The 129,559-nt window shown below is 38.6% G+C and overlaps 6 protein-coding genes and 1 pseudogene across 7 annotated transcripts; 3 read left to right on the plus strand and 4 right to left on the minus strand.

Annotated features, from left to right (window-relative positions):
* The first annotated feature begins 611 nt into the window (after positions 1-611).
* Positions 612-5,956, plus strand: LOC149028522 (Leucine-rich repeat (LRR) family protein). The gene is made up of 10 exons (XM_089148627.1): positions 612-838; positions 942-1,488; positions 2,034-2,491; positions 2,953-3,088; positions 3,177-3,248; positions 3,340-3,408; positions 3,709-3,780; positions 5,183-5,254; positions 5,341-5,406; positions 5,490-5,956. The coding sequence occupies exons 1-9, from the start codon at positions 682-684 to the stop codon at positions 5,390-5,392; spliced, it is 1,635 nt and encodes a 544-aa protein (XP_089004753.1). The 5' UTR covers positions 612-681; the 3' UTR covers positions 5,393-5,406; positions 5,490-5,956.
* Positions 5,957-7,118: 1,162 nt separating this feature from the next.
* On the minus strand, positions 7,119-8,564 carry LOC149028523 (uncharacterized). Its single transcript, XM_089148638.1, has one exon. It carries the CDS (start codon positions 8,441-8,443, stop codon positions 7,697-7,699), a length of 747 nt encoding a protein of 248 aa, XP_089004764.1. The 5' UTR covers positions 8,444-8,564; the 3' UTR covers positions 7,119-7,696.
* Positions 8,565-11,955: 3,391 nt separating this feature from the next.
* LOC149028524 (Tetratricopeptide repeat (TPR)-like superfamily protein) lies at positions 11,956-14,591 on the minus strand. Its single transcript, XM_089148647.1, has one exon. The coding sequence runs from the start codon at positions 14,340-14,342 to the stop codon at positions 12,354-12,356; it is 1,989 nt and encodes a 662-aa protein (XP_089004773.1). The 5' UTR covers positions 14,343-14,591; the 3' UTR covers positions 11,956-12,353.
* A 3,213-nt stretch (positions 14,592-17,804) lies between these two features.
* LOC149028525 (putative galacturonosyltransferase 3) lies at positions 17,805-21,850 on the plus strand (annotated as a pseudogene).
* Positions 21,851-25,135: 3,285 nt separating this feature from the next.
* On the minus strand, positions 25,136-27,422 carry LOC149028526 (putative membrane-associated kinase regulator 1). The gene is given in 2 exon segments (XM_089137369.1): positions 25,136-26,599; positions 26,602-27,422. Coding segments are annotated over 2 exon segments (1,077 nt in total). The 5' UTR covers positions 27,323-27,422; the 3' UTR covers positions 25,136-26,243.
* Positions 27,423-33,371: 5,949 nt separating this feature from the next.
* On the plus strand, positions 33,372-108,674 carry LOC149028527 (long chain acyl-CoA synthetase 6, peroxisomal-like). Of its 2 annotated transcripts, none has more exons than XM_089137380.1 (23): positions 33,372-33,738; positions 35,640-35,700; positions 35,779-35,856; positions 36,099-36,170; positions 36,250-36,331; positions 36,525-36,630; positions 36,734-36,810; positions 41,195-41,239; positions 41,316-41,402; positions 42,975-43,064; positions 43,210-43,289; positions 43,409-43,502; positions 56,560-56,648; positions 56,749-56,837; positions 61,489-61,618; positions 61,746-61,864; positions 84,582-84,705; positions 84,805-84,891; positions 99,056-99,159; positions 99,259-99,344; positions 108,009-108,095; positions 108,198-108,284; positions 108,374-108,674. In XM_089137380.1, the coding sequence occupies exons 1-23, from the start codon at positions 33,624-33,626 to the stop codon at positions 108,470-108,472; spliced, it is 2,088 nt and encodes a 695-aa protein (XP_088993506.1). In that variant the 5' UTR covers positions 33,372-33,623; the 3' UTR covers positions 108,473-108,674. The 2 variants fall into 2 exon arrangements, with proteins under 2 accessions (XP_088993506.1, XP_088993514.1); XM_089137388.1 differs by having other exon boundaries at positions 33,652-33,738; positions 35,645-35,700.
* A 9,620-nt stretch (positions 108,675-118,294) lies between these two features.
* LOC149028528 (putative inactive patatin-like protein 9) lies at positions 118,295-120,759 on the minus strand. The gene is made up of 2 exons (XM_089137399.1): positions 119,399-120,759; positions 118,295-119,298 (listed from the first exon to the last, which is right to left on the minus strand). Exons 1-2 carry the CDS (start codon positions 120,335-120,337, stop codon positions 119,065-119,067), a joined length of 1,173 nt encoding a protein of 390 aa, XP_088993525.1. The 5' UTR covers positions 120,338-120,759; the 3' UTR covers positions 118,295-119,064.
* Between the last annotated feature and the right edge of the window lie 8,800 nt (positions 120,760-129,559).

The raw sequence follows: 129,559 nt of genomic DNA on the forward strand, positions 1-129,559 counted from the left end.
GTTGTTGAGTCACTAAAACCAAACGGTGGAGAGTGGGGTTGGTGGCCGTCTGCTGTAGCACTAATACTTACTTCACATCCACTCTTCCACTTCTCCAGTCCAATGATTTTCTTCAATTCCTTACCATCTCCCCACTTTCTCCCTTACACCAACACCACACCACTAAAAATAATCATACTAATTCCTTTAAAATACCCTTTGACCTTTAAAAATCTTCAAAAAATTTTTATTTAAAATTTATTTCTAGTATTCTTTCAATGGGAAATCTAATGTATTCTTATCTAGTGATGGAACTGGTTTTTCTGGGCAAAAGTGACGGAACCAGTTACAGTGTAACCTAAAAAAAGAACAACAAGAAAGTTAAATGGAACAGATTTGAGCACATATAGTATGGTTTATCAATTTTTTTTAAAAAAAATTTGTATATAGTCAGTCAATTCAACTGTGAGGTTTTATAAGAAGTGGCAAAGTAGTCTTTTCACCTGGATGGTGGGAATTTTAATTTGTTAAGATTAAGACAAACTAACTGACAGTTAACCGTTCCATTTCCCGCGTTCCTTTTCTCGAGAAAATTCCTTTTCCCTTGTCCAAACTTCCTTCCTCTCTGTATCGATTCTTTTCTTCCCAACTCACCAACGACGACTCATTCAAAGCTTTAGTCCAAGCCTTCATCTTCATGACATGCTCTCCACCCTTCTCTCTCTCTCTATGCTGCGTCGTCTCTTCCCAGATCAATTCAAATCCCAGCTCTCACCCCACGCAGCCATGGCACTTCTCTCTCTACTGGCGGCTCTCTCCCTCTTCGTCGCCGTAAGTTGCCAACCATCACCTCCTAGAGGTATGCTTCTTCAATCTGCATCCCTTCATCTTTTTCATTGTCTTTACTTGTTCGATTTCAATCTTAATTTCAGTTTTCTCATTAACCCATCTTGATTTTCTAGGTACCCTCATCGACTGCGGCGCCACTGTTCCATCCGTATTCAACAATCGCCAATGGCTGCCGGACGGCAATTACGTTTCTGCTGGGTTGCCCAAGACAGTATCTATTCCAGGCCTTCTTCCAATTCTCTCCACTCTCCGCTCTTTCCCTCTTGTCTCTGGTTCTCACCGGAAATTCTGCTACGCTGTTCCGGTGTACCGTGGTGCAAAGTACCTCGTTCGAACGACTTACTTCTATGGGGGAGTCAACGGCGCAGATTCGCCGCCGGTGTTTGATCAGATTGTGGATGGGACAGTTTGGAGTGTTGTGAACACTACCGATGATTACGCCAATGGGATGTCATCTTACTACGAAGGGGTATTTCTTGCGAAGGGAAAGACCATGAGCGTTTGTGTTGCTCAGAACACCTATACTAATTCTGACCCATTTATCTCCGCATTGGAATTTTTGATTTTGGGAGATTCAGTTTACAATTCCACCGATTTTGACAATTACGGTCTCAGTTTGGTTGCCAGGCATAATTTTGGATATGGAGGTCCAATCATCAGGTAAGTTCAGCCAATTCTTTCTTTAAATGATTATTTAATTTCTTTTGGGGTTTGATTTGCTTTACCCATTTTCTTTTGCTCTTGTAATGAATTATTCGAGAAGCACTGATAACTTCGTGATAATGTACTTAAAAAAAAGAATCTCTTGAATAAGAATTTTATCAAGTATGTGGTCTATGAAACTGATGAATGTGATTTTGTTTGTTATTTTATTTTTAGGTAAATTAATTTTGTTAGTTTTACTGAATCTGAATGCTGAATTCTTTTTTCTGGCCCTTCTGTTGATTTATAATCCTGAAATATTGAAGATCTGTTGAAGGATGGGAAGGAAATACATGGCTAAAAACTGAGCTTACAATAGATCCATGAAAAGCAGAATCAACCCAAAATAATGTCATTGAAATAAAAAAAATAGAAAGACCCTGATATAGGCAATGTTCATGGATGCCACTTCTTTTGTTTCTTTTTATAACTGGGATTCTTTCACAGGCAGTAAAGGATAGCAATCTAATTTTTTTTTCCTGCTTGAAATCATGAATAATCAGATTTCCTGATGACCAATTTGATCGATATTGGGAGCCACTTGGAGAAAGTAATACAACGATACAAACCAGCAGAAATGTCTCTGTTTCTGGTTTCTGGAACCTTCCACCAGAGAATATTTTTGACACAGCACTGATGTCTAAACAGCATATGGAGTTGTACTGGCCTCCAGGACCTCTTCCAAATGATACCTACTACATTGCATTATATTTTGCGGATAATAGCAATGCCTCGCTAGGGAGCTCCAGGGTGTTGAATATCACGGTGAATGGAATTGAGTATTACCGCAATATGAAGGTGACTCCATTTGGTGTGGTTGTCTTCTCCACTAGATGGCCTCTTGTAGGACAAACAAAGATAGTTTTGACTCCGTCTGCCGGATCAGATGTTGGTTCCTTGATCAATGCTGGGGAAATTTTTGGTGTCTTGCGCCTTGGAGGAAGAACAATTACACGAGATGGTTTGGATACTAACATTCTCTGTTGTTGAGTAAACCTGGCATATTTTCTTGGAAGTATTTTAAACCTTTTTCTAGGATCCAGGGGCTGTTTTGTCTTGGCACAGATTTGATGGATAACTTGAGAATTGAGATAGGATCAATTTGACCTTGCCAATCAGGAACTGATTTGTAACAAATAAAAGTATGTTGTCAAAACAGTGAATGGTTTGAAAAAACTGTCCGCTGTGAAACATCTTGGGCACCCTGTAATCTGCATCACTTTCGACAGAGTTGCCTTTCCTGAGCAATATTTGGTCCATGGCCAATGTGTTTGTTCCAGAAAAAGGCAATCCCCTTCAAGGGAGAGAAGGGGGTGGAGATCTCCAAGAGAATGTGCTAGGTTTCCTCTTTTCTGAGTCAATTGTTTTCTTAATTTTTCTTTGTATTACCTTCTGACGTCACATTTCCATTGCCCATTACAGTAATTGCTCTGGAGACATTGAAGAACAGTCTGCAGAATCCCCCACTTGATTGGAGTGGTGATCCTTGTCTCCCTCGTGAGTACTCATGGACTGGAGTTTCATGCTCTGAAGGCCCTCAGATCCGTGTTGTGGCATTGTGAGTTGGCACCTTGATCAGAATGACTTGTACTAGGTTGCTGTTTCAATCCTTCTGACATTGTTTACTCATTTGGTGGTTTTGCCAGGAATCTTACAAGCATGGGTCTTTCAGGATCTCTATCACCAAGTATTGCCAAGTTGACTGGTTTGAATGATATGTAGGTTCTCCAAATTCAATGGACATTTGTGATGCTGAAAGTTTGGAATCAAAGATTTTTCTGATCAGTTATTTCATCTTTTGAATGACAGCTGGCTTGGAAACAACAATTTGTCAGGGCTAGTTCCTGATCTCAGCCCATTAAGGAGGCTTCAGACACTGTAAGTTTTTAGGTAACATATTCCTTGTGTTCTTTATTTTTAGCTTTGGATTAAAAAGGTGAGTATGATAGCTCTTGAGCCATGAAGTTAAATGGCTCCACAGTCTGTACTATCTGACACTTGGAAACTTTAATCCTCGAGCTATACTATTCTTTTGCTGTGTGTGATAACTCAGGATTGAGTGGTCCATATATATTCCTATTGTTGGAAACAGTATCTTGCTGGATCACCTTTAGAAATGTGGATTTTTGTGAAGTTTTGTTGTGACCTCCTTTATTTTATTTCTATCATTTTTCAAAGGCATTTGGAGGACAATCAGTTGAGCGGAGAGATTCCTTCATCACTTGGCAATATCCCAGGATTACATGAGCTGTAAGTTTTTAACTTTTGGCCTCTTCATATAACATGAGTTTATTAGTGGCATTATATTTTTCCCAACCCCCCAAAACAACCAAACACCGCGCCACCACCTAAATATGTTATTTATTGGTAGGCATTATGTTCCTCTTCACCCCTGCCCCCACCTCTTTGTCCTCCCCCTCCCCCCCAGCTAACAACCAACCACCCCAAAAGGAGGGGCAAGAAAGCATGAATTGTAATCTTAAGGGTCTGATTCATTGTTGTGTGGTCAAGAAGCTCTATCGTAGACTCATAGTCATCTGATCTATGCCATGATCATTAGTATTACTGACATATCATAACCTGCTTATTTATTACTATCCAAAGCTTCAAATTGGACTCTCTTAAATACAGGGCTAATTGCAATGTTCAAATTTTTTTAATGACTATGCGTTTTGGTTAGCTTAAACAACTAGTTAACGCCATTATATCCATCTCTCTTCTATGATTTGTTTGCTTAAGCAGTAAATATTGAAGTCAGATTCAATGAAAGAGACCTAATAGTTTGCACTTAATGATGATTTTATCCCATTTCTGATGTCTCAACCTGGAAGTCTTCCTGTTTATCACAAGTAATTGTTTTCAAACTCTTTAATACATTTTTTTTTAACAATGAACTTGTCATTGTCAAGTTCCTGATTCGATTCCACATTTGGTCTATATTTTCCTCTGCACAGTAGCGAATTGTATTGTCAACTATACCCCTTGTTTGTGAGTATATTGCATGGTCAACAGTGAGTTTTACCACTGTCTGTTTACATCTATATGATATCAAACTTTGTATGACTTTTGTGTTGCTTCTTGTTGTTACCGGAGGCCCAGAGTGGTGAACTTAGAACGTGTAACCTTCTATTGATTGCCCTTTTCTTATCATTGAAAATTCTCTAACTCAAGGAGAAAAGGGATTTCATCTTTATGCCACAACTGTTATTGCCCTTTTCTTATCATTGAAAATTTTCTAAATCAAGGTGAAAAGGATTTCATCTTTATGCTACAACTCTTATTGCCCTTTTCTTATCATTGAAAATTCTCTAACTCAAGGGTGAAAGAGATTTTATCTTTATGCCACAACTGTTGTTGTCTTGCATACTTTTCATGTTGTGTGAAATGGGAAGATTCTCTTTCCCCCCCCCCCCCAGTCCATTAAAAGATTTATAAATTTGTTATACTAGAAGCGTGAAAGAGAAAGGTTACAACTGTTTGTTACCAATCTTGGTAACAATATTTGAATGTATAGTATGTTAGCCAAATAATATGGTGGAGGCATATTTCCCTTGATTTTTCTCTGTCTTTGTTCAAATATTTAAATGACTTAATTGTGGCGACTTGTTTTGACACTAGCCATGACATAGTTTTAATTGCTTTGGTTTTTCAGATTTTTGGAAAACAACCACCTGACTGGACAAATTCCAGAGAGTCTTAAAACAAAACCTGGATTGAACCTCAAGTGAGTGTGAACCACCTCAATTCATCGCCACACATCTTACCTTAAATTTCATATCAAACAATAATTTCATTTTATTTGTTTCTTAGGATCTCTCCTGGAAACAGCTTTTCATCACCATCACCTCCTCCTGCAGCATAGTTTGTGTGGTGAAGGTAAAGTACATATCTCTTTCAATTGACAAATTATTCTCTGGTTAACAAAATTTATTCATTTATTTTGTGTTCATTTATTACAGAACCATCTCTTTGACATTTTCAAGTGAGAGGCTTAGAGATGCCAATACATTAAAGCCAGAATCCAATGTTTTCCAGCTTAAGCACCATGTGATTGCCAATGAGATCTTCTAGCAGCAATTTGAAGTAACAAAACTGTTTGGATGTAATTGTCTAGATATAGTCAATTTATTCATTTTCTACACATAGATTCTCCAATACACCTCTCAAAAGCTCATTAGTTTTTGATAGAAAGAAAGAAATAACAAGATGAATGACATTTGATTTATTTATTTTTTAGTGTAAATATTGATTCCTTCTTCCATATTTGTACCATAATTTGTATAGAACCCAAATGTATTTGAACTTGGAATATCATATGGATGACCATGTACCAATCATACTTGCATTTTATGCAGATATTTGGTTTTATCACAGAGAATGTTTAAACCATCCCAGGTGGTTGAGATAAGGCTTAGCAGAGTTTAGTGCACAGAAACACAATATAACTAGGTGTTCTTTGCTAATTCATGGTTTCTAATAGAGCATCGTTCGCCATTGTTATTGATGTGTCAAATCAGAATTTGGCTTTAGATTTTTCCCTCCTTGGAACCCCTGGTCAGGGGGAAGTTGGGGGCAAAGAGAAGGTTTTCTCAATGTTTATGAAAACATAATAAATCATCACTGATGTCTCATATTCTTCTGTTGTTGTTTATGTCCTCTTACAACCACAAATTTTCTTAAATCACCACTTACTCATCTGACATTGTTTGTGGCTTCTATCCTGCACATCTTGCAACTGCTTGAGAATGTGGTTAGCTGTTCTGCCATTTCTTTTAATATTACAGGCATCGTTTTTGTTAATTAGATATCATGACATCAATAGGGTGAAGCCGGTGCTGAAGGCTTCTAAACAAGTAGAGTCCTCTTCTTTTTTTTCTTTTTTTCTTGGGGGGGGGGGGGGGGTGGACTTTCCAACGCTGCCTTATCCCAGAAATTTTTGCTGAGAGGCTGTTTTGATTCCTTGACCTTGGGCGACAATTGTTGACCACCAACAAACTGTCATGAACCAAATTGAAAAAGACAGTCCCTGTGGTTATTCTGGGGGATCTCTATCAGATGGAAGGTTGCTCACTGTTAAAGCATGTTGGAGGAAATAACATCATCAAACTTGGACAAGATTGTGAAAAATGTATTTGCCTAACTACCCAGCTATCCTAATTTACCTCATAGCTCATATGATTGGATTCAATAAGCTTAAAGTCCCAATCAACCATATCAGTTGATTTACTGACAGAGTTCCTCTTTCAAATTCTAAATTTAGAGATCAATGGAGACATGCTTGGGCTCATCTGTTCAAGCTTATTTTGAGCAAAAATATGTCTTAAGTAGGGCCTGTCCAACAGTAAGAACTGAGTCTAATGGCAACATCCCCTAATTAGGAGACATTTTAAATGTTGGGCTCCACATCCAGGCAAGTCTTACGGTCCCAGAACCATACCTTGCTTTTTGCCTTCGGTGTATGTCTCACATTGGTTGAAAATGAGCAATTTCTGTCCTGTAAATACTAACAGATATCTTCAACTAAAGTACTCTATCTTCTCCCCCTCAAGCCTTGAACCTCTGACTGAAGGTTGCACAAGGGATCTGTGTGTTTTCCCTTTATCACCAAAGCAAGAGCTGCATTAAAAATTGTTAGGTTTTTTTTTGAAATTTCAAACTGGGAATGCCAATGCCAACTTATCAGAGCCGTGAAGTTCCAATCCTGTTACCACCCAGAAAAAAGTTTACTTCCTAATGAGCCAATGAAGATCTTCATTGTTAAATCAACTTACAATATCATAACAAGTACCCAATCTCTGGGACCTCTGCTATTATGTTTTACACATCGTACATAATTAAACAAGAAGTATATTCTTGTTATCATCTTATCAACACAAAACATACATTGGCTGGAAAAGGCATCAACAATTAGCAGTCCTAAATGCCTGTATCTGTCATTCTTTCCTTTCTGAATTCTACACTAGATCTCACTAGATCTATCCATCGTTGGAAAAAGATAAGGTACAAAATGCTAATGTCATTCAACTTACAAAAGGGGGAAAAAACAGAGAGGTACACATAGATAATCTACAAGTCAACATAGTTCATCTAAATATGAAAATAAAATAAAATGATAGACATTTTGGACAAATCCTACAAAACGATCTGACTGAAATCCTACAAGCTTTTACCTCTCAACAGTTGCTTTCTTGAAAGAAAACAAGGGTGGGAATGTATGAGTCTTTGTTTGAGTGCAAGGGGGAACATGGACAATTGGCCTTATTCTAACACTGGCTGATCTTGTTCTCTCCAACTCTTTCTTTATCCTCTTCACATGCTTCTCTCTGTTCCATGGCTTTTCCTTCCTTTCCTTCTTGTCATCCATAGAGCACATATCTGCAAGTGAGCCCGAAGAAGATGATGAAGAAGATGAAGATGGTGACAGTGAAGATGGCCTCTGCTTCCTCAATTTTAGTAGTTCCTTCCATATAACCGTACAGTTAGGGGGCCGAGGAGATGGGTCGTCGTCCATGAGCCAGGTGATTCTACTCTCCTCCTTGTTCTCCTCCCCATTCTTCTTCTTCTTCACATTCTCCTTCTCCTCCTCATTTACCCCCTCCAACTCCTTTGGTTTAAGGGAAATCCTGTTGAGCTTGTCAGCATTATGAACCGACCAGAAGGGAAGCAGCTTACCTTCAAAGAAGAGCTCATCTGCCGTTAACATGGCATCACTGGGAGCATTGCTGGAGAGGAACTCAAAATCCACCTTACATGCTTTCTCTTGTTCTCCATCATGGTTTCTACTGATTTCAGCTTTTGGGTTTATGGAGATGAAGTTGTTGTCATCAAGGAAGTCAGAAGAGAAAGAGATTCTAGGGCTTGAAGTTAGCTCCTTAGATCTAGAGAACGCCTGAAAACTTTCTAGTGAGACCATGGTGGTAGTAGTGTGTCTGTGTTTTGGAGAAGGTGTCCTGAACTGAAAGAGTCTTTAAGTCCTGTTTTTAAGGGGGTGTATCTGTGTCCAATAAAGTGAAGGTGGTGTTTCCTTTTTCTTCCATTTTTAATCTTTCTCTTTGGCTGTTAGATGATGGACGGTGAGATTATAAAAACTAAATGGTCTGGTGAAGCTGAAACAGGTGAGCTAGTCTCTGTTTAGAATATGGGAACAGCACATGGATCCCTGTGGAAGTAAAACAGAAGAGTTTTTCTAATTTTGCATGGAATTGCTTTGCAATTTTTTTAAATATTTTCTCACCCCTAATTTGGGTGTTTTAAGTCTCCTTTAAAAGTCTTGTTTGGAGATCTTTTCATACAAATTTTTTTCTTTTGTAAAGATAGAAATTTTTGTTAACTCTTCATGGATACAGAAGTCATTAGAGCAAGGGGGGGGGGGAAAATGAGTGGACTAGGGGTATTTTAGTAAGTTAGGTTGATTAATTAGCTGTAGCTGTATCAATGGCATAAGATTTATTTTATAAGGATTATTCAAATGGATTAGGTTGATGAGCTTGAGATAAGCTTTGACTCTCACTTCTTTACAAGATTGCTAATCCCAAGCATGTGGGCACATTATGAATGGATCTTACCATGTGATGGCCCATGCACCCAAATTTTCTTTTTTTTTTTTTCTTAAAAAACAATTATATTCTTATTATGAAATGACAGAAGTACCCTTCCAGGCTTTGATTAGTGATGTAGGAGGGTGGTTTGGTCATTTGAGTAAGTCTATAAGTAGTAGGCTTCACGTTCAACTCCCTAGGGGTTGATTTTTGTCAGCTCCAATAGTATCTCTCGGCCAGCTATGCTAAATTTTAGTAGGGTTTCTTTAAAGGGACAGGTGATGCTCATGCAAACTTCTCTTCAATGTCCTACATTCGAGGAGCTTTGTCCCATAGAATATGACAGCTCTGATGGTTCTGGTTATCACAAGTCGTCATCATCATCATCTGTATATCCTGGAGCTTCGTTACTTACCTGCACCTTCCCTACTCCATTTCCTGTAGTTCTGTAGTTTAGAACAGACTAAGAGGAGAAAAGACAAAAATATTAAAGGGATTTGGCACTTGGATTTGATTCTCATTAATCCACTGTTAAGGCTTTTTAATTTTGGCAAAAACCATTGTGACTCTTGATAATTTATTATTTGACTATGAGTACTAAAATCTAATTGGAAAATAACTCTAGACTCTAGTCTCACTTAGGAGAAATTTACTCTTTCCACCGTGCTCTTAATGTCGGGTGAAAATTTGTTATCCGTCTGATGTGGAGAAGAGAATTTTAGAGATGAAGTGAGAACTCGATATTGCGCATTCATAATAAAAATGAAAGAAAAAAGAAAGATGGAGAATGGTAGTTGTGTGATGACCCACCATGAGGAAAGAAGAGAAAGAATTCAAACAAGGTATAGGAGATACTAGAATTATTCCCTAACTGGATTTTATTACTGATCATCAGATAATAAATTGTCAATGTATCACAAGAAAATACATAAAAATAAATTGTAGAAGATTAAAATTTTTGAACATAAAGTTGACAAAGTAATTTTGGAGTTGATATTGGGGTTTTGAGAAGGAGGAAGAAGGTTTACTACCAAAAACAAGAAGAAAACAAAGGATAATGAGGGGAGAGAATGTGATCCTTCATTGGGTAAAGGGAAACTATCCAGAAGAACGATTAAAGAGGGTCAGTTCCCAAAAAAAAGAGAAAGATTAAGAGGGTCATTAACATTTTAACAGTTCAGGTTATGTTGTTTATCACTTGTAATTAATGTCATCAGTTATTGCTCCACATGATACTCTTGGCTTATCCCGAGGTCCTTTTATTTTGAACAGCAAAAGGGAAAAAGAATAAAAAGAAGAAGAAAAAAAATCCTGAGAACCGCAGGTGTAGCTTCCATGCCTTATTTCTTCCAAAAATAAAGTGAGAAGATAATAGACATCAAAATTATTATTATTATTATTTATTTGATTTATACGTTGTAATTGTCTTATTGTGTTATTTGATCCATGTCAGGTCGTGAGAAATAGATTACTCCTTACCTACTCCCTCTCTCTGTAACCATGTCTGATTACAAAGAGAATAAGGATAATCTATAATTGGGAGAAGAAAAAGAAAGAGAGTAGAAGAAGGGGAGACAAGAATAATAATTCAACTAATTCTTTTTGATGGGTTGCATTTAATCCACCAATGGTGGATACTGGCAGATACAGCTTAAAGCCTTAAAACTTACTCTTAGAAACAGAGAATCTCAGCAGAAAAAGAGGTGCTAGGGACCAGTTCACAGCAACTACGTTATCCGTCACTCCTTCACAAAGTGTAACAGCTTTGTAAGAGAGGGGGGCCAGATGCCATTGACCCGGAAAAAGCTCCCATTGTGAGAGACCCAAGAGTGCCAGACATGGCCAGAGATGACTACAATTCCTGCATTTGAATTTGTTCAGAAGAGGGTTAGCAAGTCTGGTTTCCTGTAGGCTTCATCTTAAATATTAGTCACTAATTAGTTGGAGAAACAATGGAGGTTTGACTCCAAAGTACACTGTCAATAATAAGAGCTTGGAAACAGAAACTTAACTAGAAAAAAGAGGCACTGTTTGCTGCTTCATGAGACTCATCTTCGTGAAGAGCATGTCCCTCAATTTGCTGTTCACAATATCAGTTTGAAGAACCAATATCAGGTCATTCGTCTAAAAATTAAGGAACCATTTATCCTGCTAAACCATGTAATCAAGAAGGGTAGATGAAATACAAAATTTACTAAGCAGTCAATTAATACAGATTCCCCAGGTTTTGAGTTAGTCTTTAAAATCTTCAAACCTGCTTGGGGCAGTGGAAACCAGTGAATCCCCAGTTCTCATTGAAGAAGGATGAAGACATCTGAACCAAATAATGGAGCCAATGTCAGGAGAATTATTTGACAAGAAACCATCAAAAAAAGAAGAAAAAAGATTTTCAGTGTCTATCAATAAAATTCTAGGCGTTTCACCTGGTCCCAGATAATATTTGGGTTAAAAAAGAGCACCCCATCAAAAATTGAGTGTTATTAACATAATTGATTGAATCAATATATCAGATAATCAGAAGCAGAAGAAGAGGGGAAAACCATGCAACAAAAGAAGTATCCAAATGTGAAAATTACAATGGGAAAATGGTTAAGGTACCATTGTTTTCTTATCAGTCAAAATCAGCTGGTATTCTTGGAAGGAAATGCATTCAATGAGGTCCACATGATAAGAACGTCATATCCAGTGCACAAAGCCCAGCTCCAATTTTAGCATTCCAAGCCTTGAGACCTTCAGCATGTGAAGACTTGACCAACATATCAAGCACGAGTGCACGACCTTCAATGAGGTTCACATGATACTGGTTGTAATACATTGGATAGAAAACTACATATTAATCATTAATGAGTCTCACCAATGGATTTTAATCCACAGGTTGTAAGGACTTTCACCAAGTGTAGGCAGATTTCCAATTAGAAACTTGAATGAAGTAACATTTTGGTCCTACAAATAATTTAGTATTGGATTGCAATGTACTGGAACTCTATTGAACATCAGAAACAACCACATAATCAATGGGTTTATGAATAAATGACAACATTCTCATTTATAAGAATACCAAACAACTGGGCTCAGGCTCAATTTGGTTCATACTGTTATCAATTCTCCAATCCAGGCCCGCCACTTGAACCTGTACACTCATTTTTCTGAAACTAAATTTGTCTTCAGAGGCTATTAGTTTATGGAACATGGACTGTATTGCAAACCTTAATTTAATTTTCCCTAGCATTCCCCCTGTGGATTTTTGATACTAGTTAAGACATTAAAATAAGACAATGTTTCTACTTAGCTTCTACAAAACTGTCTGCAATCTTGATCCAAATCATAATGCAAAAAGCTGTCATCTGGCACATATCCTTCGTCATTCATGAGCCTAATCAACTGTTCCAAAACATCATAGATGATCTCACTTTGTGGATGAGTCCTATCTGCTACAACAAAGCTATGAACCTTCTTCTCGAGTTCTATCCAACTCACTCCTGCCTCTTTCTTTACCTTCATCTCCTTCATTTTCTTGATAACCTTAGCTCTCTCTTCCAATCTACCTTCAGATGAGTATATGTTTGCCATCAAAACATATGGTGTAGGGCTCTCAGGTGCAGCCAAAAGCAAGTGGTCAGCTGCATATCTCCCAATAGTTGAATCCCCATGAATGCTACAGGCACCTAACAATGCTTGCCACGTTAGCACACCAGGATCCACTTGCAGCCCCTCAATGAATCTCTTAGCTTCATTCAAACATCCTGCCCGGCCCAACAAGTCTACTACACAAGCATAATGCTCCGTCCTTGGACTAAATCCATGGAGGTTAGTCATCAAATCCAAGAACTCCATGCCCTTTTCAACTGATCCAATGTGACTACAGGCATGAAGTAATGATAGAAATGTAACATCTGTTGGCTCCACACCTTCAAGTTGCATCTTGTCATACAATTGAAGTGCTTCAAGGCCATGGCCATGACGTGCAAAGGCTGCAATAATGGAATTCCAGGAGACTGAATTTTTGTGGACTGTCTGATGAAAGACTTCAACAGACTCTTCCAAATTCCCACACTTAGAATACATGTTGATGAGACCATTGCTTACAAATACATTAACCCCAAAGTTTTTCTTTATAACAAAGGAGTGAATTTGTCTGCCAAAAGCCAGTGTTGTATCCATGCCAAAAGCCCCAAGAATGGCAGAAACCATGTTTGGGTCAATCACAACGCCCAGCTTCACCATCTTCACAAAAAACTGGACAGCTTCTTCTTCGAATCCATTTTGAGCAAGACCCACGAGGATCACAGTCAAAGAAACCTCATCCAGCATCTCAGCGGCCTCAAAAATCTGGCATGCATCTTCCATGCTATTACATTTGGAATAAATATCCATTAGTGCACTTTCAATGCACAAATCTGACTGAAATCCTGATTTCAGGACAAGTCCATGTAATTGACGCCCTTCATCCAGAGCCCGTAAACCAGAGCATGCCAAAAGCAAGCTTGTGTAAGTCAAAGAATTAGGCACTACTGATCCAGAGCGCATCTTCGAGAAAAATTTTAAACTCTCCTCATAAAAATGTCTTTGAGCAAGGCCTGAGATCATAGCAGTCCAAGTGATGATATTCCTGTCAGACAACTCATCAAACACCCTCCTTCCTGAGTTGTCGCATCCACATTTGAAATAGGAAGTAATCAAAGCATTTGCAACTGGAGTTTCCTGCTCATACCCACTTAAAAATGCCAAACAATGTATCAACTTAATCACAGATAGAAGATCGGCTTTTTCACATGCAGATAAAACAGCAGTCAGAGTTGCAGTGTCAAATTGGAAATCACCCGAACTATGCATTCTCTTAAAGAACCTGAATCCCGTTTCAAATTCTTCAATCCTCAAATAACCTGATATAAGCGAATTCCATGAAATGGTATCTTTAATCGGCATTCGATCGAACACCTTGGCCGCGCAGTACAACTTGCCACAATTTGAGTACATAAAGACAAGGGAATTCCAAACAACAAGAACATTCCGGATATTACAGTGATCTCTGAAATCGAAATGTTCAGAATGCTTTATGATGTAGGCATGGAGAGAAGACCCGACACCCAGATGACCTTCTCTTCCACATAGGGAAAGAAGGCGGCTTGTGGCCGCATAATTGACGGCAATGCCACCATTTGTCGTATATAGAGAAAACTTTCGTAAACTCAGGCATCTGTTTCTCAAGAAAGAGGACAACAGAGATGAGGTAAACTGATAGTTGAAACTGCTCACTACCCATCTCGATTTCATCCATGAAACAGACCCTCACTGTTCGAAAGGATTTTTTCTTTTTATTTTTCTTCTTAGGGAGGGGCGTAGAAGTTCGGAAGGACTTAATAACGGTCTTCAGATCAATTGAAGCAACCAACCCAATTTGGAGCAATACGGTTCAGATTTAATTTGGGGTTCGGATTAAATCTTGGATTGTTCAAATTTTCTTCAGATTGCTGGGAGCAACGCTCCTCCCAAAGTAAAATCAAAAGTAAGGAGGGGTGGAGATTTTCTCCATCCAACTTGTCCATGCCACCATTCTCCTACACTCATATAATTTTTGACACAAGCAGACTTTATATTAGGCCTTATGTGAGTGTGAGAGATTAGGGCACAAACAAGTTGGGTGAAGAAGATTTGAATCTCGCAAATAATGACTGTTGCCAATTTGAATCTAACATGATTTACATTTGTTGGTATAAGGAAATTCAATCATGTTCGAAATCATCACATCTCTCTCTGGGTGACTTGTATTTATTTATATTTTGAACTGGGTGGGAACCCAAGACCTCCCCATGGGAGATTGGATTATTAACCGCTCAACTATCCCCATGGGAGATTGGGTGACTTGTATCTTTTGATTGTCCTTGGAATCATCAAATGATTAGGCATAGGTTTGAAAATGGAAAGCGTACATTTCTCAATCTAATCCCATGCTCATTAGAGCGGCTGTTTCAAATGTGCAATTGTCTATTCAATGCTGACTTTTAAGTTTTAACCAAAGATATATAAACATCTCAAAACTATGTGAAATTGGCACTCTGTTTTTTGTTGCTAGAACCATTAGTTGGTTAGAATAATTGACATATCATGCTACTATATAAAAACATGTACTCCTCTTTCATTGCAAATCTTTTTTGGATCTTTCTGTCCTTTTTTTTTCCTTCTTCCCAAATACCACTAATGTTGTACTATTTTTGTTTCTTTACTTATTTTTGCAAGGATAATTTGGACATTTTAGTCATGAGTGATTATCAATTTATCATTAATTTTAATCCCTCTCGATCTCTCACAATCTCCTCTCACGACGTCTCTCAATTTCTCTCAAACTGTCTCTCGATCTCTCTCATTATTAAACTGTTCGATCGATCTCAATCTCTCTCTCTCGATTTCTCTCAATTTGTCTCTCTCTCCCTCGATCTCTCGATCTCTCAATCTCCGGTGCCAAAGTTGTTCAGTTCCTTCGTTTTCAACCCCTGCATTCGTCTGCAGCCTCTCCCAGTTTCTAAGATGGCATCAATTACGACGGTACGCCCTGTCCTGATTCTTTGTTTTCGTGGTTAAGGGTTTTGATAGTGTGGTCGAGCTGAAGGCTGAGGCCATGTGATATGAAGAAAATTGTACCGAACCCGTCGGACCGGGTTCGAACCTTCTGTCCCTGTTAGACCACAATCGGGACCCACCTTAACCTAATCTCACAATCGGATGAGGGCGCCACACTATTGCTATCAGTCACGAACGACCTCCCGAATCTTGCGGTAGGCAGAGCTAACTTGTAGGTACCAACTATTGTCAAGACGGAGAGGGAATCGTGCTAAGAACAATAACTACTTGCACACCGAATATCTAGGGCAAAACCCTACGATCGGACGGTCATCTGAAGAGATCGAGAATTCACTTAACGGTCCAAAATTGGAGGTAACGTCTATATAAACGAGTGATCCGCTCACTCCAAAGGTATCTGGATCACTTCCCTACTATTCGTATTCATTTTTAGACTCTGCATTCAGCCACGACATTGTGATCAATTCAGCGACTGACTTAAGCTTCGGAGGTGGCCTCTCGACCCTAGCCGTCAAGCCACTTTTAACCCTGTTTTGTAGATCATCTTCATAGATCCGGAGGCTTAACAATTTCTAGACGCATCACCATGTTTTTGCTTTCTTTTTCCACTTTATTTTGTTTGATTTGATGTTTCTTGAACTTCCAGTGGAGAAGCACGATCTCTCTCAATCTCCCTTGATCAGTCTTGACTACTAAAAGCTTCTCAATTATCTACAGATCCAATTAAGGACTCCAGGTTCAATATGTTAGCAATTTATGTACCTTTTGAACATTTGAGTGTATTATTTCTTCAATAAACCTTTTGCAATTCTTTGTGATAGTCAATTTTGTACTCACTAGATAACCCGTGCTTCTGAACCTCCATATGTGTTGGGGAATCATTGTAAATTTATGGGAAGGGCCTAGGAATTCTTCTTAGAGATAGATGCTTGGTGCTTCTGCTTTCGTTACTCTTGGCTTTTCTCTACATGGAGGTGTTAAGTGTATGTACATTATTAATTATTACTTTAAGTTTATCGGGCATTTATTGGATTTGGTGTATCTAGTTGCTACTGTTCTTTGTGACAGTCTTAGGGGAGAAAAAGATTGGCAAAATCAGGTTTATCATAACATGTTTGTTTGTAATCAAGAAATTTGAGTTTTCAGTTTATGGGGCATGCCTTGGCAATGTACAATGCTTTACCAAGTTGAATGTCAAAACAGGGTTTGGTTGGCTGGTCCATTTATTTGGAAACACTTGTTTTTACATAGTTGACTGCTAGCGCTAGAGCTCTATCTATCCAGTATAGGTATTTTAGTTTACTATTTTGGATAAGTGATGTTGCCGATTCTGAGCAATTTGGTTTGTCCTTCTTACACTACTAACACATTGCCTTGATGGGGTTCACTGCTTTCTTCCATTCGTCTTTCCAATCTGTTTGCATTGCTTATATCAATTTGAAGTAAGCCAACATCCAATAGAATGTGAAAAACAAACTTGAAACGTTAATTGGGATGGTAGGTGTTATGTTGTTTACTTTGCCAACTATCATTCTTTCATTTGCACTGTTGTATTTTTTGTTCTGATATGATTTTGCAATTTATTATTTCAAACTTACACACCCTTTGTTTGTGATTGCTTTCAGTTGTTCTGTTGAATAATTTGAGGACTGCATTGATGAGATGATATTGAATACATTTGACTTCATTCTTTTTCTGTATTTTGTACCCTGAACCGCTAAATCTATCATCCGACTATCTTTAGAAGGATTTAATCTTGGAAGTGTAGGCGTAGAATTACTATTTAGGGTTTGGTCTCTTCGTCACAGTCCGTCATAGCATTTACACTTAATAAGCTTTAGAATAAGGTTGTAGTTGCTAGAGTATTCTTTCAGATCATCAAAGACTTCATTCTCTTCATTTGTATGCAGGTCCACTTAATGATCAATGCAATATCTTTTCTTTTTTTAAAACCATGTTTTCTGCTTCTTTTCTCACTCTCAAACACTAACATCACTCTACCAAAATCGAGTTGCTCTCTTGTCCTCTTCCATCTATTGTGCCTTCGGAAGTTGAGGTGTTAAGGAACTATAGTTCTTTTAAATAGAACTGGTGGGTCTTAGTTCCTCTTCCGTCAATTTCATCTATTAGTTGGGTTAGGAGCGAAGACAGTTGTGTATGGATGAGAACAATGAGTCTTGTGTTGTTGATGAATTTAGCTCCATAGCTTCTACTGCTGCAATGGTGGCTTTTCCTTTCGTATTCATTAGAGGGAAGCTTTTTGGAAGGTTGGATCGTCTCATGAATGCCCATATCTCTGGAGACCTAATTCCAATCTTGAAGAAAGCAGGAGCCTTTTGGCTTTGAATAATTAATTTTGATCTTCTAAAGAACTTATGTTTGGTTTTCAAGTTTTCCCCTTCCTCCTTTTTCCCCCCTTTGCTCTCTTGTCCTCTTCCCCCCTCAAATATAGAAATCTCAAGTATATGGGGCTAGATTTTTGAATCCATTCATTCATGTCATTTTTACCAACTTTCTTTATTTCAGGTTTTTTTTTTTAATTTTTTTTTAATCTATTCATTTATTGACTTCTTTCTTTAGAATACAATGGCAGCAACAAAATTGACTGAAAATCAACGTCAAAGATATAATGAGAAAGATTTTCAGATTAACAAAATTGCTCTTCATGGTTTCCTTCCTTTGTGGGTATGATAATTTGTAATCCAAAAATTAACTAACTAAGAAAATGGTAACATGGACCACATTGTATTCTAGAGCTGTTTCCATACTTCATGAGACAAGGGACAGAGCGGAGACAAACAGAGACAAATCAGACCAAACAGGAGAAAAAAAATAAGGTTTGGTGAGAAGAAAACGAATTCATCCAAAATTTATTGACGACAGATTTGGAAGACAATGTATAGCTTTTGAAACCGTTCCCCCAAACGATCACCCACAAAACGGTCAGACATGAACTAGAGATTTTACAACCAAACGGGACTGAATCCAGATTGAAATCTCTAGATTCATGTCCAACATTGAGATTCCCTTAGTGGATGAGCTAACCTCAGATTTTATGTTTTCATTTGGAGCTCTCTCCAGTTTAAAAAAATTCATTCATTCATGTCATTCTTACCAACTTTCTTACCAACACTATTTTTTAGCTCCCACGTACAAGGAATTTTCTAGTCACCATTCATTTATCCCTTGTATTTTGTAGAGTTGTTTCCATATTTCATTTGATATTCATTCAATGGATGAGCTAACCCCAAAATTTCTGTTTTCGTTTGGAGCTCTCTCCACTTTAAAAAACTCATTCATTCATGTCATTCTTACCAACTTTCTTACCAACACTATTTTTTTGCTCCCACGAACAAGGAATTTGCCAATCACCATTCATTTAGTTTCATGAAAGGGTGTAGCTCGATTCAATTTGCTTTAATGAATTGGGTATGTTCTCTATGAACTTTTTCTTAGCATTAATCTGAGTTGCTTCATATTATTTGACACATGGAACCATTATTTTTGCAAGTGATCCAGATGCCACTGCAAAAGTTCATGGGAGGGAGGATGTGAACTATTTAGATAATTGCCATAGTCATGAAAATCTTCAACTTCTGAATCGTATGTAAGTGATTACATGTCTTATGCTAAAACTCTTTTGAGCTTTATTTCAAATAGCTGGTTTTGATATTAACTTTTTACTTGGTTTGACAATTATAGGTATGATGTAACACCTTCAGATTATGTCTCAATGATTATCACAGATTATGGCATGGTAAGTTGTATTATGATCATAAAACTACACATTTTCAGTTTGGTTTTTCAAAGAAAGTGTTGTACAAGGTTTCTAGGAGTTCAATTTTAGCATTTTGTCACTGCATCTTATATAGTCAGTGCTGCCTGCTGTTTTGTGCTTTGCCATTGTTCAAAGCCATGATACAAGGTAAACAAATTTAATCTTGGAGGTCATCTGATAGGCAGCATTGATGGGAAATAAATTCATCTTTAGTCACTCTACGACTTAAGGCAGTCCAATGGGGCTGGGGTGGGTGGAATAGGTCAATCTCAATCATGGTGTAAACGACTGATTATACTTAGGCAAATGTGTGAGATTCAAGCAGAATCATAGTTACTGACCTTGGCTTTAAACATGATACTCTATTCGGTTAGAATTGCCTTATCAACCTTCTGTTTCAGAAAGGCTGTCAATAGACCATAAGCAAGCACCAACTATTGGTCATATGAGTGAAATGCACCACGTAATTTGAGATGTTGACAATCCAAGAGTGCTACATGTATCATGCAGTTAGATTTAGCAACTTAGTTCTAGACAATGCTCCATAGGGGCTACCTAAGTAATTGTCTTTTCTTTTTCCTTCCCCTTCCTTGGGCCCTTTGTGATAGTGTTATTAGGGAAGGCAGTGTAGCCACCTGTTTGGCTTCATTACGAAACCATAGTTGTTTTTGTATCTTGTTGCTTAGTGGGAAGGGAAGTGTTTCTCATCTTCTTTTATAGAATTAAATTTCTCACGGATGTCTATCCTATAATTGAAGTTTATTACTTGATGCAAAACTTGTTTCTTTATTTTTGTTCATTAGTTCTTTGCTATTTGCCATTGAATTTCCTCTGAATTTTCATATGCTTTTAGGTCCCAACCATGAGTATCTCGGCAATTGTGCTAGAATACGGTAAAAGAATGCTCATGGATAGAAGGGTCCAACATGGCCTGTGCCATCAGTGAAAAGCGATACTTTTTGTTCCTTAGCATTCCTCCCTTTCCCATTGGAGTTCGTCTTACAGGCCTTGTGGCTACGATGAGGCTGCGATGATCAGACATTGGGGATTTACCCTTAATTTTTTCACTTTGGAGTCATGATTCATGACCCTCAAATTCTAGGATTTTATGGTTGTCATTGGAGAGTAGTTTAGAATAGTGTATCAAAATTGTAGAGATTGCACAATAATGATTGCACTTGTTGTGGAACCATTTTTGTGGATACTGCTATCAAATGTAACTCTGAAGTGAATCCAACCCTCAGAGTTCTAAGCAGAGACTGCCAATTGGTGGCACTTTAATTCTGTTTGTAATTTGTATTTTAATTTCAATGTCTTTGTTAGAGTTTGCTGACATCAGCAGGACTTTTTTGAAGTCAAGTTTTTAATGGCTTTCATATTATTTTCTTAAGTTTACTTGTAGTATATTAGTTATAAGATTGGAATTGAGATTTGAGTTTTGGATAGATTTCTGAAGGTTGTAGAAAAACCTGGTTCTCAAGGAGTAACTTTGAAATTTTCGATTCTAAATATAACGAAGAGTTGTAACCGGAACATAAATGAGATGAAAAGGAAAAGTGCATTCTTGATCCAGCTTGCTACAAAGATAGTTCCCACGCCATTGCATTGTCTCCCATTACTTCTGACAACTGATTATTTCTTGCTGGATCGTGGAAGTAGGGAAGTAGACAAAGACAAACTTGAAATCCTTCTCTCTACCATTATGCCATTTTCTCTGACAATGTACTTGCAACATCTGTAGTAATCAATTCTTCAGTGTTAAATGCAAAGGAACCAGAGAAGCATGTGTTCCATATAGTCATTGATAAGCTGAACTTTGCTGCCATGAAGATGTGGTTCCTTATCAATTCTCCTGCAGTTCCAACAATCCCAAGTTGAGAATGTTGATGATTTCAAGTGGCTCAATTCCTCTTTTTGTCCAATTCTATGTCAGCTTGAATCTACGAGAATAAAAGAATTTTGTTTCAAGGCTAATCACCCTTCCTCCCTTTCTGCTGGTGCTAATAATCTCAAATATAGAAATCCCAAATACTAGTCAATGCTAAACCATTGAAAGTTCTACCTTCTTGAAGTTTACCCAAAACTAGACAAGATCCTCTTTCTCAATGATGATATTGTGGTTTAGAAAGATTTGACTCCTCTTTGGTCTATTGACTTGCAAGGAATGGTGAATGGAGCATTGGAGACTTGTAAAGAGGGCTTCCATCAGTTTGACAAGTATCTCAACTTCTCTAACCCGAAGATCTCTCAAAATTTTGATCCAAATGCATGTGGGTGGTCATTTGGAATGAATATTTTTGACTTGAAGGTGTGGAGAAAATGAGATATCAGTGGAATATATCACCATTGGCAAGATATGGTAAGGAGGTGTCATTCTTTTGTTTTGGGCCTTTCTCCACTGTTTGTTTTCTTCCTACTTAGATGACACAATATTTATCCAGACTGCACTAATATCATTTGTACAAGCTGCCTATTGTCCACTTGTCTTCTTTAGCCTTTTCTATTTTGGGAACATTACCAAGAGTCATTCTTGGATATTTTATTAGGAAGAGTAAATCATCTCAAATAGTTCTTTAATTTCAATAACATAAACCAACTAAACCTGACCCAAGTACCTAAGCCCTTATAAAATTTTTTTTTTTGCTCATACACAACAAACCCAGTCCGCACCCCCATCCCCACCCCCCAAAAAAAGGGGAAGAAACCCATGTCCCAAACTCGAGGATACAATACATATCTTCCTAACCGGGACTCAAGAAGAGAAGAATCTCGTATTTGTTGCAATTCTCGTCCATTTTCTTTAAAAAAGACAAAGCTCCAAATACGATTACACCATCCCATCCACCGCACATCATTACTGCACAGCAAACCAAATATTATGCGAACATGCAACCAAATGATAACCCGGAGCTTTACCCCCGCCCAAAAATATAAATAAAAAAACTATTCCTTCGAACTAATTTGCCATCTCTTCGATATCCACCACCTGATATCTTTATCAGGTTACCACTTTCAAGTAAAATGTGATGCATTAATAATGAAATGGCTCTTCATCATAAAAGGTTTCCAGACTAACTAATTAGGGCTATTGCCACACGTCCAAAGGATCTGCATGATATCCAAATTAGCAACATTCCCTTCAAGATTCAGATTAACAAAATTGCTCTCCATGTTTTCTTTCATTTCTAGGTATGATCATTTTTAATCCAAACTAACTAAAAAAATGGTAATACGGATCACATTGTATTTTGTAGAGCTATTTCCATACTTTATTTGATATTCATTCAATGGATGAGCTAACCCCAGATTTTCTGTTTTCGTTTGGAGCTCTCTCCAGTTTAAAAAATTCATTCATTCATGTCATTCTTACCCACACTATTTTTTAGCTCCTACGAATAAGGAATTTGCCAATCACCGTTCATTTATCCCTCCAACTTATTCTCTCTCCTCTCCCGGATCTCCTTTCCACTATTTTTCCCTCATAGGCTCCAACCTCACCACCACTAGCTATGGGAAAACTTGGCCTCAATGAGCAACGTCGTGGACTACGACTATGAGGTTTGTGTTTTTATTAATAATTTAATTTTGTAAGATATTTATTCTTTTTCCTTTTATTGCCTTCTTACTTTGTATTTTATCTTTGCTCCTCTACAATAATTGGATCTGTCTACTTACAATTAGAGAGATCTTGCTGAGTTGTTCTAAAAAACCATCAATTTTCTTCAAGCATATTCTTTTCATCCACAGAAAGTAATTTGATCATAGTTACCTTTGTATTCATTTTTTAGATTTGATTACAACATTGCGGTGTTACAATGTTGTCCGTAAAATACAAAAGTTGCACTTCCTTTAGTTTTCTTTGGGTAGTTCTTGAACGATAAACCTCTTGACTTTTTAACTTATCTAGAAATTAAACAGGGCAAGAAAAGCAATATTGTCCCATTACTATTTAGAATGTTAAACAATCACCAAAACAGAAATTTAAAAAATCTAGACTTCAATGCGATGACCCCTCTTTGAACATAAGTTATTACTTATTAGAAATTTTTTTTTGAACATTTGAGGTTATGGGTATTTAACTCTTTTTTTTATATTTTTGGAGAGAAAGAAAAACATTTCACTTTATTATCCCTAAGTCTCAACTAGGATATTGAATTTGAAAATAATTTTCCCAATAGTCAATTAGAATTCAATTTAAAGACCGTAGAAGGCAAGGTTTTATCTTTTATTTAACTGGGATGCATACCATTCTCCCCGAAAAATTATCACTTGTTCTCTTGTGTTTGTCTTTATTTATTGCATATCGAGATATCTCATAAAATAATTTCAAAAATCTCACTCTCTTAATCTTTCATATATATATATATATAGACCATATTTCATGAGTTTATATATCAAATGATGAAGGATAATTAATTTAATAAATGACATTTTAGTGAAAAAAAAATGACAAAGAAGGATGAAGAAGAAACTCATGAAGGAAGATAGAAGATGAAATTAGGATTTGTTTTTTATAAGTATAACACTTTAAAATCACAAAAAAAGGGTAAAATCACAACAAATTAAGGGTAATTTTTTTTTCTTCTATTCTTAATTTAATAAAATGACATTTTAGTGAATAAAATGACAAAGAAGGAAGAAGAACAAACTCATGAAGGAAGATAGAAGACAAAATTAGGAATCGTTTTAATAAGCATAACACTGTAAAATCACAACAAATTAAGGGTAATTTTAGAATTATGAGATTATTTAGTCTTGAGTTAACTGAATTTGCTGATGGAATTGGTCTTTTGTGTCAATGTAACTGACATTTTGAGGGGGTTTTGTTTCCGCCTAAGAGATGACTATATTTCGTGAAATTATTGCTATTGTCATAGTTTAGAGGTGTTTGTGATTTTCATCAATTTTTTTTGAGAATTGAAGTGTGTCTAAAATTTTCCCATAAAGTATTTGATGCCATTATAAAGGTGTGTTAGTGTAGAGTGTAGACCAGCCAAATATTTGAAGCCATTATAAAGGTGTGTTAGTGTAGAGTGTAGACCAGCTTTTGGCTGAAGAATTTTTTCTTCCATACCCTAATGTCTCTGGCAATCTTTCTCAAAGATGAAAACTATTAAAAATTTGCAATGTGAAGGTGGATTGTGCCCACTGTTATGCGTACGGCAAGACAACATATGTGTTGTTCTATATTTAGAGATGCAAGAGGTGCATTGCTAAAGGACTTTGCTTGAGTCTTGCGCATTAAGCCAAACACTTTGGGCCGTTGGATCAAAATCTCACTTAACGGTCATGCGCATGACTAAAGTAATTTCGATTGCTAAAAGTGTTTCATGCTCATAAGTTCCTAAGCTCATGCTTGCGAGAATATGCCATGAATGTAAAACCTTTGCCTTTACTCAACCTTGTGCCATTGGTCATCTAGGAGTACAATCGGACTTGAAAGAACTTTTTGATTGTATCCAAGATCCAGATCGAATCTAGCCATCTAACGCTACACAACTAATGATCAAGCATCTCGCTTCCTCTGTTATTACCTAATTTTTTTTCGTTTTCCATAGGCCCTATTTATCATGTGCATGATAAGTTAAATCGTTTATTGTTCATGAGTTCATCTCATCTTATAGCTTCATATGAGTCTTAGAAAAATTGTGTTCTACAAAAAAAAAAAAATAATAAATTCCTTCGACATGGTTTTTTTTTTTTTTTTTAATATACTATAGTAGACTAGTAGCATGGATAAGATAAGTAGATAAAGTCATAAAACACTCTAGTTGCTAGTTTTGTCGTATCTGGCCCGTTCAGATCGCGGATAACAGATCCGGAGTCCAGATTCCTTGAATTGATGGGCCGTACGTACTGTATCCTACGGGGCCCACCATTCAAGATTGATAAAACCGATATGCGGCAACTACCACGAAAAGAAAGAAAGAACAGAAAAATGAACTACGCGTCTCAATCAGCTCACATCTTAAAGACCATCCACCGTCTATTGAGAATATTGTTTAATCTATATCGTTCGTTAGAAAAGTCCAAAAACTCATCTCTCATTCATAACCTGTTCCTTGGAATTTGAGCTAATCCCGCAGGAAAGTTCGCTCCCAACCAACACCTGACACGTAAACGTCGGTGTCCCTACGCATCTACAGACTACAGCTGTATATTTTTGTAGTTACCATATTTACCCTTCCGAAAATTCAGTCTAATATTGTCGTTTCTCTCCCGTCCGATTCCGAATTGGAATCCGGACATCTTGATTTGGCGGCAGGTGTACGGTGTATAAAGCTTATGACCCCACTCTAGCAAGCATTAGAAAACAAAAAAAAAATTTCAGAAACGTCCAAGTAGAGCACACCAGAGAGGAGAGCTGGGCATTGATCCATTAATATCCCCTGCGGCCCTGCCACCTCCATATGCACAATCGCACATGGAGGATCTCCCGCTGACCCGGAAATGCATTTAAATATCACAGACAAGACACAGAGATGGAATCGACCATTCAAAATGATAGGACGAAGACGAACAAGAAGCAGTGAAGAACTCACACAGGATCGAGATCCGATATATAATTGCCAAATGATATCCTTATCATATCTTTTAGTGATGATAACTAATCATAATTATTAACTTTAGCAGCAAACCCTACACTCGATAAATCTCTGACTTCCTTCGATATCCCATAATTGAATTTGGCAAAAGCCAAAAATTAGAGCAAATCGATCGAGACTAAAAGAGATCTAGTACAACAAATTTTTAAATTTTAATGCATATATGCCAAGATTAGAAGAACTAATTAAGCTTAGCTTTTTTATCAGATCTCCTTAGTCACTCACCTTCTGGGCCATGGAGTTCTTGCAATGGGCAATTGCACCTTGAATCGCGTTATGCAGTTCCTCCATTGAAGATGGATCTGAGTACTTGGTTCCAGTACTACCGGCCCCGTCACTCCCATTGACCACGCCGCAGCTTCGACTGAGAACTCCGGAATGATTCGGCGACGAACGCATCGATGAAGGACAGCTCGAGATGTAGCTTCTCCTTCGTGGGTATCTCAGACTCAGATTTCCAGAGAATGAATGAGAGAATACATGACGACTACTCACACCACTGCTGCTCTCCTTCCTTGTGTTCGAAACTACTGCGGCGGAGGCTGGAACGCGGCGGAGGCTTGTCTGCATTTTCCGATGGATTCCTCAGTACTCACAACCGTAGTCATCTTCTGCTGCTGCTGCTGCTGCTGCTGCTGCTGCTGCTGCTGTTGCTGCTTCTGTGAAAGCTTCTCATACAAAGGCTTCACCTTCTTTAAATACTTACGAAACACGTCCTTTGCCGATGAGTTCATCTTCTTGGCTGAAGGTTCCGGCATTGACACGTTTTCTTGATCTCTGTTCTTGCGGAACACAGAAGAGAATCTCGACAAAGAGAAGTACTTGGACGACTTTATCTTGCTTTGTTGATGATTCTGGCCAGTAGTGAGTCGCTTGAACTCGTCTTCCTCGGTAACAGAACTCGGTCGAGAAGAATCGCATTCCGCGAGTAAGCCCAGATCGCTGGAGTATGAGGAGTGAGAATCGTTGGAACTGCCGGAGGAGTCACGAGAAGCGGTGGTGGAACTGGTGGTGTCGGAGGAAGAGGAAGTGCTGGAGGAGGAAAGCAAGAGTGTTCGAAACATGGAGAGACGAGGAGAGAGATGGAGAGGTAAGAGTTGACCCTTGTAGAAGAGTTCGTCTGCAGGGCAGAGGTTTGAAGAAGATTTGCGAGGAGAGATGGAGATTGTGAACTCGAAGTCAGATGAAGAAGATGATGAAGAGAAGGATGAGTGAGAGGGAGAGGAAGGAAGAGTGAGAGACTTAGAACAAGATTCATTATTCTCTCCTCTTCTTTTACTTCTTCTTCCCATCTTTGTTTTTTGGTCGACTACATTATCAAAATCAAAATGAAGTAGTGCTTGAGATGATCAGAAGAAAAATAAGATTACATGGGTGGGTTTGGAGACTTCCAGAGACAATTAATGACGAGTTGAGTAAACAAACAAACAGATATTATATATATTGTGAGACTGTTAGACCGAGAAGGGTAACATCGGGAAAGGATCTTGAAATGCCTTAGTGGTAATTTCATTCTACCCAAAAAAAAAATGAAAATCTCATTTTACCCTCGTAGTCTGTTTTACTGTTTTCTGGCTTAATATACTTAACAAGGGTATTTTCATAAATTGAATAAAATATTTGTAAACCTAAATGGCAACTGCAAATGTATATATTAATTCTTGGATCTTGCTTCAGTGTTGAGCAATTATTACACATCACGATACAACATCGACATCTAAACTTGTAGTCCAAACAAAATCTCACCAAAGAAGATTACTGAAATCTTCCCTACTTCGGTGAAACATTTTGCTAGAGTTGGTACCCTAACCTTTTTTTTTTTCTTTCTTTCTTTAACAAAATCAAAACCTGATCGGCTGATCTACATGCACATGTAAAAGGCTGCCCAACCATACATAATGAATCATGGGGATACGTTGGATGCATGCATGACGGTCATGCTCAAGAAGATCCATGGGACAAGTGGGGATTTATCTCAATCATTGATTTTACATATTGATCTTTCACCTCACACAAGAATCATGAGGTCGACTTCAGCAATGTGCATTAAATGCTCAACATTGTGTTGTGAACGGTCAGGATCCTTTGATCTCGATCAAGATTCTCTTGCACCACCTCAAAAAGTATGAAAACTATTTTTTTTAAATGGACCATCCCTGTAAGTACTGTGCATTAATTTCACATCACTCAAACAATTTTAAAAAATCATAAAGGATTAGAATGGATAATCATAATTAGATAACTTAACTTATATATTTATAAATAAAGTGAAATACACTATGGGGGATTATATACAATAGTAACTGTCTCTAATCCCTAATTAATAATGTTAAATTCCTACGTGCCAATGGAAGAGGGACGACAATTAATATGAATATTAATATTTTTGGAATCAAATTATTGCAGAGGTTGAGAGAATGAGGAAACACACGAGAATATTTATATATGGTTTTAAAAAATGTGGAGCATGGCTTAATTTGTACCTCTTGGTAGATTATTGTTTTCAAGAAATCAAGCGGATTGATGGGCCAGGCCGGCCTCGGTCCATTGGATAACTTTACCTGGCTGCCCGGACTGACCGTAAACATGCACTTCCATTACAAATTTACAAATTACAATACTGCTGCCGACACGAGAATTCAAGTATTGAATTCGTATCAACCAAACACTTCCATCTAGTTGGCCGACACTCGAATTCTAAGTATTATTTTTATTGTTTTGATAAAAAATCATGCATGATCTATTCAAGAGAGAGAGAACGGTACATGACGTTGATTGGACGTGATCAGGAAAATGAACGGCGGATGTTTCCAGTAATATGTCTTCCACATGCATTTTGATTATTAGATTAATAGATCTAAATCTTTAATTAGTAGCATTTACTCAAGAGTAATTAAGGACCAATTAATACTTTAGTGGAATTGACGGAGATGAGTGGTATCTCGTCCAATTAATACTTTACCGGAATTGACCGAGAATTCCTTCACCCACCTAGGGGTTGGGTGGATCATTCTAAATCCTTTAAATGTAAGCAAGGGTATTTTTGTCATTTATATATTCATTTAACTGAAAGTGTAATCATGGATAACTTGTAATTTTGAGTATGGATGCCATGTAATTTAAGAGGTGATTTACCTCATTTATAATAGATGTCGTGTAATTTGCTCTTTTTATTTATTTATTATTATTATATTTTTTTCAACCATACCCGCCGTCTCAGAAACCCCCTTTCTAGATGGACTGCTGTCTAGACAGACGGACTGCCATCTCACCAGATAGAAAATCAGTCTGGTCCTCTGTGACCAGATGGACTGTTGTCTCACCAGACAGACTTTTCTTCTGGTCCACCGTGATTAGACGAACTGCCGTCTCACCAGATGGACTACCGTCTCACCAGACGGACTTTTCTTCTGGGCCCTGTGATTAGACGGATGTCCGTCTGGTCATCTGTGACCAAACAACGTCTGTGATTCACTTTTACGAATTTCAGTTCGATGGAACAGAAAAATCCATTGTTTTTTTTTCACAAAAATTTCCCAAAAACACTCCGGAACAAATCCAGCAATCATTAAACAAAATACATTCACATGGATCATCAAATCATGCACGTTTTTACAGAAGGGAAATCTACAAGGATCCTCCCACTTGGATCTAAACATATGTATGTATCTTTGGCTAATTAATTCACGTGTATCTTCTTCAAATACTTTAATCAATACTAATTGAAAATTAGGGATTTCATGAATATTCATAATCCTTTTGGATTTCTATGTTTTATTATTTATTTTTGTTTATTTAAAAAAAACATAAACAATTAGGATGCCAATTAAAATATCAATTAGTATGCCAATTAATTAAAGTATGAATTAATAAGGAACTCAATATGGCTACATTTAGAAGTTGGGTATGGCATTAAGTGCATGCTTTATGTATAGGAAAATGTCGTTTTTTGCAGTTATACGTTCAAATATGCATATTATACGGCTTGATATGCGTATTTACTAACCATGATGTGGTCAAAAATAAATGTATGTTTTGCACAATTCCAAACATGGCTGAAGTATAACTTGACATGAATGAAAAAACAATTTCAATTGACAATTAATAAAACATTGAAACTTTCATTAAAACATGCATGATTACCACAATAGAAACAAGTAGAACATTCAGAAGTAGTCAAATCTCAATTAAAATTTAAAAATTACAAAATCCCAACTCATAAGTAATAACTCAGTTCAAATATAAAGACCAAACAAAATCTTCATGACTTGGGCTAATAAAAGGTACTATCGGCCTTGCTCCATGCCATTGTAAGTTCGTCGGACCTTATATGCATTTTGCTTTGCACAACAGTGGCTATTGGTTTGTGTATTTCATAAAGTTGGGAAAGAAAACAGGAAATGTTTACTATAAGGTCTATCTTATGGTTCACTATTAAATGGCATGCAATGGAGCCTTAGAGGATGTGTAATATGGGCAGCTCAAAGGGCCAATAGTGAGTTTTATGATGCTTAGAGGCCCATTGAAATCACTGGAGAAGGCCTAGTGTTATGTTGTGATCCAAATTTTGTTTGTATTCAACTTCGAAGATAGACCCGCACTGTTCAATTCATGAGATGTATTTGGAAGTAGAGGGTTTGGGTTAATAGATCGACTTGTTTATCAGATAAAAATCTATCATATCATACTATTATTATAAAAGTACAAACTCATGAAAGATGGCTACATTTTTTTTCCTTAAAATACTTCTAAACTTTTATTAAAATGATATAATTAATTATGTTTGAAATTGTAATTTAACACTCATAAATATAATTAATATAATATTTATTATTAATTGAATCTTCAAAGATTTTTCTACCAATGATATTCATTTAATTAAAATCATTATATATAAAAAAATATAATAATTTTATTAATTAATATTTGTTTATTGTTTTTGTAAAAAAATTATTTAGGTCATTGCTATGAAAACATATAGATTTTAGATTTGAATTCAACTCAAAGAAAAAAATATAAAAATTTTAAATTCTACAAAAAACAACAACAATATATTCTAGGACACACCACACGTGCATATACACGTATACCATTACTAGTAAATATATACGTACTATTAGGTTACTATGAGATTTGAGATTTTCGCTTTAGGGTTTTGGGTAAGAGTTTTATAATGCCACTCTTATGATTGCTTGAGAGGTCTACTTTATTTTCTTCTCTTTCACTCGTAGATGTAGCACCCCACATTTGTGTGTGATGTGAACCATGTTAAACTTTATGCTCTTTTTGTTTTGTTTTTGCTTCTGCTCGTGTTTTCTTGGTGTTTGTTCTTACACCCGGTCCCACAGGAAAATCGAAATGGACAGAAAACCTAGTAGAGGCACAAACAAGATGGACCTTACTCTCCATTTTATGGGTCAAGGTGAATTGTTATGCTTTTGGTGCAGATTCTTAGGCTGTATCACAACCTATGCTGTTTGGTGATGTTTTGATGGAGGAAGCACTAGTGCTTTGTTCTGGTTTGATGGAAGCTGTGGCTATGGGACACAAGTGCTTGGGGCTGGAATCACACAAGTAGGTGGTGGAGCTGGTTAGGGACCCCTTCAAAGCATTACCAACCTCTACTGGGACAATAATTGATGATACCTATAAGCTTATGGCCCAATCCTGGGGTGTAAACACTGTAAAGTGTGTTTTGGCACCAAGAGCAGCCAACTTTATGGACGATACTCTAAGTTAGGAGGGCTATTCCAGCTGAGTAAGACAATTTGAGCATGGTCCACCCTTGGCTTGTTGATGTTGAAGATAGGACAATTTGACCATCTCCAACTGGTGCAATATGATTTGCTAAAATGTTTGTCTATTAGCATATTCCTGGTATATAAAAGGAGCTTTTCTCTACCAAGGAAAAAATAAAGTGTTCAAGGAGCCTTTTTGTATAACTAGGAATATAGGATTGCTTTTTTTTGGAATTGAGGTTCATCTGGGCCAGCTTGTGCGCACCACGATGTGCAAGCCATTGATTACTGTACATAATTTTTTGGGCAAGTAATGTACACAAATTAATTTAATAGAAAATGGTTTTTCTTCATCCACAATTAAATTGAAAATCTTATAACCAATGGGAGATCCTTGGCTACCCGTAGGTTAAGGATCCCAAAATAGAGATTACGTTATAGTAGAGTCTAGATTCTCTCCATTGGCAAACCATCTTTTCATCCTCCCTCAATTACATAGAGGCTGTCAAATATACCATGGGCAACTAGACTTACAAATGGATCGGATATGTTACTTTTTGGAATATGAAACCGATAAGCAAGGCCGCCATCCTAACATAAACTTTATTGGATATCTGAGAATAATCCAATTTGATAAACTTTTCAATTATTGATTACTGCTTTCTCAATCAAATTATTGAATCAAATTATCAACCATTTTTAATAATTGACTAACTATATAATTTCCAATTTCTGATTTTTTGCTTACTGATTTTTGGTTTTCGAATCTGATTACCAATCATTTTTTGAGGAAAAAAATGTTTAATGCTTTATTCTAATCGGATAAATTTTTTATCTAGATATTATCCAATCCGATAAGTAAGTATCTGAATCCAAATTTGGTTACTTTTCGGATATATATGGATATTTTTTGTTCAGGTAAACAACCTTAAATGAATACGAATGCGAATTCGAAACAAATTTCAACTATCTATTTACATGTCTATAAGCAGCTATGTGTTACTATGTGAGCATAGGCCAATGATGGGTTAGTAAAGCGGTTAAAGACTCTACCTCCCACGGGGAGATCTTGGATTCGCACTAATTCGGCAGCATTAATTTGAGGATGTAATCTTGGTGCGCGCAAGCTGGCCCGAATGAACCTCATAAAAAAAATGTAAAAAAGAAGAAGTTAAATTTGGCCAAAAAAACATACTATGTGAGCATAGGAGAATAAAAGAATGACCTACCGAGGAAGAGAGGATCTCCAATTGTTATGGTATGGGTTTGGACTTTGGATTATAGAACATTTGAGGAGAAATTATGATTCTTTTTTTCTTTCTTTGTTCTCTTTTCTGTTTTTTGGGTTGGATCTAACTGCTTCTTTCCTGTTTGGGTAGATTAAACAAGAAAATCCTACCGAAAATTTATCAGGGTGGAAATTTGATGTGATGTTGGGAGTGGGACACATGTCCCACATTTACTTGTAAAAAATAGACCTGATATGAGTCCAACACTAAAAAAAAAAAAAAAAAGAAAAAAGAAAAAAAAAAAAGATTAAACAAGAAACAACATGTCTATGATTCAACAAAACAACTGCGCAATTGCCATCCGTATCCCTATCTTTCCCTCCTCTCCTCTCTCTCTCTCTTCGAGGTTATCCATTACGACGTCGTCATTGGAAAGCGTACCACGCTTCTTTCATCTTTCAGATTCAGAAAATTTCAACTTCAAATCCCAATATCCCACCTGCTCGTTCTTCTCTCCCAACAAAACAATCGAAGCGAGCATTTCTATTTACTACGATACCATTCAATCTTCGATTTCAGAACCCAAAGAACGATAGATTTCGGAGCTTCTTCTCTGTGAATATTCCATGGATTCAATGGCTCAACGTCGCCTGGAAGCAATTCAGGGTCACCTTCTAACCTTGCCTGAGGACTCAGAGTCGCAGCTTTCTCGTAACGCCACTGCCGGGGAATTCGTCCATGGTATCCCCTGACACCAACTATACAAACTCTTTCTCTGTGCGGGTGTATGTTGTTATTTCATTCCACTTGCGTTGTTGCTTTCATTGTTCCATCCATGTGGAACCATTAAAACCAATTGGATGAGAAGAAACGTGTTCTGCTGTAGTTGCGGTGGTAGTTGTAAACATCGGGTCTCCATTAAAATTGGGAAAGCTAAATCTATAGTTCGGTGGTTTTGATTTTCTCTTGGTATTGACTTTGAATCCTCTCTTTTAGTCCTTTTTGTTCTGGCCCTACACAATGGCGCTAAGGGTATCTTTATTTTCTATTGCTCACCACTGTACGGTCCACTTGCTTTGTTAGTGCGCCGATTCTCGTTATCCTCTACTCAGAAAGAAGAGATTTTTTTCCTGGTGGAAAGAGGCGGAAGGGGGATGTTTGCTTTTGAATTTTAATTTTTCAAACTTGACCTTTTTTTTGCTGCTCGTTGGGCCCAAACACTATCGATCTGGATTTTGTGGAGAATTGACGGACGAAAACTGTGTATTACTTTGGAATTTGTAGCGTGAACTCATATTCTGTAGAGTTAATATTATTTCTGGCGTCCAGTGGCCACCGTGCATTGTGGAGTTCCCAGTCATCATATTTCTTTGTGGCATTAGCCAAGGATAAGTCAATTCCAAAGAATTTCTCTGGAACTGTATTGTCCAGCCAATACACCTGTAAAAGTTTTTCTTCAGAACAATTATCCTTGCTGATATTTTACAAGCTATCAATTTGGTGAAAGTATGAATCGAACAACACAACAAAGACAAGCAGAAGACTGTAGGGACAAAGTAATAGGAAGTGATCTTCCTCTGTCTGTTTCTACTCCTTCCAAGGAGCTAATCATACGCTTTAAAAATTTAGCAAGTGCTACGTTGTTCCTGGACTTTTGGAAATGATCTTGCTCTTCTGCCATGATGGTTAACTGTTGTGATGTTTCTGTGTCATCATACAGCAATTGCTTATGGATAGGCAATGCTGGTGGCTCAAAAAAGTTCACTAGTTTGTGGTAAAATGATTCTACATCACAACTTCTCTTTGTATTAATAGTTATAAAAATCCTGTCAGTTGTCATTAATTTCTGTGAGTTATTGGAACCACGGATAATGAACAAGAAAAAAGGGTTCAACCAAGAAAGGAGAAATATGAGGGAGAGGATGATGTTGCACAAAAATTTAAAATAGGACAGATGAAATGAAGAGGTGCAGCTGAAGTGTTGTGAGATCAACGTATTATTCTTTTAAAGGCTCAAAGGGAAACTCTATGGGGGTAATTATATGAGTAGCAATAATATATGAAGCTGAATGTAGAAAAAAAAATGTAGTTGAAATGAAGATGTTGAGATGGAAGAGTGGAAACTAGAAATGAAAAAAAAGGAGAACAAATTTGAGCTAATTTAAGAGTAGTTTTGGTACATTTTTTAAGTTGCAGGGAAGTTGTTAGAGGTGGCATGGACTTGTGCAACAGGGGCCTATGAATGCTCTGGTATGGAGGGGTTTAAGGGGGCTAAAGGAACCAGGGTAGGCCTAAAATGATTGTAGGAAGGACATGCATAACTTAGGACTACTAACCAGTAAAACTTTAAATAGAGCTGATTCGAGAAAAAGGATTTATGTAGCAGCACCATTTAGTTAGGATAATGCTGCATGGAGCTGTATTGGAACCACATATGTGGACTGGAGTGGGTGTAATAGTACACCATTTTTTGGTTTTATGGGGTCATGTACAGTTCAACTAAGAAATTTTTGTCTTCCCAAATTGTTGGTTTTGTTTTTTGGTCTTTTTTTTTTTTTTTTGGGGGGGGGGGGGGGGGTTGGTGTTCATAAATTAAGTCTGATAACTGAGTTATGACATATGATACTGGTTTTTTTGGGCAGGGCAGGGTTACAGTGTAGTTCTTCCAGAGAAATTGCAATCAGGAAAGTGGAACGTGTACAGGTAGGTTTGGATCCTTCCTGGCTCTTTTTGAAATAATAAGACATGACTGTTGATTAAGTAAGCATAAGTGTATGGCAGGTCAGCGCGCTCTCCATTGAAGCTTGTCAGTCAATTTCAGGATCGTCCTGAAATAGGAACTTTGCACGATAACTTTGTGTAAGCATTTCATGTATTAGCCTTCATTATTTCATTTACTCCTGACTGGTTGTGGGTTCCATATTTGTGATGTATATAATACTTGGTGCGGTATGTTTAGTGGTGTCTAATTATCAATGTAAATTGCCAAATAGATATAGTTTATTCATGAATCATTTAACTTCTTAGACATATATTTAATCTAGCACTTAAGTTTTCTGTTTTATCGGAGAGACTGAAATTTGTTTAAATTGTTAATTTAGGCATGCAGCTGAGAATTTCCAAGATCGCAAGTATTTGGGCACCCGAATCCGGGCGGATGGAACTGTTGGAGAGTAAGTTATTTCTCAAAATTGAACGTGCAATTCCGTTGGGAGTTTTCTTACCCAGCTATGTTCATTCTCACTCCTGAAGGTACAAATGGATGACATATGGAGAAGCAGGTACTGCTCGGTCAGCCATAGGTTCTGGTTTAATTTATCATGGGATACCAAAGGTTGGTTATTTTTCATCTCTGCTCCTTGGAGTATTAGTTTGAGATTTTGCGTACTTTGAACTGACAAACTTATGACCACAAAAGTTCTTCCCCCTTTTCTTGCAATCCTTAAAACCCTGAAGTCTTTCATCCTTCCTTCCTGGTGTTGGTATTCTTTGTCTTATGTGAATTCCCGTTTGTTTCTCCTAAACAGGGATCTAGCGTTGGACTATACTTTATAAACAGACCAGAGTGGCTTATTGTTGATCATGCCTGCTCAGCCTACTCATACATCTCAGTTCCTTTGTATGATACTCTAGGTATGTTCTTTGGTGGTCAAAATATTTTTAGGGGGATCCTCCCGTATGTTGGCCAAGCCAGTGAACCATAGAGATTACAATTTATCTTTTGTTCTTTCTGCAGGGCCAGAAGCTGTTAAATTTGTTGTAAATCATGCTGCTATACAAGCTATTTTTTGTGTCCCACAGACATTGAACATTGTGAGTTCTTAGCTTGAGTCATTCAAGCTGACATATAAAGAGTAATGACATTGTGTTTCTGAACTGTTATTTTTTTCTGTAAGACATATTCTCTTGAGGAGTTGAATATTCAAAACTAAGTGTGAGTATCTGGTGCCATGCTAATGTTTCTGTAGTGGCTCCTCGCCTCCTCCTGTAAAGTTAGTATCACAGTAATGTGTGCTCCATGGCATTAAATATACAGAAGATCACTAAATGAGATTCTGGGTTTTAAAATATATCATACTGGAGGCTAGAATAAACTATGTTATTGTGGAATTAACTGTTTTTTTATTGATTCAGGAAACAGCCTCTCCATGAAGCGGGATGAGGGGTATTTGTTATGACCCTTCCCCTGCAGTGGAGGCAGCCTTGTGCATTGGGTACATCCTTTAACGTTCTTTGTTGGTGATCATTGACAATGGGTTAAGGCTTTAGAGTTGCTTAGTTTGAGAAACAGGGATTTATATGAGTAGTCATGTGACATTGAACATATTATAAAGAAAGGAATTAGGGAGAATCTTAGAGCTCAGCAAACAAAAATGGGAATCATTAGTCATTACACCTGAAGATGGTTCCTGAATAGTAATATCATAAAACTGGATCTGACTTTTTATAACACTTGATAAAGCCCTAAATTCAAGAGGTTCAACTAGGGCCAACTTTCTAGGATCTTAAAAGTTAAGGGTTTAGGGTTTAGGGTTATAAGATTTTAAGAAATTTACTTGGGATACATAAAAGCATAAATATAGTGGTCGGATAATTTTGGAGTTAGAGTAATGGGGGTATATAGATGGATGAAGTAGGTTCTAGAGATATGGGATGAAAAGTTATTTGAATAGGTTGAAACTTGGAGAAAACTTAGGTAATGGTATACAGGGATGTAAAGTTTGGGACAATTCTAATGGTTATATTTTTGTAGATCTAAGTTGGAAATTTGGGTTTTTTAGGGAGTATGAAAATTCAAGAAGGGTGTTTAGGATCTCGGATTTTGGATGGCTTTTTGATGTATGCTCTTGATTGGAAGAAGGGTATGATAGGTATAGGCTATGGGATGGGTTTCTAATGCTTAGTTTGGATTGGAGTTAGGTTTTAATGTCAAGGAAAATGAGAAAAAAAAAAAAAAAAAAAAAAAAAAAGGAATGGAAATTTAGGGTTGGGGAATTTAGAAGTTTAGAAGATCAGATAAAGAAGAATTGGGGTTCGGACTTTGGAATATGTTAGGCCCCTGGTTACTCAAGTCTACGCTAGGAAGAACCCAAACAGGGGCAGTTTAGGTTAATGTTCAGTCAGTTATGGAATCAGTTAGGGATTAGTTATTGGTGATTGTTTTGCTGCCAGGAGAGAGGATGAGAGGGGATTTCGAAGTATTGTATTGGTTTTGGGCAACGAGACTTGCAGGGGATTACTGCCTTACTGGCCACTTATAGCTGGGGGGGGGGGTGCTTAACTTGGTTTCTGTTTAACACTTTTATCTATAGTTGCTGTTATGATCTGTTCAGGACTGAACTATTCCATTCCAAGACTGGTTGTGAGTAAACCTTAGAAGGAGTTAACCTTGCATGATTGGGTTCCTAACAATTTGGTATTAGAGCATTGAAGTACAGCAGCGCCAATCATCCCCATACTGATGGACAGACTGAAATTGTGAATGAAAGCCATGAAAGTTAAAACTTACCACCGGTGTTTCTGTGCTCACCAGCCAAAGGATTGACACAATTGGCATGCTTGGGCTGAGTTCTGGTACAACACTTTCCAGGAGCAGAAAAAATGACTCCTTTTTAAGCAGTGTGGACAGGTACTGCCACACCTACTACAGTGGGGGCACCAGCAGTTCCGAGTATCTCAAGAACTGTGACCGCGTGCTAGATGAACTGAAAGCAAACTCGTGGCACTGGACGGGATGTGCGCAATGACTGATACCCACCGCCATGAAGTCCAATTTTCAGTCGGAGAGGATGTGTTATCTAAGGCTGCAGCCCTATCAGTTCTGAAAACTCACTAAGCGACCCAATGAGAAGCTCTGCCACAGGTATTATGGCCCCTTCCCATTGCTGAAACATGTTGGACAGGTTGCTTACAGGCTCCAACTTCCTCCCACCTTGCGCATCCACCCAGTGTTCTAGTGTTCCATGTTCACAGCTGAAGCAGGTTGTGGGGGTTCAGGTTCTTCCACAGCCCCTACCTGTTTGCCTAGCCGAAGATCTGGAACTTCACTGGGAGCTGAGGAGCTTCTGAATTTTCGATACTCTCCAGCATTTCACCTTGCGGACAAGGGGAAACTTAAAGGGGATGGTATTGTTAGGCCCCTGGTTACTTGAGCCTACACTAGGAACAACCAAAACAGGGGCAGTTAAGGCTAATGTTCAGTCAGTTATGGAATCAGTTAGGGGTTTGTTGTTGGTGAGTGTTTTGTTGTTGGGAGAGAGGATAAGAGGGGATATCAAAGTATAGTATTGGTTTTGGGCAAGCAAACTTGCAGGAGAGTACTGGCCTATTATAGCCAGTGGGGTGTTGAACTTGGTTTCTGTTAACACTTTTGTCTGTAGTTTCTGTTATGATCTGTTCAGGACTGAACTATTCCATTCCAAGACTAGTTGTGAGTAAACCTTAGAAGGTGTATAACCTTGCTGTAATTGAGTTCCTAACGGAATAATTCAACCTACCGTTGTTGAAGATATTCTTGAATAGCAACTTGAACGATAAAAGAAATTCTTGGGAAAGAAAAGAGAAGAAGAGAAGAAATCAAAGAAAGGGATAGCAATGTCATATGCACTGCCATACAGCACAAAAAACCTTTCAAAATAAAATTCATAAATTGACTTAAAGGACTCCTAATCACTCTAAAAGGCTGAAAAAGGTAAATAAAATCTAAACAGAATTCTATCTAATTATTAAGTATCCTAATCTAATTCAAGCATTGACTTACATATTAAAATTAAATACTAATCCTGTGTATGAGGCTACCAGCATTACCCCCACTTTATGGGCTTATAAATTAGGCCCATTACATCAATAAACCCAAAACTAAGAGCCTTGATGTCTATAGAACCGACCTATGGGCCAAAATTATGTATTTCAATCCTCATTGACCCTTTTGGACATTCTTAACTGCATTAATCCTGGATGTTGCTTTGCTGTTCTTATAGTTCTCTCTGTTTTCTCATCCATTAACACATCCATTTTAGTGATCTATTTTCTGTTTTAGTAACTAATCAGATCTGCCTATCCATTTGACATCAGAATTTCAGGGTACCTTGCTCATGTTTTCTTGGTAATCTTCACTTCAGCCTATTTCAATTCTGTTGCACAGTATTGCCCCTACTGTAAATTTACATTATTGACCTTATTATTATGATATTATTCTAACGTTACCATTGAGATATCACTTCAGGTCCTAGTTCCATTTCCCATCTGATTTTGTTCTATTAGATAACCACCTTTCAAGTCTTAAACTTGTCCTTTGCGAAAAGATCTTTTTTGGTTACTGTTTTGATCATTCAAATACAGTACTGCATCACATCTGGCTGTTGTTCTTCTCTTGAAATTGGGCAACAAAACTACCTACAGTCTGGGCTACAAATTATCCAGTCTCTAGCATTATTAGAGGAATTTCTTGAGATCGTTCCTTCCCCTCTCCTCCCACTTTGGGTCCTATTGGGAGTGCTTTCCCCTGCATTCACAGGTCTTCTTAGGGAAGAGGTGACAATCTCTCGGAGAGCATCCCAGACTGACTGTTCTTGTGCTTTAAAATCAGCTTGGAATCTTGCTAGAGCTTGTGATATTGTCAGGTGTAATGTTTTTTGCTTTTGAAGCTACATCACTTGCTATAGTTTCATCCTCATGTGCCCTTTGAAACTGCCTTCCTCCACAGGCCTCCATTTATGGTAGACACATTTCAGTGTTGTCTGCTGCATCCTTTGATGGAATGGTCTGGAGGATGTTGATCACCTTTCCTTCAAATGCCCCTTCTCTTTGAAGACTTGGTCTTGGCTTCTTGCTCCTTGATGACCAGCAAGGTGACAGACTCTTGCTCTCCATAGATAACGGATTTGGCTTTTAGTGCTTGTGTCCATCACTTTTGGTTTCGAAAGAACTTGTATAAGATGGACTGCAAAATTCAGATCCTTCTATAGTTTGCGATTCCATCTCCTTTGATATCAAAAGCAAGGTTTTGGCTTGTTCACTTACGGTTACTAATTTTTGAGAAGCTAAAAATCATTCACTACTCATGCTAAGTTTTCTGAGTGCTTTAGTTTTTGTCTGTCTTTCTATTAGATCTCGTTAACTCCCACATCTATATTTAGATTGTGATTCTAATTTTGTCCTCTGGAAGTTTCTCATTTTTGTGACATTGAATTTGCAGTTGCTGAGCTTCTTGTCTGAGTTGCCATCAGTACACCTGATTGTGGTATGGACATATACCTGAGGATCCTCTTGCTGAACCTTTGAATGATATAAGTACTAGTTTTGTCTCTATGACGCAGGTAGTTGGAGGAATGGATGGACACATGCCATCACTTCCGTCAGCAACTGGAGTTGAAATTATATCATATTCAAAACTACTTATGCAGGTAAAATGTATGGTTAATGGATTTCAAAGATACCTTTGAGAAAATGGATCAAATGTATTAAGACTAGGAGCTATTCTATCTTCTGTTGTGTAACTGTGGTAGAGATATTATGTTGTGGTTGCTGGTTTTATGATAAGTGTGACGTTCAACTTCCATGCCAATCTTTATCATTGTTCTAGATGAATAGTGGTATCTGAATCGCTTATGCTGTCTGGTTATGGGTAAGATAAAGTCGAAGGAAGTGAAATTTGATTTAAAAAGGAAAATTGATATTTTTTAACTGTTTTTGTGCCTAAAATCTTACTAAATGTGGCAGTTGGACTTTTCAAATAGATTCCTAATTCCTTAGCCTGTTATAGGTTCATATTCCAATCCAAGTATTTTGTTTGAAAGTGAACTAAAATTTAGTTTGCTGCATGCTTAGTGATTGGAATGATTAGGAAGGTTTCCGTTTTCTTTACTAAATTAATGTTCTTTTTCATTTTAATTGCCTTGCAAATCGATGGAGACATTCTTTTAAAAAAAAATTGGGATAAGTACTATTGCCCCCCTATACTATGGCTTATTTACTGCTTTATCCCCTATACTTTTTCAAAATACTTATCCAACCTTGGACTTTACCTGTAATTACTTTTGCCCCCTACCATTAAGCTTCGTTAAGTGATGACATGGCTGCTTTTATTTACTTAAACATCCCAAAATAACCCTAAGGTTTTATAATACTTATTTACACTTTATATTAAATTACATTATTATCTTTAGTAATTAGGTAAAAATGAACCCGAATGATCTTCTTCTCTAATCAAAATAAAGAGAGAGAGAGAGAGTGAAGAAAAAAAAAAACCTTGTCTTCTTCTCTTACCCCGACCAAGAAGAAAAAACAAAACATTTTTCTTCCTCTTCCTTTCAATGACCCTCAACCCACTCCTTCCTCTCCCCTTACAAAACCCAAAACTGAGATTCAAAATATATTGTAATAAAAAAATGTTGATTCCTTATTTTTTAGCTTTTATATATTTACTTTTCAATTACTTTCCAATATGATGTTGTGAATTTTAGGAAGTTTCTATTTCCAATAGGCTTTAATTTATTTACTGTCTAATTTTGACGTTAACAATTTAGGAAGTTCCTACTAACAATAGGGTGTTTTTTTTTGGAATCCAAAATGATCAGAATGCATGTGTAAAATTAGTAGATGAGGATAATATTGTCTTTTAGCTTCTTAATCCTAGAACGGCAAAATAGACATTAAACATTCAACCATAATGGTCTCTTAACACTGTTAGAACTGAGGGGGGCAACAGTAATTTCATAAAGAACATGGTTAGTAATTAAACTATAGTACAGCGGGGCAACAGTAATTATCCCAAAAAAAATTTAATGCTCGTTTAGCCTTTTGTGAAGGCCTACCACAAGGGGATAGACACACAGACCATTTAAAATAACTTGTCTCATTACATTCTTTCCAGACAATGTTACTGCATGTAACAATATCTTCATGCTGGGGATTTTTATAGGTCCTGCATAATGGTTTAGTTGTTATATTCTCAAACAAAAATAATCATATTTCAGGGCCGCAGTAATCTTCAACCTTTTATTCCTCCAAAACCTGAGGATATTGCGACCATCTGCTATACAAGTGGAACAACTGGAACGCCGAAGGTATCATATTTTTTTTTCTTTTAAAATTCTATGTTCTATGATTTGTTATATGGTGAATTGTTATGACTAGTTTGCAAATAAATTGATTTTCCATTTTTGGCATGGCTTCGAGTATGTTAAATGTGGCTTGCATTTCTCTATGTAGGGGGCTATGTTAAGCCATGGGAATTTAATATCAAATGTTGCTGGTGTCATTCTTGGTGTCGAATTTTACACTTCAGATGTGTGAGTTTTGAGTTTTGTGTAATTTTAACTATTTTCTTGGGTGCTGCCTTTTATTACATGCTAGTTATTTATTCCCTGCTGTATGGATCCATTGATGAAGTAGACCTTTGTTTTGACAGTTACATCTCCTATCTTCCTTTGGCACACATTTTTGAGCGAGCTAACCAAGTTTTGGTTGTTTATTGTGGAGTTGCTGTTGGCTTTTACCAAGGGGTATGTGAATCATCCAAGTGATATTTTCTTTAATGTTAATGATAAGCCTTTTGATGGTGCCACATGCATATTTTCCATTGTTGCTTTTTGATAATGATACAAGAAATAAGCTAGGGATGGGCCTTGGCACAATGGTTGGTGGACCACAGTTGTAGCATGGGGTCAAGATATTGCGACAGCCTCCCAGCAAAAATTGTTGGGGGTAAGGCTGCATAGAAAAATGTCCCTTGGGCATCTGCTTGTCTGGAAGAAGCCTTGTGCACTGGGTTTTCTGTATTCAAGAAAAAGCTATCTTAAGAGGAGCATTCAATTTTTGAAGTATTTTGTATATTTTAGTTCTAGTGATGGTACTTCAACATACTGGTGGATGAAAAGTAGTAGATATTGAATATCTGCTCCTCTATTTATTTTTGGTTGGGAGTTGGGAGGGTGTTGCTCTCTTTGACCATATTCAATGACCCCCAAATTGTTCCACATAAGAATTCATTGAGAAAAATGCCACACTTTCTTTTCAACTGATTCCATGGGGCATGAAATTTTTTTTTTTGGGATTGGGGGGGGGGGGTGTGTGAGTGACAATGTCTGGGCCTTCATAATATTGTCTCAGTGTTTGCACACTACTTTCCTTTATGGGAGCTGTAGAACAGGTGTATGCTCCTGTCCACTGCCTGGTTTCCCTGCTGGTTTATTTAATATCTTAGGCTCTTACTTTATTAACTTTAGTAATGCTAAAAAATAAATAAACAAGAATTCTGTTACTCCTCCTCTTCTAGTAAGTTAGTTGGGACTTGTATGCAGAGCTTATGGGTTCAAGCTTGAGAGATTAGAAACATGGCTCTGTGCCTCCGTCCAATATGGATAGGCTCATTCTGTAGTTCTAGCATGAACGAAACATGTGCCAAGGAAGTAATCCATTTCCCAGTATAAATGTTGCTATTTTAGTCTATTGGCATGTGAAAGTTTACTATTTGGATATTGATGAAAAAGATGAAACTGAGCTAATATATCATTTCACATCTCGTTCAGTAATCTTATAATCCATAAGAAAAGAAAATCAAATACTTTGTTCTCTATTTATCTGTCAATAAAAATTTTCAATTTTTTAAAACATTTTTGGGCTTGTGCTAGCTTTCAATTTCCATATTTTGTTTTCATTTGGAACTTTTAGAAAATGATTTATTCTTTGTTGTTTTTGATAGTGGAAAAATGATTATCCATGCATTAAGTGATCTAGATCTAACACCAAATTGGGCTATTTTTCCTCTGAATTAACCTATCGTGGGCTTTCGTTCCATGAGTTTACTTTGTAACTTCGTGCTGATGTATTAACATGGGCCATAAAGATGAGTACGAAAATTAGTTCTATACTCAGTTTTAGTTTATTCAGTTTAACCATGGTTCATTTTGTTTTAGCTGGGTTCATTAATTGGCTCAATATAAGTTAGCATGTGACTAGGAGATGACTAATCAGTAGAATGTAATTAGGATTTATTTTTTAGTCTTTTTTTTTTGGATGAATAAATAAATTTATTAACCAAAAGGAAGAGGGCTTTTTGATTTTAGTTTTCTAATTTGTTTAACTTACCTAATGCCCTTTTGATTACAGGAGCCTATTTTTGAGCCTTTTACATAAGGTTGCAATAGGGTACACTTCTGAATTGCTGATTGCAAGCTTGACTGCTGCCTTCTTGTCTCTCAGAGATCTTTTTGTAGTGTTTAAAAGTCTAAATTGATTAGCACCTTGGTGTTTCAAGGCCAAGTTACTGTTTGTGCCTGGTGTTTAAAGTACAAGAACTGATTCTTTGGTGTTTTAAGCCCAAGTTATTGTTTGTGCTCGGTGTGTAAAAGTCTAAACTGATTAGCTCCTTGGTGTTTCAAAGCGGAGCTACTGTTTGTGCTTGGTGTTTAAAAGTCTAAACTGATCAGATCTTTGGTGTTTCAAGGCCAAGTTTCCGTTTGTGCTTGGTGTTTAAAGTCCAAGTACTGATTACTTGGTGTTCGAAGTCCAAGTTTAGCTTCTTGGTGTTCAAGTACAAGTTGCTGTTGGTTCGTTGGTGTCTAAGTTCTAAAGTCTAAGATTGCTGGTGTTTAGTGTTTCAAGTCCAAGCTCCTTTTCGGCTGTGGAATCAGCGTGTCTGGAGCTGCTGCCATTAAAGGACTGCAGCTACAGTGAGTACAATTTAATAACTCTGCAGTTCTTTTCCTAACCTTCTGTTGAAGTCCAGCGAAGAGAAGGGCTTCTAGTCCTAGCAGCAATAGCCAAGGGTTTATTGTCCTTTGACTTGTTTTGTTTTATTTAGGGTTAATTCTTCTTTTTGTTATTGTATTCTGCCATCATTAATTCAGGGGCAGAAAGGACATTGTCAAAGTTTAAATTAATATAAAGAAAGTGCCTGGCAGTTAGAGGAAACACTGTCTCCAATTACTGGCTCCTCTCCCTGCTTGCGACTTCTATATTCTCCTCCCTTCTCAGCTTTCTCTCTTGTTTTTGCTCTTAGGCTAATCACAAGTACCTAGATTCTAACATGGTGATAGAGCAGTTTAGGGCTTTATTTAGTTGAGTGACAGATAATAAGTTAAAAGGAAACTGATAAACATGTAAGACTGATGATAGTAAGTGAAGGTGTTGGTGGTACTTTGCCGGTCCCTAAAATGGGAGTTGAGGAACCCTTGGCAATAAAAGCAGAGGGTCATTAGATGCAGTAAATGTAGTAATAAACGATGACTTGCTTGTCATATGAGCAAAAGCTCCAGAATCAATGATCCAAGGAAAGGATGTAGAAGCTAAGAAGGCAGAAATACTTGCATGGGATAATGTAGCAGTGGACATGGATGTGGAAATGGATGCTTTAAGCTCAAGAAGCACCTGGAGTTTGGTCGATTTACTTCCTGGTAAGGATGTGGTGAAGTGTCATTGGTTGTTTGCTATGATGGCTCTGTTGAGTAGCTCAAAGCCCATTTGGTTGCCAAAGGATACACTCAGACCTATGTTGTTGATTATTTTGAGACCTTCTCTTTGTTGCTAAATTGAATTTGGTTTGTTTGGTAATGTCTCTTACAATTAATTTTGATAGGCCTTTACTACAGCTTGACATCAAGAATGCTTTTTTATATGGAGATCTTGAGGAGGAAGTTTACATGGATTAACCTCCAGGTATGTTGTTCAGGGGGAGAATGAAGACCGGGTGTGGAAGCTGCATAAAGCTATCTATGGTCTCAAACAGTCTCCTTAGGCTTGGTTTGAGAAATTCAGTACTACTTTCACCACTTTTCGGTTTAACCCCATTGTTACTCTAACTACTCTATTTTTGTCTGTCATTACAAAAACAAAGTTGTTGTCATAGTTGTGCATGTGGATGAGATTATCATTTTTGGAAGTGACAGGGTTGGCATCGAAGAGATGAAAACTAGATTACAATCACATTTTCAAACAAAGGAGGCAAGGACCTAGGAGATCTTAACTATTTTCTCAGGTAGAGGTAAGTTGCAGCAAGAAAGGAATTAGTCTATCTCAAAGGAAATATGTCCTAAATCCTCTAACCGGCACAGGAGTGTTTGCTTCAAACCAGTGGATGTTCTATTAGATCCTCATAAAAAATTTGGATTGATGATGGGGTATTACTTACTGGATGATGTTTGTTGCCACAAGAGTTGGATTGGGAAATTGATCTACCTTACTGTTACTAGACCTAACATCACCTTTGCCGTTTGGGGTTCTAAGTCAATTCATGTAGTCTCCTAGAGATGCTCATTGGGATGATGTAGTTCATATACTTTGATATCTCAAGGGTGCTTCAAATAAAGGGCTAATGTATCGTCCCAATAGTCGTATGGATTTGTTGGCCTATTCTGATGCTGTTTGGGTAGGTTCTGCCAGCAATCGACGATCTCCTACTGGAAATTGCACGGTTGCACCTTTGTTGGAGGGAACTTAGTCACCTAGCGGAGCAAAAAGCAGACTACTGTTGCTAGGTCTGGTGCTGAAGCTAAGTATGGAGATATGGCCCATACTACTGTTGGACTAATGTGGCTTAGATCATTATGGCAATCCTTTGTTCCATCAGCGCACTGAGCATGTAAAGGTGGATTGTCTTTGTTAGAGATGCTATGACGAAGAAGTTGATTGTCACTCCCTTTGTGTTGTATTCAGATCAGTTAGCAGATATGTTTGCCAAAGGGTTATTTGCTCCAAGATTTCGTATTAATTGTACCAGCTTGTGCATAGGCGTATGCTCTAGCTTGAGGGAGAGTGTTGAATTCTAGCAAAGAGGACTTCTAGTCTTAGCGGCAACAGCCAAGGGCTTTATTGTCCTTGAATTTCTTTTGTTTTATTCACTGGTAATTCTTCTTTGGGAAGATTGCTCTCTTTTTTTTTTTGGTCTTGTATACTTAGTCTCTATTTTCTTTACTCCCCTCTCAAAAGTTTTACCTATGATTCCCCTAAAAAGGTGACTATTACTGTATTACTTGTCCTTCTCTTCTAATATTTTAAAATGGCCAAATTACCCTTTGTTTTGACTCTTTTAATTGACTACAGTGAGTTATTATCTTTCTCCCCCCCCCTTTGTTCTTCTTTTATAGGATTTTCTTTTGATAGAATCCTATATGTGAGGGAGAAAAGGGGGGAAAATGATAAAAATTACATCAAATTATGTTTAATAAACTCCTATTAAGGAGGATGAGAGTTAAAATAAAAAGTATACATAAATCAATTTAATGAAAATTTCATTTATAGATTCCCATATAGGAAGGTGAAAGTAAAAATAAAAGAAACACGTCTAATCAATTTAATGGATTCTCATGAAACAAAGAAAAAAAAAAGTATACCACTATAATGGATACTTATAAAAGAGGGAGAAAAAGGAGGAGGAGAGATAAAATAAAATAATAACAAAAGAGAAGAAATCCGTGCAATTGATTAAAAGAATAAAAGTAAGAGTGATTTGGTCATTTTGAAATATCAGGGGAGAATGAGAGGTAATAGTTCACTTTTTTGGGGGAATCAGATGTGAAATTTTAAATAGTAACTTTTCCTTCTTTTTATTGTTTTATTCTGCTGTCATTAATACAGGGCAGAAAGGGCATTGTCAAAGTTTTAAATTAATACAAAAAAAGGGCCTCTGGTTAGAGGAAACACAATCTCTAATCGCAGGCTCATCTTCCTGCTTATGATTCTATATTCTCCTTTCTTCTTCTCATCTCTCTTTCTTCCTTGTTTCTGCTCTTAGGCTAATCACAGGTACCTAGATTGTAACACCTTCTACAAGATCATACACAAGTACTTTTTGTGAGAATTCTGCCTAGCCAAAATTTAACCATTGGAAACTGCTGAAAGTTTTGAGCTAACTTCTTCTAACCCTAGGATAGACTTCATTTAAGTTTCAGACCCATCCATTACCTAGCTGATTGCTTGAAATTGCCCGTTTTCCCTTCAGTCTATTCCTACTAGGGATCCTCTATAACTCTAAGTTTAACCTCCTAATTTAGTTGTAACTTTAATCATATATTCTTCTGCACATTAATTTGACATGACCCCTAACAATCTTAATCCTCAATGGGTTTAATGCAAACTTTAGAATGGCCTGCTATGTTGGGTTTTCAGAGAATGTGAATTAGAAGAACAGGAAGAGGAATGGGGAGGTGATGTGAACCTGATTTTTGGGTTAGGGTTTCTTGGGTGAATCCCCTAAAAGGCTCGCTCAGAATCTCTGAAGCAAACCGGCAGATAAGATCAAAGACTAATAGATGATTTGATGATAACTTGGAAACCTAAAGGTATGGTTATGGTATGAAAAGGATGATCTGAAAAACTGAAATTAATGTGGGAAAGTTCTAAAATCACAAAGTGAATGGGTTGGAATAATTTGGAGAAAAGGGAAAATTAGGGATTTATCAAATTCCTACGGGGTGGTTTTGAGATGTTTGTGGATTTCTAAAGAATTTACGGAAGGGTCCTGGGAAGGGTTAGGTTTCTTACAAAATCTCCTTCATATGGTATTTATTGACCTAGAAAAAGCTTATGATAGAGTCCCTAGAGCGTTTATTTGGCAAGTTTTAGAGAAAGAAGTGTTGCAAGTAAATATGTAGATATACTTAAGGATATGTATGATGGTTCGATGACAAGTGTAAGAACAGTGGGGGGACAAAGTAATGAATTCTTGATAACAGTTGGGCTACATCAAGGATCGACTTTAAACCCATATCTATTTGCACTTGTAATGGATGAATTAACCAAAGACATTCAAGATGAGGTCCCCTGATGTATGCTTTTTGCTGATGATATTGTGTTGATTGATGAGACTTAAGTGAGGATTAATTCCAAATTAGAATCATGGAGAGTAGCTTTGGAGTCTAAAGGCTTTAAACTAAGTATATCGAAGACAAAATATCTAGTTTGTAACTTTAGTCATGATCGGGCAGACGATGAAGTGGTGATACTTGACGATAAGGAGATTTCCCAGAGTGATTGTTTTAGGTACCTAGGTTCAATCATAAGTAAAAGAGGTGATTTAGAGGATGCGGTTTCCCAAAGAATTAAAATAGGTGGATGAAGTGGAAAGGTGCGTTGGGGGTCTTGTGTGATCGGCGTATTCCATTAAAGCTTAAAGGAAAATTTTATAGAACCGTTGTTCAACCAGCTATGATGTACGGTGCAGAGTGTTGGGTTGTTAAAAAGAATCATATTGATAAACTCAGGTAGCAGAAATGAGGATGCTAAGATGGATGAGTGGCAAAACTAGGATGGATAAGATAAGAAATGATCATATTAGAATTGGTTTGGAAGTTGCTCCCATAAGTGATAAGCTTTGAGAAAGTCGTTTGAGGTGGCATGACCACGTTCAATGGAGACCTATAAATGCCCCTGTACGGAGAAGTGAGATAATTCAGATTGAAGGAACTAAAAGAGCTAGGGGTAGACCTAAGATAACCTTAAGAGAAGTGGTGACTCGTGAGAAAGGATATGTATAGCTTAGGCCTTGTATCTAGCATGGCCTCGAACATAATTGAGTGGAAGGCAAGAATCCATGTAGCCGACCCCATTTAGTTGGGACAAGGCTTATTGTTGTTTTTATTGTTGTTGTTGTTGTTGTGGGGTGGTCTGTCTTTACCTAAAATTAACTGCGAAGGGAAGGAAGTTTGCGGTTGGGTATGGGAGGGTTTGGGATAAATCTCTTGGGTGAAACAATTGATAAAAATAATTTTAGGGTTTAGAGAATGGGACTTGGAAAGGAATGAAGATCTTGGGCAGTCTTTTAATTCTTTCTTTTCTTTCTTTTTGTTTCTGTTCTGCTGCAAGTCACAAAAGAGAGAGAGGGAGCTGAGAGAGGGGGGTGCAGCAAGAAAGAAGGGAGATGGGGGAGGGGTTCAGGTATGTTGCAGGGGATAGGGGAAGGGGTGCTGGCAGGGGTGGAGGTGTGGGGATTAGAGGCTGAGATGCAGGGGTGGTGGCGGGGTTCCCCAGGTGTGTAAGAGAGAGAAGGGGCGGGGAGGGGCTGCAATGGGGGCTGGAGGTGGTGGAAGGGGCTGGGGTGCTGGTACTAACCTGTTATGCTGCTGGAGATGAAGAAGGCTAGAGAGTTTCTGTAGATTGTGTGTTGCAAATTGAATTAATAATCGCCATAGCCCTCCCAAGAGAACCACAGCCTTTTTCCCACAAGTTTTCTTCAATCTTTATTCAATGCAGATTGCTTTACATGGAAATGAATGGCTTATTTATAGCCTTACATCAAGAAAGAAGAAAAATTTAACTCTGACTGGGAGACTTGACGTAGACTCATCTAGGACTTAACTAGCTCAACTAGGGTTTTCTTCATAAGTTAGGATACCCTTTGCAATTAAATGACCACATAAAATAAAGAACTCATCTTGAAATAGAAGACTTAATTATCCATAAAAAATCATACTTAAAAGAAATATTCCCTATGACACTAGAACTCAACTACTAACTCAAACTAAGACTTTAAGACATGATTGGGCTCTTGAAATTTAAAACCAAAATTCTGAAAATAAAATCAGCAGCTAATTAGGGCTTAAAAAAAATACCAACTTGTCCCTTTTTAGGGTTTGGCCAGCCCTAGGTGCGCAACCTTGGTGGGGTCTTGGGGCCCACATTAGGGTGTTGGCCATAGGGGACCTTTGTTCACATCAGTAGGAATCGTGTAATTAAAAGGGGAGGGGATCAGGGGAAAAACGGTGCTTACAGCACACTCCTGTCATGCAGGCTTGTACAAACGTTAACTCATATTACCATCTCCCTTTGATGATTGGGGTTTTTTTCATATATAAAGAAATTAAAATACTCCTGAAATAATAATACCTAGGACTCTAACCATTTTCTTTTTGTATGTGTGTGTGGTGGGGGGGGGGGTAAAGGACTCTGTTAAGCACCCAAATCTTGCTTAACATTGGCTATCATCTCCCCTATTCACAGTCCACAATTAATCCCGGTAAATTCAGCAAGCACAAAATGGAATTTACTTAAGAGAGCATTGATACTAGCTTTATTAGTTGCTGACTCAAGAATAGAGCACACAAAGCACTGAATACCTGAGAGCAGCAGTTCTCCTCCTGCAAGGTCTACCTTGCAATTTCCCTTACAATATTCCAGTCTGCCTAACTTGCTACCCTACTCCAATATTAATAGTACCTAGTTTCTTAAATCAGATTCACCTTTCCCCCTTTTGAAATCAGAGTTATTTCCATTCCAAGAGAGAAATCTGAGATGATTTCCTTCCTCTATTGCTGCACATAAGATCCTTGCTGCTCTTCCTATTTTTGCTAGTATACACTCACGATGCAAGGGGCCTATCAACACTCTCCTCCAACAGTTTCACCTTGTCCTCAAGATGAAAATTGGGAAACTGGTAGTTTGTCTTCTCATAGTCCTCCCACATGTTTTACATGAAAGCATCCATTTCCACTTGATCAACACTTCCAGCACTCCCTGTGGTGAAAAGCGGATGGCCAGTAACTCCTCCAAAGTAAACTGCAATTGTTCGGCTCTTGCCAAACACACGAGGGAAGTGGTTGTGGAGTGATATCCTGGCTGATCACTTTCTTCAGCTGAGAAACATGGAACTCAGGATGCACCTCCGAATCAGAGGTCAAAAGGAGTCGATGAGCAACCGGGCCTACTTGCTCAATGACTAGGCAAGGCCAGTAAAAACAATGGCTGAGTTTCTTGGAGCGATAAGGCTGGTGTTTAAGGGAGACCTCATCCCCCACTTGATAACTCACTTTCCGTTGGTGTGGGTCAGCCGGAGCACACATACGATCTTGGCAGCTGCTCCCCTTTTCCCTAGCCCACGACAGCCTCCCCACACTTCCCCCTTCCATCATAGAACACCCAACCCCTCCCCTACCCTGCGACATCCGTGGTACAAATTTTAATCGAAATTTTTGCAAATTTTGGTTGAAATCTTGGTTTTGTAGAAAACGAGACAAAACCTATGGTGAGTTAAAGCCTATGGGATTTCACATGTTTTGACTTTCGATTGGTTTCCCGGCTTCCACCAAGGCTGTTTCAACCCCCCAACCCCTTTTTGCTGATTTTTTGTGCCGTCAACACATCTTTAAGCCAATTTTAGTCACTCCTTCACCTTCCATCACACCATTTGCTCCTCCTTCGGGGATTTTGGAAGATTTTTCCAAGGCTCATTCCAAACTTCCCATTCTTTGATTTTTGCTTTATTGATAGCTAAGTGGTCTTGTATGGCTATGAGATTATATATATATATATATATATATATATTTTGTCAAGGACTATGATCTATGATTGTGTGTTCAATTTCACAAAGTTTGTATTTCTTGAAACCTCTCATGTGTTAGTATACTTAAATGGTAGCTTTCTATTAGTGTTTTTTATTTTATTTTATTTTATTTATTATTTATTTTTTAAAGCAAAATACCAGTTCCATTATGTTCATTATGCTTTAAATAGGTAATAGGCAAGAAATTAGATGAAAAAATACCCATAAAAAACCCCGAGACTTGTTGTTGAAACTAGTAGGGGAAAGCTCCAAGTTTCGACCGAAATTTCGGTAGAGACCACCATATCTCAGTTCCTAGAATGGTCGAAACCGGCCTCGAAACTGAGATTCCAATCCTTGGCGGCATCCTCAAGAACCATCTCCCATCCCTTCCAAACCTTGCAACATCCCTCCACTGCCTCTTCTTTCCCTTCCACCTTCTTTTCTCCCTTGCGGCTGCACTAGAAAAGAGAATAGAAAATTCGAAAAAGAAAGAAAAGAAAAAAGAAAAGAAAAAGAAAACAAAGATAGAAGAAAAGAGAGAAAGAAAGAAAAGAAAGAGAGAAGGAAAGAAAGAGAAAGAGAGGAAAAGAAAGATCACGAAAGAGACTGAAGATCCAAAGATTCATCTAAGAAACCCAAGAACCTAACCAAGAACCCAAAACCCTATAACAGCCCACATCTTTTCCTTATCCAACCTTAAACTTCCCTAGGCTTATTGATAGGCTTCCCTGTCCATCCTAGGGTAAGTCTGGGTATCTCAAACCAACCCAAATTTATTCGTTAAAACCTTAATATCATCTATCCAATTTATTCCCAATCCATGTAAGGTTTTCTTAATTGAGCTTTCCCATATATTTCCCTAAAAACCCTAACCTTCCCAAATCTCACCATCGGATCCATCCCATCTAGAGTGGTAAAACCCTAGATTTCCACAAGCCTTGATGCTTGGAGTAACCCTAATTTTAGTGAAATAATTGGACACCTTAAAACCCTAAAATCTAGGTTACATCATGATTACCTATACTTCCTCCTCTAGTCCCTTACTTCCTGGCCATATTGCTGCTTATAACAAAGGAGTTGCATTTCATTATCCAGCTGTCTAAAGAGTGTGTCCTTGGCCTTGTTCTCACTGTTTGGTCGATAGTCAATCTCAAAACTAAACCCAACAGCTTCATTAATCCTGTAAATACTTCAGTCTTTTCTGATTGGTCCGCACCTTAAAGTGCTTCCCATCCAACAGTGATGCCAATTTTGGACGCCTGACATGATTGCCATGAATTCTTTTTCATACACCAACTTAGCCTGTGTTTGGGGAGATAACACCTGAGCCAATAAGCAATCAGGTGGTCTTCCAGTGTAAGGATCTAACCCTGAAGCATCAATCTCCATCACAATTTCCTTTGTGAATTTGGGCATAACTAATACCAGTACTATGGTCATGGCTATTGCTAATGCTTCAAATACCTTTGTTGCTGCCTCACCCCACCGGAATGCATCCTTTTTTAATAGGTTAGTGAGAGGCAAAACAATCTTCTTAAGGTCCTTGATGGATCTTTTATAGTAAAAATCCTTGTAAAGCTGTTATATTTCGGGGTTGGGGCCACTTAACCATACGTTTAATTTTTCTTGGGATTGTAGCCACTCCCTCTTTACAAAAGATGTGCCCTAAGTATTCCAATGTCGCCACCCCAAACGAGCACTTGTTCCAGTTCATTATCAAGCTATGTTGCATCAACAGAGAAAGGTGGATCGTAAATGAACCACGTGGTTCTCCATGGACCTGCTATACACCTGAACATCATCAAAAAAATAACAAAATGAATTTTCTGTAGTTGTCATGGAATACCTCATTGATAAAGTGACTGGAATGTGGCCGGTCCTTAGTAAGTTCAAATGGCATTACCAAAAACTCATAGTGCCCATTATGAGTGCAAAAAGCTATCTTCTCCTCATCACCCTTTGCCATTCGAATTTGATAGTAGCCTGACTTCAAATCAAGCCTGGTGAATATTGTGTCTCCTTCTAGCTCACCCAACAACTTGTCATTTGCTGGAATAAGGAACTTGTTGGGAATAGTGAGTTTATTTAAGGCTCGGTAATCCATGCAAAACCCCCACCTTATTTCGCACCAACAAGATCAGGCTAGGTATCCTTTTAGGAGTGTGGGTAGCAGTATGGTCTAATATTTGGTGGTGTACTTCCCTACACAAGCCTTATTGTGTGGTTATGGGTCTTTCTAGGTGGCAACCCTGTGGGCTCGGTCACCTAACAATCCCAACATGGTTGGATCCTCCTGTCCCTCCATAACCCCCAAGTTTGTGAGTTGAAGTTGCAGCCAATATTGCTCGCCTCCTGCTTGCACATTCTTCCACACCCCCTTCATAGTCGTCTCCATTCTCAATAAGGCCCCACAAGCAGTCTGCTTGCACAACTCGAAACTCATGGTTTGAAGGTGCTCGTTTCTCCTTATCTCTCCTAATGTCGATAACCACTCAACACTCATAATAATGTCGACGTTGCCCAAGCTAAATGGAAGATGGTCCTGTACAAAAGTTATTACACCAATGGTGATCGAAACATTCCAGCACACTCTGGCATCCTTGCTGCTCTTGCCATCCCCTAGAATCACTTGGAATTCGTTTCTGTGTACCTCCAGACCGAATGGTTCCACCAATTTTTGGGTGACAAAAAATTGTGGGTAGTGCCACAATCAACCAATATTACGACGTTGTTGGCGTGGACCTGTCCTTGTAGTTTTAACATTTAAGGGGAGTTAATCCCGGTTAATGAGCTGCTATAGAGTTCCAACTCAGTTCGGTTTTGTCATCCCCAACATCACCGATGACTTCCCCTGTTGCCACCGTCAGCAATGGTACTCTTGAACCCAAATTCTTTTTAGGGGTAGTAGATGCCCAAATTCTTATAAGCAATGGTACTCTTGAACCCATATTACAACAGGTATAAACCTTGGTGAGGTAGTTCTGTAAAAAAAGTTTGAGTTGTACTGTTTGTGAGAAGTGGAATTTCTTTACTTGCTTGCTGGAGTTTTCTTGCTTTCCCATCAATTATGCTTAATTGAATATTTGAATTGCTAGTTCAGTCAAGGGGATAAATGACATTATTTCTCTGGAATCTAGCTTAGCTTTTTCATTGATCCATACCTGCTTTATATGATATATTTGCATTTGGAAATCCCAATGATTTGTAATTGTTAACATTCTTTTTCTTCCCCCACCCTACTTTCCTCCCATTTTTTTTGTTGTTGATACATATCTTGCGTGCTGAATTTTGGTTTTCGTTTGTAGGATAATTTGAAACTGATTGATGATATAGCGGTGCTGAGACCGACAGTTTTTTGTAGTGTTCCTCGACTGTACAACAGAGTTTATTCTGGGTTAACTCTTAACTGCTCTAATGAAGTTCTCATGTTTTGTTAATATTCTGTGGATATATCCCATTCAGTTTTCACTTAGTTAAGGAGATAACTTGTGCAGCATCATTAATGCTGTGAAGACTGCGGGGTCTCTAAGAGAAAGGCTATTTAATGCTGCTTACAATTCCAAGAAGCAAGCAATAGCAAGTGGTAAATGAATTGACAGCTAGATCTCTTCTAGATGAATTCATTGCTTTTTTGGTTGCTTTGGGAGAGTTATTGATTTTTAATAGAACATAGTCTTTTCATTTGCGAATTTTTCATGTATAGTTGATAGGTAGGTCCTGGTGCAACAGTATGGTTGCTTCTTCATGGTCAAGCTGTCGTGGTTTTGAGACTAAAAACAGCCTCCTACAAAAAGAGGGTTGATTTTATGTACATTATGATCCTCTCCACTGCGGGAGTCTTGTTCACTATGTTAATTAAAGAAGAAAGAAAAAGAAAATGATCTTCTCTGTGGTTTAACTTTTACACTGTAATTATCTTGGAGACATTTTCCTCCAGTTAAAAGAAAGGAAAAAAAAAAAAAAAGTAAAAGAAAATAATCTTTTCTGCAGTTTAAGTTTTACACCGTGAATATCTGGAGACATTTTCCTTCAGTTAAAAGAATAGAAAGAAAAAGAAAATAATATTTCTTTAGTTTAAGTTTACACTTTAAATATCTGGGTGACATTTTCCTTCAGTTAGCTAATTCTTCTTTTCTTCCTTTTACTTGCTTTGATCATACCGTGATTTGCCTTTCATATGGAGTATGCACAATGACCAACTAGGCCTTCAGATTTTAGACTTTGTTTTGTGAGTATGTCAGACAACATTGTGGATGAATAATTGTTTTTCCAGCTCATTCTTATGAGGTCTAATTTGTCACTTTTTTATGTAGGTTTTATAGGGAATACAAATATTTCCTGTTAATACTGCTTACATGACTTCTCTTTCTTGTGGTGTGGCTTCAATTTTACGGCCAAAGAAACCAAGTTCTGGATCAGAATCAACACATGGGTGGGGAAAAGGTTTCTTGAAATTTCAGTTGGGTATTAGATGCTTCTTTGGAGAGACCCTAATGGGGTGTGTTGATTTCAGATGGAACAAGGACATTTTTTGTTAATATGTTTGATGGAATGATCTAATGATCTAGGGAAGGGTCAACAAGGGATGAAACGGGATTAAAATTCATACTAGAAATGGTTTATGGAACATTCTTGATATGGGGTGGATTCCTTGATATAGGGATCCTAGGGTTTCTAATCTCTAGGTGTCAGAATTGGGTCAAACTTGGAGGGAAGGTAGGTGATGAGGGGGATGTTCAAGTGTAGTGATGTGCTAGTGGGTAGATTGGCTAGATCTAGGTTCTTGTTTTTATGAATTGTGGGATTCCAAAAATTCAAGAACCTTCTATAACTCAAAATTGGCTGGCAGAAATAGTCAGCGGTTCGGATTGAGTGTTAGGGTATGGGGGTTGTGTGTGTAAAGTCTTATACAATTCTGATGGACGATTTTTAAGATATAAGTTAGGATCACTAGGTGATTTTAGGAAAAAGGAAAAATGGGAAAGAAAGGGATGGGAATGAACTGTTGATAAACAAACTTCAGCTGAAACAAATGTTCTATGTTGGACGAAGTGGTGTGTGGGAATTGCAGGCGGGATCCATTACCTAATGATATGGACTTGAAGTAACATCAGGAAGCCTTGAACTACCTAGGACTTGAAACACTTAGGATTCTTGGTTGCTTGTGATAGAGGTGGTAGAAGTTACGTATTAGGGGTTACTAGTTACAAGTCAAATTGATGTGAACCCAGCTCTGAATTGGACTAGTTTCCTTTGAAATCAACCTAGGGTTGATAGATATAAGCATTGGGCCTTTGTTCCATAGGTTTATGTGGTCATATGGGCATATTTTATGGGCCTAAAAATTAGGTGTGTAAGCCAAGTACGAAAATTGTTAATTAATTGGTTTAATTGTGTTAAGTCTACCTAATTTAAGTTGGGCATAGTAGTCCTTGTCTTTTTATTTTATTTTCAGTTTCAAGTGTCCTAGTCCGACTTCATTAGAACTAAGGTGTTCTAGTTGACTTAAAACTCCTTTTTTTTTGGGGTGTGTGTGTGTGTGTTAGGAGTTCCATTCGTACTCCCTGGATTTTTGTTACAAATAACTTATTCAATTCAATGGAAGGCTTACCTTTCTCAGATTATTAATAAAGTTTTCAGAATTGAGTCCTCCTTTGTCAGTGCTGTTGCACAATATTTGTTCAGTTTGGTATGTCCAAGATTGGAGAAACACTAAGACCCAAGATGAAATCAAGCTTGGTTCCCTGCTATGGCTTTAAAATAAACTTACACTTGTTGGAGGTGAAGTTTCGAAATAGAACAATTCCTTCTGTCATGTATCCCCGATCGATGTGGCCTCAGATGCTTCAATTGTTGATTCTAGTTTTGAGTGAAAGGTTGTACTTATGGGTTCTGAATTACAGGTCAATCCTATTTCAATAGTACCAATAGGCAGCTTTCTAAAACTCCATCCCCATTCTAGCCAAGCATCTACAAGGCCCCTGATCCACATACTTGGGAGCCTAAACTCCATCCCTAGGGAGTTCCCTTATAATTCCCAAGAATATTTATTTGAATCAAATAGGTGAATGAGGGAGAAAAGCTTAATAGTGATTTACATCTTATCTCTTCTTGTTCTCTCTCTCTCTCTCTTCTTCTTTCTTCTGTTGGTTCTGAGCTACTTATCCTTGTTCTTTTTGGCCGAGTCATCTTTCTTTTCCAACTGCTTGGATTTTAAGCACAACAAACCAACAATTCTGGACTTCACACTGCTGAGCAATACTCCTCAAAGGGAACAAACACGAGCCAAAGCTGAAATCGCATAAAATCATTGGTCCTTTAGTCTTCTCTCAAAAGGGGTATAAATAAGGTCCAAGGCCTATTTGATTACAAAAAGGACTTGAAATTCCTAAATAGGAAAAGATTCCTAATCTTGGTGATGTGAAGTGGGTTGACCCCTCCCCTTGGCCAAACCTTAAAGTGGGCCCATCTAGGGCTGGCTGAACTCTCTAGGAGGGGCATTTTGGTCACTTAAGCCCTAATTTAGTTGCTGGATTTTTATTTTCATAATTTTCTCTTTTATTTTCTGAAGAGTTTCAGTGAATTGGGAAGTCTAGTTTTAGTTAGATAAGAGTCCTTGAGTCTTTAGTTCTTGCATATATCAATTAGAGGTTTGATTGAATAGAATTTAGCATGTCTCAATGGGAGTTCTAGTTAATTAGGATTTTATTTCAGCATGTGTCAATTAGAGTCCATTAGATCTTTTATTAGTTATTTCAATGGTAGTGATTAATGTGGTGGGATCCTAATATAAAGGGATCCCCCCACTTAGAGTTAAAGTCTTTTAGTAGGCAATTAATAGCCTATTCTTTCTTTGTATTTCTTAAGCCTGATTATGTAAATAATAACATTGAGTTTGAGACCGTAGTTCCTATTTGAGGGAGCTACGGCGGATTATAGTGAAATTCTTCTTCAAGATCGGCAACCTACTCTGTCTAGCACTCTTCTTGAGAAATTCCAGCAAGCTCTTGAAGATTTCCAAGTAAGTACAGCAATCCTGGCCCTTCCCCCTTCTCCCCTTACCATGGCAAGCCTCCCCCACCTCTTCCTCTCTCACTTGCAGCATTCCCCAGCTCCTCTGTGACCTTCCATAGCTCCCGCATGCCATCCCTCACCTTCCCGTGTTCTGTGCAGGTATCCCCACCCCTTCCCCTGCTGTTGCACTTTGGCAGCAGCCTACCCAGGCCCCCACAATACCCCAGCACCCTCCCCGAATGCCTACGGCCACCTCTACCCCCTCTCCTACCCTACGGTACCCCCATTCCCTCTCTAAACCCCTCAGCCCCTCTCTTTTTGTCTCCTCTTCCTTGCGGCAAAAGAAAAACAGAAAAACAAAAAAAAAAAAGAAAAAGGAAGAAAAAAGAAGAAAAGGAAAGAAAGAAAAGAAAAAAAGAAAAGAAAAAAGAAAGTAAAGAAAAGAAGAAAAGAAAAGAAAGAAGAGAAAGAAGTTGAAGATTTAAAAGCAAGAGAAAAATTCCTGTTTTTCCCTTTCCAAGATCCTACCCATATTGATCCAAAATTAATTAACTTCTTTTCTACCAATCCTAGGAATAAGATTTTCCATCCCCTATTGTTTAGTTACATCCCATATTGACTCTGGACATCTCAAAACCCTTTCCCATGGGGATATGTTAACTATTTAGTTTTTTCTATCATCTCATAAGAACCAATCTTAGGTCTTGATAAACCCCTAGTTCACATATTTTTCTTTAGATTGCTGGAAGATTCTGGGCGAACCCTTAATTTTAAGGGAATTGTCTTAGAAATCTTGACCCTGGAATCGGGTTCACATCTCTTCGAGGTCAAAAGAACCTACTAAACTACTTAAAGACTTAAATGAAATTACAAACCGTGAAAGGACTGTATTGCCCCTAAACTTTACTTAAAATAGAAACTAAGATGCTGTTATAATGCTGGGCAGCACCATTAGCTCTATTTGGGCTTCCTGCGGATGTGTGTATTTGGACCTGCATCTTCTTGAAAGTTGAAACATGCAATTTCATAGCTCTTTTTTCTTGATTGTTTATATGCTTTTTTCCAAATCTGATTTGTCAATGTGTATGGACCGTGGAGTACTTTTCGGTGCATTGCATCATCACCAGGGTGGGTAGATAAATAGATGGATGTCTGATCTTTGTGATGTCTGTTGATTTGTATTGGTATCTATTCATTTTATTCCCTTGTCATTGTTTCAGGACGGAATCCATCACCCATATGGGACAGATTGGTATTCAATAAAATAAAGGCGAAATTGGGGGGACGAGTACGGCTTATGGTTTCTGGTGCTTCACCATTGTCTCCTGATGTCATGGACTTTTTGAGGGTGTAAGTTCTATTTTCCCTTCATAAGATGTCTTTTTTCTTTTTATATTCTTATTTCTTCTGTTTTATTCTCAGATCTAGTTTCTCATTTGTTACTAATTTACAATGAGTGGCTGAGTGGTTTAAACAGATGCTTTGGCTGTCGAATAACTGAAGGATATGGAATGACTGAGAGTTCTTGTGCTATGACTTTGATGGAGGAGGGTGACATCCTATCTGGTCACGTTGGCCCACCTTCTCCAGCTTGTGGTAAGTATTTGTTATTGAGTTGTAAGAACAAAAGCTGATAACCTAGTGAAACAATGCAACCAGCACTTTGAGAAATGGGCTGACCATAATTTTACTTGATGTTAGCTTGATAGATGCATGAACTTGATTCATTTCTGCAATTACATGATTTTCCATAAGCACATTTGTTGGCATTGCTTGGGACATTGACCATATGTTTGGGGAGAAAGGATAAGATGTGGATCTAGCTGACCTTTGGAAATCTTGGGGTACAAACAAAATTGAGTTTTGTTCCCATAGTTTCTCAGCACCAGTGGTAAAATGGAATCCCTATTAAAAGTTGTAATTTAGACTTTGTTGGAGTGGAAGTGTAATAATACCCTAGGAAGCCAAGGATGATATATGATGGTTAATATTTCACCTCTCAGTAAGGAAAATGACTTCTCGGCGATGACCCCTCTCCCTCCTCCACCTTGTCTTGCCTCCCCACTCCCCTCCGCCTCCCCCTCCTCTTAGCACCTCAGCTGGCCCACAACCTTTGTATGCTTTCTTCATTCCTTACAAACCATTCTATCCAACCTTTCACTGCACTTTTATCATCCCAGCCTCCAAGGGAACCTCCACCTATGCCCTGTGTCCCAAAGCTGTCTTAGCCCCAGCTGAATAAAAATGGAAGCTCTATCTGGTGGGTTTCTTTTATGGCACCAGCCCTCCTTCAGCCTAGTCCAGACATTTTTGGAAGAACAGCGGAAAGCTGAAGGAGCAATTACTACCACTTTGAGTTTTCATCTTCTACTTCTCCAACGAATCCGTCAAACTCAAGGCACTTAAGGGGGGTCCCTTGTTAGTTTGAAGTAAGATGATGTTCTTAAGATAGTGGGGTCCCTATGGCTTGCAACTTCGGATGGTGGACCTGCACATGGTTCCCTTGTGGACCACTCTCCCGAGGCTTCCATTTTAATTTTGGAACCAAGAATGCCTGAGCATGATCGACTTTGTCAGTGGAAAGCCGCTGCACATGGATGTCGGAAGAGGGAAAATGGGAAGGCTATCATCTGCGAGAATATATGTTGAGATTTTTGTGGACTCCCTGCCCCCACTGTCTATCTATATCATGGTAGAGGATGAGCCTGGGTTCATGCAACCTGTACACTATGACAGCCTTTCCCCTCTATGCATTCATTGCAAATCATTTGGGCACTGAACCACCAATTGTTCTTAAAAAACCCTACCCCTTCACTACCTCCCCCCATTCCTATTCCCTCTTCAATTCCCACCCAATTTCTTGCATTGCACCCCCTTCATCTGCTCATGAACCTCCACCATTCCTCTCTAATTTGGAGCAACCTACTGCACTGCTCCCCCCCCCCCGCACCCTAACTGTGATGCTAGCCGAGGGTGTAACCCCTTTCGCCACCCCGTAGGTATTGTCCTTGTTGTTAGCAGCTCACCAATTTCACTTCTATGAGTTGATACCATCATCCGTCAGCCACCTCTGCAAATCTCTGAGTTAACTTTCCTGGTGGAAGGTCCATCCTGCTCTCTGCTGCCAAGTCAATGTCTAATCAATATTTCCCTAAACTAATCTAGTCACCAGAATCATCCTTTCCTGCCATCTCTCCACTAGAATACATATCTAATGCGTTGCTTGAAAACCTTGCCACATCACTGTTTATTACCAAGCTACATGCGAAGCCCAAATTTAGAAGATGCTCATTTTAGTCCATCATTTGAAGACCTTGCCAATTGCACAGCTGTAAGCATTGTTGACTCTACTGCTACCTTTTGTTGGTTTCCCTTTGTTATGCCTGCAAGACGCTCAAAGCCCGTAGCAATCCTCGTCTGTTTTAAAGCATCTCTACATCGATCATCATCTCTACCCAGAGTGCTTGCAATTGCTAGCTCTTCTGCGACTATTGCAGAGATTTTCTACTGAAGGTTTCCTGCACCAAGTTCAATCTGCATTGCTTGCACCTACAATTGCCAGATCTCTTACGATCGTAACAGACCTTGCGACTCGAGCTTGATCACCTGTAGCCCACTGTTGGTCCCTATTTCAGAGGTTTCTCTTCTCCTTGGCCCCTGCAACCTTGCAGCAATAACTCTTCTATGTTCTTCCAAGAGTTGTGTTGCCCCTTCTAAACTCTAATCTACCTCCCTTACCTGATCTTTGTCATTCCCCTCCCCCTTTCTTCTTCCTCCTCTTCTACTTACCTATGCATTGGCCTTCACCCCCTAGCCCGCAATTGCCCATGTCAACCCCCCTTTTGATGTGTCCCCCCTACTTACGCCCCATCCTTCAATCTGATGCCACCTAGACATCACCCAGTCGACCTAGCCCAAACCACCTAAGGGCCTGTTTGGTTACATGAATCTAGAGATTTTAGATTCATGAATGCGAGATTTATACCTGTTTGGTTATGAAAATTCTTGGATTCATGAAATCTAGAGATTCATCTTTTACACTAAAAACGTGAATCCGTAGATTTATGGGTATGAGGTGAAATCCAAAGATTTCATCTTTACTATAAAAATACTAAACATTTTTATATTCACAAAAATTACAGATTTGAATCCATAGATTTCATCCACATGTTCAGTTAACCAAACAGTTAATTTTATGAATTATGACTCCAAAGATTTGAAATTTCTAGATATTTGAAATCTTCAGACTCATGTAACTAAACATGCCCTAACTCTAATTGTTCCTTGTCAACTAAATCCCAACTCCGACTAGACCAACCCATATGACTTGAACTCGCCTAGTGATACCTACCAGACCCACTTGTCCACCCAACCCGACCCCTTTAGCCCCCTTCCCTCCCTCCTCTCTATCCCCTATGGTGGGTCCTCGACTCACTCATTCTCGTCCTAGCCTGCTAAGAAAAATAGTGCAAGATCAAGAACACGATACAAGATTATACAAGGTTCACCTGAAGGATATGTCCAAAACTGAGCAAATATGGTATTTCATTGTGGGGAGGAAGAAGACAATTACACGATGTAACCTTGAAATTTAGGGTCAGATTTTCAGGATCTCCTGAAATAGGTTCAACACCAAATTAGGGTTGTAGGGGCAAACTAGGGTTTCAGATAGGGCTTAGGATGGTTGTAGGGCTGCTGGTTCTGCAGATCTGAACTACTGTTATTGCTACATTAGTAGTTTAGAAGCTGTTTAGGAGAGAAGGGGCTGGGGCTAGATGGTTTTAGGGCTTTATGAAAATCCAGAAAATTCAGCAATTTCTTTTGAAGAAGATAAAGTGCAGAAATTTCCAGGTTAAAGTAATATAGGTTGGAGGAGACAATTGACTTAGGGTTTCTACTCTAGAGTCTAGGGTTAGGTGCAACTCTAGGAAAGGTGCTTTGGGGTCTAGAGGGGCTGAGGAGATAGGGTTTATGAAGATGGATGGCTGCTGCTATTGCAGAAACAGGGAGGAAAGGCGGAGGGCCTGCGGATGCTAGGGAAGGGGGTAGAAGCTGGTGGACAAGTAGGGGAAGGAGAAGCGGTGATTTGTGATGGGTTTAGGAGGGGTTTCAAGGTCTGAAACTAAAGGGAGGGGCTGGGAAGGCTGTGGACAGAGGGAGAGATGGTTAGGTTGGGGATAGGGTCTCTTACTTACTTGAGAGAAGATCCTTGCAGAAATTCTGTGATTGAATGCTAGAAACAGTGAAGGAAGCCTTGAGCTTTGGAGAAATAACTCACAACTCCCAGCCGCAGGGTTTCCCTCCGGATCCCATGACTTCGACAAGCCAATTCTCCAAATTCTGGTTTATCCAATAATCAAGACTTCCAATTACAAGAGAGACTCAGGCTATTTATAGCCACCCAAGTCTAAATAGACTCAAACTCTTTCCTAATAATCTTACCCTAACTGACTAACAATTCTAATTAATAATTAGTGACCAACAATAACTCAACATCTAAGACTCTAAATTAGGAAATAAAACTGATTGAACTAATTAGACTGGACTTGGTCACCATTAATACTCAATCCAGGGTAGGAAATAACCAATCTACCCGTTGGATGGATTTGGCTCCTCTTAGTGGGGCCCTAGCTCATGGGTGGGCTTGGGCCCTAATTGGGGCTGGCTAGGGCTGGATACGTCATTACAGCCTAGCCATTTTTCTCTTGACTCCTCTCAACCCCTGTTAAGAGACTATAAATAGTTACAGGTAAAACCGTACTTCAAATGGACAATGACAGAAATGTCCTTGTACCAAAAAAGGAATGCCCAAGAAACACTACAAGAATTTCCAAATTAACATGAAATTGTAAAAATCCTATGTTGACAAGATTAGACTCATAGTTGTCAATGCAATAGAGGACCAAACAAACCAAGGTGATACCAAGTAACGCGCCAAGGTGTTGCCTAGGCGGTAAGGTGGCATTAGGTCGCCTTGACGCAGAAAAGGCTAGGACACCTAAGAGACGCTTTGCCAACTATGGGTGGACTTCCCTTAATTTGTGGAGCCACCTCAATGTCTTCCACCATTCAGCGATTAATTTAAACTTGAACATTTGAATTTCAAATTTGAATTCTTTTGAATTCTCCTTTCTATAAACTAACCTCCAGAACATTTCACATAGTGAAAGCTGGTTTTCACCACAACACTACTGTGGGTCATTAATTCACTTACTCTTGGTCGAGCCGTCCTAGCTTATCACCCCATCTAGCCCTTATCCCCCTCATTCTCCCCCACAATCCCTATGACCCATGGGCTAATTTGGAAGATCCAAGCAAGAGGAAATCATGGATTTAATCAAATCCTCAAAGATCTCCTTTTATGCCCTATTTGAGACCCGAGTACTTCCTAATCAAGCAAATCTCATTGCTTCCTGCATTGCCCCCTCTTGGCCCCTAATCTGATCACGGAGGCTTTGATAATGATCAAATTAAACTCTTGCCAAACTCTCCTCTCTCCATCACTAATTTGGGTTCCTCCTCCCAACATCTTCGTCTCCAAATCACCCCCTCCCTTTACCTTCTCATTGTCGTGTATAATCTGATTGGATTCCTATGTGGGCCCACTTCACCTTGCCCTCCCTTAGCTACAGCTTCATCCTTTGGTGAATTGGAGCTGATTTCAGTGTTGTTTGCCTTGCTTAGGAAAAGTTTGGTGGCATCCACCTAGATACCCAAGCAGTAAATGCTACTGATTGGAAGCCTTTGAGGTTGATGACCTGAGATTGTCCCATTCCCTTCACACCTAGTAAAATTGTCTAGTTGCTTAATGCTGGTGGCAAGCAAACTGGACTGTTTCTTGTCAATGAGGCTTGGCTCTTCCTCTTCTTTGGCTCTCATACCGCCTCGCGCCTTCCGGGGATCTTTGACCATTGCCCTTGCTGCCCAACCACTTAACTTTGTATCTCCAATGGCCCTAAACCCTTAAAATATATTTTGTCGTATGGAGCTCTGACCCTTAGTTCGTCCTTGTTATCACCACTTCTTGGTCCATCGCCCTATAATTGCCGCCTCCCTCAACCTTCTCACCTTCACCAACAACCTTTGTTCTGTCAAGTACACTTCAAGACCCTTGAATTCCTCTGCCTTTGGGAGCATATACCTCATGTCACCAATTGCCTTTTCGATCTTTTGACCATCCAATCCTAGCTTCTTTTGGACATCTCCAGTCCCTTGCTTTCCTTAGACGAGAAAAGACTCGTTATGTAGTTGATGTTTGCTATCTCTCTGGAAAGAAATTTTCTTTGCGAAAAATCCTATATTAAATGGCTAAAGCTTGGAGAAATCCAATTATGCTTTCTTTCATTGCTTCCTTAAAGCGCACACAAATTTCAACTCTGTTCTCTCCTTTTTAGGTGCGATGGCTATACTACCTCCTCAGTGACAGGCATAAAAAATGAGGTGGTCTCACACTTCCATTGCCTTTTTTATCCCTTTCTTCCCCCCACCCCCTCTTCACCAATCTCTTATAAGAAAATTTGTCCCCTGGAACCATTGGCCCTCTTTAAGCTCCATTCCATCCAATGAAGACATCACTGTTGTCCATTCTCAAAAGAGCAACCGTTCCCTGGGTCTTAATTGCTTTAGCATGGTTTCTTCTTTGCTTCTAGGGACCTCCTCAAAGCCATCAAGAGTTTTTTCTTTAACCTTGGCCAAATCTCCCTCATTAACTTTCCTATGTGTACTTCCTAATTTTGTTGGAGCTTTTGTCTTCTTTGTCTTCAAGCCCATCTCTCTCTGCAACCTCTATCGGTTAATGGCCAAAATCTTGCCTAAGCTCCTCCAAAAGGTGGTCGCTTTGCTTGTTAGCCCCAACCAATGTACATTTATTGCTAGATGCAGTATTGTTGATAATATCCTCCTCGCTCAGAGATCATTCGAGGCATTGATCCAAATAGTATTCCCTAGCCCTTCTCAAGATCAATATCCACAAGGCTTTTGATTCCCTGAGATGGGACTTCATCTGAGATATCCTCTCCCACATGCCCCCCCCTCCCAATTCATCCATTGGATTTATTCTTGCATCTCCGCCCCCTCCTCTATCCTTGTCAATTGATATCCTATGGGGTTTCTTATATTCCAAGGTGGTTATTTGCTAAGGTTGCCCCTTCTCTCCCTTTTCTCTTCTCCCTCACCCTTGAGGGCCTTTCCCGTAGTCTCCATTCTAAAATGAAGCAACACCACGTCTCCCCCCTTCCTAATGCGAGCACTCCAAATCTAACCCACCTTGCCTTCACTGATGATCTTATGATCTTCTGTAAATAAACACCTACTCCACCTCCTCTATCATGTTTTCTCTCTACCCCTTTAAGTTGCTTTGGCCTCGTGTCATCCTACCAAAACCAAAGCTCTTTCTTTGGGGATTCTCCAGGAAAATCTCCAATGCTCTTCTCCTTCCCGGTCAAATATTTCGGCCTCCCCTCATCCTTTTTTGCCTTCGGGGTCAATGTTGCATCCCGATGCTACATCTTATAAAGAAGTGCCTCCAGCTTTACGCTAGATTCTCTCCGTGGGGGTAGTCTCATCCTAATTCAGTCAGTCCTCTAGTCCTCTTATATCTATTGGTGCGGGTTTTTGCCCTCCTCAAAACCTTTGTCTCTGCCATCGAATCTCTCTTTCATTGCTTCCTTTTAGATGGGCAGGAAACCTCTAGATTCCTCCATCCTATCAGCTGGAAAACCATCTGCAAAGCCAAATTTGAAGGAGGCCTTAGTATCCGTAAGATCAAAGGTTGCAATGATAGCCTCCCTAAACTCATTTGGAAGATTACCTCCAAGGGTAGTTCTATTGGGGCAAATTGGGTGTATTGTTACCTCCTCAAGGACTCCTACTGGGCACCCCAGTCCCCCCAACCCTTCCTGGATTTGGAGGAACCTCCTGAGTCTCCACCCCCTTATGGCTTGAGATCTCAGTCTTTACCTAGATCTCGGCCAGCCAAAAAGCCTAGATCTGGTAAATTTTTCCAAGATTAACTCTAGTGAACTTGAGGGCCATCTTGGTGGGTTTTAGGTGTCAAGTTGGGTTTGAATTTTGGTGGCCTTAAATTTATAAGAGAACAAGTATATATAAGAGTTCCTACTCAACCCTAACTTTGAAACCAATGTTGAAGGTATGAACATACAAACTTATAAAACATGAAATGTGCAACCATTATTTGGTATGATTTGTTACTAAAGTTTTGAATGGTTTTCCGGACTCATCTGGACTCAAAGTGATCTGGATTCTTGGATACTATCTATTTCAAGCATAATAAACACTATGTAACTACTAGTTTACCCAAAAAACCATTGAAAAGGTAACATTCAGGTATATAGTATATATGAGAAGCGAGAATATTACCAATTACAAGTCTACTCTATTTCATATCTCCCTCTTCCCTCTGCACCCCAATACAAATGACAATACAAGTCCCATGATGTTTGCCCCATATGGTTTTCGGTAACTGCAACTCTGTATGTGGCCTCATACACATGCCTAAGATGTCTTGATGGTGGGTAGTTGTGAATTTTCGGATAAGGAACTGGTTCCACTGCATATGGAAAGGTTGGTGGTGGTTGTGGTATAGAGTGGAAGATTTGCTCAACAAATGAAGGAACACCCTGTTTTTAAGTAGGGGCAGGGACACCATAAGGTCCATACTGACAATAAGGTTTTAGTGGTTGACTTAGATAGGTGACAGTGGGACAGACACCATAAGTTCCATAACTATAAGGCTCCACTAGTGGCTGACCTTGGGTTTGACAGGAGGGACACCATAAGGTCCATAACCATAAGCTCCATAAGTCTACCCACTAGAACCAATACTTTCCACAACAATATTATATGAGGACTCTGCAGGCCGATGCCATCGGGATCCTCTAGAGGTGGAGTCTCTTGAATCATCTATGCTCATCGATCTCATAGATCCCACCAAGCTCCCTGCATCAGCCGGATGGTAAGACCCATAAGATGGCGTGTCTTCCGTGCTATATCCGTGTTGTCTCCCCTTCCCTTCCTTGAATATGTCGAGGAAACATTTTTGCCTCGAGATGCAACTTTAGTATGATCTACATCCTGTGTCGCGTGGGCGAACTGACTCTCGCCTGTGAATCTCAATGGTTGTCCTCCCCCTCCCCGACTCTCACATACTGGTGGTGGTGGTCTTTCCCTTGGATCAATTGAATCCTGAGCACGAGGTCCAACACCCTCCTCATCCCCTCCATCGTCATCATCATCATCATCATCATCATCCTTAGTGTTGGACTAGACAATCAACTCACTCTTGGTGGATGCATTAGGGTGTGACACAAAGGGATGGGTGGGTAATGCATGTTCACTCCCCTCCTGGGCCATGAAGCCCTCCACATCAGCCCCCATCTCCTCTGCAATCTGTCTACTGGGACGACCTCCCTCCTCATCCAGCATGGGCTCTCCATTATCCCTGATCCAATCAGTCAACTACTGGGTTATCATCATCATCCATCTTAAATATGTCGGCCAACTTGATATTGTTACTCTCTCTGTCCATCTCCTATTTAATATGATCCTCCCTCAGTCTCATATTATAATGTAAGTAGACAAGGTTCTCTAGACGCTTCACACCCAATTGGTTGCGCCTCTTTAAGTGGATGAGGTTGAAGGTGCTCCAATTTCGTTCACAACCAGTGGTAGAACATGTCTGGGAGAACACTTTGCTTGCAATATGGGGTGAGTCACGTCCAAATTGCAACCACCATTCAGCTACAACAAATATAAACTCCAAGTCATTTCAATACTTAAATAACTAAGTTAAGGATAAAATATAATAATGAAATATATAATGAATTAACTTAGGTAGATTCCAGTCCTAATGCCGCCACGGAACGACCGAAGCTCCCAGTGGCATCCCTAAATGCCTTTATCTAATATATAAAGAAAAGAAAAGAAAACAATAACTAGGTTAATACTTAGTATAAACCTATGAATTGTGAATATCAAATCACTATCTCACCTCTATAAGGATGATTGCTTATTAAGATGGATCTGGTTACCACCTCTCCACTACAATTTGGATGGCATCCATTAAATCTTGCCCCAAGATTGTCTTTGTAATGGTACTTAGGATTTAAATAGTATGCTGTGTAAGAAAAAGCAAGAATAAAAGGGAATAGTCAGTACTTGATGGGGTGATAACATAATGAAAATTAAATTGATTCCTAGACTTAACGACTCACCAGCCTTATGCAGTGGATGTTGCAACATAAACTCCTATCTAACTTGGATGATGTTGAGGATTTTCTTGTTGTCGAGTGGGTAGACTTGAGCAACATATTGCTTCATCCTATCTACTGCAAGCCATATGTGTGGTAGAGTAGGTCTTCTCTGCTGATCTACCATGCTCAACATATGCACCACAGGCTCAAGCATTTTCACCACTATCCTCACATTATTTCAGAAACTGTCATAAAGTATGGTCAACTATGCTCTCCTTCCTCCTACGGATGAAGAACCCTCTCTGTTAAACCATTGCTCTGATGCAAACATGCTCTTAAGGCCCGTCTTTCTACTCTTAAAGCTCTGCAGTGCTATCCAATTGGTAGCAAATCTAGTAATGCCTGGCCTCACTAAGTCACTCTGACACTTGTCCCTCATCATCTTTAATGCATATGTGTGGTTATAGATGAAGGTGCTAACTTGTCAGGCTTGCTCCATGGTCTTCTTCACATGCTTGACCTTTCTGATGTCCTTTAGCATTAAGTTAATGCAGTGAGCAGCACATGGAGTCCAAAAAAGCCTATATTTGTCCATCAAGGCATCAATAAGTGTACATGTAATGTAAATATATGTATTTAAAAATGAAAAATAGTACTAGAAGTAGAAGCATGTTTTGATACATGGGGTTCCCCTACATCTTCAACTCAATTTTTTTTGTAGTTGGAGCCATTATTAGTCACAATGTGGATCACATTCTCCACTCCAACCTCCTTCACCACTTGCGTTAATAATTTATAAATTTATTTTGCATCCTTCTCATCAGGTGCATCTACTGACTTGAGGAATATTGTCCTCCCATCACAATTCAACATGAAATTGATGATGGACTGTCTAGTGGGACCAGTCCAACCATTAGCCATCATAGTCAGTCCATAATAAGCCCATATGGGCTTTAATCCATTAATATACTCATTTAAGTCCTCTTTATGCTTAGGCAAATATACATTATATATCTTATATGGAGTGGCCCTTGCACACCACTCCCAGCCCTGCCTATCTTCTCAATCATATCCCTATAGTAAAGCCCTTGGGCTGTATGTGCTGGAATACTATGGTACATAGCTCATTTGGAGAAAGCCATCCCCACTCTCCTTCACACTCCCCTATAAGTGCTTCAACTTTCATTGCTTTTGCTCAGGCCTCCTAAATAGGGCTGGATCATTGCGAAGAATCTCGAGATTTGGATCTGTAGCATGTGTTGAGGAAGCTCGACCACTTGTAGGGGCCCATGGGATAGGAACCTCCTACCTCACACTCTTAACTCCTCCTCATAGGGACTTAGGAGCTGTTTGTGCCTCCAATACCTGCTGGCTCTCTAGAGGACCCACAACCTATAGCCCTCTGTTGTCTCCTCATGTCGTCAACCCTCGCTTGCTCCTTAGTCATCATCATCACCCTCCTGATTTGTTCGGATTCTGGGTCAGGGTCACATCCATACTCTCCTGGCTCCTCTAGATCATAATCCTCTGGCTCTGGAAGGTCATCTAGGCATGCATCCTTGAACTCCTCCCTTAGTGTTCTCTTCTCTTTCCTCTTTTGCTTTCCTCTAGCTAAGTATGAGGCCATTACCTTCTTAACCTCTAAGGGCACCTTTTGTCATCCTACTACATCTTTATTTCCCCCAAGCTAGATTCACCTTCAGTCTAGTGGCCCCACCTCCTCCTATTTGTTTTTTGTAGTAATTACACTCGCTTTTCTTCCTATCAGTTGTTAGTGGCCTCCAGTGTTGCCAAGCTATGTTTGACATCTTTGAAAGAGAGTGTCTGATATAAAAAATACACACTAAGTCTCTTGAAAAGCTCCACAATATGCTCAAAAAATTACATACATGTTTTTAACAATAACCTCCTATTTTTAAATATAAAACAAAAACAAATAAGTATTTTTTTAATATCTAATTAATTCAAAAATATATAAAATTCACACTCATTCTCTTAAAAAGCTCCACAACATGCTCCAAAAACTGCATACATGCTTCCACTAATACTCTCCTATTTTTAAATTTAAAACATAAATTAATTAGTATTTTTTTAATATTTAGATATTTTTAAAATTATTTAAATATATATTAAATATAGTAAAAATAGATAATTAACAGAAACAATTTTGATTCAACACCATCACAGCAATATGGTGTCTCAACTTTGACTCAACTCTCACATACATTAATTTGAAGCTCATACATATACTATACAAGTATACATATACATTTATAGCAATATATATAATTTAAAAAATAATTTTCAATAGGGATAATTACTGTTGCCCCCCTGTATTATAACTTTATTACTAAAAGAACCCTACTCTTTATGAAATTACTGCTGCCCCCCTCAATTCTAACAGTGTTAAGCGACTATTAAGGTTGAATGTTTAATGTCTATTTTGCCCTTTTATAATTAAGAATGCCAAATAAAATATTATCCTCATTTAGAAAAAAATCATGTGAAATAATTTTACATGTGTATTTTTATCATCTTGAATTAAAAAAAAGAAGAAAAAAGCACCCTATTGGTAGTAGGACTTCTTAAAATAGCTAACGTCAAATTAGACAATAAATAAATAATAATCTATTGGAAGTAGAAACTTCTTAAACTGATAAGATTAAACTAGAAAGTAAATAACAAAATTAAAAATAACACAAAAAATTAAGAATTACTATTTTTTTTATTACCAAATTGAAAAGTACATATCGAAATTTGAAAATGAGTATCCCTTGATTTTCTCTCTTTCTTTAGACTAGAAAAGAAGATTGTTTTAATTAGGTTTAAGTTTTCCCTAATTACTCAGGATAGTAATGTAATTTAATATAAAGTGTAAATAAATAATATAAGACTATAGGGTTAATTTGGAATTTTTAAATAAATAAAATATGCCATATGATCATTTAACTAATAGAGTTTAACAGTAGGGGGACAATAGTAATTACAAGCAAAGTTGAAGGTTGAATTAGTAATTTCAAAAAGTACAGGGGATAAATTAGTAATTAAGCTATAGTACTGAGGGACAATAGTAATTATCCCTTTTTAATAAAAAAAAAAAAAAAAAAAAACTACGAAGAACCAAAAATTCATAGATCAACACTCTAGATTGACATACTTTAATTTGAAAGCAATCTAAGTTGATTTGAGCCATAAATAAAACAAAAAAAAAAAAAAAAAAAAAGATAAGTTTGTTAACTCACCTTCTTAGATTCTCAAAAACTCAACAATGGATGAGCAATATTGAAGAAGGAATGCAAAGGACTTGCTAAGAATGAGGTGAAAAGAGGGTTGAATGCAAGAGAAATGGGGGAATAAAGGGGTTTGGGGTTGAAATCTGGAGAGGCAATTTCGATCGAAGTTGGCAGAACCTGCGAAATAACACAAGTTTTGATCAAAACAGTTGATTTTTATTACTATAAGGACCGTCGACCGAACGAAATTCGTATGCGAAACCAACTCAGAAATAAATGGGTTTCGCTTTCAAAATGCAAGCATTTCGGTGAAAATTTCGACAATTTTGATTGAAATTTCCTCCATGGTATGAATGAAACATAAAGATCTAAAGTAAAATGATACATCAAACATGTTCAATTGTTCAGAATTCCACATTATTATTGTTAGGATATGCATGGTTTATCATCTAAATGGCAGCCACATTATGTGGGGTCCACCATGGATTGGATTAGATTTTAATTTATTTCCTTAGCTCCTATTTATTAGATTAGGATATTACTTTCTATTTTCTGCACTTTCCATTCTTATATAGCTTGATTAGCAAGCAATACTTAGGGAGATTTGTTTCCTTTCCTTCTTGTTACTTGAGCATTGTTAATTTGAGAAAGAATAAGGTGAAGAATGAGGGAGAAGAGAAGATGGAAGCCACGATTTAGTTGTGGAGGCCGGATTGAACTGTGAGCACCCCAAAATAACCACTATTTATAGGGTAATCTACAAGTCTATCTATATAGGAAAGCATCAACCAACGATTGGTATAAAACTCTGACACCGCCTCTTTCCTACGAGAGTTAGGCAAGGCACAACCCGATGGACGCATTTCCCAAATTGCCCCCAACACCCCCAGCGGAGCAATATATTACTCATGCCCACGTTACAAATATAGGTAACCTTGTATCCCTGAGCTTGGGAACAAACGCGAGTTGTCTCCGTCCTCAAATGCTTGGGGGATATTATGCCTTGTAGTAACTTCCACGAACAAAGTGACAACAACTCAATATGCTTGGACGTCATGAAAACTGGATTTGATGCATATGAATCGCAGCTGATTATCACACATAACTCATTGGTGTGTCACAATAATTCCTAATCCGAGTAATTGTTATCCATACCACTCGCAGACCCGTGCCAAGCACGATACCGACGCGCTGACTTGCTAGCACAGTTGTTCTACTTTCAGATACAAGATTTCCTCCAATGAATGGCGAGCCGTAGTCGATCTCTATCAATAGGTGATCCAGCCCATTCAGCACGGAGAATCCTTCAACACATGCCCATGATTGGTGTAAAGAAGTCCACGCCGGGCTCTTAAGATACCCGAACGATAACGCACCCAAGTGATGTCGTGGGGCGACAAAAATTGACTCACAACACGGGAAAGGCAATGTTAGGTCAGTCACGATCGATAATCAGCCCAACAAGCCTCGACCGGATCACAAGAATGGTCCACTCGGCAAACTAAGTACATCCATGGGAGCGCATGGGTTTTGATCCCAACATCCCGAAAGCAAACTAGACAACCCGTGAGATAAGAAGATGCCCTTGTTGATTGGGCAACCAACTCTAGAAAATACTAACTTGGCCAAGCTTGGCCGGAATCCTGCAAATAGGTCTTAACCTACAATCATGAAGTGCATCCATGATGACAATACATCAACATAAACACAAGAAAGATTTTGCCCGCATCGAGTAAAGAAACGAGGACACCCAACGAGCATCCCAAACATTACAACAGAGGAATCGCCAAACCAGCCGAGGGAGCGAGACCATATAATGATTGCGGAGGCGACAAACCTACCTCCCCCCGAGCAACAAACCCGTGGTTGCCCAATATACTCCTCATGCGATCTCCAGAAGGAAGGCACTCACATCCAACGAAACAAGGGCCACCGAAGGCGGCAAGAGAGATTAAAATGCGGATGGAAGTAAGCGCAACAGAAAAGTATCAACATAACAGCCAAAACGAGCAAGCCCGGCAACAAGACGAGCCGAGCAAGAACCACAAGATTAACTCCCGGGAATATCCACCACAACCAAATCCTCCCGAGGGTAAAGGCACAAGATCCCAAGCGATTGCCTCTAAGGCTGAACGAGACCGACCCACCCAGGATTAGACAAGGCCAAGAACATCAGGAATAGGATAAGCTCAAGAGATAGAGAGAGAACCGGTGATAAAGTAGAATATGAAATAAAGTTAGAGATGGGATCGAACACAACAACGAGACCCCCGAAGAGCAATTGGAATACAAGGCGATGGGAACACCGCGGACACGACGGCGGCACGAGGGAGACCGAGGGCGAGGGGGAGCGGTGGTTGGACGGCGATGTATACTGGGATGTCGCGGAGGTGGAGGTGAAGGCCGACCTTGTGGAAACACACTTGAAAATACAGATCATCATTTAGGTCGGTTAAACTATGAGTTTAGTAGAAAAGGAGTGGACTCAAAAAATGACACATCTGCGGTATCAAAATATCTTCGTAAGTCAGAAGAATAACAACAATATCCCTTTTGAGTGCGAGAGTACCCCAAAAAAATACACTTAAGTGCACGAGGATCAAGTTTAGAGATCCCTGGGCGATGATTACGAATGTAACATACACACCCAAATACACGAGGAGCCAAAGTAAATAAGGGAGATGAAGGAAATAAGAGAGAATGAGGAATGCCACCTTTTAAGACAGATGAAGGCATCCTGTTAATAAGATAACAAGTAGTTGAAACTGCATCAGCCTAAAAGGATTTAGGAACCTTCATCTCAAATAAGAGAGAACGGGACCTCCAATAAGTGTCTATTTTTTCTTTCTGCAACCCCATTTTGTTGAGGAGTATCAACACAGGAGGATTGGTGAAGAATCCCATTAGAAGCCATAAATTTACAAAAAGGATCAGAGAAATATTCTTTGGCATTATCACTACGAAAAGTACGAATAGGAACACCAAATTGAGTACGAATTTCAATAACAAAATTGCAAAATATGTCAAATAATTCTGAACGATTTTTCATTAAATAAAGCCAAGTGACTCTTGAAAAGTCATCCACAAATGTAACAAAGTATCTGTAACCTGAAGTAGAACTAACAGGACAGGGTCCCCACACATCAGAATGAACTAGAGAGAAAGGGTGATCTGAACTGTTATTTATACGAGGAGGAAAACTCACACGATGAAGTTTTCCAAATTGACAAGACTCACAGTCCAACTTAGAAAGAGAATGAAAACTTTTATCTACCAATTTTAGGTTTTCCAAAGAGGGATGCCCCAACCAACAATGTATTTGATGGGGGATGGAAATACTAGAACATGCAGTAGAGGATATCTCCTCGAATAGATACAACCCCCAGACATACGGCCTCTACCAAGGCATCTTCTTCGTCGTAAGATCCTGAAATAAACAATATCCAGGAAAGGAAAGAATTTCACCAAACAGTTATTAGTGGAGGTAAATTTATGAACAGATAATAGTTAAATGGCAAATTCGGTACGTAAAGAATTGAGGGTAGGATAATGGATGGAGTGAGTTGAACTGTACCCACTCCTTTAACATTGATATGAGAGCCATCATCAAGTGTAACCAAAGAGGATGATGGAACAAAAGAGGAAAATATACTTGTAGCCCCGGTCATATGATCAGAAGCTCCTGAATCAATGATCCATGGGCGAGATGTGGTTGAAAGGCAAGCAGTAGCATTACTTGTCTGAACAAGGGTGGCAGCGGCTGAATGTGGTTGAGTGGCTTGAAACTGAGTGAAACGAATATAATCTGCATCAGTCATGTTTACAGTCTTACCCTTAGGATGAACGGTAGTAGTTGGAAATGCTGATTCAGAGGTGATGATTGCATTCGCCATGTGTGGGGGCTTCCCATGAAGCTTCCAACAATATCGTTGAATATGTCTTGGACGACCACAATGATGACAAGTCTTAACTTGTCCTGTACTGTCAGTAGAGTTGTGTGAACTTGGATATTTTCCAGTATTATTTCCTCGAGTTCGTCCTATATTCTGTCCACCGGGGGCATGTCCTCCAGAAGTGCCTCGAGAAACTGTTGCCAAAGCTGAATTTTATGTAGAGTTATTGGTACTCTCCCTTGCAACACGAAGAACTCTTGAAAATGTGTCAGCTAACATAGGTACTTGATCACTACCAAGAATCTGTGCTCTAACTGCCTCAAACTCCTTTCCAGACCTCCCAAGAAACCCATAACAGCTAATTGCTCTCTTTGATTTTGCATATTTTTGATATTAGAGGAGATAGGTAGAATAGAGTTTAGTTCTTCATACATTCTTTTAAAATCGGCAAAATATTGGGTAATATCTCTACCTTTCCTATCTACTCGATAAAATTCCTGAGACAATTCGTAGATTCTAGCCAGATTATTCTGACCAGAATACAACACATTCAAATATTCCCATAATTCCTTCACAGTTTGTAAGTGAGTAACCAAATCTATAATATTATCGGCCAAGGAATTAAACATCTGCCCAAGTATTCGTGCATCAACAATTGCCCAAGTATCATCATCTTTAGGTACAGTCTTAGTCAAATGATCTATTTGTCCTCGTCCGGTAAGAACAATTTTAACTATAGCCCTCCATTGGTGGAAATTTGATACACCCTCCAATTTCTTATCAGTTAACCGATGAGAGGATGAAGAAATAATTTCAGTCATGGTATTTTTACTTGAAGTTTCTCCCATATCCAACACAATTAAAATCAAATCCCAGAAATCGAATCGGAAATCGAATCGAAATTAGAAATAGAATCAGAATAAATTCCAGAATCAGAATTATTCCCAGATTAATCCCAGAATCAGATTAATCTCATAACTATAAATAAACCAATACCAATTGAACTTGGACCACCTGGACCACTTGAACCAACCAAACCAAAAAATACCAATACCAATACCAATCGAACTTGAGAACTTGAGAACTTGCTCATGGCAAGTTACTCTTCTCTTTCTCGAAGACTCTCTCTCTCTCTCTCACTCTCTCTTTCTGATCTAAAGCAACAATCGGAAAAGAAAAATCACAGCATAGTTTCTGATCTAAAGCAGTGTCGTAGGTCACTCTTTTCTTTCTCTCTCACTCTCTCTCTCTCTCTCTCTCTCTCTCTCTCGATCTAAAACAACGTCGGAAGTGAAAAATCAAAGCACCAGCGACTACTCCGGTGGCTGCTTCTTCTCCAAAGAATGGTTATTCTCTCAACTCTAAACAGATCGAGAGTGAGGAGGACTACAGACACTCTTCCTCAGCCCCAAATCACAAAACGAAAAATATCTCAGATCAAGCGCAGTTTATTCGTACCTGAAAAAATGCAAATCTGACACCAAAGCTGGGCATTCTCTTGCACCGATCTTCAATACCAATCACCAAAGTAATGGTCAGCATAAGAAGCTGCATCAATCTTCAGATAAAAATCACCAACAAGTGCAGCGTACGGTGTTGCATCCCTTTAATTTCTGGAAACGACTCTCACACCAGGTACAATTTCTTTCCCTTCTATAGAATCAACTGTTAGCTCTGATACCATGTAATTTGAGAAAGAATAAGGTGAAGAATGAGGGAGAAGAGAAGATGGAAGCCACGATTTAGTTGTGGAGGCTCAGATTGAACTTGTGAGCACTCCTCAAAATAACTTCACTATTTATAGGGTAATTTACAAGTCTATTCTATATAGGAAAGCATCAACCAATTTCGATTGGTATAAAACTCTTGATTACCGCCTCTTTTTCCTATCGAGAGTTAGTGCAAATTGCCCTTTCCTAACAAGTATCAAGCAAGTCTATTTTAGGATAGTAATATTTGAAGATCTTGCAAACAGATTTAGGGATATTTTGAAGATCTCTCTAATGTGGAAACTTTTCAATAATAAACATACTATTAAGGGGGCGAGCTACATCACACAACTCTCCATCTCTTTTTCTCTCTTCCTTCAACTCTCTATTATTCCTGGTTGTTTTAATTTTAATTTTGTTACATGGTATCAGAGTAGTGAAAGTCTGATCTTCTATAGGAATTGCAGTCTAAGTTTTGAGAATCTTTTAAGTACCTTCTCTTGCCTACTGCAGCCTTTGCTGCACAGTCTGCACTCTGTTTTTAAACTTTAAATCAGCCACACGATGATGTGAAGAAGGCTTTATTCTCTACCCTATTAATGGCTCCAAGGTCTGGATATGTACTATGCCTGCAACATTGGAATCTAAAACTTACTATTACTTCAAGACTTATACTTGTACTAAGATTTGCTACTTGATGGAAGATCTTTGAAGCCTACTTTGTTTTTTGTCAACAAGTATGCTCTTCGATGGATTGTGACTTCATTGTTGAGGGTTTCCGTCACTCTGAATCTTGCTCCTCAGGGCTAGCTTAATTCAGTTCTTGCTAAAACCTAGATCTCGTTCGAGATATCGTATTCTCCTCATTTCACAAGGCAACACCTCTCGAGGTCTCTTGATCATGAGACCTTGAACCATGCACCCCCTCGCTTGATTGACCACCTCGTTTTGCATTGTTGATGGCCCTTCCATCTCCTTCTAGCTTGAGCCTTGGCATCTGTTTGGGATCTTCTCTTAAGTGGTTGGCACACGAGGCATCTATTCCTTGGTTGTCTCCAGGGAAGCCCCCTCTCTCTCTATTCTTCTCTTTTGGCTCTTGGACTTCTCCCTCCTCCTCTTTCCTTGGTCTTGAGCCTATCTTGTCCCACCTCCCTCCCCTTCCCTCTCCCTACCCCAACTGAGACAAAATCATTTGTCTCCCTGCAAGAGTGGTTTCTTCTCCACCTCGTTGTCTTGAAACCATATCTATTGGCCTGCCCTATGGTCCCGTGGGACAAGCTTATGTGGTTCAAAGGGCATATTCTCAGTGAAGCCTTCACCACCCAGGGCCCTCTTTGTCTTCCCATCCAATCCCTTCTCCATCACTACCACTTCCCTGTCACCCCTCAGTGCATCCTTTGTGCAGCCGATGTTGAGGACCCTTCTCACCTGCTTATCCCTTCTTTGAAACCCTTTGGCTACAAGCTCCGACCTCTATTTGGTTCAGATGTAGATGCCCTCGGCCCTTAGGAATTGAAAGATGTTGGTTATCCTCCACTTTTCAGGGCATCTCTATTGGAGACGCAGTTCTGAAACTAGTGCTCTTCTCTTGTATATCCCACATCTGGCTTGAGCAAAATCGTCATAGATGAACAACGAGATGCAGATCTCCGGACCAAGTTTGGTAGGCCATCTATAAAGATGTCTGTTGTAAGCTCTTTTTCTGCCCTCACAAACCTCTTGTAGACTCCCCAGCGAACAAGCATATCGTTGTTACCTGGGGCTTACATTTATATTTGTTCTCCTAGAACTGATGTATATCCCCCCTCTCTTTCTTCTCCTTTTCGGTAATATAATTTTTTATTCTTCCAAAATAAAATAACAAACTTGATTTAGTTTGGGTGATCACTGTAATGTTTTATTAGGCTCATTGTGATGGTGATTAATCTCATGAGATGGTCAATCTTTTTGCACCTTGTGCTATCCCCACCTACCATTTGATGCATTCTATGCATGGTTTGGGAACTCGGTTTTAGACACCTAATTGGTCTGCCAAAAAAATTAAATTGAACCGAGATCTTGCTAAGTTTGCATGGTTCAGCACTTTGATGTCCACCTTATGCGTATCAAATGAGACTTACTGGCCTATGGTTCTTCTATCTTCTGTATTTTAAACACTGATCTTCATTGAAATTGTTGTAATATTTATATTTCAATTTGTGTCTTGCCTTCCTGTACTTGAATAATTTAAGCTCTCTTCATGGAAGCACTTAAAAGAGGTTTCCCACAACAAATACTGTACCCATAAGGCATTTAACAATCAAAATCAACCTTCGGCCGACAATTCTTGAGGCGGAGAGACCCTGGTGGTCCCCTGCCTCTTCCTCTTCCTCTTCCGCTTTCTCTTTTCTCCTTTCTCCTCTTCATTTCTCTAAAAGTTCTCTCTATTGCCAAAAGCCTATGCAGCTATACCTTTCTTTTCCCTCTTTCTTGTCGATGCAAGATTTAGATGTTCCTCCTTTGGATTTGGAAGTTTTGACGTGCAGGAAAGTTTGATTGCCGCAAGTTACAAGACTCTAAAGATGTTTGTGAATGCTGAAAACTTCCTCTCCTTCTCCCAGCATTGCCTTTGGGATTTTCACTTTTCTCAAAAAGTTTTCGCATAGTAGCAATAGAGGTTCTCTTAGAATCTCTGTTGAATTTTCCACCACCATAGTATAGAGAGTTTGACTTTTGCATCCATCACGGCCTCTGCAATGTTGTAAGTTGCCAACATCGAAGCCCCTACAACTTCCTATGCCCAAGCCCCTGCCCCAGTGTCATCCAGCCAAAGATCCGGCAAAGGAAAACCAACCCCTTTGATCTTCTCGCGAAGTCAATGTTGACCGGCCAAAGACATTATGAAGGAAAAGTCCTCACCGATGCTCTCACCACTGATGCTACCTCGGTCTACCAGCATCGATAACGACGACCTGCCATTGTTTTGGAGAGTGCTGATAGGTCGCAATTCGAAATTGGTAGGACCTCTTTGCTTCCTGCCATTGCCTTGTTCCTTAGGCCAGGAATCTGGTTGCAACTCTGGCCAGGATTCTTGCTGCCTTTGCTGCCACCACCGTCTTGACACCCCTGATGCCTCCCTTCACCGATGTCTTCCCTCTTTGGTACCCCCTCCCTCTTGATCGTTGCTCCAATAGAGTGAATGGTTCCAACCCTCCTCTCCCCCTCCCTCCTCCCCTTCTCATTCCCTCCTCTGTGGGCCCTATCTTGGGCCCCCACTATTCTCCACTCTTTCGAGTCCACTAATTCAGGCGTTACCCCTCTTAATCCAATCCTCTCTCCACTTCCCTGCCTCTTCCCTTGATGGGCTTGGCCCATTTGCCCAGCCTAGGCACTTGTGCTTCAACCTTCTGTTTCCATTCGGCCCAGCCCTCCTTTTATCCCAATCCCTCATCTACCCCGTTTTCCCAGCCATTTGGGCCCTCTTTCCTTCGGTCCCTTCCCCACTTCTCTCACTCGTCCTTCTCTCTGCCTATTCTGCTTTCACCTCTCCGCACTTGCCGGCCAAACCGTGGTGTCATCCCTAACCCTTGTTGGTCCACAATAGTGTGGGTTGTTGTCGGAGCTACTGCCCCAATTAAGGGCAACACCATATTGGCGAAGTCTTCATCGTTGATTTATGTTGCCACATTTTCAGAAGATGAAAAGCTTTAATTTGGCGTGCCTCTGTCTGATTAGTTTGCTCACCATAGCACTCTTAGGTGGTTGCTAAATTTGTTGCTTATTTGGCTGCTCATTTTTCGAGCCCTGTGGCTCTTGTTGCTTGGGCTTTTGCCCTTTGTGGTATTGTACTTTTATTCTCTTTGGTAATGAGTTTATTTGTTCATCCAAAAAAATATAAGCTTTCAAGTGTTGAAATCACTTGTCCCTGGATTCTTCTTTTAATCTGAGAATAGTGTCTTGATAAAAAGATATTAGGTAGAGCTGTGATAATTTTTGATTGACATGGAATCTGTCCTTGTCCTATTCTCGGTAATCCTTTTATTAGTACAAGGTACAGCCAGGATTCTGGTTATGTAGATGGCTAGAACATGAGGATCCATTTCCCTTGTATCATTGTCAATAGCGATCTCAAAAAGTTAGGTTATGTGGATTATCAATTGAATGCATAACAGTTTTGCAGGGTTCTTCTGTTTCTGTTGACTTAATTCTTTCTGCTCTGCTATTTATTTTTTCACTTACTCTAATGATGCGTTACTTCTAATCCCTCTTTGTTTTTCCACTTGTTTCAGAAATAAAGCTTGTGGATGTTCCGGAGATGAATTATACTTCTGAGGATCAGCCTTATCCTCGTGGTGAGATCTGTGTCAGGGGTCCCATTGTTTTCAAAGGATACTATAAAGATGAAGTGCAGACGTATTCTCTTTACTCTTCAAATTTTTATTAGTGCTATAACTTTTTTTCTTTCCAAAAGGATAAAAAGGGAGTGCCTAACAATTCCATCATGTTGGACAGAAAAGAAGTAATTGATGAGGATAGTTGGCTGCATACTGGAGATATAGGACTTTGGTTACCGGGGGGACGCCTGAAGATTATTGATAGGTATGACCAAAATTTCTTGTGATATCAATATACGGTTAAAGTTTCATAATCATTGTACACTAGAGGATTTAAAGTAGACCATTATTTGACATTTACATTTAAAGTAGACCATGATCATATTAGAGTTGGTCTGGGAGTTGCTCCCATAAGTGATAAGCTACAAGAAAGTTGTTTGAGGTGGCATAGCCATGTTCAACGGAGGCCTATAAATGTCCCTGTAAGGAAAAGTGATATAATCCAAATTGAAGGAAGTAGGAGAGCTAGGGGCAGACCTAAGATAAACTTAAGGGAAGTGGTGATAAAGGATATGCATGGCTCAGGCCTTGTATCTAGCATGACCTTAAATAGAACTGATTGGAGGGCAAGAATCCTCCAAGAAAGTGATAAGCTACAAGAAAGTTGTTTGAGGTGGCACAGCCATGTCCAACGGAGGCCTATAAATGTCCCTGTAAGGAAAAGTGATATAATCCAAATTGAAGGAAGTAGGAGAGCTAGGGGCAGACCTAAGATAAACTTAAGGGAAGTGGTGATAAAGGATATGCATGGCTCAAGCCTTGTATCTAGCATGACCTTAAATAGAACTGATTGGAGGGCAAGAATCCATGTAGACGACCCCATTTTGTTGGGAAAAGGCTTATCGTTGTTGTTGTTGTATCAGAACATAAGTGTAGGAGTTCTAAAGCTGCATTACATTGTGAAAATGTGAAGAATGTGTGGATAGAACAACCTGTCTTACAAAGACTGACAACTCATCCACTTTCAGCTCTACAACAGGAGGGCCAGTCTCAAATCACTTCCGTACTACTGGTTTCTTTTCTCTTGTTGCTACTACTCTTAATGTGCTGATCCCTCAATTCTTTCCCCATCCTGCTGTTTTCATCTCAGCTTATCACTAAATTCTTCCGCCTGTCCTGAGTCTTAAGTTCAATGTATTCCTTTTCTGCATCTCCACTCATATTGCCAAAGAGATTATGTTCTAGCTCAAAAAGTTCTTTCTTCCTTCCAACAAAATTCTCATTTCTAGGGAAAGGAAAATAATCTTTCTCCACCTTCTTCCTCCAACTTGTCATTCTGTCAGCTATTAATCTCCTTCCTAACCTCGTTGCCAATAAATCACTGTTGTCAATATACAGTTTCTCCAATTACTATCTTGAGCCTCTAATTTCCATTTGTCAACTCGTGAAAAGGCCATCAATAATTTCCTTCCAATCCACCATACAACACCCCGAGTTCACCACTATGTTTCCCCCATATCACCCCTCTCTTTTCAATTATATCTCTGCAAGACAGTCACCTGGACCTAGATCAAGGAAAATTGGAACGAGGTTCTTCTTACTCAAGAAACTCTGTAACTCCTCAATGGTATAACAATTTCCTAATGACTTCTTGGTAAGGATCACCACTCCAAAAGAACAAACATTCATTGCTCTCTCAACAATGTTATGGCTTTGAGAATTCTTATAACGAGCTCTATCAGCTGCAAAACAACTCACTCCTTGATATATATCTCTTTGGTGGGAGTCTGCTCCCCCTTTCTTTTCTTTTTTAGGTGGGGGGAGGGTGTTTCTAGTGGGTTGTCTATTCTGTACTACTTTTTCTAATATGACGCATATTATTGACACACAAAAAAGTATAGCTTTGAATGGAGCTGATTGGAGGGAAAGGATCCATATAGCTGATCCCACTTAGTTGGGATAAGGTTGAATTGGAAGTCTAAATGCTAAGCTTGTAAGGGCGTGTGGATAATCTTAAGGGTCATGCTGGATGCAAAAAGATTGTCGCTTACCCTCTTGGCCCGTAGGAGTCTCCCATTATTGAAGAACTTGAGAATAATCTAAACATTTCTTATGTTTTAGCTCTTTCTTCTCATTTCTTTTCCTTCTCCAGCTTGTCTTCTCAATGGGGGGAGACACAGGTTTAAATTAAGAGGACTCAAGTCATTTAATTGTAACTTAATCACTCTTCCCGTTGATGAAGTGAATGGTTACATAACATCAGTGGAAGCATGGAAATTTTTTTTTGGTGTACTTTGGAAATTTTGGCCCCACCGAAACGAGATGTGGGGTCGTAGTGAAATTGACTGAAGTTCGACCCAAATCTTGTAAAGTCTTTATATTTCGATCCGAAATCTTGGTTGTAATCTCAGAAAGACTGTGGGACTCCCACTCAATGGGATGTACGACATCAGTTTTTGTGGACGACATATTCATCTACCCAATCTACCAGCCGTACATATTCACAAGCAGCATCATTTGACTTACCACAATGGATCAAGTGGTTTCTTCACAATGTGGTGATCTATATTCTACAATGGGTACTCAAAGAACAATGCATGTTAACTCCATCTAACTTTCACGATGTAGTGTAAGTACTAAACAATTGTATTTAAAACTTTGGCAGAGTATGATGTGATGATGTCCTTGAAAATTATATACATTGTTGCATATTTAACAGTATGCAATAATGTTCACTTCACTGTTTGTTTAGACCTTTAAACCTTATTCTCTATGCTCTTGAGTACTTAGCTGAGGTATAAATGTGTAATTGTACGTGAGGATTCAACAGTACACTGCCAATCTAGGGTGAATACAAAATGCCTATTTAGGTAATATTTTTGCAATATGATCATTTAAATGTGTTAATGTAGCATAAAATGTGATGATGTCCTTGAAAATTATATACTTTATTATGCATATTTAACAATATGCAATAATGATTCACTTCATTAATTGTTTAAAACTTTAAATTCCTTTTTCTGTATGCTCTTGAGTACTTAACCGAGGTATAAATGTGTAATTGTACATGAGGATTCAACAGTACACTGCCAATCTAGGGTGAATACAAAACACCTATTTAGGTAATATTTTTGCAATATGATCATTTAAATGTGTTAATGTAGCATAAAATAGGGCTTTCGTGAATGTGAATTTATACTTCAAGAATGTGCAGATGTGTGAAAATACGTTCAGATTTGACTGCAAAGAAACACACAAGAATGCAAATCAAAAAGACCATTGTGGTTTATTTATTTATTTTATATAAACCAAATTAACCATGGATATGAATTTATAGGCCCTAAAATAGGTTGTCCAAGAAGTCAACCCAAATGATGCATAAAGCCACAAAAACCTTGCACAATTTGTATCAGGCTTTGGGCAGATTCCAGCTGAAATCTCAGTATCTCGGTCATCTTGACCCCACCAAGATACCAAGACAAAACAAGATTTCAAACTATAATTAAAATCATCCCCCCACCCCACAAAAAAAAGGGAAAAGAAACACTATAACAGGTCTTAATTAACTTTAATCGAGTGTAAGCTTAGATAACTTATAATGTGCAAGTTTAATCAAAACATCTAAGTTTACATTTTATATGGGAGTGTGGCAAACGTATCCACATTAGCCAACATACTCATCCACCCAATATGATTCTTTATCAAAGTGTTAGGTATTTCTCCGCTGAGGCCAGCATTTGGCTAGAATCCCCTTCTAAATAGAGTGGGGAGGGGCAAGCAAGGAAGAGGTTCTCCATATCTTCATGGGAATTCCAGCAGAGTTGGTAGTAATGGAGGAGGCTAGAATCTGGCTTGAATAAGGAAATTACTGTGTGGGGCCTGACAGACACTTAAGTAGTTGTGAGAGAATGTGCCTCTTGATCCAAACAATCTTGCACCAAGGAATGAGAGTGACGCAAGCATGGATGAGGAGGCAAAACTGGCCAGACAGGAATGGTCTAGACAATAAGACTGCCACTTCCCTCTAGGTGTTCCATTGATGGGCAGCAAAGTGGATAACATGTTTTGCCTGTCGTAGCCAGAAGTATGTCTGAATCAGTTACCAACTTAGTGAATGAGTGTCCAATGGGGGTTCCAGTTGTCCAACCAAAGTCCATCACCAATAAGCTTGTTTTATAACCCCAAAAGTAAGAATCTGAATTTTCTCCAAACCTAGGAGCATATGAAGAAGAAATTGGGGGTAGGGGGAGAGTTGTCCGTGGATTCATTAGGGAAAATCTTGGATTATAGACTCATGTGCCCAATCCACCCAAATGCTTTTCTTCTTGGCAGCTACCTCTTGTATCAGCTTACCTGAGATATTAACAAGACAAAATCTCAAAGGTATTATGGATTGTATCCAAGGTTCAAAATCTTGGTTTTGAGGCCCACGTCAGCCGGCCTTGAAGCCAAGATAACAGCTGACATCTCAAAGAGATGGGCAAAACCAGGTAATTTTCCCTGGAAATTTTGGTCCCTAGTTTTGGCCCTAATTTGATTGTTTTTGACCTGGGTCTCTGCATACACCTTTTTCAATGCCTTACAAACATAGAGCTATTTTGTATGAAGAATCAATGAAAAGTACTTATTCATTTAATTGAGAGACATAGACTGCATTCTGACAAATAGAAAGAGTTGTGAATTCTAGTCAATGTGCTTAAATGTTTATTCAACATTCCATGACAAACAACATGAAAACCACAAACTAAAGAAGCAGAAAGATACTTTTGCCAAGATCTCCACTTAATTACATGATGAATTCGTCAATGGATCCATCCCATGAGCCGCATACCGCTGCATCTGTCTCTGCCTCTCCTCTAAATGTGGAATACACATCCCATGACATGGTGTGTGCCTAGCTGTATTGGTAGTCGGTAATCCATAACTGCCCATTTATAAGTCCCATTGTCAACGTGAACAGATATCCCAACCTAGGGAATGGGTCATGGAAACTGTAAGAGGATGATGGATTATTTGGGCGTGATGGGTATCCAAAGTTGGAGTCCACAAAAGATGATTCTGATCTTGATCCATCCCTATATCCATATGCAAAACTTATTAGTACCCCCCCCCTCCTACGAGGGCTACTTAGAAAGAATTTTAAGAACATTAACTCATACATTGGACCCCTAAACTAAACATATATTGATTTGAACAAGAACTAATGTGTATTGATGGGTCCATTGTCAAAAATTCAAGATTTGGGAAAGAAGATACATGCCTTTCTTCACATGATCCTTAGTCCACCTTAATGTAGCAAATGTGAGGAAGAATCACAAAGGAGGGGAGGGATTTAATTGAATAATTGAGGTATGAATTCAACAAACCAGTTTGGGAGCTCGAAGGGATCAAAACTACGTAGGTGATTGACATCATGGTGAGAGATCTCGCTCTCGGGGGAGATCTCGCCACTCAAAAAAAGCGAGATCTCGGTCGAGATCGACAAAAAAACTGGCGTAATCTCGGTGGCCCATCTCGGTGGGTTTTAAGGCCCCAATTGGGCTGAAACTTGGTATTTAGCCTATTTAAGGCATTTTGAACACATTTGTGGCCTTAGATTTGTGAGAAAATAACCCTAAGTATGCCTTTTAGGTTGACCCTATGTGTAAAACCGAAACTCTGTGAAATGCAAGGTTAGACAACATGTAATGTAAAGATATCAAGTAATTCAAGACTTCAAGTTATCAACTATCAAGTATCAAATACATTAACATTACACATCAAGTATTCAAGTGATCAAACTATCAAAGAACTTAAATAGTTAAATCTCTTCAAAATTATACAACCATAAGAAGTTTTAGACTTTTAGTAAGTCATAAGATCATAATCCATAAGTTCACAATCACAAGTCACAAGTCACAAGACTCAAGGTACAAGAGACAAGAGTAACAAGATTACAACTTACAAGACTATAAGAGTATCACTCAGCATTCTGCATCAATTGATTCTGAACAGTGGCCACATATGACTCCCAAGTCAACCCATCATTGTAGTATGTCACATATCGGTTTATATGGAACTGATATGTCTCCATGTCAGAATAATGGAGGAATAGCACTCTGGGATAACCGCCAATCGTGGGTGGGTGAAAGTGCCATTCTTGTTGTTGTTGTTCATATTGTTGTTGAGTATGTGGGTAGGGGTTTCTAAACCACTCAGTTAACAACCCACCTTCACTCCCATATGTGTACTCTCCAGGTGCAGGGTCTTGAGGAATAGCATGACCTCCATAAGAAGAATACCCACTGTAATCTAACCCAATGTTGTGATTCCCGTATTGGTACCCCGTTGACTGGCAAGTGTCCAAACTCTGTTGTTGTGAATCACTGTGACCATGATTTAGGCTCATTCTTCCCATGTTCAATTCAAGATCATGCATGCTTGCATCATCATTCGTTTGCCTCTGGTTTGATATGCTCTTCCTACTCCTAGCATAAGTCCGAGAGATAGGGGAACTATGGCTCGCATGTGTCGGATGACTCGGACCTGGTGGAGGTGACTCCCTTTGTTGACGCTGACTTCCACTAGCAACACCACCAGCCTGACTGCCTCCATAACTCGATGGCTGACTTGGGCCACTTGGCCCTCTGGTATCATTGGCATCATCTGAACCCCCACTACTAGTTGTCACCTCAGTTGTTTCAAGTCGACCAGGTGGCTCCACAAATGGTACAGTTGGTCCTTCTAATGATGCTACAACAGCCTAACCCTCATCAGAAGACACGTGCTTAGCCACAACATTTGGGCCCATAGCAGCAGCAATGGTAGGATCTGGCTGCCCTCCTGGCCCATCCAACACTGGGCCACCTCGATCCCTAACCCACTAATATATGACATCATCTTCCTCATCTTTTGCGGGGGGCTCGTGGAATATATCAGTCAACTCAATCGGTTCGCGATTGTCGTCATCTATATCATCTTGTATGTGCCCTACTCTCAATCGATGTTGTAATGCACATACACTAAGTCCTCAAGCCTCTTACTCCCCACTTACTATGGATGAGCGAGAAGGTGCTCTAGTTCCTCTCGCAACCAGAGGATGAGCAAGTCTGTGAGAGTACTTTAATTGCTATGTCCCTGAGATTTGGCGCACTAGTTCCATATAGCACCCACCAGTCAGCTGCATAACCAAAAATAAGAATGCATTAGGAAAGTAAATCTTAATATTTGTATAACTTATCAGTTATCATTTACAGAGTTATAGACTTAATGACTTATAGTAATGGACTATTTACCCGGATCGTTTTTTTGCCTAGTTGCAACTGCAGAAGGCTTTCCAAAACTCCCAGAGGCATCCCTGAACTCCCTGATCTATACACCAATTCTTTAATTATTGTATTACGTATATGCTTAATGCACTAATGCAAGAAGTTGAAGAAACAATTGAATAAGTTCTCACCTCTCCATTAATTGTCCCTTGCATGACGGGATTCGACACAAGCTTCTCCACCACGTCTTGCACCGCATTCATCAACCTTACATTAAGCCCCAGATCATTCTTGTAATGGTACTTTGGGTTGAGGTAGTAAGCTTGCATTGTGGAAATAAAAAATTTGGTTAGTGATTTGGTTGTTTACTTGTTTATAAATTATAAGTTATAACTTATAACTTATAACAAATTAAGAATGTAAATTAAAGTATACAACAAAAACTTAAAGACTTAAAAGTGACTCACCAGCCAAGTGCAAAGGATGCATCAAGTGCATCTCCCATCATTTATCGATGATCCTCTCGTAGGATTTGAAGGAGCTAGGGGCAGCAACTCTAACCAACTCTTTGATTTGCTGGAGGGCAACATATATGTGGGGCATTGTGGGCTTCTTCTCCGAATCCACCATCCTTAAAACAAACACAATAGGCTCTATAATGCCCACTGTCCTATTTAGCTGCCTCCAAAAGGAATCGTCAACAATGGTTTGTTGGGCTAGTACTGCATCAGGATGGCTAGATCCACGCCAATCAAACCACTCCTCACTTGCAAACATGTGCCGTAGACCCACCACTTTCTTCTGGAAGCTTTTCAGAGCTACATAGTTGGTGGTGAATCTAGTCAATCCAGGTCTGACTAGATCACCCTCACAGTAGTTCTTCATCATCTTCAGCACATAACCATGGTTATAAATAAAATTACTTAACCTTCTAGCCCTATTAACCACATCATTGATTGACTTTCTTTTCCCCAAGTCCTTCAACATAAGATCAATCAAATGTGCATTGGGATTACTCGTTAATGGTTGATCAAGGGTGATCGATCACCCTCTGAAACAAGAAGTTCTGGTCCTGGAGGTAAAATATCAATTACTTGCTGCACATGGTGTCCAAAAGAGGTGGATCCTACTACTCTTCTTCTTCATCAACATTTCACCAGCTTTTTGAAGTTAGCATTCATACCTGAAAAAACAGAAACTTGGACTTTGAAAGGAGGAGAAAGTCTTTTTGGCTTCGCCCCCGCTTCTTCCGTCCTCACCTTTGCCTACCCTTCCCGGGTCATTTCTGTCATTTTCTTCTCTTCCATGGGCGTAGTTTCATTTTCCCGGAATATCTTCTCTACCTATAGATCCCGTTATCTGTGACAATTTGGATAACATTCTTTGGCCCTACCTCGAGGACCACCTCCCTAAGAAGCTTGTAAAGGTAGTCAACATCTTTGATTTTATTTAAGGCATCCACTGATTTAAGGAAGGATGTCTTTCCATTGCAGCTCGCTATGAAATTAATGATGGACTGTCTAGTAGGACCAATCCATCCATCAGCCATCACAGTAACACCCTATGTACTCCATTTTTCCTTTAATGAACCAATGTATTCATCCACCTCCTGCTTTACCTTTGGTAAATATTTATTAATTACTTCCTAAGTTGTTGGGCCTTTAACCCCTACACCTGCCCTAGCAACTGCATTGATCATCCCCTGATAGTATGGTGTTTTGGCTACATTGGCTGCAATGTTGTTGTAGAGCATGAATTTGCTAATTGCCAACCTAGCTTCCTCCTCCCCTACGCCTTCTTTACCTCTAGCAAACATATATGGAATGTTTCTTTGATAGATGTGTAGATGCTTGAAGAGGGAGGGGTCTTGGTCAAATGTGACATCATAATGTCTAGTCTTCCTCCTTTCGGTCCTCTCACTTCCACTGACCCCGAACCACTTGCTCCTCTTGTCTGTTTATATTGCCTCACATTCTTAACATTTAAGGATTGTCTGCTAGCCTCCATTGCAGCCTTCATCTGTCTCCACTTGGCCCGTGACTCAACACCCATAACCCTCCTCTATTCATCGTCGCTTGACTCCTCATCAACGTCAACCAAAGGTCTAGACAACACTGTATCCTCAAATTCCCTTTGCTTTTGTGTCATCTCCTCCTTTTTTTGTTTCCCTCCCTTTAAAGTTGCTGCAATTGCTTTTTGCACTTCATAAGAAACCTTGGGACACTTGGAAACATCTTTGTAGCCACCAGCCAAATGTTGCTTTAATCTGGTTGAACCACCAGAATTTCAAAGTCTTGGGCAATACTTGCATCGAGATTTTTTTCTTGTTGGTAGTCAGTGGATCCCCATGTTGCCAAGCAATGTCTTGAGTCGCACTACCAGTGTTGCCACTCCCACTAGTTGCCATTTAAGATACAAGTGTGCAACACTGAAATACATACATGAATGTTCCCAAGTAATCATTAGAATAATTTTTAGATACATAAAAACATGTAAAAACAATTTAAAAAACAACAAACACACACTTTGTTCTAAGATAACATATATACACTGCTCAAACAAACATGTTTGTATTTTTAAAATAAACTACATAATATGAGCATCATTTAAAAAAAAAAAAAAGATAATTTTTTAATAAAATATTATTTTTTATAATTATTTTATGTAAAAACAATTTATAAAACAACAAACACACACTTTGTTCTAAGATAACATATATACAATAATACAATGCCTTAAATAGACATGTTTATATGTTTAAAATAAACTAAATAATATAAGCATCATTTAAAAAAAAAAACAGATAATTTTTTAATAAAATATTATTTTTCATGATTTTTTATTTAATTATTTAAAAAAAAAAAATAAAAACAAATACAGCAAGCATGATAATCAAAATATGAATACATGAGATTGTAGCACTCTAAATGTAGTTTAACATAAGTGATAATCACATTCATTTCATAAGTATTTTTTTATAATTTGTAATTTTAATTTTTTAGATAATATATTTTTTAAATACGAAAATTAAAAAAAAAAATTAATAACAGAAAATTAAATTTTTTTTTTCCATGAAAGTGTAGATCAAAGCTTGATCATCAACATAAATTTATACTACACTCACACACCCATTGTAGAACCTTCTATTTGAAAAAATTCAAATTTGGGGGAAAATCTTACCTTTGTTGAAGATCACTTGAAATAGGCTTGAATCTGCTGTTGTAGATGTGTTGATGATGTTTGAATGCCCAACAAATTCCGGCCAAAAATCGACTTTTTGGCCAAAATTTCACTTCTAGCGAGAGAGAGGCGAGATATGCCTCTTTTGAGCGAGACATGGGGTTTTTAAACCCCCTAAAGAGGTGGTTGGACCTTCTTACACGAGATCTCGCTGAGATACTGGCGAGATCTCGAGTCGAGATCTCCCAACTCTTGCCTCTCATCTTGTATCGCTATCTCAGGATAGTGAGACATCTCGCGAGATCTCCCACCATGATTGACATGAGATTTATGAGACAAGAATATAAGACATGGAGTGGATCGAAATGGTCGAACTAGTTGAACACAACACTTTTCGGTTTCCCATCAAGTTTCTTCTTGGTTTTCTCAAAAATTGAAATTTTGGTTAATTTTGTCACCCAAACTTGAACCGTGGATGTATCTAGGGTGTGAAATATGTGACTTGCCTCATCTTTCTAATTCTGAGGTTTGACATTACTTATTGTAGACAGCTAGAACAAGTAGGACTGAAGAATAGGTGAAGAGCAAGGAGAAGAAGGGTTTGAGAAGATGTAGGCTGAAGGAGGTTTAGAGAAGTAGTAGAAGACGAGAGAAATGTTAAGACTCAGAATCATGGGCAATTCTCTTGCCTATATGCATTTCTAGCATCATATAAAGTAAGTACAGCTTATCTCCTTGAGGAGGTTAAAGGTAAATAGTTCAAAAAAAAGGGAAGTTAAAACTTAAACTTAAACAGACTGAACATAAACTAATTTAGCCCTGTTAATTTAAACAAAAACTCCTAGAATCTCTTTGTTTTGGGGATGAAAAGAAAATGTTGTTGAAAGAGGCTTCCAGTGGGAAGTTGTATGGGAAGTGACTGATTAATAAGCTCCTGTGAATGACCTCTTATGTTTTTCACCAATCTGGTGTGTCTCAAGGTCGAAGTTCCCTTGGTCTTTCTGAGATCTAGTAACTTCCAAGTCTTTGGCATGACTCATGAGAGAATTAGAAAGGGCTTTAAGAAAAGTATCTTTAGCCTCCATTGCTAGGAGCTTGAGACTGAGAGTCTCTCCTCCAGTTGCTTCTGCTTCGCAGTGATCTGGTTGATTAACTGTTGAATCATCTCATTGTTGCTGCCATTGGATCAGGTGGACCTGACAGTCCAAAATTTTCATCCCATGTTATAGCTCTAATGCTGCATAATGTAGTATTCCATTTGAGTGATCCAAACAGTAGCCAACCATGATCTTTTCACAGTGAATGAATTTAAGATTTTTAAACACTATCTAGAACATAAATTAGATGGTAATCAGAATTGAAGCCACAATTGATATCTTAATGTTAACCTTAGAACAAGCCATGAGTATCTTTTCTCTCCACTTCTCCATGGTTATCTTGGGTTTGGCCCTAGTTCTTCTAATTCCTTCAATCTGGATTAAGTTGCTTCTCCATACAAGAGCACTTAAAGGTCTCCCTTGAACATGGTGGTGCCACCTCATTTGACTTTCTCTTTAACTTGTCATTTATTTGAGCTACTCTCAAGATTAGCTATTATATTATCATTCCTTATCATATCCTTCCTAGTTTTGCCACTCATCCATCATAGCAGCCTCATTTCTGCTACACTAAGTTTATCCGTATGAAGCTTCTTAACAGCCCAATACTATGGAGCATACATCATAGTTAGTCATACTACAGTCCTAAAAATTTTTACTTTGAGCTTTAAATGAATACATTGATCACACAAAACCTTAGATGCACCTTTCCACTTCATCCACCCCATTTTAATTTTTGGAAACGTCATCTTCTATATCAACCTTTTTATTATTATTATTGTTATTATTATTATTTTCTAATATTGAGCAAGGGTATCTAAATAATTGCTTTTTGGGGGATTTCTTTTTTATCCAGCTTCACCACCTCATCATCCGTCCAATTATGGCCAAAGTTGCACACTAGATATTTCATATTCGTTCTACCTAATTTGAAGCCTTTTGATTCCAGAGTTGCTCTCATTGATTCTAATGTAGTATTAGTCACTATTTATGCCTCATCTATCAAAATAGTATCATTAGCAAAACCTACACCAAGGAACCTCATCTTGGATGTGTTTGGTTTATTCATCCATTGTAAGTAACTAAGTACAAATAAATATGGGCTTAAAGCTGATCCTTGATGCTGCCCAACTATAGTTGGGAATTCACCACCTTGTCCCCCCCCCCCCTCATCGTTCTTACACTTGTCAATGAGCCATCAAGGTGAATTGATTGGATCAAACACCTACTTTCCTTGATAAAACACAAGGAAATCCCTAGGAACAAACTTGCAAGTAGCAACTTCAAATATCATTATGAGTGAGGTGGGTGGTAAAATCCTCTCACAGAAGTTGTTGTTTGACCAATAAAAACTTAGAAATCAAATGCATCATTAAAAAACTAGCTTACACCCACCGGCAAGGGTATTAAATCAAACCTAATATTGACTTAACTATTATCCAACTCTTGACAAAGAAAAAGCACCTTACACATTGGAGTTTTATTGTTTTCACTATAGCCCCTTCTATTGACTTTGAGATAGTTCTCAAACTTCCTTTCATAATTAGACTAGACTTGGGCTTAGGTCTAGTCCATAAAGGCCATAATATGTGGGCTGACTCTTTAACCCACTTGAGTAATCTAGGCCTGCTATGGACTGATTTGTCATATTCTTATGCCATTGATCGGTCGGACCCCTTGGGCTTTTCTCATCGAGAATGTGTCTTTAGCCTTGCATTGGTTTTCTTATGGAGTACATCACTATAATGGCAAGCAAAGGAGAAAATGTCGTGTGGTGTCAATACGTAGAAGTGTTTGAATGTTTGGGGCAATTTTCTGCTAAAAGATCAAAACTGGCTGATGCAGGTTTTTAAGACATACACTAGAAAGAAGAGGCCCAACGGATCTGACCAATCAACGGTCTAAGGATATGGCCCAAATCAACCCATGGCTTTTGTGGGTTAGGACTATATTTTTGGGTTATTCAGCCCACATGTTATGATCTCAATGGCTAGAACTAAGACCAAGTCTAATCTAATATGATTGGGGACTTGAGAAATCTATCAATGTCAGTAAGGGGTGCTATAGTTGGAAAATAAGGAACTCATTGTTAAAAGGATCTTTCTTTTCTCAAGAGTTAGCTAGTGGTTGAGCCAATATTAGGTGGGTGTTAGCTAATAACTAATTGGTGAATTTAATATTTATGTCTTTAGATTGGCTATATAAAGGGACTTATGAAGGGGGTGGATCACCTCACTCATCAATTGATATCAAAGTTGTTTTGCAAGCCCTTCTTCTCTATGGAGAAACCTTGTGTTTGATCAAGGTACGTTGGCATTTGATCCATCTTGCAGTGTGAAGTGTCGTGTTATTTTGTTGTCCTTATTGCTCTCTGATTTCTGCCATATTGTTCCCTCACTGCTCCATCTAGCAACAGGCCTATTTAGTCATTAATCTTTTGTTTCAGCTGCTAATCAGATCTGTCCCTCTGGTTGATCTCAAATTTTCAGGGTATCTTTCTTATTTATTTTGGGTAATCTCTACTTCAGCCTAGCTGAAACCTGATTAATAGTTCTACCCCAATGGAAGTACAATTCTATCCCTATTGTTCTAATGTTATTTTACAGTTACCACTGTGATGTCACTCTAGATTTTAGTTTTGAGTCATGTCTGATTTTTGGATTATACTTTAGCTATTCAAATCTGGAAATCATTCCCTGTGAAAAGACCTTGATTGGCTATATTAGTTGCTTTTCTTATTCATGCTTACTTCAAACATTTACTGGCCTGATATTGTAGCTTTTTCTAATAAATTTTTTGATAAATAGAATTATATTATCCATTTATTTAACCATCCGTATAGCACAAAGGATTTTTGGCAATATTCTGACATTATACTGAATGGGAACTTGTGATATTGTGATAGGAAAAAGAATATTTTCAAGTTGGCTCAAGGTGAGTATATAGCACCAGAGAAGATTGAGAATGTATATGCCAAGAGCCAATTTATCGCCCATTGCTTTGTATATGGTAAGGAACTTGAACACATCCCCAAATCCTCCCTCCCCCCCCCCCCCCCATAAAGCGCATTAGTGACCTTGCTGACTCGCTGATGTTTTTTGGTGATAGGTGATAGTTTGAACTCTTCCTTAGTTGCAATTGTGTCTGTGGAACCAGATGTCTTGAAGGCTTGGGCTACTTCTGCTAACATACAGGTGGTATTATTACCTGGTTACTTAATTTCATTGCATATGCATTATTTTGTATTGATTTGTGTACAAGTTTCAGAGCATGAGAAGGTTCGGAAGTGTTGTGTGTTTAGTGAAGCTAAAAGAGAGGATTGTTATCCCAATTTTTTTATTGTCAGGTTAAGGCAGTTAACTAAAGTAAGCAGATATGTTGGTTTTTTGCAAATAGAGATGTTCTGAATTGTATTAATGAGCATTACGTCAATATACAATTTAGAGAGGCATTAAGTAATACTACATATAAGATTTTCCCAACTATATGGGCTGCTAAATGAATCCTATGCAATGCCATAGCTGCTATTAAGTCAGCATTCCTCATTTGAGTGAGAAGAAACTAGTCTTCACCTCTATGACTCCATATATTAATATGAAAGTATTAAAGGAAGCTTTTAAAGTTTCTAAATCAAACCTAGACCAAACATGGTAAGTGTACGTAATTGCACTCTCATTCAGGATGGGCTAAACAAAAGATCTTTATTATATTTCCCAATTTGGAACATATTTATTTCATTTTAATTTAGGATGAGCTAAGCCAATAAGATAGGATGAACCAAAAGAGTACGAGCCTGCCGGAGTAATGTATTAGAAATGATACCTTGGGACAGATGTGAAGCTAAGTAAATTGCCTGTGCTCCAAGAACAGAGGATTGTGTAGGTTGTAAGAGATATGAATCTGCCTCTGCAACAGATTTCTTGAGTTTTGGGTTTATTTATGGCATGAGATAACTCGCAATATGGGTCCAGCTTGTTGATATGTTCTAGAAAGCTCTATCTAATTGAATCCATTTGATTTCTCTTTACTGACAAAACCGTACTCGAAATAGAAATAATAAAAAATATAATATTTCGAGAACAGGTTTTTCCGGTCAAAATATCTTGTTTTTACCATGAATGATTTTCCTTCGATTGTTTCAATTAAAGGAACTGGAATTATAAAGAATTCACAAAATTCTATAATTAGAAATCAGATTATTCATGAAATATCCATTCGAATAAGATCCGCAGATTTGAAAAAAAATTCACTGGCACAACAAAAAACAAAGAATCTAGCTAATAGGACAAAAACATAGAACCAAATAGAAAAGATCACAAAAAACAAGAAAAAATATTTTTAACCCCATTAAAAAATATTAATTCTAAAGACATAAGTTGTGATATTCAAAAGTTTCCCTCACCACGCTAATTCTTGTCTTAGTAACCTGTTCAAAGTGCGCCATTTCACTCTTCTAAGTGGTGCATCTGTTGGCCCTTGTAACACATCTCTGAACCATCTTGAATGAACATCTTTCTGCTCATTTTCGCTGTATTGCAGTTCTAGTTTGTCTTTAGTGCATAATTTATTATGTTATTCTGATGAGGGATTAGTTATCTGTCTCTTTAGACTAACTGGATTTCTTTCCCAAGGGAATCTAGACTTTTCTATTACTGGCCATCTGTTATGTTTTGCTTTCTTGAAAATTTGAGAAATTTCTTTCGTACTGCTACTTGTTTCATTTTTTGGGCAAAGATTGCAGTGTTTTGTAGTGAAACCATGGAACAAATTTTGGTCGATATGGGAATTTCGACCTTGCAAAAGGCCGAAATTCCCATGTTTTGGTCGAAATTTTGATCGAAACTGAACACTTTTTTTCAAACACTTGGAACCTCAATTTCATGCCTCATATGGACTCAAGTTGATTTGGATTCTTGCATACTACCTATTTCAAGCATAATAAACACTATAGAACTACTAGTTTACTAAAAAAACCATTAAAACTGTAACATCCAACTTTCCAAGTATATACTACATATGAGAAGAAGCGAGAATGTTACTAATTACAAGTCTACTCTATTCAATGTCTCCCTCTTGCATCTGCACCCCATACAAATGACAATACAAATCCCATGATGTTTGCCCTATATAGTTGTCGACATAGTCAGCAACTGCAGCTCTGTACGTGGCCTCATCCACATGCCTAAGATTTCCTGACAGTGGGAAGTTCTGAATCTCCAAATAAGGAACTGGCTCAATTGCATATGGAAAGGCTGGTGGTGGGTCTGGTGGCTATGGAATAGAGTGGAAGATCTGCTCAACAAATGAAGGAGTACCCTGGCTGTCAGCAGAAGGATAAGGTCCATACTTACCATAAGGTCCCAGTGGCCGACTCCGATAAGTGACAATGGGAGGGACACCATAAGCTCCATAGGCTGCTCCATAATCGTAAGGCTCCACTAGTGGCTGACTGGCCTGACCCTGAATCTGATAGCCAGGAGGGACACCATATGGTCCATACCCATAAAGCTCCATAAGTCAACCCATTAGAAGCAATACTCTCCACCCGCAGTATCATATGAGGACTCTGCAAGCCTATGCCATCCGGAGGCTTAAGTCACATCATCTTCAGTGTCGGACCAGACAATCAAATTCTCACTCTGGGTGGATGCACTAGGGTGTGGCACGAAGGGATGGGCGGGCACTGCATGTGCACTCCCCTCCTAGGCCATGAAGTCCTCCACATCAGCCCCCATCTCTGCAATCTGTCTACTAAGACGACCTCCCTCCTCATCCAACAATGGCTCTCCACTGTCCCTGATCCAGTCAATTACTGGGTTATCATCATTATCCATCTCAAATATGTCGGCCAACTCGATATTGTTACTCTCTCTGTCCATCCCCTGTCTAATATGATCCTCCCTCAGTCTCATATGATAGTGTATGTAGAAAAGGTCCTCTAGACGCTTCACACCCAATCGGTTGCACCTCTTCGAGTGAATGAGGCTGAAGGTGCTCCAGTTTTGCTCATAACCAGTGGCATAACATGTCTGGGAGAGCACTTTGCTTGCAATCACACTCAAGTGGGGTGAGTCACATCCAAATTGCAACCACCACTCAGCTGCAAAAAGCATAGACTCCAAGTCATTTTAATACTTAAATAACAAAATTAAAGATAGAATATAATAATTAAATATATAATGAAATAAATGAATGAACTTACCCCCAGGGGCGGATTCCCATTCCGATACGGCCACGGAATGACCGAAGCTCCCAGTGGCATCCCTAAATGCCTTTATCCAATATATAAAGAGAAAAAACATTAACTAGTTACTAGGTTAATGACTTAGTATAAACTATGAATTATTGAATATCAAATGATTCAAATCACTATCTCACCTCCATAAAGATGACTACATGTTCGGATGGATCCATCCGGTTCCAACTTCTCCACTACACTTTGGACGGCATCCACCAAATCTTGCCTCATCCCAAGATTGTCTTCGTAATGTTACTAGGGATTTAAATAGTATGTTGTGTAAGTATAAACTGTAGTATAAACTATGAATTATTGAATATCAAATGATTCAAATCACTATCTCACCTCCATAAAGATGACTGCTTGTTCAGATGGATCCATCCGGTTCCAACTTCTCCACTACAGTTTGGACGGCATCCACCAAATCTTGCCTCATCCCAAGATTGTCTTCGTAATGGTACTAGGGATTTAAATAGTATGTTGTGTAAGAAAAAGTATGTCATAAAAGGGAATAGTTAATGCTTAATAGTGTCATATAGAAGTATAGAACAAAATTCCATCAAAACTTGCGAAATTTCCACTGAAATTTTTCATTTTGGGAACCTCGAAATGAAAAACTAGGGGACCAACAAAAAAATCCCAAGTTTCAATTGAAACAATCAAAATTTCATCGAAACTTGTCTAAACCTGGAAATCTGGTTGAACCCAGCTGGACCAGCTGGTTCATGAGAAAAGAAATTCCCAAATTTCGCGGGAAACATGGAAAATTTAGTGGAAACTTGGGAAATTTTGTGGAAACCTAGGAAATTTCGTGGAAACTTGAGAAATTTTGTGAAAACCGGGGCCTTTCCTGCAAGTTTGGTAGCTTTCCCAATTTTGTTTCTTTCATGTTTCCCTGAATACCACAACAAATACTCCCTCCATTAAGACTTCCCTATCCAAATTGCATATTCCCTCAGATTGGTTATATTAGGCATGTTGATGACCAGATTTATAAAGTTACAGTTGTCGTTTACCTTGACAACCATAGGCATAAAATGTCATGGGATGTCTATGTTCATTGGTTGGAGGAAAGGATGTTACTGGCATAGTACTACTTAGCTCAGAGGATGGATCCACTTTTGGCATTAAGTTGTACTTTCCTTTTATTGTCAATTACTTTGTATTTGATGTTTTGAAGTTAGAAATTATATATTGAATGTCATGTACTTAAGTGGTAAGTTTATATTGTACTTCTCGGACAACTCTACATTGATGTTATGTACATTGAATGACATATCTACATTGACTTTTTTAGCAATATACAGCCAATGTGTTCTTTATACTCTAATAAGCTTAACTGCGGAGTCCCACCTTAAAATACTCCTTAAAACCTGTCGAAACTTGCATGAAAAAGTCCTAAGTTTCCTTGAAATTTCCTAGTTTCCCACCTAGGTTTCCCATTTTCACCTAGTCGAAACTTGAGTTTCCCTCGAATTTTTTTATATAAGTGTGATAACATAATGAAAATTAAATTGAATACTAGACTTAACAACTCACCAGCCTTATTTAGTGGATGGTGCAACATAGACTGCCATCTAAGTTGGATAATTTCGAGGACTCTCTTGTTGCCATGTGGGTGGACTTGAGCAACTTACTACTTCATCCTCTTTACTGCAGCAAATATGTGTGGTAGAGTAGGTTTTCTCTGTTGATCTACCATCCTCAACACATGCACCACAGGCTTAAGCGTCTTCACCACTATCCTCACATTATGCTAGAAAGTCTCATCGGGTATGGTCAACTGTGCTCTCCTTCCTCCCACGGATGAAGAACTCTCCCAGCTAAACCATTGCTCTGATGCAAACATGGTCCTAAGGCCAGTCTTCCTACTCTCAAAGCTTTGCAATGCTATCCAATTAGTAGCAAATCTAGTTATGCCTGGCCTCACTAACTCACCCTGATAATTGTCCCTCATCATCTATAATGCATATGTGTGGTTATAGATGAAGGTGCTAACTTGTCGGGCTTGCTCCACGGTCCTCTTTATGCTTAGGCAAATAGACATTATATATCTTATATGGCGACAGAAGAAAAAAAAAAAAACAGAAAACAAACACATTGGAGCCACGGCCACAATTGGACCACATTCACCAGCCTCCTTCACCATGCAATAATATAAATATATGATTTCTATCATCGGACAGGACCACCACCATCCATCACCCATAAAAGCCCACAGGGTTTTAATCCTCAATATACTCATTTAAATCCTTATCTTAGGCAAAAGACATATATATCTCTATGGCGTGGGGCCCGACCCACTACTCCTCAATCATATCTCTATAGTAGGGCCCCTGGGCTGTATGTGCTGGAATACTATGGTAATAAGCCCATTTGGAGAAAGCCATCCCCACTTTTTCCTTCACTCCCCCATAAGTGCTTTAAGTTTCTCTATTTATGCTCAGGCCTTGCAAATAAGGCCAGATTATTGCAAAGAATCTCAAGATCCGGATCTGTAGGTTGTGCTGACGAAGCTAGACCCCTTGTAGGGGCCTGTGGGATAGGAATCTCCTACCTCACACTCTGACTCCTCATAGGGACTTGGGAGCCGCATATGCCTCCCATACCTACTGGCTCTCTAGAGGACCCATAACCCAAACCCCTCTGTTGCCTCCTCATGTCGTCAACCCTCTGTTGCTCCCTACTCATCATCATCGCCCTCCTGATCTGTTCGGCCTCTGGCTCAGGGTCACATCCATACTCTCCTGGCTCATCTAGACCATAATCCTCAGGATCTGGAAGGTCATCTAAGCATGCATCCTTGAACTCCTCCCTCTGTGTTTTCTTCTCTTACCTCTTTTGCTTTCCCCCACTAATATATGAGGCCATTGCCTTCTTGACCTCTACGGGCACCTTTTGGCGCCCTACTACATCCTTGTTTCCACCAGCTAGATGCACCTTCAATTTAGTGGCCCCACCTCCTCCTATTTGTTTCTTGCAGTAAGTGCACTCGCATTTTTAAATTTATAACATAAATTAATTAGCTTTTTTTAATATTTAAATAATTATTTAATTATTTAAATATATATTAAATACAGTAAAAATACATAATTAACAGAAAAAAAATTAATTCAACACCATCACAGCAATATGGTGTCTCAACTCTCACTACATTAATTTGAAACTCATACATCTATTATACATATACATTTTTAGCAATATACATAATTTACTAAATAATTTTTAATAACAAAAAAATAAAAATAGTGGGAAGAATCAAAAATTAATTTTGACGCTACAAATTCATAGATCAACACTCTAAAGTAAACATACTTAAATTTGGAAGCAATCTAAGATGATTTAAGGCACAAACAAAACAAAAATAAAAAAATGAGGAAGTTGGTTACTCACCTTGCAAGATTTGAGAAAATGCACAAATGGAAGAGCAAATCTAGTGTTTGAAATTTTGAATGAAATGGAGTTGTAGAAATTAGGTGAAAAGAGGGATGAAGGCAAGAGAAATAAAAAAAAAATCAAAAATGGGTCGAAATGTCGCTGGCGATAGGGCTCGAAATGCCTGAAATCATCGATAGGTCGATAAATGGGTCGAAAATGGACATTTTATAGGTTACGATGGTGTCGTTTCAACTCGATATGGTATCGGGCTGAAATATCATATCGTATCGACAATACAAGACACTTTTCATGCCTGTCCTTGTATTTCGTTTCGATTTCAAAAAAACACAGGCATTTTGACCGGAATTTTGACCATTTCAGTCGAATTTTGTTCCATGAGTGAAACTCCATCAAGCCAATTGGAATCAATCTTCACCGAATGGTTTTGTCTATGCTTCCTTCTTCACATACCCTTTCCTGTGAGATACTTGGAAAAAGCTATTCCAAGTTATGTACAGGCATTCCATTTTGTGTTGCCTTGCATGAAGCTTGAGGGCTTCTCTATGTTTCCTTGTTCCTTGCCTTTTCTTATATGAGATACTTGATAAAATCTCTTTTAAGTTACATGTTTCTACTGTGTTTCCTTGCATAAAGGGTGAGGTCTGGTCTATGTTTCTTTGTTTCCTTACCTTTTCCTATATGAAATACTCGTCAAAATCTTCAATTTATATGTTCACTTTCCATTTTGTATTGTCTTGCATAAAGGTTGAGCTAATTATTGAAGTCCTAATTACTTCTAATTTGATGGAGGTCATCCCTGGATAGGGCAGAGTACTGGAAGTGCTAGCATAGACTCCTGTGTATGTAGAAATTAGCTGGGGGATATTTATTTGCAAATAATAGCCTATTGAAGAAATTTATTTATTAGCAAGTAATAGCTTATGTTTTCTGATTTACACATTCCATTTTGTGTTGCCCTGCTTAAACCTTGAGGTAGTTAGGAGGACTGAATTACCTCTGATTGATACTGATTGTCTCTAGATAGTGCAGACTAATGGAAGTGCTAGCATACCAAAACAAAAAGGTTGGTTTGGAATTGGAAGGTTAAGATTTCAGAGTAAGTGAACATTGCATGTCTTGGTCGTCTTGCTTGGTGAATAAAGCATGAGAAGTCTCCATTAATGGACTTCCTTTAGAGCTTGAGGATCATTGAAAGTGGGAAACGTCCCTTTGCCCATATTTCCAGGATTGAGAAAGGTTTTGAAATTAATTAATCAAGGAGGGGTATGGACAGTAGGTGATGGAACGGAAATTTGGTTTTGGACTGACCATTGGGGGGGGGGGGGTCAGCTCCTATAAGGGAGCTTATTCAACAGTCCAGTTATTTTCCAGACTCAAGCACACTAATGGTAGCAGATTTTATGAGGGATAAAGAATGGAACTTACCACCAGTTCAATCGGGTTTGCTAAAATGTATTTGATGGGATAAAAAAGATTACATTGAGATGAAATAATAGTGTGGACGTGTGTCATTGGAAGCCATCAGTTGAGGGGAGTTTAGTGTGAAATCTTTGTTGGTAGATGATAAGAAGGAAGCACCCTAAGGTGCCATGGTATTGGTGGGTGTGGAAATCTGATCTTAGCCCTTGTCAATTGGTGTTTGGTTTGAGAGTCTTTTGTGATAGAATTCCAGTGGATGAGAGGCACAAGAAGCGCATTGGGTTTTCTTTTCCATGTCGGTGTGATTTATGTCATTTGTAGGAGGAATCGATGACGCATTTGTTTGTAAGTTGTCAATTTGCTGTGGAAGTTTGGAATAGTCTAGCTGCCTCCTCTGTCGTGCAATCCCGTGGTGCTGCCACAAAGGTGACATACTTAAGAGATTCGATCCACTACCAACATAATCAACATAACTGTATCATATTGGGACCTTACAGATACCGGAGGATATACGAAACCTTGCATGTAGGTAATCATAGGTGATAGGACTCTAAACACCGGTATAAATGTTGGAAGATGACTAATGTAGTTTTTTAGTTGCACGGTTGTACTGTAACATGACAGTAACACCAGCTATGTATCCGATTTACATTCATTTGAATTCTGGTTCTATATATATAGATGCATGTGCTGACCTCCATGTCTTTCAGTGTGGAAAACATCTTTACTTGGATTTACTTATACCAAAGATAATAGCAAGCTTATCTATTTAATGGCTGAAAAAATGGATGCTTATGTGCAGTATGGTGATTTGGGACAACTGTGCAATGATCCAAGAGCAAAAGCGGCCGTCCTTGCTGACATGGATGCTCTTGGGAGGGAAGCTCAAGTAAAGTCTTTCATCAAATGCTCTCTCTGCACTTCTTATGCTTCCACATGTTCCAAGTGTTTAACCTTATAATGTCTTCCTTCTTTTCCCTTTACTGTGCAGTTGAGAGGCTTCGAATTTGCAAAAGCAGTCACTTTAGTGCCAGAACCATTCACCGTGGAGAATGGTCTTTTCACTCCAACAATGAAGGCAAGCATCTTGATTTTCCTTGGGATACATTTGAAGGCTAATTAGAATCAAAGTGGCTAATTGTGCTGAATTCTTTGTTTTATATTCAGGTAAAAAGACCTCAAGCAAAGGCTTACTTCGCCAAAGCAATTTCTGACATGTATGCTGAGCTTTCTGCATCCGACCCCGCACCTCAGAAAATATTGTAAACTGAATGTTGTCGTGAATGATTGAACAAAGAATATAAGTCAAGCCTTCCAGTACAGGTATTCTGAAGGCATCTCATAGTTAATAAAATCACAACAGGTGAAGTAAAACAGGGGGAAAACCAAAACAAAAAGTCACTGACTCTCTGTTGAAATTTGTTGTCTGATAAGTTTCAAAAGAATGCAGAAGGAAAAGTGGATGGAAGCTGATTGTGTTGTTACCATTCAATATATACATTTCTCCTGTTGTAATGAGTTTATTTATGCTATAGTGTTGTCATTCAATACATAAGATTTCTCCTATCGAAGTGAGTTCCTTTTTTTTCTTCTTTTAATTTATGTTATGTTTTTATATTCTCAACAAGTGTATATACTAATGTCAATGAAGCTGAAAGAAGCAGCATGGCCAAGCCATGAAGGTAACTGAGACCCCTATTGTTTGGTTGACTGCATGGCTAGTCAACCAGGGCAAGCTGAACTGTTGTAGAAATTTGTGTTTTTTTCTATATTGGACCAAAGATCGCTGTCAACCAAAGACTTGCACTATGTGATTATGAGTACCAGTTTAAAAACTGTTACTATACCTGTGTGAGAGAGTGTTGTAAGACAATTAGTGATGGTAGATTAATTTTATATTTTTCGTGTTTTCCTTATTGAGGGTATGTTTACTATGTTCTCTAGGATCTTTTATTTGTCTTGTAAGATTCCTGCACTTGGAAGATTTAGTTTGTTCTGAATTTGACTAGTCATTGAATATAAATAAAGCTCCTGCTGTGAGACACAAATCGAGATTTCTCTAACTCTTCTATGGAATGTCTCAAGTCTGTAAGTGTATCTCGGGAATTCGCTTATTGGATATAAACGTCACATTTCCACGGGGATGAACTCCCAAGTCTGAACTGGTTGAAAGCATTAATATGTTGAAACTTGGTCGAAAGGCCATAGAACAAACCAGTAACAAAATTATCAAATGATAAGAAATTGTCTGACTTTGGTTTGGATCATGTGAAATGCTTAATTCTGATATTGACCCTATTTGCAAAACAACAAAACCAATTGATAATTTTATATTAGCGTCTAAGTTTTAATTTGAGGTCCATCAAATACTGATCATAATTTTAAGTTAGTGAGAATTATTTTCTTTTCTTTGTTCAAAATATTAGTTAGAATTTAATCGTAGAATTAGTTGATGCTGTTTTTTAGACTCCCAGTAGTAGGGGAGTTAGATCAGTTCCTCTCCATGGGGAGTTGAAAAACCTTCCATCCACGAGATGGGATCTTCTCCCTCCCTTAACTCGATCTCACACTGAAAAAGAATGAGAATTTTCCTGTATGAGCTAACCTTAGGCTTCCTATGGTTTTTGCTGAACTCTAATTTGGCACCTGTTTTATATGACCAAAGATGATGGAACGGGGCGCCGGAGCTGGCGAACCAACGCCGAAACCGGCAAAAGGCGAGATTTGAATCGGTGGACGCAAAAATGAAGAAACCGGGGCACCGACAGGGCGGGCATCCGGAGCGGAGAAGATGAGGCCATGAGATGGAGCGACAGAACGACCGCCGCCACGACGACGGCAAATCCTGGCAACCACGGCCGATGGAGCGCAGAACGGAGCCAAATGGTCAAAGAATGAAGTCCGAGAAGGAATGGAAGAGACGAAGAGAAGAAGACGAGCGAGGAAGTTTGGTGGAAAATAAGGGCCAAAGAGGGCGGCCGAGAGAGCCACGGGTAGAGATGAAGGCGAACAGGTCTAGTGTAGGGTCACTATTTCTATATGGAATGAAAAGAGAGAACTAAACTGAAAAAATGGATTTCCGCAAACTGGGAGATTTTGCCGGAAAATCGCTGATTTTCCGGCGGCGGCGGAAAATCGGCGATTTTCCGGCGACATGTTGCAATTTCGATTTCGTTTATTTATTTTTTCTGCAACTGGAATGCAAATTTCCTTCCATGGATGGAACTACCATTTACAAGCAGTGGACTAGTGGAGTGAAGAGGTGTATGGTTGCCCTGCCTTCAGTCATCTGCACTCAAATGCAGATGATCCCATTCTGTTACTTTCATATGCATAATAATAATACTAATAATTATAATCATCCATCCTATGATCATGTGTTTGCTTATTCTATTCCACTTCATTAGAATCTATATCTGTCCTGAGTTTTTTTTTTTTTTTTTTTGGTAGAAATATCTGTCCTGAGTGAGATCTTATAATGTTGGAAACTTGGGATCCCATTTCTCGATCGCTGAATTTGGGGGTCAAGAAGTTTCTCATGACTTTCGTTAATTGCTTCGAAAAAACCAAGAATCTGCCTCGTCAGAAGAACAGTTGGCACTGACTCACCTACCCTCCCTGACTCTCTCTCTCTCTCTCTCTCTCTCTCTTTCACAGGTGCGTGGGTGGGGCACTCGATTCTGATCAGCCGCACAATCTGGGTCCTGAGGGGGGGAGACTCAGGACCTAACAAGAAGCTTCTCATGGTTTTCGTTCCTTCTTGTAGCTAGCTAGAACTGAGAATCTGACTCGTGACTTCACTTCACCCAGAAAGAAAGAAAAAAATATATGTATATATATATATACATAGAAGAGTTGGCACTCACAACTCACAAGTCACACCCTCAACCGCTGCTTCTGCAGAGGACAGTACTTCGCTGGCACTGCTTTCTTAACTCCAAGTGGGTGGTGCATGGTAGGTACTTGGTAGTATAGAATAGAGGGCACTTTTTCCAAATCGTTCTCCGTACCCCCTCCCTAATGGATAAATAAATGTGAATTTAAGTCAAAGGGATCTTCTGATCAGGCTGGTTTTTTTAATTATCTCAGAGATACTACTACAAGAACCCCCCCACACCATGCGAGCATCTCGAGTTCTTCAACCTGTGAAAGACCCACTTGGCATGACATATACCAGAGAAAGAGAGAGAGAGAGAGAGAGAGAGAGAGAGAGTCCAAATGCCAATGTAGACTGTGCGTGGCAACAGCTTGTGGTACTAGGGCATTGCACATGACTTCTGCAGATATTAAACTAGTTAAGCAGATCCATATTACTGGGAAATATTAATAGGGATTCAGAGATTAACTATATATATATATAATATTAGTTTTGTGCATGTAAGCTAAGTAGCTAACTACGTCGGTCACAGGTTGTCTTGCAGCCTCACGTTTCTGGGTAAGCTCAACTGCGTTTTCCGCCATTTCAGTCATCGTCAAGAGAGAGAGAGAGAGAGCTTCTTGTGTTGTGTGTATGCCAAGGAAGAGCAGAGATCAGAAAGCCCATCAAAAGGGTGCGTTGGCATTGATCCTTGTTTACTTGTTACCAAGTGAGTTGCTAGCTACACCCACTAAAACCTCCCTGGTATATATCTTCAAAATCACCTTAAAACTCTTTGGAGATCAAATCCCTTCAATTCGGTCTCCCTGTCTTCATTTTATTATTGTTATTATATCTCATGTCCTTTGACTTGCTGCTCTTACACAGACAAAGATTAAGTGCAGTTTCCCAACTCCAATAAACATGACAGAGAATCATCATATAGACTACAAATTAATCGAAAGGAATAAAGAAAAATCACAGTGACTTCTGACTTCTGTAGTTTTCACCATTTTATCATAATCTGTGAGTTATTAACAGGCATTTAACACAAGGGTTTCGACAGTTTCATTGAGAATCTTGAGCCTCCATATATTATTGGATCTTTGATTGATTCCTGGGGAAAGCCAGAGAGAGAGAGAGAGAGAGAGAGAGCAACTTCCTCTGCCTAGTAAGACAAGAAAGGACCTAGTGAGGAAGGAGAGACACCATGAATTAAACATGGTGAGCGACAGACACAGCTTGCACTGTCCTTCTTTGTACTTGGGAAGAAGACAAGATGTGAGCTGAAATTAATGGATTCTGGAGACAAGATCACATCATAATCTGTATAGTATACAATCAAGAGAGAGAGAGAGAGAGAATGGAGAGAAGTCACACGTGTGCATGGTCTCAGAGCGAGCATGCATGAAAGTTTGGGCCTTTTGGGGGGTGGATTTCAATGTTGTAGAGTAGAGAGAGAAATAGGGAATCATCCCCACATTGAAGAAGAAGCATGGCCGGGCACACGTGTGTGGCATGATCAGGTGGCATGGGGTTACGTGTTTGAGGTTTGAGTCTTTCTTTGGTCATACACTCACGCATTATACCTGATGCTCATGCTCCCTCCCCCTCCCCCAACAGAGTAGAAACTTCTTTAGATTTAATTGAACAGTTGGAGATTTGACTTGCCAGCTCAGCACTACAAGTTTGACTCAACGAGTCAAACTTTCAACTTCGGATCTTTACGTAAGTTTGCCGTAAACCTTTGTCAACACAAGTACTAGAGCCTTCAAAACAAAGGAAGATTTGAGAAAAGCTAATGGAGTTATTAAATATCATGACAACCCTCCTAGTTTCAAGCACTGGGAGGAATTGAATTTTCAAGGGATCTAAACTTTTCTGTTTTATTTTTGCTCAATGCAATTAATTAATATTAGCTTGGATTCCTAAAGCTCAAGAAAACTTGATTGGATCAAAGAGTGCTGGTTGCTGATAAAAGACTAGAGGACCACCTCTATATGCTTAAGTTGGTGGGAATATAATCTGATTCTTAGCTGATAAAATGGAGTGAGTCTTAATCAAATTGGGTGTTTCTGTTTCGTGCCTCTTAAGTCTTTACTAATCAAATGGATTCTTTACTTAGCCACCCACCAAGTACACTTCAAGCACATTTTGACTCATCTAATGCTACCCTTAATCAACTCTCTCTCTCTCTCTCTCTCTCTCTCTCTCTCTCTCTCGTGCTTATCTTGGGTGGCCAACCACCCCCACTGAAGTGAAATACCCATATTCTGTTTTTCTAATCTCTTTCTCAACTGAAGTGGTCACTGTGCTCTTATTAATATCTCTGATCACTGAAGTGAATTGGTCACAGGGCTCTTTTTAATCTCTCTCTCACCAAACTAAAGTGGTCACACTACTCTTTTTAATCTCCCTCACTGAACTGAAGTAATCACATGTAATACTCTTTCCAAGCTACTTCTTTACTCAACCAAATGTCATCCCTAAAGGTTAAGTCTTCAAGTTCCATATTGATCCAACCAAGAGTAATTAAATCATTTGAGACCCACTTAGAAAAGTTGATGGCTTTACTATTACTACATGGCGTAATAGGGATATATATATATATATATAGCCTTCCATCTGCTTTAACAAAAAGAAGAACAAACCCCCCCCCCCCTCTCTTATCTAGCTAAAGAGCTAGACACCCAGAAGGCCAGCAGATAGAGAAAGATGTGATAAAAAGTCTATAAAAAAATAAAGGAGATCCTATAGAAAAGCTTTTTGATCAACTTTACCCGTTAATCACGTTGAAAATTATTAATTAATTATCATAAGGTCTTGAATTAAAGTTTCTAGTCTAAAGATCGAATCTATAGTGTTTTAACCATAGTGGTTGTTATTATAAGGTCTTGGAAGTTTTCTAGAATAGGATCTAGGGTTTTTCTTCTTCATTTTTTTATATTTTTTAACCCTAACCATGGTGGTGGTTGTGGTAATTAAGCTTTTTTAATTAGTTTAGGTTTAACTAGTAAGACCACTACTAATCTACTACTATGAATTAAAATATGGTTTTAATTAACTCCCGTGACCATATTTATTAAAAGATAGATAGAGAGAACCCTAATCTCAAAATAATTTTGCTGATTAGTTTACTCTTTGTGGGGTCACAGAGGAGTTTGGGACAAACAGGCCGAGTTAGGCGAAGAGTGGGGTTTGAGTGGGTCCCACAGAAAGGTGCATTTCCAAGGGTCACCCTGAGATGTTCCCTTCCCCAATCTTGCTGGCCCCAGGTGGTAAAAAAACCACGTCCGCTTGGAGCCACTCGCTTGAGCTGGTTAATTCAAAGCCGGCTAACTAAACTGGCTGGAGCCTCGATATGATAGGAAACTTTGGAGTTTGGGGCAAGACTTCCATGTAGGCAAACGCGGCCTTATATCTAGAGTGTCAATTGAGATGCAAATGCCTACCAAAGGTGAAAGCGTTTGTTTGGAAAGCAGCAAATCAAGGTATTCCTACTGCAGATAATCTTCTACGGCGACAAATCAAGGTGGACCCCGGCTGTAAAAGATATGGGTGTGATTGTGAAACAACTGATCACATGCTATTTGATTGCCCATTTGCGAGAGCAATTTAGTTTGGATGTAATTTGGATGCAGTTGTTAGAGGGAATAATTTAGCAAATTTACCAGCTCTTCTAAATGGGTGGCGATTACTTACTCTACCTAATAGCTCGGTAAAGGAGGATTTGTTGGGGTTGGCTTTTATGGTTTGTTGGTCTATCTGGCTTGCTCGCAATGAAATGATTTTCAGGGGTAATAATTGGGATCCAGGTATAGTTGTGGATAAAGCCCTGAAGGCTCATGCAAAGTTTAATAATGCTCAAATCAAGAGGTCTCCTATGCCTTCTGCAACTAGATTGAGATGTCAGTATTGGACTTCCCCTCCTGTGGGTCAGCTGAAATTGAACTGTGATTTCTCTTGGCTTCAACGAATCTCGTGGGGATGTGGTTGCATTGTTCGTGATTCTACTGGTGCCCCTATCCTGGCTCTATCAGTTCCATGTCAGTCTCAATCAAGTTTTTGTGGACGAGGCTATTGTTGTTTTAGAAGGTTTGTTAGCTGTGTTGGCAGGTGGTTTTCGAGAGGTAATTGTTGAGACAGACAATATATCTCTTGCTCGCATGATTAATCAGGAAATCCCCCATTTCTTGAAGTGGGCCCACTCATTGAAGACATACAACATATTTGCTCTCTTCGGGAGGATTTGGTGATTAGGTTTATTTCTAGGGAGGCTAATTCAGTTGCTCATTCTCTAGCAAGGATGGCCGTGTCTTTGGCAAACAAGACGCTTTGGCCTATTTCCTCTCCCTAGCTCATTGATCTTTGTAATTAGGTTGCTTAGGTGGCGGTTTGCCATTTGTTTAATGAAATTCTCTCTTACCAAAAAAAAAAATTGAGATGCAAAGGCATCAATATATATTTATATATTTATATATTAATGACCTATATATGTGTAATTTTTATTTTTATTTGGATAAGCCTGCATAATCAATTATGATAATAAGTTATGAGTGATAAACAATTTTTCTTTATTTACTTCTAGATTTAACATATCATATAACAAGAAAATAAGTTTGGTACCCAGTGAATATGTATTATGTATCACTAATTTGGCTTTGAGTTGATTTTGGTTTATCTTGTAAAATATATTTTGCTTTAATTTTAGTTTTCGATTCTTTTTATTGGTTTAGGTTAGTTTTAATATTCTTAAAATATTATTAAAGTGGAAACGGGAGTTTGTTCTAATTTTTGATAATTTTATCTTTCTTCTGCTACATAAATAGTAATTATACACGTGTTCTTTAAAGGTGCCTACATAAACAAAAATTAACACTTTATGGTAATAAATCCTAAATAGCCTTTGATCTATTTATGAATGTATGTTTGAATCAACTTATTTTAATGGAAAATAAGGATCACAAATCATACCAAATGTTTCTATCACTTTAGCTTTCTAATTTAAAGTATACCGAAGAAAGTGGAATCCCCATTCATGGGGAGGGCCTCATATACAAACATGAGCATTTTTTGGTAAAGCCTTGAAAAGGGGAGGTTGTGTTTGGTAGCCAAGGAAAGAAAAGAAATGCGTAATTCATTTATTCATTTATTTCTCACTTACATTCTTGATTGCTCAATTCCGGTCAGTTTAATTATGCTCGAGTACTTCAGCTTTGATATATTCAAAGAGAGCGTGTATTTGTGACTAAATCGGGGGATGAGAATATTAATATGCCTCAAGAATATTAATATTCACTAAGAGATGTTGGTTTCCCATTAGAACAGCTCTGCATTAGCAAGTTTAAGTGAAATTCGTTTTATCAATTTTAGTACATATAATTTCGTACCTTTCAGCTTTTTACCACAAAAGATGGAATCTTTTTTGAAGAAATCCTTTTTGTGCTTTTCACCCAAACGAGACAAAAGTTCTGATTTTGATGCGTCCTTCTGAGTGCAGCTTTTGTTTCACACAACCGACACCCACTTTCTGGCAAGCTCTGTGCAAGTTGCACTTGCAATGGCCAAATGGGAATCAACTCATGGGAATTGATGCAATTTGGGGTTAAATTTTAGTGTTTTCCATTAAATGTGCACAATAACAGTCGAGATCAAAATCTTGTGCGTTCATTTCACTTTCAACTATCTGCGAGAAATGGACTATTGAGATGAAAATTTCAATTGTAATTTGGATCTTGACTTTTGACTGTAGATACTACACATTTAATGCACAATATTCATGTTTCGTCCCTGAAAATTATTGTTACCAAAAGAGGAAAATCAGAATTTCCCATCCTCAATTTTTAAATAAATGCAGCAAATTAACGGGTTTTTTTTTTCCAAATGGAAATGATAAACTTCATTAAAAAACCTCCAAGCATAACCAGCTGGAGGTAGATACCTTCACATTAATTCATGCGTTAAAATCAACCAAAGAGATAAATGTGCATCAATTTTTAATGTGCTGATTGAATGGGTCCACATGTACCACTGGGATAGGATCCAAAGGGGATTTTTCGTTTTTCTTCCACTACATATATACATTTGATGCATTCATTATTACCAAAGAAAGAAGAAGAAAAAAAAAATCAACTAATCATGGACATTCATTGGACGGCCATAGATAGAAGACAGAAAACAACACTGACAGTGTTAATGCAGGGTTGGTTGAGTGGTAAAGATTCATGCTTCCAAAAGAGGTCTTGGGTTCGACCATTGCAGACGGCATTACATTTCCAGAGTTACTTCCTTACTTGTAGAATAAAAAATTGTTCTACCAACAAAATAAAAGAATAGAAAATTACTAATCTAACCCTACTAGGTTGTGTACCTTTTGGGGCCAATCCTGAAGATCTTCTAACAAACAAAGTAGTCGTTCGATTTGTTAATTTTCTTGGTCTTCCTGGTCAAGAAATAAAATTTTCAATGATGTACATCCCAACAAGAATGTTTCTCCCATACATATAAATCACCTTCGTTCATTATACACATTAAAGGAAATGCCAATGGCTTCACTTGGTAACCAAACTATTTTATGGCCAAATTTTGTTGCAGGAAGACATGTTTTAATTCAAATAGTCTTAGCTTATATTATTTATATTTAATGTCACGCTTTGCTTCTAGTCTTAAAATTTGTAGATAGATCAACTCAATTTGCCAGCACTCATGGAATAATAGTCTTGTTGATAAAGGAAGAGGGAATTTGAGCGTAGAATAGCAAAAAACTAATGTAATTATATAATAGACTCACTCTTAAGTCATCTTAAATAAAATACTCTCATACTCAAAAAATATCCTTAATCTTTCCTTTAATTATGTTTAAATTGCAAATTTGTTTAATTATGTTTCTAGATATGCCAACAGGGTTGACTAATTCTCTAGCCTAGAGGACCAAGTAGATTGAAGGTAAGACCTATTGGCCTCATTCCTCACCTTTGCTTCAAGAATGTTAGTATTTTCAATAGTTTGAGAATTCCCCTTTGGAATGAATTTCCTTTTTCTTTTTAATTTAAAGGGGGTGAATGTACAAAAATGAAAAATACTTGCATATTTATTTTAATTCTCAAAAATTAGCAATGACAAAGACCCAAAGTACCATCAGGGACGACAAGGACAACACATATGTACGTATGAAATTCTGAATCTGCTGCAGGTGAAGAAACCAATGGCTATGCTTGATGCCCAGTACAGAATGACAAAAATTGTTGCCACTACGGCACCATTCCATATGAATGATATGGTTTCACTCTGGAATTTTGCGAAGATGAAAGCAGAAGCCAGAAAGGTATACATATGACATATCCTCGTTACTAGTATATTCGATCATCCACTGTCATCTTTGGGTCCTAATAATGGTGACAAACATTCAATTATTTGGTCTACGTCATGAAACTGGAAAGTTTCTAAACTCTTTTAAAGCCCAAGCTTTAATGGCATTTTCACGACTTCAGAACTAGTTCAGAAGTTTCAACACTGAATCAATTGGAGGGGCTACTGTACAATTAATGATCAAAATTTTAATCCAAATAGAAATATCAAACCATTCGCTGTAGATGTTGTGCATCAATTTCGTAACTTAACACCTGTTTTGGTCTGAATCGACAAGAAATCTACACTCAATTCCTGGAATCATACACTCTATTCATTAACTAAAACTCTAAATGGGTAGATCTTATAATTATGGATATCTAATGAATTTAGTCCCGAACGTATTTAGAATTGGTAAATTGCGATTCTTTATGACGATATTAGGTGCGATACGATACGATATGAAGATCCGTATATATCAAAACCGCACGATGCTTACCTATATCGGCTCCAACCTTGGAGTAGGATTAGGATTAGGATTATGATTAGATTAAACACTTTTTCTTATTCTTATTAAACAACACTTAACTGGGGAGAACGGTGGTCAAACCTGGGGTTAAAACCAGAAGCATGATTAACCAGGAAAGACGAGACACTAACGGCCTTTAGCCAGAGGACTAACGGCTGATTCCTTACAAGGGCTTGGTGGTAGACTACTACTCCTTCCTGAGGAAGCAACAAGGCGTTGCACGAACCTCTCGATTCTCTCTCCGTTACTCTCCGTCAGTAACCGCTTCCCTCCAAACGGTAACGACTCCACGCCTCTCTCTTTCAGCACCCCATCCATCGTCGGACTCGGCTCCATATCTTCCGTAACCAAACCGTTGGCCTGGAAAGTTAACGCCGTTAGCAACCGCCAAAAAGAAAAAAAACAGAGGATTTTTCCTCTGGTTGTGAAAATGAAAATAGATGAGCAAATTTTACTGTACCTGGATTCTCACGTAGTCTTTACGGTTCCAACAAAAAGCGTTCCCGAGCATTTGGTCGACGGTTTCCGAGACGCCGTCAAGGACAATGTCAACGACTAACGGCGTCGAGCAATCTCCGTTACGCTGCAGTTGTCGCCGTTGTGACGGTGACGGACCACTCAAAGGGCCGTTACCTAGTGATAGAACGAGCAAGTCTTGAACGCAGTTTACGGAAGGGAAATCTCTTTTGTTATGTAAAGCGTGAGTGACGGCAGCTGCAGTGGGGTTGTTCATAACGAGACCTCCGTCAACAGCCAGACACGACGTTTTGCCGTCAATGGAAGTCAGGTGAAAAGGTTTGAACGAGCCTGGAGTGGCTGACGTGGCACGACATACCTTCCACAGTTCGAAATCGAAGCTCGGTGCCTCCGAAGCATCGGCACGGGAGAAGACGAAAGGTGCAGAGCTGTTCAGATCGTAGCAAGGAACAAGGAGAGGCTTGCAAGTGTCCTTCAATGTCAACACCTTACCGTCTTCACTGCTTAGAGCCTCTTTCAAGACTTTATCAATGCTCTTACTCGAAAACCTGCGCCGTCGACGGAGAAACCCTTCATGCGTGACCTTGAACATCTCCGAATGTCTTTTCTGCAAAAATGTAACTGCTTCTCTGGCGGTGAACAACGGACGGCCGTCACCGGCGTCTGCTGTCAGCATTGCGGCGTAAATGGCACCGATCCCTGTTCCGGCGAGAAGGTCGAAGAAATCGACTATTCGAGATTGTGAATCTCCAGTTTTGGCTTGGATCTGATCTTCTAGATGGATTAAAGCCGCTCCAGCTGCAAAGCCTTTTGTGCCACCACCGTCAATGCTGAGAATTCTAGTTTTCTTATCTTCACAATGCGATAGCCATTTCTGCTCCAGTCTCGAGAAGATCTCCTGCGTTATCTTGCTAAGCTCCATTTCTCTACGCTTTGCCTTTACGGAAGCAACAGAACAGAAAGCAAAGTAACAGATTCTTTGGCTTCGGTTGTTGAAACAAAGATGCAGAAGCTGTCGATGATACTCTCAGGTTTGAGAAGGAATTAATCCGTGAAAAAGAGGAAAGATCACACTTTCTTTCTGAGAAGCATTAATGGTGGGAATTGCAACTCCGTCGTCCTGTCCTCCTCTTCAACAAACAATGTGAGTAGATTGCACTAGTTACTCTCATTCCCAGTTTCTTCTGAGTTCTGAGCCCCTCTCAGTACTTCACTCACTCTCATGGCCTGTGTGTCCCAAATGAGTGAGAGATAGCGTTGTTGGTGTGGTGGTACCTGTGAGCGTGCCGCGCGATGTGTGAAGACCAAGCATGAGACAACGCGTGGTTTCGTTATATAGACGATTCCCCGTCTCTCGCTTCGGTTTGTTCGGCTCTCTAACCTTTTATGCTTTATTATTTACTTATGCTTAGTCTACTTTTACTATGGCTATTTCCTATTTGTTACAGTTTCACTTTTTACTCAGCAGCACGTGTATGTGGTTCCCTATGTCTCGCACACGTGTACCCCTACGTCTGTCTGATTGGCTGTCAGAGGCGAGAGATTCGGCTTCTTGATCGGCTCGGCGCGACATTTTCCACAGACCGAGAAATGAGATGGGTTTCCTATTCCACACGGGGAAAATTTAATTTAACTATAATAAGGGTCTGTTTGGCTTTGAAGACAAAAATAATTAAGAAAACAGATTTGACCAAAAACAAATTAAAGACAGAAATGTTTCGCATTTCCAACTTGTTTTGCCATCAATTTTCCTTTTACGAGGACTGCTATTAGCATAGCTGCCTTCAGGTTACTGCAGTAGAACCTGGTTCAACCCATCGGGTTATCCATGTCATGAGGTTATGAATTGATTGAAGTTGTTATTACATTTATATTTTGTTGAGTCTTGACATATATATTGTTTTTGGGGGAAAGAGTCTTGACACGTTAATCCCAAAGGAGGAGAATGTATCCGAATCATACATAGGATGTAGGTCTCCCCTTTGAAATGTGAGACGTAACTCCTATAATGTGGAGTCCACATCCTATACAAGCTCCAAATATGTCCGCCTTTCTCCCCTAAGAGTAACAGATCTTAACTCCAATTGTGTTTACTTGGACATAGTGTGTTAGGTAGCTTAGTCAGCCCTTTAATTCAATGCAATTTCTTTCAAGAATTTAAAACCCTTAACAAATGATTTTTTTATATGAAATTTGGAAAGAATTTGCCCACAATAAATTTTTTTCTAAATTAAAATATAATTTATTTAATTAGAAGGGCATTTTTTTCCAGTAAAATAATTAATAGCGCATTGGGTTCATATAAAGTTATAACTAACCATCACAAGTACGGCCGGCCTATATTTGAACGAGAATGCCGTGTCGTCCAGCGAAGCCTAGAAGAAGGTGACTCGCGCAGACAGCTGACTCCTTTTGCGGGCGGGCTTGGCTTAGAAGTTTGGCCCGGTTTTTTTGGTGTCGTAGGGGAGGGATTGACCTTTCTAATGCATATTTTGTCGTACCGGCATGGCCAAAGCCCTAAGGGTACACATATAGAAGTGCAAAAGATTTCTAGTGAATCTGCGTTTTGCTATCACTTTAAGAGTCCGTGTATTAATATCGCATTATTATCCCAAAAAAAAAAGTATTAATATCACATTGGATTTTATGTGATATGTATATATATATTTTTTTTGGTCAACAAATAAAAGTTATATCATTAAGTAAAAGAGTGTAAGCCAGGAAATCTGGACGCCAACAAAGAGACATAAACCATAAATAAAGGTGGGATATTCCACCAAGATTGAGAGAAGGAAAGACAATGTGCTCCCTAGCAAGAAAATCAACAAAAACATTGCTAGTCCTAGGAACAAAATTAAACAGAACCACATCAAAGTCTATGACAATCTTAAAAATTTCAGAAACTAAACTAAGACTAGACCAATCTAAAGAAGAGCTAAAGCCTTGGAGAGCCAAAACGACTGGTAGACAATTAGAGTTCACTTGTATGTGAGATATTCCTAAAGAGAGTGCAAGAAGTAGGTCATCTCTCACAACAAAAAGTTCTATCAAAGAAGCAAAAGTTCCAAAACCATGGTTGCATTGTGTAGCAATAAAAGTTCCATTAGTGTCCCAGAGAATACAGCTCCTTCCTCCCTTTCTAGTGTTGCTTTATGATATGTATATATTTACACATTCATTCTCGAGCGGGGAGGAGTTCAAGACCAAAGAAAGCCAGAGCATCTCTTCCTTTTCGCCTTGCCTCGAGGGCTTACGGGTCTGTGGGCACAGATGAACAAGGCTCGTAATGTGAGTACTGGATCTTTTAATAATTGGGTTTGATTATTAAAAATAAATAAATAAATAAAAAATCTTCTAATAATTGGAACCAAATTATGTAAAAATTTAACTCTGAGAGGCGATTCAGTTGGCAACAGTCAACAGACCTATGCTTTCATGTAGGGATCAGAGTTCAAATCTCCTCGGGCTAGGGGTGAATCTTCGCTTATATTAATTATATAAAGTTTCCCTGAATTGAGGTACGCACTAGCTAATCCGGATGAACATCAAATTCAAAAAATTGTGTGAAAACCTAAGGGCTTATTTGGTTACATGAATCCAAAGATTTCAAATCTCTAGATTCACAAATGGGAGATTTATATCCATTTGGTTGTGTGAATCTAGAGATTCACCTTTTTACACTAAAAACGTGAATCTGTAGATTTATGGGTATGAGGTGAAATCCAGAGATTTCATCCCTACTATAAGGGCCTGTTTGGTTACATGAATCCAGAGATTTCAAATCCTCTGGATAAATCTCTGGATTCATGAATCCGAGAATTATACCCGTTTGGTTGTAAAAATCTCAAGATTCACGAAATCTAGAGATTCACCTTTTACACTAAAACGGAATCCGACAATGGGTAAGGGGTGAAATCCAGAGATTTCAAAAAAGCTATACATTTGCACATTCACAAAAATCACGTCGATCAAATAGTTTTTTAGGATGAATCCACAGATTTCATTCCACAACCAAACATCTAATTTTATAAATTAATTATAACTCCATGGATTTGAAATCTATAGATTTGGAATCTCTAGATATTTGAAATCTCCAGACTCATGTAACCAAACAGACCCTAAAAGCGTTAAACATTTGAACTATGACTCCATAAATGTTTTTTTAGGATGAAATTACAGATTTCATTCCAAAGATTCAGGCTAACCAAATAGTAATTTTATGAACCATGACTCTATAGATTTGAAATCTCAAGATTTTTAAAATCTTCAGACTCAAGTAACCAAACAAGCCCTAATAGAATTGGCTTTGAAGGCCAACATTATTTGATTGGGTCCCCCACCCCACACACACACCTTGTGCATCCTAATTGAACTAATGGCAAATATCGACGGTAGAGATGCCAGTGTCAAGTTTCCCCAGTAAGAGTGCAATTCACCAAAAAAGAGAAGCAACGGGGTAGATGATGTATGCACACGTCCATCTAATCTATTTCTATTGTAATTAAAAATTTTACATTATTTAGTTCAACACATTCTCATGTACATTTAAATGTTGTGAGCAAAGTGTATCCATGTGCTATTACTAAATTGATAGTCAAGAACAAAATCCGGGTCCTAGCAGCCTTTATATCATCACATATATATTTTTGTTTGGATAAAACATATGATCACATTTGTATACCAAGTCATGGTGTGGACATGATAGATATACGAATACACATGTATATATGTTTTAGCAAAGGACATTATTAATACATTTATTCCTACATGTAGTGTGACCAAGTTGAAGGGTTAAACATGTTCTACTTTGACTTTATACAATGGTAGAGTCTCTAATAAGGCCAAAAAGGGTCTCTCTAAGAAATTTTCAAAAAATCGGAGGGAAGGGGAAGGGGGAGGGGGAACAAGTGCTAGAATTTCACACATGGAAAGAGGGCCAAAGGAGTCTATATAGGAAAAATTCAAAGAAAAGGAAGGAGGGACAATTGCCGGTACCTCACACATGGAAAGAGGCCCCTTTGGGCCTCTTTAGAGAAATTCAAAAAAATCAAGGGGAAGCACGTGGTAAGTGCTGGTTTGAAATGTGAAAAAAGGGCTAGAGAGGGATCTCTAGGGAAATTTCACGTAATTGAAGGGAAGGGGGCCAAGTGTTGGTGATAAAAATAATAATAATAAGTCAGCTGGGTCGAACCATGGTCGGTCGGTTCATCTCAGTCAGGACCGGAGCGAATAGTTAACGGCTAACCCAAAGGTTACTTGAGCATGAAGAAACTTAACTGTTATAGAAGACCCAACCATTATGGTAAGAGATATGATCCCACCAAAAGTAGACGATTGTGTCAATGAAAGAATGTGGAATAACACGGATTAGGGGAGTTAAACCCTAAAATCATATGGTCACAGATAAGACTCGTGGATTAATCCAACGGTCGAGAATGAAAGGTAAACCTTTTATGCTCCTATTCCACACCAAAAAAAAAAAAAAAAAAAAAAAAAAAAACCCAACGAAAAAATATCTCATTCAAAAAAACAAAAAAAAACAAAAAACAAAAAACAAAACAAAACAATTAGTATAAAAGCTTGCTAATGGTGTGTTATTTGAGTGGTTAAAAGCTCAAACTAAAAAAAAAACAATAAATACAAAGTGGAGCTAATTAAATCATTATTCCTCTATTCTATCTCTCAATTAAGCTATGTAACTATTCAAAGCTCTTTAATGGTGTAATTATTGACTTAGCCATTGGAGGTGGCTTTCCAACCGACAAGTTGGCCCGCATCTGACTATTGAGGCCTCCGACGGTCGAACAAATTTTGGACGCATGTATTTCATACATGGAAAGAGGGCCACATAATCTTTCAAAACATGAGGAGGGGAGGGGTGGGGGAGGGAGGGTAAGAGCTCCGCCCTTAACTTTTATACTTGAGGGGACGCTTATCACTATAGTTTTAATTTTTGTTCTTTGGATTATCAATGACTCAAGTAAATCTAGGCCAATAATTCTGGGAACAAAAACATGGATGGCAAGTGATCATACGACCAAACAAAGTATCCACTATTCCACAAATATTTCTAATATATATATATATATATAATATATATATATATATATATATTGAGATGGATATATATGTATATGTTTATATCATAGATCTGCTTAATCATATATTTGCTTCTTTGCTACATGAGTCAAGTTAGGATTTACCAATTGAACCAAATGAGGATAAAAGAAACTCAATCACACTCATAACTTTATTAGGCAGCCCATTGGGCTCCACATAAAAGAGAAACTCTACGAATGGCAAAAAACACAATGGCATTCCTTATCTTTTCCTAAAATTTTTATTGATACACCCCAAGGGTGGTAAATCTAGGCTTTCGTTTTGAGAAGTTGGTTTTCCACACAAGCAATCTAAGGAGGAATTAGTATGACTCAATAGAGGAAGTAATATTGTCTAAAGGGGATTAATACATGAAGCTTCCTAGTGTACATTCCCCTCCAAGTATACATCTATTCATTAAATATTGTAATGTGTGTTTTCTTGTTTTTTAGTTGATTAATTAATAAGGGGAGATCCAAATCATGTTATCTCCCACCATAAGATATTAGAGTGATCTAATGAAGATAAGCTCAAAGGAGACATCTCATGAGTCCTTAATTTTATTTATTTATTTGGTATGAATCTCATGGGTCCCTTAGGGAATAGAATATTGGATTTCACCATCTAGCATTATGGGATGGTTCAAGCCTAATAGTAGTTATCAGTCATATGTCAACTATGAGGGGAGGCAATTGTTGATAAGAGGGGAGGTACTTGTCATATATTTTATTAAAATTAAATATTGGAGTTTAGAACTCTTTTAATTTTAAATTTTGACTCCTAATTACATCTTTTTACCTCCCCTATAAGAGTTTTGTAGTGGCGTTGCCAGTTTTGGTAGCACAAGGTCATATTGATGATGTGACAATGCATTGCAATGAGAGTTGACATTGTTAAATAGACAACTATATGTGATAGGAATAGTTTGCTCATTTTATAAGGTTATAAAGTAACATCGACCTATGGGACGACTTTTGAACCTTTTATTAGGTCCTTACACAATGTTTTGCAGATAGCCAAAACAACATGTACAGGTTTGATGCATCAAAAGTTAGAAAAACATAAGCTCGGGCAGTGATAGAGCATAGATTTTCAGGCAGTGATAGAGCATAGATTACCAAAAAAAAAAGGGGAATGATAGAGTGCTTGGAGTTGTTTTCAAAAATCTTATTGATAGATCTAAGGTAAAACACTCTTCATGAAAATTATAGATTGTGAGGTTATGGTTCTAAGAGCAATTTGTTTCGTGTCATTTGGAAACATCAAGATGGAAGTCAAAGTCTAATCAAATTTACATCCAAGGTTGCACCAACACTAATGCTTTAAGCAACCCCTTCTTTATTGCTATGAACTCAGCATCCAAACAACTTCGAGAAAAGTGGAGCCCATTTCTCCAAGAACGTGAATCAATTGCATAAAATTGTTGTCCTATCCATCTTGATTATTTCAAAAATGGAAAAAGATGTTGTCTACTTAGGAACACAACTCTTCCATGGAAGAAACAAGATGAAAAGTCAATAGTTTTGTTTAGCAAGAATGAATAGTAAAATGACCATTTGGAAGGTAGCTAATCTTTCTTATAAAGGAAAAGAAGTTCTAATGAAGTTTGTCCTCCAACCACACTCTTTATACCACATGCAATGCTTCAAGTTTCCCAAAACTTTTTGCCAAAATTGGACTCTATATGCCAGAGGTTTTGGCAAGGAAAGCTGGCCAAAGCAAGACAACTCACCCTTATTTAATGAGACTGATTTTGTACATCAAAGTTAACGGGAGGGCTCAGCTTCAAGAGAATGGAGGATATCAATAATGTGATGCTATTAAAACAAGGTTGGAGACTTTTGCAAAATCCTGACTCTATGTGGGCACAAATTTTTGAAAGCAAAATACTTCTCACATATTTCTCCCATACTTCCTTGTTTGACCCAAGGGCTTCAAAGAAAAAAGAGATCATGGATCTAGAATAGTATATGCAGCATCATCCCTATTCTACAAACAATGGTTCTAAGGAAAATAGGGGATGAGAATAATACTTTCTTTTGGTTTGATCCTTGGGTAAGCACAACGGATAATCACATGGTGGGAAGTCCAAATTTTGCTTTTTGGCATAGGAGGGCTACGGTGAAGGAAGTAACACAATCTTTGCAACCTTTAAATAGGAAGTTGTTTTTTATCTTTGTAGATATTAATTTCATTCCCAGATTGATTTTACAACCAATCTAGTTAATCAGACTGTCCATCGGGCAAGACTCTTGGAGTTCTTTATTCTTTATAATGGGTGAATTTTATGTCAAACTAGTAGGGAAAGCCTTACACAAACCAATGAATCATGATGTTTGTAATATTTACTTAAGAAGGTGGAATTTTTTTTTTTTTTTTTTTTTTTGGAAATTACCACTTCATCCTAAGTTTAAATCATTTTTTTGTTGTCTCATGAATGCCGGGTTACCAGACAAGATGACCACTTCGCATTGGGACAAAATCAACCACAACATGTGAATTAAGTGGTCACAATGATGAATCAATTTGGCACCTTTTCCTTTCCTATAGTTGGATGAAGAGGATATGGGCGGCATGACCGCTAAGGGCTAGGGACGTAGTATCTTTCTCACAATTCTTTCCTAAATTTCTGCACCAATTTATTTTTAAACTTAGATAAAATTAGAAACCAATGAATCTCATCCATATTTATAATAACATGTTATTTCTGTTTGGACTGAAAGAAACCCTAAGGTTTGTAATGGTAAAAATCCAAATCTAGTAATGATAATGCATTACATCAACAAATGGATTATGGAGCTCAAATTATAACCTAGTGTAACACATAAGGATCCACATACTAATTATACTCTCTACCAACCACAAATGATATGTTTCTGCTATATAGCATATAATATAAGTTCACTCACATTAATGTGTGCATGGATATATTATGATCAACTAAGGAAGAAAGCATGGAATTTGAGACTCCTTTTGGGGCAACAACGCCCAATTTTTGAGCACAGGTTTGGCACAAGAAGGATTGAGTCTAGGAGAAATACTCAGTGTTGTAATGGAGGGAATCCAAATAGCAACCTAAGAAGGAATGCATATCCAATAACTTTGGTGTGATGATAAACAATTAAGAAACCTATTTCAAGGACAATATGACACATTTTGCCCTCTCAAATTGATCCCAACTATAACCCAAATCCAAAATGCAAACTTATGTGTTTGCTGATTTCAAATCCCATACCTTGAGACAATAGTTGTTGAACTTCAACATTAGGAAATGTAGAATTATTATTATTATTTTGGTAGAAAAATTGGGCTTTATTCAGGAAGATGTGTCAGAAACACTAAGATACAAAAACTTAAGAACGAGTAAGCTCCTCATTACAAATAATTATAAGCCAGTGAGAGGATAAAGGCCAAAGAGTATCACGCGCCAGAGTCTTGGCCCTCCTAGCGAGGGAATCGACAATGCCATTAATTTCCCTTCGAATATGCTTCACCGAGCAAAGCATAAATCGCTCCATCAGGTAACGAATATCCTTGATAATCCCTTCAACTTCCAAAGGAGGAGCAGAGGAAGGTTTGTTGACCAACTGCACCAATTCCAAGTTATCTACTTCAACTTCGATGTGAGCGTAGTCCTCCCCAATAGCATGGAGTAATCCTGTTTGTAGTGCCAAAGCTTCACCTTGAAGAACACTTCTCAAAGGTGTCGAGGTGCCGAGAAGGCAATACAGGGTTCTTGAGGGGTTTCTCACAATGAAGCCAATACCAGTTTTCCCTTCGCTCGTAGTTGCATCATAATTTAATTTGAGTAGGGGGGAAACTAGGGGATCCAGTACTGAGCTTCTGGTGAGTTGTTTGTGGACAAATGGTAAAGGATGCGCCACTGAAATGAAAAAGTCGTAAGATATATTTTCTACTGATCTTCTAACCCTTTCAAAGGCTAAGGAATTGCAAGCCAACCATATCTCCCAACATAAGAAACCCGCCAGGCTCGCCAACTCCTTCACTTCCCTCTTGGAACCTCCCGTGCGAATATTTCAATTTA

Source organism: Hakea prostrata, chromosome 1 (assembly GCF_041222555.1).
Source record: "Hakea prostrata isolate BN-2017 chromosome 1, UWA_Hpros_2, whole genome shotgun sequence".
Taxonomy (NCBI): Eukaryota; Viridiplantae; Streptophyta; class Magnoliopsida; order Proteales; family Proteaceae; genus Hakea; species Hakea prostrata.

Coding starts and splice junctions, on each gene's coding strand:
- LOC149028524 (XM_089148647.1), bottom strand. CDS start 14,342: ATGAAATCGAGATGGGTAGTGAGCAGTTTCAACTATCAGTTTACCTCA.
- LOC149028528 (XM_089137399.1), bottom strand. CDS start 120,337: ATGGAGCTTAGCAAGATAACGCAGGAGATCTTCTCGAGACTGGAGCAG. Junction 119,299..119,398: donor AAGACTACGTGAGAATCCAG/GTACAGTAAAAT, acceptor TTAACTTTCCAG/GCCAACGGTTTGGTTACGGA.
- LOC149028527 (XM_089137380.1), top strand. CDS start 33,624: ATGGATTCAATGGCTCAACGTCGCCTGGAAGCAATTCAGGGTCACCTT. Junction 33,739..35,639: donor TGCCGGGGAATTCGTCCATG/GTATCCCCTGAC, acceptor TTTTTTGGGCAG/GGCAGGGTTACAGTGTAGTT. Junction 108,096..108,197: donor CTCTTGGGAGGGAAGCTCAA/GTAAAGTCTTTC, acceptor TTTACTGTGCAG/TTGAGAGGCTTCGAATTTGC.
- LOC149028523 (XM_089148638.1), bottom strand. CDS start 8,443: ATGGTCTCACTAGAAAGTTTTCAGGCGTTCTCTAGATCTAAGGAGCTA.
- LOC149028522 (XM_089148627.1), top strand. CDS start 682: ATGCTCTCCACCCTTCTCTCTCTCTCTATGCTGCGTCGTCTCTTCCCA. Junction 1,489..2,033: donor TATGGAGGTCCAATCATCAG/GTAAGTTCAGCC, acceptor ATGAATAATCAG/ATTTCCTGATGACCAATTTG. Junction 5,255..5,340: donor AAACCTGGATTGAACCTCAA/GTGAGTGTGAAC, acceptor TTTGTTTCTTAG/GATCTCTCCTGGAAACAGCT.